Raw genomic sequence first — 137775 nt, 5'->3', positions numbered from 1 at the left:
CATCCACGCACCAAAATTTGCGATGATTTATTAATTATTGGGGTTATTGCTAATTAATTATGATATTAGGGTTATAAAGGCAATGGGGCACCCCAATGGCACCCCCCCGGGGGGCACAGGGACCCCTAAACCCTCCCCAACCACATCCCCCACCCCCACCCACACCAGATCCCCTCCAGCATCCCGCAACGCTCCCGGGGGCCGTCGGATAAACCCATTAATCCTTAAAAACAAATTAAAAAAAACAAATTAAAAAAAATCCCCCCAAAAGGACTTTTTTGACCAAGCTCCCTGATTTTAGGGAGTCCGGGGATGGATCCTTCCCAGCTGGGTCGAGGTTATCCTGGTCCTCGATCTGAGCGGGGTCAGACTTGAAGCACGAGAGATTAGACGCCAGCGGAGGAGGAGGAGGAGGAGGAGGAGGAAGGGGGGGAATTAATCCCTTCGCGCCCTCATCTCCCCCGCACATCCAGCCTGGCCACCACCGGGATCGCAGGATCCGGCCTCACGGAGTGAGGGGGGGGATCGACCCGGCCAGATCCCACTGGGATCTCAACCTTTTCCCTGCCGGCATCTGCCTGCAATCTCACCTCCTGCTCCACCCGATGCTTCCCTCTCAGCTCCTGGCAGAGGTTTTTTGGGGCGAGGCACCCTATTTAGAGCACTGGGAGCCGGGGAGCGACCTCCTCCTCTTCCTCTCTCTGCCATCTCAGGGCTCAACCGCATCCGAAGGCGACGCCAAGCTCCAGCCGGGAAGCGGTCTTCACGGTTTTAAAGATTTCGGGCATCTCTGTGGGGAAGGACACGGGCTCCAGCTCCAATAAAATAAAGAAATTAAACATCTCTCGCCATAATGACCCCCGGAACGAAGCCCCAGTGGAAATATCCCGGGAGAAGAAACCTTCGCGTCCCCGCAAAATTCCCCCCCGAAGAGGAGGAGAAAGACATTTGCCGAAGCCCGGACGTGTTTGCTTGATTTTATTAGGACCGACACATTCATCGTATGTCACAACTTCACCGATCGATGAGCTTTTGAAAATTAAAAAAAACAAAACAAAACAAAACCAAAACCGAAACCGCCAGCGCCAGCCAGCGAGATAATGGGGCTTACACAGTAACACGTCTGAAAAAGGCATTAAATGCGTCCTCCCCCGTCCCCGTGTCCCCCCCATCCCTGTGTCCCCCCCCCCAAAACCCCTTTCCCCATTCTCACAGCTTTGATTGTATCCATAAGCATGGTTTGACAAAAAAAAAAAAAAAAAAAAGAAAAAAAAAAAAAAAAAAGAAAGACATTTCCCAGCTGCCAGGTTATTCTCACAAAGAGGCTAACTAGAACTCCAAAAAACCAAACAAAACAAAAACCAAAACAAACCCCCAAATAAAAAGGAAAATAAAAAGGCCAGGAATTATTTTAATGTTAAAAAATAAAATAAAATAAAAGCGGATATGGCAACGCTACTAGTAAAGTGGAATACATCACAGAAACCAAAGTCTTTTTGCAGGCAACACTGTTCGGAAAGAGGAGAACACTCGACGGGTGAAAAAAGTGAAGTTCTAAATTATATACAATAGTATCTAAGGGTGGCTTTGAAAAACAGTCTCCTTTAACATGATTCAAGGTTTAACTTGCCGTTATCTATTGCTTATTTATTCAGATCCGTAATAACACTTAAGAGAGAGACGGATGCGTAAAAATGAGACACCGTGGAATAAAGAAAAACCAAAAAAACCAGCTTTTCGTATGAAAACGCCACGTGTACGCGCTTGTCCGATGTGGAATGTACCTACAGTCGTTTCACGGGCCGGGGGCTTCTCCTCGCCGCGCCGCTCCCGGTAGGAAAACCGGCCGGTCCGTCCGGCAAGAGAGCCGGGACACGCTCGCTTGCTGGGGCTGAGCTCGTGGAAAGCGCCCTGCAAGCCTCTCGTCACCCCAAAACTCGTTTCCAGGCGGAAAAAGTCCGACTTGCCCGGCTGTGAACGGACAGGATCCGAAAGCGTCTGGTAGCGAGATGGAAAAAAGGGGCAGCAAGCCCTAATCCTTATGAAGGACGAGACTCAGTTGTTAAATTTTAAGGGGTATCCGATGGCTTTTTCCAGGCACTCTACCAAAGAGCCGGCGGACAGAAAATCCCTCTCCACTTCCACAAATTTGATGTAGATGGATTTGGGCGACACGCCAGGCTCTACGACGCAGTTCTGAGATAAAAAGGCGTTGATCCCGACCCAATCTTTGCTGAAGGTTTTGGTGTTTGCCTGAAAGTGTAAAAACAGGCACTGCTGGAGAGTCCGGACCTCGGCGATGCCGAGGTAACAGTAGATAATCCGGGCGGATTCCATGTCCACCCGGAGGGAGGCTTGCGGCGAAGGGACCTCCAGCTCCCCTTGAGTCTCATTGCCGGGATCGGGCCCCCGGTGCTCGGCGAGAGGGGAGGGGGGTTTCTCGTGGCACTCTTCGTAACCAATGGCGTACAAGCCGGGGCTTTTGGGGATCCCTCCCGGTAATAAATACTGAACGACGTTTCCTCCGGTGGGTTTGGAGTGAGCGATGGGTATCCAGTCGATCTCCATGTGCAGCTCGAGGCATCTGGCTTCGCTGATGGTGATCTCCAGGAATTTGTAATAAACATTTTTCCAGTTCATTTTCTGCACTCTGGTCATGATCACCCGACCCTCCGGTTTTTCCGAGTTGAAATATTCCCGGAGCCGCTTGCCGAGGGGTACCTGCGAGCTGATCTCCGCATAGTGGTAGCGAATATCCTCCTTCCAGCGGGTGTTGTAACCGATGCCAAAAATGGCCAGTTTGTTAGAAAGATGTAGCCTGGAGAAGTCCGTCCAGCTCTGAAACAGCTCCCACTTCAACTGGACCGACTCCAAGATCTGCATAATGTTCTGCATGACGTCGCGCTTCCTGGAAATTAAAAAACACGGAGAGAAGGGTAAAGGCATCAGTAAACTGAAGCTGCAAAAGCATCCCGGCAAACACGCCGACCTTCCGAAAAATATTAATCCCTTTCAGCTTTCTCGACTGCTTTTTAGGCAGCGGTATTTTGTTACTGTATACGTCCTATACGGCTAGGTGAGTTTATGGATTTTAACACCATGCTGATGGGTTTTTTAATTAATCTCCGCAAAACCAGAGAGAAACCCAACCCAGACTCCTTCCAGCATCTCAGGCAAACTACAACCTCTGCTGGAAACGAGCTTTCACGCAAAAAGTTCTGCCGGAGATAACGCGGTAAAGACAACGAGAGCTGATAAATCCCCCAAGTTCAGCTTCCAAGAAAGATTTCCACTCTTACCAACTCCCCAAAAACCACGTGGTTGGAAATGTCCTGCTCCCACCTGAGCTGCTCCAAAGTGATTGCAAGCAAACGTCTCTCTGGTGCCACTACATAAACGCACACTCAGTTACCGGGTTATTCTTTATAGCCCTGCATCCCCACTGGCACGCGATCCGTCGCAGACAACCGGATCTGCGTCCCTCCTTGGCCACCGCCACTCAAAACGCTTCCACCTCGTCGTTACTCCAAAATTAACGCGAGGGAACGGGGCTGGAATTGTAAACAAACACAAAGCAAGCGCCAAGCCGCTCCAAAAGGCTCCGTCCCGCTGCTGGATGAGAAACATGGCTCAAGGGACTGACCCCGCGGAGCAGAAGATGCCGGTGAAGACGACCGGCGCCCAGACATGACCAATGCCGCAACCCGCCGCGCGATGGATGGCAGAAATCCCTCCGGCTATCCGATAAGGAAATCCCCGTGTTTCCAAAGATTTCTGCTGCCGGTAACGACGCCGGCATCAAAGCGAGTTACTATGGAGGGATTTACGCTTTGCTGAACGATCAGGAGAGAGCATTCGCGTGCGCCTGAAGCAAGCTGGAACGGCTTCCTCCAGGATGAATGAGACACTTAAGGCGTAATTAGCTCGTAGGGAGAACTACTCATTTTAGGAGTTATTGTCCTATAATCAAAGCTGCAGGAAGATAATGCGACGCGTTCGGCAACGGAGAAATCTCCCTAGGCCCAACAAATGGCATTTAAAAGCACGCTCCACGCAACTCTCCTCCCTCTTATCATTTGCGCTGCACCTGTAAAGCTGAACCGTGACCGCACGGGGGTCACCACATCCCCAAGAGATCTTTCCTCTTCCAGGGATTCCTCCTCCTCTCCTTTTCTCCCCCAGGAGACCGCACGGCATCTTTAGTTCCTGCTCCAAGCGACACCACTTTTCTTCCGCGGGGCACACATGAATTTCCTTCCTCTTGTGGGCTCCTTTGCCGCGTTCGTGAAGATGACTTAAACTCCCTAAAAACCCCAGCCTTTCCCAACAGCTCCCCGACGGGGTTAGAGCAGGAGACTGGCGAGGGACATGAAGGTCTTTAAGCAAGAGCAGATACGACACCCACAAACCGCACAAGGATACGCCCGGGGTTGAGACTCCGGCAGTTGCATTTCTGCCCAATAAATCCCCAAGAGATCAGAAGGGCTCTTTTTCCATCATATTCATATAAGGGTTCAAAAGAAAAAAGGTTTGGGAGCTGCAGAGTGCCTCACAGCCTCTCAGGTCAAAAAGGCCGCTTTTACAGGCGCACACGTAGCGCACATGATTTTGGGAAGGTTCACCAAGCGCTGGCTGTCCTTTAGGCGATCTGGTGCAGGCTGAAGGCACTGGCCCTGGCACCACAGCGCTCCGTCTCGAGGAGTCGGCGTGCACCAGCTCTGCAAACCTCGGGTGGGGTGTCATAGAATTGTAGAGTCGTTTAGGTTGGAAAAGACCTTTAAGATCATCCAGTCCAACCATTAACCTACACTACCAAGTCCACACTAAAGCAGTCAAGGGTAGACTAGACTGAACCATGTCCCCAAGTGCCACCTCTGCCCGTTTTTTGAACACTTCCAGGGATGGGGACTCCACCACCTCTCTGGGCAGCCTGTTCCAATGCTTGACCACCCTTTCTGTAAAGAAATTTTTCCTAATATCCAATCTAAATCTCCCCTGTCGCAGCTTAAGCCCATTTTCTCTCATCCTATCGCTAACTACTTGGGAGAAGAGCCCAACACCCCCCTCCCTGCCCCCTCCTTTCAGGCAGTTGTAGAGAGCGATGAGGTCTCCCCTCAGCCTCCTCTTCTCCAGGCTGAACACCCCCAGCTCCCTCAGCCGCTCCCCACCAGCCCTGTGCTCCAGACCCTGCCCCAGCTCCGCTGCCCTTCTCTGGACACGCTCCAGCACCCCAATGTCCTTTCTGTAGTGAGGGGCCCAAAACTGGACACAGCATTCCAGGTGCGGCCTCACCAGCGCCGAGCACAGGGGCACAATCACCTCCCTGCTCCTGCTGGCCACACGATTCCTGATACAAGCCAGGATGCTGTTGGCCTTCTTGGCCACCTGGGCACACTGCTGGCTCATGTTCAGCCGCTGTCGACCAACACCCCCAGGTCCTTTTCGGCCAGGCAGCTTTCCAGCCACTCTTCCCCAAACCTGTAGCGCTGCATGGGGTTGTTGTGACCCAAGTGCAGGACCCGGCACTTGGCCTTGTTGAATCTCATACAGCTGGCCTTGGCCCATCGGCCCAGCCTGTCCAGGTCCCTCTGCAGGGCCATCCTGCCCTCCAGCTGATCGACACTCCCACCCAGTTTGGTGTCATCTGCAAACTTACTGAGGGTGCACTCAATCCCCTCACCCAGATCATCGATAAAGATATTAAACAAGGCTGTGGCCAAGCCCCCCGAGACCAGGTCCGAGCAGTCCAGGCTGAGATTGCTCGCTCCTCACGGCGACGGGAGCGACCGCATCCATCGGCACGCTGCCCATCTTCACTATCTAGCAGCAGCGGCAACCATGCCAGAAGATTTCTGGATAGACCCTAAAAGGCATTTTGGCAAGCGCGTCCCCGCCACGATCAGCGCGTAACTGAGCTTCTAGAGCACCAAGGAGGGGACCTCCTTGGCAAGCGGAGCTGTGTTTGAGCCAGGGAATTTAAAAAAAAAAAAAAAAACAAAACGCCTGTTGCATCGTCAGCAAACTCCTGTTTCTTATTTTAAGTTCCTTCTGAGGAGTCATTTCCACTTTCCCCTGTCCTAGCAGCAAAGGAGAAGGCAAGGAGAGAAACACCGCGCCAGAAAAATGCGTGTTTACCCCAAATCTGTTCATATTTACACACAAACACTGCAGCAATACTGAACCCTTTCAAAGCTACTGCCCCAACGCTTCTTCAAGTGCCAAGCAGCGCAGCACCGCTATGCTCGGAAAATGCCTTTTTTTAGATTTTTGGAAGTGGAAATTCACCTTCTGGGGACAAGACAGACGAGGGGACCAGACAGGCAAGGGGACACGGTAAGGGCTGGCTCGGCGCAGGGCTGTTTGGTAGCACGGAGCCTGCGTTTCACCGCTGTTACACACTCATTCGCCTCAAGACAGACAGCTGAACTCCATTTAAAGAAAGCAGTCCCATCCAAACCCAGAGACAGGAGAAAGCAGCGTGGGTAGATTTTCATTCAACAGCAGAGGAACAGAGCTAAGAACCAAAAAAAAAAAAAAAAAGCCCCCACCTTTATTAATTACACTATAAATAATCTCGCTAAGTTTAGTTCAGCGCAAAATAGAGCTGAAGCTCTGGTGAAAAAAAAAAAAAAAATTAGTCACTCATCAAACTGCTCCTGCTGGGAAGAAGAATAATTTCACTAGAGATGATCTCCGGCAGCACCTCGGGTATGGGAGGGAAGGGCTTTCCATGGAGGGAATCCATCACTTCGAGTGCAGAGGAAGCAACAAGGGAAAAAAGAAATTTTAAAAAGCTCTGCTTTTTGGTTTTAGCGTCTCCTCTTCCCGCTTACACCAGGACCCGACGGCTTGGCAGCCGCCCCGCTGCGCTTCGCCTTCCCAGGCTCTATCCGGCATCTCCGCGACTCGGCCAAGCAGAAGTATAAGCAGCAAGAGTCAAATTGTTACTCTTATTTATTTTTCAGTAGAAAAATCTGAGCTAGCAGAGGGTTTACCCTGCGTCAGCGCCGTGTGTTACACAGCAATCTCATTTTTCATCTGCAGAAGGTGCCCAAGAGCTGGATTTCACCCTGTCACCAAACCACGACCTCCATGCTGGAGACTGGCCATCTGCATTTCTTTCCCCTCGGAAGCCTTTGCAATTCAAATGAGGAAAGACTTGAGACAAGACGTGGTGCAAATGAGTTCTAAGGCGCTGTTTCCAAACAAAAACAGACTTCAAAGAGGCTGAAACAGCTGGTTTCAGTGAAGGACCCAGCTCCCCAAGCTTCTTCTAGTTCATCTTCACAAAGCCCGCAGTGAATGAAACCGCTCCTCAAGTAAATTTAAAATACAGAACAGAGTCTTAAGTAGCTTTTCACTTTTCAAAACAGTTTATTTGGAGGCAGCAGCGTGCCAAGGGGATGCAACAGCAGAGCCGACGCGGGGAAGGAGAATCCAGCTGATGGAGCACGGGACGCGGACACTGCTCACCTATTGCTCTTCGCTTCCTACACCGCCAAAAATAAGGCAACCCAGGAAATACGGGAAGTCCTTATATGTCTTTGGAGGCCAGTTATTTACTACCTGCAGCTCAAAGAGGCAGCGCTGTCCGTGCTAACGTGCCGTGCAGATTGCTTAGAGATACAACGCCTTAGTTTGTCGGTGCACGATCAGGTCTCGGCGCTGGCCGGAGCGGCTGAGCCCCTCACAGGCAGCAGGAGCAAAGCCAGCTCCCTCCCTTTCTGCAGGTTTGCGCTCAGCTGATAGCGACAGCAGATTCGCATGTGCGTGTTTTATCAGGAAAAGAAGAGCCAGAATAAATTTCAGTGCTCAGAGCTCAGCGATAAGTTTCCTTATCCGCCTCTTAGCGGCATTCCGCCACTCTCTCCGCTAGGAAAGTAATGTCACGTCCGCTCTTGTGGTTTTCTGCGAGCTGCTTAGCTCCAAAAAACCCTTCCAAAAATCCTTCCAAAATCCCAGGGGAGGGAAAGGGATAAGCGAAGATAAGATTTTTAGCAATTCACATGCGTATAGTCCGGCACTGCCACACTGTAATTTCTCCATGTCAAAAAAAAAAAAAAAAAAAAAATTGCAGCACACAGTTCAGCAAAGAATTTGAAGGCACCGCCACTCCCTCCCATTTTATTATTTCTGCTGAAAATCTGACCAAGAAGGCAGATGAACTGAAGCCCTAGCTTCTTTGAAGTAAGTTCTACGTATTTTAAAATGCTGGCCAAAGAAGTGAAAAAGTTTGGCACCTGTTTATTGTCTGGGGCTTTTAAGAACAGATGCAATTCCATTTTCTGAAGATAATAAATACCCAGCTTATCTTCGTACCAGCCACGCTTCTCCTGACTGCTTTTAATCTACTGAGTCAGAATTTAAAAGTTCCTTGCTCTCACAGTGGGAGGAAAAAAAAGTAATTTTCAGCAAATTGGTGTTGAAAGATCTTTTGTGCTTATCACCTGCATGCTTCACAAAGTGCCTGAGAGCTCAGAGTCTTCTGTGCATTTTAGAGGAACTTGAGGGGAAAAAAATGACCACAAAACTCTGAAAAGTCTAATCTACCAAGTCTAATCCAGCCATCCCTCTATACAACAAAACCTGGAAGAGAAGATTCAGGCAGTCTGAGCCTCCACCTCGGAAAATTCAGGATTATTTTCTACACAATTCCCTAAAGCACGCCTTGAAAGGTAAAATTATCCCAGAGCAGTCCTAAGAAACTGCTCAAAGAGGCGATAATAATGTTTACACTGAAAACAGTTATTTTTCTCCCGAGTCACTAAACTGAATTTGCTCCACGTTATGAACAAAGTCACCTTCGGGTACCATGAAAACCCATCCGAAGTGAGGAGTTTGACGAAGCTAGGCCATTGCAATGGAAGAGGTTCTTTTTTTCTTATTTTTATTTTTTTAGGTTTTGGAGGATTTTTTTTCATTTAGTTACAGCAAAAAGCCTCTGTTGTATTACTAACCAGGGACACTACGTTAACATATACGGTGCCGATGACTTCCAACCCTACAGAAGCTCGTTTGCCAGCGTAGGAAATCCCAGACTGACTTCAGATGACACTACAAGCTACTGGCAGGAGAGCTCGCGCGTGGAACCCACCCAGAAGGGTCTGCGAGCCAATTTGCGATGGCTCGCTCCCGTGGCGGACAGACCTACAACCACCCCGTGGGGTTTAAAACCCTAAAGGGCGGAAGAAAGTAGCCCTGGTCTGCGTAAATACGGCACTATTCCTTTTTCAAAACACTCGGTGTTATTGTTGGCGAGGCCAGGGAGATTCACATGCTCAAAGCATTCAAAATGCTCTGATATTTGTCAGATTAAACCGATCCAAAAGGTTACAAGTCAGCTCTGGAAAGTTATAAAAATAAAATTTAAAAAAAAAAAAAAATCACAAGCTTTGGCATGCCTCCCCACCAAGGAGGGGAAATGCGTGAACTTTTCTTGCAAGCATTACTCACACCAAGCCAACAGTAAACTACTACCGGGGCGCTGGGTCCCTCTTCTCACTCTTTCTTTCCTCCGCTCCTTCTATACTCTTTCCTTACGTCCAAAGGGGCAAACTTCAGGCAGATGGAAAAAACCCCCCAGATTACAAATAGATCCAAGAGTTTGGCCTCGCGTCACGATACCCGCAGCCTGCCCACACACGTCCCTAATGAATCTGATGTGCATTTTATCCACATTTTAAGTCCTCGCATTCATGTAGTAAGTCTTGTTTCGTTTGTTGAATGATGAAGCCAAGAAGAGACAGAGTTGTGAAGCTTTTCAGATGTTCTGAGGTAACTGGAATAATGCATAAAGCAGATTCAACTGTATGAATAGTCTTGCACAATGTATTTATAATTATAATCAGAAGTTTCAAATATCCTCCCCTCCTGCACAACATCTCCAGGGAAATACATTCCAGGGTAAAACATTCATAAATTACTTACTGCGTGTCTTCTGAAGATTCCTGTTTTATCTTTAATGTTCTTTTTGTGGTAGGCATTTCATCTGAAAGGTAAAATTCCAACATGTAATTATATTTTAAATAATGTTCCTGGGGCTTTTTTTTTTTTTTTCCAAAGACTGAAATTAAAAAAATAAATTAAAAAAAAAAAAATCAAAGTTGTTTCCTAAGCCAGGCAGTCCACTAAGTTCTGCACGAGATGGCTCCAGTTCCTAAATCCTCCGTGAGTATTACTTTTTTTTTTCTTGGAAGTGATGTGACCAGTTAAGATCTGAATTTGTCTCTGCAAGTGCAAAACCTCTGAAGGACAAGACTACAATTCCCACTACTAAAATCACAAATCAATTTAATTGCAAACTACTTTGTTAAAAAAAAAAAGGAAAAAGAAAGAGAAAAGGCTGTTCTGCTTTCAGTGGCACATTTGCAGAGCAAGCACCAGAAGAAATGCATCTGTATTCCATTTAGATGTTGTGTGCTAAGTACTCTTCTCATAACTTCCCTGAACTTTAAGAATATCGTCAGCCCAACGTCTCCGATTCGACTGAAGGAAAATGGTGACAAACCAGGAGACCACAGTTTGACTCACCAGAACGAGTCAAGCTAGACAGAGTTAGCTGTCATTTACATACGTTTTGTAATGTCGTCTTCTCTCCCACATATTTCTGATTTTTAAATCCCCTGGGGAAAAAGTCTGAGAGAACCGGAACGCGGTTAACAGCCAACTTGCAAATTTTAACGTTAAACTGCGATTTAAGCCTCTTTCAAAGCATCCCAACTCATCAGTCCCCTGAACACAGATGCGTACAGATACGTGACTGCATCTCCTCTCCCTCTTTCATCCTATAAAGCACGAGGGGAAAAAATACCTCATCGCACCAAGAGCCTTTATCCGATTCACCTTCTCACTACCGCTTCGCCCGGGTCTCCGCTGCATTTGATCTACTTCAAAGTTTCCGCTGGGAAAATCACCCCCTTGCTCAGGCAAGGGAGGAACACGCGCCCGTAAGATCAGTGGCTCAAGAGATATAAACATAAAGGAACACACTTCTTCACAAAACTGCTCACATCAGCGTGCATTTTCAGTCAAGAATGCGGTGCCTTGCTCCATCTGACAAAGTTCAATAAGCCACAGGCAACAACCAAATCTCCAAATTAATGAATATACTGATTCTTACGCAGAGACACCCATAATTCAGGCAAGAAAGGCACGTGGAGGAGTTCAGTTTAGGTCTCAATCCCGGAGCATGAGCTTGCTTGCTTTTTTTTTATTTTAAAAAAAAAAGGCCACACATCTGGATATATTTATATATTTGAAACAAACATACCAGTTAGGGTATATAGGAAGAAGCAGCGACATTTATAGTCATCAGTATTAACAGCAGCAGTCTGAAGTCCTGTTCGTAATTTAAGTGAGCGGTGTTTGAACGGCAACCCGCGGGCTCAGTTGGTGCCCAAGGACCTGCAAAGCAGGGTACCACCGAAAGGGAAAAATATCTCCCTGATCCCGCAAGGAGAAGGAGAACTGAGCAGGGAAGGAGAGACACGGAACGTCTTGCCACCTCCTCCTCCACTGTTTCTGGCCTCACAGCCCTTCTTCCCTCTTTAAACTCAAGCCCTGATCCTAAAATACTTTGGGAACCACGGTTTGCTTTTGACAATGAACTGGGGAATTTCTTTCCCTTTTCCCCGCAGGGACGTCAGGTGTTTAGCATCTAGAGGACATTATGTCCAAAACATGAAAGTTGGTACGGAGATACGTACGTGTGAGCCAGGTGTGAGCGCACAGCACAGGTAAAATCAGAGGACGGAGACGCGCCAAGATGGGATTTCTTACCCAATTCCTGTTCGCCAGTCTGGTAGCAATGAAGATCCTGACTGTGGTTTCCCCAGTCCTCCTGTGAATATTCCTCCATCGTGCTGCCGTCCGACTCCAGCTCCTGGTACAAGCCGCTGCTGTTGATGAGGACGGGCTGGCAGGGCTGGGAGTCCCATCCTCCCTGCCCAAACACCTGCTCCAGCTGTTCGAACGTGTAGCTGCTTTTCCTCTTCCCCACGCCATGCTCCTTCACACGGCTGTAGCACCTGCGAAGGGTCTAAGACAGAAAAAAACCCCACACGTTAATCAGGCGGCGACGGGTTGGAAGAGCACACATTCACTTGCAAACAGTTACACGGCTGCTAGGCAGAGTTTAGGGTGGGGTTTTTTTGTTGTTTTTTTTTTTTTTTTTTTTTACTTCTGCTGATCAGTATTTGCCCCACGCTCATGAGCTAAATGCAATGCTCCCGAATTAATCTACGCCCGCCGGGAAGCATCGTACGTATCCGACGTTCCCACTGCAGCGATTTAGCGTTAACATCTACGACACACGACAAAGTTGCGTAGCAGCGACAGGTTCGTCAGATTTAACTCGGGTGATTTATTCTCTTCCCCACTTCAAAAAAAAAAAAAAAATCCCCAGATCTGCTATGTAACGTAGCGGGGGAAAACAAAAAAATACCAAGAGACCCCCAGTCAGAGATACCAATGAGCCAAGAAAATGCACACCTACTACGAGGAGGAGAAAGCAGAGCTGGTGTTGTGCCCACAGCTTGGAGAAGGTGAAGCAGGGAGGAGAGGGAAAGGAAAAGAGAAAGAAGAGTCCCCCAAAGCAAAGACGGTCCAACCTTCCTTACTCTGGTAAGAAGACACAAGGTACAAAATGTATATGCCTAAGCTATTTAGCTAGGAAAATATATATTACTTACATATTTTGCATTCCTTACTAACTCACTCTGTCTCTTGTGAAGCTGCTGAAATTTAAAAGAGGTCAAATCAATAATGCTCCAAATTCCCAGACTTCGATATCAAGCATTAAGTAAGAAACAATACTAAGACGGCTCTGTCTAATAAGCCTTTAAAAACACTGCTGAGGCCAGAAGCTCCCATAAAGACAGATGCAAAATCCTGGTCTGCTTTTGGTGATCCCTTTAGCATCCCGCACCGAGGGCCGAGCCGGTGCATCACGTTCGCTGTGCAACAGCGATGAAAAGCTGGGTAAGCCTACGATTTCCATCCACATTTTCCCCCTAATCCGGAGTGACACACCGCTACTTGGGGGTAAAAAACCCAAACAGCTCTTTGTGCACATCCCTCTATGTGGTTTTAATTCTACCACCACTCTGCGTTTGAAAGATAATGATGTGCCCCAGGTTTGCTGAATCTTTTTGGGTTTTGGATTGGTAGAGTGCTAGAAAATGTTTGGGTTTTTTTTTTTATATTAAATTTATTAGATTGCGCAGGTTCTAGCTTGAATGGCAAAGCCAGCTCTGGAGTTCAAAAGAGGCATTAATTTGGGAAGAGCTGGTCCTGTCACCTTCCTTTCTGGAGGAGGACTGTAATAGACTTTCAAGCACACATCATTGCAAAAACCGCTTGGTTTTTCCCCCAAAAGGAACCTTTACATCTCCAGAAAGCTTGAACCTACCTACTGCTCCTCATATACTGGTTTAACAGCATCAGCAGGAAAGGAATACATTTCTAACCAGTTTCCTCCTGATATTCAGAGCCCTGGGGGCAGAAGCAAAACTGCTAAGCAGCAAGTCAGCTTTACCTACCCTGCTGTTTCAAAAAAAAAAAAACAAAAAAAACAAAACCCAAACAACCCCACACACAGAAAGAACAAAAACTAAAAACCCCACAAATACATAAACACACCAATAAGCACCAGAGTTATTCAGTGGTTTAAGGTGGAACCCTTCCCAATTTTGCCTTCACTACCTCTCGGGATAAACGGGCAGACCCTCTTTCAGTGGACACCAGAGAATTTTAAGTTTCTGTCTGCAAGCAGGGTAAAAAACCGCTGGCTACGTCAACCTGGAACCAAAGACCCGGCCAAGAAATCTGTCAATACTCACTGGAAGAAAATTGGGTTCCCTAGGGCTGGGGGTACAGCTAAATTTGGTTCTTAAAATTCAGCAACAAGAACCCCTTGGGAACATCGAGGCAGTTTTAAACAGTCTGGTTTGCCACAAAAAGTGCATTGGAGGATGCATCGCCTCGCTTTTTCACTCCAATTTCTCTCCTTTCAGCTCAAATCACATTGAGTGATACGGGCAAACACTTGGTTCACTCCCAGGCTCTTTCTAAAATCCACCCAAGTCAGATTTTTTGGTATCTATTTCCCAAACCCCAGTTCCTACATCTGCCCCGGCTTATCCATGGGAGTTAACCGCAGATTTAGAGCCTCTAGCTGATTTTATTAGCAGTCTTTAAGCTAAACAAACCGTCTCCAGCGCAGTTAACCAAAAACGTCAATACTCTTGGCCAAGCCCTCTTGGGAACGCCCAACATCCACAGCCACTTGTTCTATTTTAAGCGTGTGCTTCAAACATCTCTCCCTACTGATGGAGTTACTGAGTATCTCACACTGGCTAGTAGCCTGGTAGTAATTAACTATTTCATTCAGGCTGCAAACTGGCTTATCTTACCATGAAAATAAGTTAGCATCTAGTCAATAGAGGCTCATACAAGAATTAAAGGGAGCAACGCAAAAAGGGGGCAAAAATAAATGAGCGATACTCTCATTGCTCGTCACTCTTGCAAGCCAAAAGTACTTTTGAGGTTACTGCCTAGATGCCTCTGGACCTGGCTGCGTGATTCATCTTTTACCTCCGCTTCTGGCAACAGATAATCTCAAATTTGAGTGAGGAGATCTAAAATTTGGTGCTTTCAAAAGCACCAGAAGGCCTGTGGCCAAGCAGCTGGTGGCTCCGTGGTCGTTTCCTGGAGAATCAAGACTCCCGCTAGCTCTTCCTCCCCGGAGGCATTCCCCAGTTTCTCCAACAGGCAGTCCCTACCACTTTTCTAAGTGATGTTCACCTCCAAATAATACGGGGCAGCTCCGTTTCATGGATGCCCACAGGCTTCTGCATGGCAGGGGCGAGGTGGACCAGACCAATGGCTCTCCCTCTGCAGCTGCCCGCACCTCCCGTGATCATTTTCTTCACAGACTCTGGTAAGACCTAAAAAATTGGTTGGACTTCAGGAAATCTCCCCTGAACATCTTATAGCACTCAGCGGTTCAGACACTTTTCTCCCAGCAGGTTATTCTGATTGCCAAGGTTTAAGATCGAGGTTTTTCTTACGCACCTCCTCTATTCCTCCCGGTGTCCAGCTCAACTCCTGCTCCGTGGTTCCTAAAGTGCACATACATATGTTGATACAGATAGACAAGAAACCAGTAAATTTAGGACAAGGAACTGAAAACAGACCTGATAACTGCCCAGTGACTGCACAGACTGGAAGAGACCGAGGCTTTTGCTTATTGTGCTGCAACCACTGCCTGCAATACGAAGACAGATTATCCCCGCTTAATTGATAATTATGAAATCCAAAGGAGGAGATAGTCAAAAAGCTCAACGCGGATTTTCTCACCATTTCTAACTTAGGAGCCCTCACCTCCTGTACAAGCGAAGCCACAGGAGAATCGATCGCTCTGCAGGAACTGCAGCATGACGATCGGAAACACCGGTCAGAAGCGACTCTGAGGGAGGCTGCAGGCACAGTCCTCCTCCCAGCAAAAAAAAAAAAAAAATAAGATGAGGGAGAACCACACCACAGTGAGCTTTTTATGTATAACCCCAGAGATGGTCAACACAAGAAACTCCAGATCCCTGATCCGAGACGTACTCTTACTCAGCGAGATGCTGCAGGCTCTGCAGAGCAGTTAGGTGGCCTACAGGCATGTCCACATTAATCTATTTAAGGCTATTAAATGATAGCAGCTGGCCTAGAAGGGGTCCCGATGGCACAGAGCACCACTTAGCACAACGTTCAGCTCCGAAGACGCTCTTTTACTTAATGGGAGAGAGGAGCTCTTGGCTTTACGTCCTGAATTATCAAATACCTTCCTTCCTCATCGTGCCAGTATACTCACAAGCAACACGAGATGAAACTACACTAAGGCAAAAGACATGGCTTTTGAAGCCTGGAGCGCTTGTAGGGCACGCAGGGATGACTGGCACGGTGAAAGTTCTTGAAATCTTTGTTCCTGAGTTGGATGGTGGGAGCACAAGGAAACAGAACTGTCTACAGAAGTCCGATAGCTCTGCTCAACTTGATAGCTCATGAACTTTCAGGTTAAAAGATGCACACAAGGCAGGAGATCATGAGGCTTACATGGGGTATCGCCACAAGAAGCCCTATTTCTGTGGTCTATCCAGAATAAAAGGACAAGAGCGAGCACTTTAAAGTCTTGAGAGTGCCATACACCACTGCAGAAAGGGAGTTGATGACTTCAGCCTGTCTCCAACACGAGACACCAAGTCGTACCACTCCTCTGCAAAACATGAGCCGCCCCGTGCACGCCCACCCTTAAAACTTTGCCAGTGTGCACTGCAGGAGCTGCCGCGGACCTGTCTGCAAAGGCTCCAGCCCCACAGGTGGCTGCACATCTGCCAGATCACAGCACTCGGGGACACGCCGGCAGTCAAAATAAATCACGCTCTGCGCCGAAGAGCAGAGGCTCAATCGTATCCTGATGTGCCTAAATGCACGGGGACTTCCTGAAGGATTTGGCTCCAGCCCAAAGGTCTCTGGTACGGAACAAGGGAAGCGATGGGGATGTCCCAAGGGTATTAGGGTGGTGAGGGACAACACAGATCGCCTGGTCGAGATAGGAACCAGAGATCTCTTTGGACAATGACTTGGAGAAGCAAAGTCATCCTAGAAGACACAGATAAGGGATGTCGGTCAAGGCAGGTAAGGGCACGTGTTTTTAAGTTGGGTTAGTTAGTCAGAGCTAGAACCTAACAAAAAAAACCACAGCAGATTTTCCACCACTGCCAATTTCTAAATCACAATTCAATACATAAAAAAAAAAAAAGCTCTTGCCTGGACAGGAATTATTTACCAAAGTGCTACAGCCAATTGCAGAGGTCAGCCTAGATGAGGCAGAATTTTGCCAGCGACTGAGAGGGAACGAAGCCGGGGTATAACGAGCTGTGGCCTGGCCGGGCGAGGAAGTCACGCAGCGATACGCGGTGCCGAGAGACGACGAACTTCCCCGCAGCAGCGACGGGCTACACCTTGCATCTCAAAATAGCCACCTGCAAAGATGCTCCATCGGTTGCTGCTGTTAGAGAGCTGAGAATAAAATTATTCATACCCTTCTGAGGGATTTGATGCTAAGCGGGCTAGACACCTAGAGAGAAGAATCTCGGCAGTACTGCCAGCGGAAAGGCAGATGGCTGGGCACCTCCATCTCCTGATGTGCTGAGCTCCTGGTTTAAGACAGCATTGGAGGAAAATAAGAGTTAACTAGTTAGAGTTTGAGTAGGCAGAGCAGCAAAACCCTCTGCCGTGCCCATACCCACCACAGCCAATGGCTTTTGGCTCTGGGAAGGGTGAAGATGGGATGGATGTCTCCTACAGACAGAGCTGGGCTTGCAGAGACACATGAGTAAGGTTCAACCTACTCCTGGCACGACCTGCTCAAAACCAGCGTTTAAAACCCACCTCTACTTCAGAGCAGCGAAGGCCATGCTTGAGTAGACCACCTTGCCTTCAGAAACACGCTCATCCCTAAAAGCAAACTTGAAGTTTCATGCATCCACCGTGATTGGGACAAACATCTTTATGCCACCCACAAAGCCTGCCTTTCAAGGGAAGACCAAAGTGCAGCAGTCAGGACCAAAGAGGTCCGAGATGTACTCAAGAGGTCACAACTCTGCTATCACCAAGCCACGAGAGACTGCACGGACTCAAATCCCCGCTGGTTCTCGCTCTCAAACGAACGAGAGGAGCGAGGCCGCAAGCCCCTCCAGACGACGAAGAGCAGCACAAACCCTCCCTCTCCAAAACAAGCTTCAGCCGAGCGGCAGAAAGCAGCAACGCGGGTGGCACCACGGGGGAAACTTCTCGCGTAGTTCAGAAAGCTAAAAAACTTTATGCACGACACCATCCTAGCAGCGTCTCGTTGCCCATCCTGGGGCCGGGTATCTCTACAGAAAGGTCCATGCCGCTTGCCTTTAGCTGCGTTGGGAAATCTTTATCAGTGGAGAGCAGTACCTAAATCCACGGGAAAAGCTGGAAGTGAAACACCAAAGGTGGCTTTAACTCCAATTTTCACCAGGACCAGCGGTCAAGGGTTGGTAACTGGTGAGACCACAGCAGTCCGCAGAGCGTCACCTGCTTGGCCCCCAAATTTACACACTCAGAAGGACGAAGCGCAGCCGGGAAAAATAATGGAAGCAAACCCACCCCCACACCGGCGCTCGAAGCTGTACACTCTCACACCAGCTTCACTCTGCCGAGCATTTCAGGTGCATCCAGTCACTTCTAAAACAAATAAAAACCCACGATCAACCATCTGACAACCCTGGCATCACCGCCACCGGCACTCTTTCCTGATGTCAAAGCAGCCTCTGCAATAACTGATGCCAACGGGCTGCCCAAAATTTCCACCTGCCTGCATGTGCTGGCTAAGGGCAAGCAATAAAAATCGGAAGGAGGATTTTTAACACCTTCCCAAGTCCTCCATAGTCAAGGAACACAACAGGGAAAAACTGTGTGCTCCCAAACTAAGATTTAACGTTCACAAATCTCCCAAGCTGAGATTTAATGTTAAGTTTAGCAAATTTGTCCTTCTGCAATGAGTTCCTGGCCATCAACTGTTCCTGTCTCAACAGGACAACCTCCTGGCTCGCTCCCAGCTCCCTCTGGGAATCATTTTGCACCCGTTCAATGAGTGGTGGATGGCCCAGGTGCGCCAGAACAACCAGATGAGAATATTATAGACTCACGACACGGCTGCAGAAGCCATTGGACAGTAAAGACACTTGTCCTGCACATGCAAAGCGAGACAGATTCCTACCGGCACGACACCGCTCTGCAAATAACCCGGCTGAAGAGAACGGACGCAGCTGCTCTGCAAGAGGGTTCGCTCCATGTGACGCTCTCCTCCCAGAGATGCTCCTCAGTTGCAGCCCCACAATAATTCCAAGAAGGAGCAAAACAAATAAATCTGTTCTTTGTCACGGAAGAGTTTATTTTTTCCGGCTTAAAAATGTGAACAGAAAGTTGTTCCCACCTACTGGGGTCTGTGAGATCCTCCAGCGAGAAGCTGGGCCGCTGGAGAGGATTCAAGGAACGATAAGAAACGACCCAGCCTGGAAAACCTGGCGCATCTGAACCTATTTAAGCCAAAGAAAGATCCGAAGGCAACCTGTACACCACCTGCACACCTTGCAGCTGGTGGAGCTACCCGCACAAGGACCTGGGCCCGAGACAACAAATACAAGACCAAGATAAAACGCGTTCAAAAGAAATAGAAGGCAAAGCTGTTTTGAAGGTGGACGGTTGGCTGGTTGCTACGAAATGTACCGATGCTCCATCATTTGAGCTCTTCAAATTAAAGACAGCCGCTCTGCTCAACGTTATTGGACCCAACGATGAAATTCTGGGTGAAATCCAATCTCCCGTATCACGCAGGAGGTCAAACTAGATTACAGCGAGCGCCACTTCTGAGATAGTCTAGTTAGCGCAGCTTTTCCTTCCTTAGAAACAACTTCACATAAGATTTAAAAATAGATTGTTTATATCGTAAAGCAGCTAAAACCACAGCCCCATTACAAATAAGCCCCTGTCGTCATCGCTTTACATATAGCTTAAAGCGAGAGAACAGCAGCGTCTGATATTTGCACGTAATTTTTCATTCCTTCCTGTTTCATGTGGCTTTGTGGCATTCGCTTCTCCCCTTTGTGCCTACGTTCTCTATGAGTGTTTAACCACCGTCTTCAAGGTATTTATTTTTCCTTTGAAAAAATAAATTACACGCTTAGCGGACAACCACAACCCAGCAGAAACCTCCAGTCACCCATCTGGGGTGAGATGGAGGTCGCTACGTACAGAAAAAAATCCAACACCAAGGGAGCGGGTTTGTGATCGGCAGTGGGACTCGTGAATTCCTGCAGCCGGGAGTTAGATGTTGGAGCTGCTCCTCTTTGAATAAATGGCTTGGCACTGACTCCGGCGAGAGGCGAACAAATTTCAGCGGCTCTCTCGCAAAATAAAAGCGGAACCCACATTTCTGTGGTAGCTGAAGAAACGACACGTTCAAAATGCCCCCAAATTAATTTTAACAGTCTCCCGCTACTGAATGGCAACATTTAAGGAGGGATTTCTCTCTCTGCTCGAGAAAGGCTCGCTAGCTGCAAGCCCAGACGGTGAATTTCTAGCACCAAAATGCAGCTCAGCCGAGCAAAGCGCTGTCAGGAGAGCGAGCCTTTGATTCTACCTTCGATGAAGAAAGATGCATGCAACAGAAGCAGAAATTCTCTGGCTGATTTAAAAAATGCATAAGATCCGGTGTTGGAAAAAAACACAACTGCAGCACGTTACTTCAAGAACACTCCTTTAAACCAAAACAAGCCTTTAGTGCCTGAAAATTACCCTTGACTCGCACAGCTCTGTGCTGGCCAGCAGCAACTGTAAAACCTGAGCTCCCCTCTTTCCCAGGGCGTCCCCCCACCATTGCAGCCACGCGCAAAGGCTGGAAGAAGATGAAACGATGACGTCCCAGCGTATTACCCGATGGAAAGCGATCTCAAAGGATACATACTGGGTACGTCGGCTTTTGGCCTTCATACAGCTTTCACAGCACAAGGCGATGGCTCATTTTCTGTGGTTAAAAGCACTCGAGATAACAGCTAACCTCCTGCTCTCCGGCTGAAACACCACCGCCGGGCGAAGGGCACAAAATCAGCACGCAAGTCTGGAAAGGGTTTTGGCAAATAATTCCATCACCTGCCTTAAAACACCAGCGCTAAGGTCAAACCTTAAAACCTACAGGCTTGCCACGCGCTGCTGGAGAGAGGTGATGAGTTTTGGGATACGCAAACCAGGCTAAATCCTTGACCGTGAGCAGACTTAGGAAATAGGAGGAGGTCAGGATGAAAAGGATGGGCACTTCAGCGAACGACTCTTTAACGAGAGCTACGTGTCGTAGGGATGGTCAGAATATATTACTAAGCAAGGATGAAGGATATAACAGGATGAGGGAACTACAGAGCACAAGACAGCTTTTCCGGGAACCCGACAGACAGAAACAGAGACGTTTCAATCCCCCTGCAGCTCCCAACTGCCGAACTCACCAATCCACCGACCTCAGGGCCACAAAGTTGGATTCAAGGTCTTTTTCCAAAGGAAGAAACCAGGAAAAGCTGCTGGAACAGTTACGTGTGAATCCCTAAATTTGAAACAGACGCTTCCAGAGTGGCTCAAACCCAACAGCGGTCTTGTTCCCAGCTTGCAGGCCAGCACTGCTTATGTGCAGAAAAGCACATGCAGATGTTAAAGAGACAGACGAAAATCTGAACCGGGACCTTACTTTGCATCCTGTTTGAATTAGGAGAGAATGCATCTATGCGACACAACTGGAAAACTTTCTTCTTTGGAGTTGACTTTTTCCTTTCCAGCCCATTTCTAACTCGCTCTTCAAGATTTGGCAGAGTCCAGGGAAGGCAGGTGTCCTCAAGAAAGCCAATATTGAGTTCTTATCTAAAACGCATTTATAAAATAAGTTGAATCCAACATGTTTTAAGCACGATTTACATTTATAATACATCAGCAAATCCTCCCGCTACGCTCTCTTGATGGGCATTAAGTCAAAGCAAATAAAATCATGGAAATACGGAGCATTACGGATAATAAATGGAAGATGGAGCGCTCCTTCATCACCATCTCCCCGGCTCCGCTTTCAGCTCAGACAGGGAGGGGACTACGAAGTGCCTGTGACCTCCCCTTGTTCCAACAGCGTCTTCAAGTTGTCCTACTTGGTCTTAAAAGTGACTTCGGGCATTGACCACTCCACCCCCAGGAGTGATTTTTGCTCTCAGTCAAGCATGAAAGAGTCGAGCAGCTGATTCTGCCTGGAATTCTACAAAAATCGGGATTTTAAGGTTGGCAGCGGCTACCGCAACTGTCTCGATAATCCCCGAAACAAGGTCAGCTCTTGACGAAGAGTCCGCCCCGACGCAGTGCGCGTTGATGCAGAAACACTGAACAGGTCTGTCAAGAGCTGCTCTTGGGGCCATTGCAAGGTGATAAATATACGCCTCGCGTTCTTTTATCCCCTCTATGCTGTTTGATATGGACGTGATGCGTGGTTTCTTTCAAGCTTGAAAGTTTTGTGGGCAAAGATGTGTTCAAGCACCACTTTTTAAGGGAAAGGGGGAGAAATCCTCCTCTGCAAGAAGCTCACAAACCGCTGGGAGGATGGGATCTTGCAGCAGTCACCAAAATGCCTGCTCTGGCCCCAAAGCAGCCACAACCTGCGACCAGCTCCATCCAAAAATATCGTCTGAAGCTGAACAGCCAGTTCCGGGCTGCTTTAATAGCGAGACTTCTCCTCACAACCCGCTCAGCATCTCCCAGAGCATTAAAGGTCGCAGAACCTGCAGCCAAAATTGGGGTAGCGGTCCTCTACAGCCGCTGCTTAAACTCCCACTGCAACCCGAAACCATCGGAGCCTCGCAGACAGAGCCAAACCGCCTCAAGTAACTTTTGCATCGTGCATCAGCCTCTGGCAAAGCCCAAAGTTTCGCAGAAGAACCAATTTCAGCAACGAGCACCTTGAAAGCTGCTGAGAAAACAAGGGGCTTGAAGAGGTTTTGCGACGCAGCAGTGTTCCTCTCAAAAAATATTTGGATGCGTTCAAGGGAAATAAATCCCTGAGCAGCAAATACACGGAGTCAGCGAGAAGACACGAGGCAAATACATTAAGAAACTAAAACAGCTAGAGGAAGGGGGGTTGCTTTGTTTTGACCACCTACTTTCAGGGACGAAGGCTGCTCTAATTAACAGGGATTGAAGGGCGAGTCTCTTGCTTATTCCTGAGCATCCTCGATACTGCACAATCCCTTATTTCACGTATTTTGCAAATCAAAGGCAGCCTGGGCATACACACCTGGACAATCCCAGCCTGGCGGGGCTGACACAGCTGTATTTAATGGATGAGAAGAGGAACGGAGAAATGAACAGCCTCACTGACGCCTAGCAATAACAAAACATTACTTTTTTTAATCGATTGGCATTCTAAGCGGCTGCATGAGCAGCCTAATTGGTCATGAAAGGGGAAAATAAAAGCCAGAGGGAGCTCGGAGCGTTTAATTCGCCCTTCCAAGCTTCATTCACGTTTATAAATTGAAACCCTGCAGCGACCCCCGCCCCATCCACGGCCCATCCAAATATCTCGCCTTCGTAAAAGCGGGATGCGCGGAGCGGCTGCTTTCAAGCCGGCCACCAAGCCCAGCCTTTCCCTTTTCCCCAGGGAATGATGCAACTGGAAAGATCCCTCTTTAACACCTGCCGCCAGAGGAAACGCAGCCCATCGGGCTGTTTAACGTGCCTCAATTATTAAAGAGGTTTCTGAGAGTGCAGCACGCTCTGGTGCGAGCCGGCGGATGATGCTGTACACTGTAAAGCAGCTCTGAAGCAAAGGAGGGAGCCACGAGTGCGAGGGGGCAACCAGAGCCTGAGCCACCCCTCGTTACTGGGGTAACTGGGAGCCCCCTTTTCCTGGGAGGGGCTTGAGGGAGCCGCTTGTGCCACTCTCTCAGAGCCAGAAGATGCCGGGGAACACACAAGGGGAGCGAGTCAACCCACCCAGGGCCACGGCGCCCACTACGCTCCGGGCCGAAGGAGGCAATGCAGGGGATGCGGTGCCCCAAAAACCCAGGGGAAAAGGATGCTGCCGGAGGCTGTCCATGCGAGGGGACACAAACGGCTGGGACGCTGCGTCCGTCCGTCCCCCCAGCTCAGGGCTGAAGGGTGCTGCCGCAGCCCACCCATGCAGGGGGGAACCAAGTGGCTGAACCCGAAGGATGCAGCGCGCGGGTGCGAAGGATGTCGGAGGGTGAACCCGCAGGACGTGGCGCCCAGCCTGCTCCGGGCCAGGAGATGCCAAGCGGGTGCTGCAGGGAGCCAGGCAGCAGAGCCCAGGGGACGGGGCGCCTCACACCCAGGGGACACCCTCAGCCAGGGCCAAAGCATGCTCCGGAAAACTGCCTGCGTGGGGAGAGCCTGGCAGGGTGATCCCAGGGGATCCAGCGGCCCCGCAGCCCGGGGCGAGGCTGGGCTGAGCCCTGGGGGCACAGGACCCTGCGCCCAGCGCCAAAGGATGCTCTGGAAAACGCCTCGCACGGCGGGGACCCTGCGGGGCGATGCCACGGGCGGGCTGCCCCCCGCCCAAAAGACGCCCCGGGAGGCGGCCCTCCCGCAGGCAGGCGGGCGGCCGAGCCCGGGGACCCCCAGCCCCCCCCCCCGCCCCGCTCCCCGGGGCCCGGCCGCCCGCCCCCCGCAGCGGTACCTTGATGCGCTCCCGGCACTGGGAGGGGGTGCGCTCGTAGCCCAGCTCGGCCAGGGCGCGGGAGACGCGCTCGTACATGGCGGGCCCGGGGGCCTTGCTGCCGAAAACGGTGCCGGCGCCCTCCAGCTGCTGGTACCGCGCCTCCACCAGCCGCTCGTTGCCCCAGACGGCGATCAGCGCGTTGGTTTCCGCCGGCGTCCAGGACATCCCGCGGCAAGCGGCAGCAGCGGCGGCGGCGGCGGCGCCGCCCGGCGAGAAGGAGACGGAGGGCGAGGCCCCGCCGCGGCCCCCCGCCCCGCCGCCGCCGCCGCCCCCCAGCCCGGCCCCGCCGGCCGCCGGCCCCGGCCCCGGGCCGAGGGGGGAGGCGCCGCTGGGGGTGGAGGGGTCGGAGAGGCTGGGGTTGCCGTCGCTCAGCGCTCCCGGCGAGCCCGGCGACAGCACCTCCATCTTGGGGATCTTCAGCGGCGGCTCGGCGGCCGGGAGCTGCGAGGAGCCGCAGGACGCCGCCATATTGGAGATGCCGGACCGAGCGGGCGGAAGTGACGGGGGACTCCCCCGGCGGGAGGGACTTCCGGCAGCCCCGAGGCGGGGGGGCGGGGGCTGCGGCGGGGGCGTGGTCGCGGAGGGGGCGTGGCCACAGTCCGGGGAGGGCGGCTGCGGGGGCGTGGCTCGCGCGAAGGGGGCGTGGCTCACAGCGGAGGGGGCGTGGCTCACCGCGAAGGGGCGTGTTCAAGGCTGTAGGGGCGGGGCGTGTGGCTAGGGGGTGTGGCCATGATGAGGTGGGCGTGACCAAGGGCGTGTCCAGATGGGCGTGGCTTGGCAGAAGGAGGCGTGGCCAGGGCTGGGGCACGGGGTGGGGTGGGGGCTGCGTTGTAAGGGTGAGGGCACGGGCAGGGGGCGGGGCTGCTGGAGGGGGCGTGGCTCCGAGAGTGGGCGTGGCTGCGGGACCCCATAGGGGCGGAGCCCCCATAGAGCCCGCAGGGACCCGGAGCCCCCGGGCGTGGGGGTGCTGTGGGGCAGAGAGCCCCTGGGGACGGGACCCCAAACCCGGCTGGGCTGAGGGTGCCCCAGGGCTGAGCACCCCGAACCCCGGGCTGGGCACCCCCAAACCCCGGGGCTGGGCACCCCGAACACAGGGGCTGAGCACCCCAAACCCCGGGGCTGGGCACCCCCAAACCCCGGGGCTGGGCACCCCAAACACAGGGGCTGAGCACCCCGAACCCCGGCCTGGGCACCCCCAAACCACGGGGCTGGGCACCCCGAACCCTGCGGCTGGGCACCCCCAAACCTCGGGGCTGGGTACCCCGAACCCTGGGGCTGGGCACCCTGAAACACAGGGGCTGAGCACCCCGAACACAGGGGCTGAGCACCCCAAAACCCTGTGCCTGAGTACCCCAAATACAGGGACTGAGCACCCCAAACCCCGGGACTGACCACCCAAACCCCGGGGCTGAGCACCCCCAAACCCTCGGGCTCAGCACCCCTGAACACAGGGACTGAGCACCCAAAACCCTGGGGCTGAGCACCCCAAATACAGGGGCTGAGCACCCCAAAACACTGCGGCTGAGCACCCAAAACCCCGGGGCTGGGCACCCCCAAACTGCAGGGCTGAGCACCCCAAAGCCCTGGGGCTGAGCACCCACCATATACAGGGGCTGAGGACCCCCAAACTGCGGGGCTAAGCACCCCCAGAGGGACTGAGCACCCCAAACCCCGGGGCTGAGCACCCCAAACCCTGTGCCTGAGCACCCCCAAACACAGGGACTGAGCACCCAAAACCCCGGGGCTGAGCACCCCAAACCCGGCGCTGAGCACCCCCCATATACAGGGGCTGAGCACCCCCAACCCTGGGGCTGAGCACCCCCAAACTACAGGGCTGAGCACCCCAAAGCCCTGGGGCTGAGCACCCCCACACAGAGGGACTGAGCACCCCAAATACAGGGGCTGAGCACCCCCAAACATTAGGGCTGAGCAATCCAAATGCAGGGACTGAGCACCCCAAAACTGCAGGGCTGAGCACCCCCAAACCCTGGGGCTGAGCACCCCAAGTCCTGGGGCTGAGCACCCCAAAACCCTGGGGCTGAGCACCCCAAAACCCTGTGCCTGAGCACCCCAAACCCTGGGGCTCAGCACCCCTGAACACAGGGACTGAGCACCCCAAACCCCGGGGCTGAGCACCCAAACCCCGGGACCAAGCCTGCCCCACCCGCCGCCACCGAGCACCCCGAGCACGGGGGCTGCCCTCATTTTGGGGGCCCAGGGCCCCCCTTTCCGCACCGGCCGGTGCCCGCCCCTGTCCTGGGGGTCCCCGCGGGGCCTCATTAGCGGGGCTGGGGCCAGAGGGGCCCCTGATTGATGAGGTAAGGGGGGGGGGGGCAGCACCCCACCTGCGCCCCCAACTCTTCGTTAAGCCAAGACTAACGAGCAGCGCTGACATTTGACCTCGCCGGATGCACCCCGCAAAAAAAAACCAACCCAAAATCCCCCCCCAAAAACCCACCCCCCAAAAAATCCCCCCTTCGGCCTATGCAAGGTTTTGAGGGGGTCCTGTGGGGCTCCCCCACATTGGCATCGCCCGGCTGGGCTCGTTAATTAAATGCTTTAATTAGGGCTGTGTTGGTTAAACAAATTGGGGGGGGGGGGGGTTGGAGGAAGGGCAGGATTGGGGGGGGCTGCCTGCTCCTGCCTGCTGCAGCACATCTGGCAGCAGAGCAGGGCAGCAATCAGGGCCGTAATTAGCCCCTTCTAATTAGGGGATTAGGGGCGGGGGGGCAGGCTCTTTGTCACCGGCTGCCTGTCCCCAAAGGGGGGGTGTCCCTGTCCCCAAAGGGGGGGTGTCCCCGGTGCCAGCCCGCGGCGTGTCCCCAAAGGGGTGGACCCGCTCCTGGGGTGTCCCCAAAGCGGTGTCCCCAATGCCGGCGTGTCCCCAAAGGGGTGGACCCGCTCCTGGGGTGTCCCCAATGCCAGCTCTGTGGCGTGGCCCCAAAGGGGTGGACCCGCTCCTGGGGTGTCCTCAAAGCGGTGTCCCCAATGCCAGCTCTGTGGCGTGGCCCCAAAGAGGTGTCCCTGCTGCCACCGTGTCCCCAAAAGGGTGTCCCTAATGCCAGCCCTACACCGTGTCCCCAAAGGGGTGGACCCGATCCTGGAGTGTCCCCAAAGTGATGTACCCATGGCCAGCCCTGCGGCATGTCCCCAAAGGGATGGACCCCCTCCTGGGGTGTCCCCAAAGGTGTGTCCCTGCTGCCACCATGTCCCCAAAGCGGTGTCCCCAATGCCAGCCCTGTGGTGCGTCCCCGAAGGGGTGTCCCTAATGCCAGCCCTGCAGCATGTCGCCAAAAGGGTGTCCCTGCTGCCACCGTGTCCCCAAAGGGATGGACCCGCTCCTGGAGTGTCCCCAAAGCAGTGTCCCCAGTGCCAGCCCTGCAGCATGTCCCCAAAGGGGTGTCCCTGCTGCCACTGTGTCCCCAAAGCGATGTACCCATTGCCAGCCCTGCGGCATGTCCCCAAAGGGATGGACACCCTCCTGGGGTGTCCCCAGAGGGGTGTCCCTGCTGCCACCATGTCCCCAAATGGGTGTCCCCAATGCCACTGTGTCGCCAAAGGGATGGACCCGATACTGGCATATCCCTAAAGCGGTGTCCCCAATGCCAGCTCTGTGGCGTGTCCCCAAAGGGGTGTCCCTGTTGCCACCATGTCCCCAAAATGATGTACCCATTGCCAGCCCTACAGCATGTCCCCAAAGGGGTGGACCCCCTGCTGGCATGTCCCAAAGGGGTGTCCCCAATGCCAGCCCTGCGGCGTGGCCCCAAAGGGGTGTCTCTGCTGCCACCATGTTCCCAAATGGGTGTCCCCAATGCCAGCCCTGCAGCATGTCCCCAAAGGGGTGTCTCTGCTGCCACCATGTTCCCAAATGGGTGTCCCCATTGCCAGCCCTACAGCATGTCCCCAAAGGGATGGACCTGCTGCTGGAATGTCCCCAAAAGGGTGTCCCTAATGCCAGCATGGCCCCAAAGGGATGGACCCGCTCCTGGGGTGTCCCCAAAGGTGTGTCCCCAGTGCCAGCCCTGCAGCATGTCCCCAAAGGGGTGTCCCTGCTGCCACTGTGTCCCCAAAGCGATGTACCCATTGCCAGCCCTGTGGCATGTCCCCAAAAGGGTGTCCCTAATGCCAGCCCTACACCGTGTCCCCAAAGGGATGGACCCGATCCTGGAGTGTCCCCAAAGCGATGTACCCATTGCCAGCCCTGCGGCATGTCCCCAAAGGGGTGGACCCACTGCTGGGGTGTCCCCAAAGGGGTGTCCCTGCTGCCACCATGTCCCCAAAGGGGTGTCCCCAATGCCAGCCCTGTGGTGTGTTCCCAAAGGGATGGACCCAATACTGGCGTGTCCCCAAAGCGGTGTCCCCAATGCCAGCCCTGTGGTGTGTCCCCAAAGGGGTGTCTCTGCTGCTACCATGTCCCCAAAGTGATGTACCCATTGCCAACCCTACAGCATGTCCCCAAAGGGGTGGACCCCCTGCTGGCATGTCCCAAAGGGGTGTCCCCAATGCCAGCCCTGCGGCGTGGCCCCAAAGGGGTGTCCCTGCTGCCACCGTGTCCCCAAAGCGATGTACCCATTGCCAGCCCTACAGCATGTCCCCAAAGGGATGGACCTGCTCCTGGGGTGTCCCCAAAAGGGTGTCCCCAATGCCAGCTCTTCACCGCATCCCCAAAGGGATGGACCCAATGCCAGCCCTACAAGCATGTCCCCAAAGGGGTGTCCCTGCTGCTACTGTGTCCCCAAAGGGGTGTCATGCTGCCAGCACTGTGGCATGTCCCCAAAGGGATGTCCCTCCTGCACCATGTCCCCAAAAGGACATCCCTGCTGTGGGAGTGTCCCCATAGGGATGTGCCTACTGCCACTGTGTCCCCAAAGGGCTGCACCCACTGCCACCCCTGCAGCGTGTCCCCATAGGCATGTCCCCACCTCCACCCCTGTGGAGTGTCCCCAAAGGGGTGACCCCACTGCTGCTGTGTCCCCAAAGGGATGTCTCCACTGCTGCTGGTGTCCCCAAAGCAGGTCCCCAAAAGGGTGTCTCCACTGCTGCGGTGTCCCCAAAGGGACGTACCCGCTGCCAGTGTCCCCAAAGGGATGTCCCCACTGCTGCTGGTGTCCCCAAAGCAGGTCCCCAAAGCAATGTCCCCACTGCTGCGGTGTCCCCAAAGGGATGTACCCACTGCTGGTGTCCCCAAAGCAGGTCCCCAAAGGGGTGTCCCCACTGCTACGGTGTCCCCAAAGGGACGTACCCACTGCTGCTGTGTCCCCAAAGCATGTCCCCAAAGCGATGTCCCCACTGCTGCGGTGTCCCCAAAGCCAGCTGCCCATGGGGACGCACCCTCTGCGTGTCCCCACGCCTCGGCGCCCGCGTCCCCAAGCCCCGGGGGGCCACCAGCCCCTTCCCCCCATCCCCGAGGCCACCGGCGCTGCGCCGTATGGACCCCCCCCCGCCCAGGAGCTCATCAGGCCCCAATCAGAGGGGCTCGGTAAGCCGGGGGAGGAATGCAAATGAGGTGAACGGTTAATTAGGGATTGAAAAATTCATTATTCCTCCAGAGCAGCTGATTGCGATGCAGCCCCGCGTCCCCATTAGGGCCATTTGACCGCTTGCTAATGACACGGAGGCGGGGGGCTGGTGGGTCCCCCGCCGCCCCGCCGAAAACCACGGAGAGTCATTCCTGCAGCGAGTTGGGCCCCGTTCTCAGCTGCCCCACAGCGGGGCCGCTCCGCGCAACGAGTTGTGGCTGTTCTCGGTGGGGTTCATCTGTGGAACGAGTTGTGGCTGTTCTCAGTGGGGCTCATCCATGAAATGAGCTGTGGCTGTTCTCAGCCGCGGGGGCTCACCTGTGCAGTGAGTGGTGGCTGTTCTCAGCCAGGGTCGGCCACGCAATGAGTTCTGGCTCTTATCAGCTGGGGTCGCGGGGTGTAAGGAGTTCTGGCTGTTCTCAGCCCGTGCTCACCCATGCAAAGAACTGCGGCCGTTCTCAGCGGGGCTCACCCATGCAACAAATTGTGGCTGTTCTCAGCCGGGATCGCCTGGCGCAATGAGTTGTGGCTGTTCTCAGCTGGGGCTCACCCATGCAATGAATTGTGGCCATCCTCAGCTCCCTGGGGATGTGCAGATGGTGGGATGAGCAACTCAGGGCAGCGGTAAGGAAACACCCCCCTGCTCCCCAAAGCCCTGCTGCCGCTGCTTCGCTCAAGCCAACCTTCCGATTCAATAAAGACAATTAACGCTTAGCCAAAAAGCCGAGCGGCCAGGTCGGTAGGTATGGACTAGTGCTTACTGCAATTTACTGATGCGCTCGTAATTAACCTCCCGTCTCCAAAACACGCCGCCGAAAAGACGTAGCAACTTATTAACGGCGACGGTGGCTATTCAAAGCCAGAGCTCTAATTATCCCGAGCTGTGGCCGCGGGCAGGAATACCCCGGTGCCGGATGGAAGGGGAGAAAAGCCGCTCGATGCGATGTTGGGGAGGATGCGGGGATGCTGAGCGAGGCAGCGCCCTGGTACCCAGCAGCATCCTTAGGGGCTGCGGCCCGCATCCAGCTGCCCTGCCCACTGCACAAAGGGGACCCAGGCGGGCTAATTCGGTGTGGGGAGCGGCGTCACGCCTCTGCCTTTGTCTCCCTTTCAAAGCCAATATCCCGGCCCCAGATGGGTTAATACATAATGCAGACAAGCAAGTAATTGCTTGCCTTTGTAGGGCCGTCAGCGCTGGGTCCCCGGCCCTCTGATCCCCCATTAGCAGCCATGCAAACAAGCCTTCCACCCAATTAAGCCCAGCTTTGATAGAGCCTTTCCCAATGATGTGCTGGTCCCAAACTAGCGATTCGCACATGAGCCACTACCTGTTAAACCTGGAGTCGGCTTCCTTCAGGGACGAGCATCCCTCGCTTCTCGCCGTGACCCAGCTGCCGAGCTCTGCCCGGCTTCCCCCGGCCCTGAAGGGAGGCTCGGCTGATAAATGATCTCAACAAACTCTATATTAAAGAGGTGGAAATGGGATGTTAATATACCCCGAGTCGCTCGTCTCGAGAACACATGGGCTCCGGCTTCCCAAAGACGGCGGTAATGAGGCGGGCTGGGACGCCCCGCAAGGAGACCTCAGCCCACCGGCCTCCTCCGTCTGCCAGGCGTGGAGGAGAGACAGCCTGACACCCGTCCTCTGCGGCATCCCCACGCCGGCCCACAAATCAACCCCGGGTCAGCCCCTGAAGCGTCCCAATCTGCTCACCTAAAGCATCTCAGCAGCATCCCCGAAAGCATGCCAGTGTGCTTCCCTAAAACATCCCAGCGTTATCCCTTAGCGCAGCCTGGCAGCATCCCCTAAAGCATCCCACTCTCATCCTCTAAAGCATCCCACTCTCATCCCCTAAAGCATCCCACTGCGCTCCCCTAAAGCATCCCACTACGCTCCCCTAAAGCTTCCCAGATCATCCCCTAAAGCTTCCCAGATAATCCTCCAATGCATCCAGGCATCATCCCCTAAAGCAACCCAGTATTGTGCCCTCCAGCATCCCACCGTCATCCTCTGAAGTATCCCCGTACGCTCGCCTAAAACAACCCAGTGTCCTTCCCTAAAGCATCTTGCTATCATCCCCTAATACATCCTGACATGCTTCCGTGCATCCCAGCATCATCCCCTAAAGCATCCCAACACCATCTCCTAAAGCATTCTGGCAGAACTACCCTACAGCATCCCAGCATCATTCCCTAAAGCATCCCAGCATCATCCCCTAAGACATCCCACTGACATCCCCTAAAGCATCCCAGTTTGCTCCCTGAAAACATCCCAGTATCGTTCCGTAGGGCATCCCACCATCATCCCCTAAAGCATCCCTCCATCATTCCCTAAAGCATCCCAGTGTCATCCCTACAGGATCCCAGTGCGCTCCCCTAAAACATCCCAGCATTATCTCTTAGCACATCCTGGCATCACCCCCTAAAACATCCCAGTGCCATCCCCTAGAACATCCCAGTGTCATGTCCTAAAGCATCCCAGTATGTTCCCCCAAAACATCCCAGCACCATTCCTTAAAGCATCCCACATCATGCCCTAAAGCATCCCAGTGCCATTCCCATATGCTCCCCTAAAACATCTCAGCATCTTTCCTTAAAGCATCCCACCATTATCCCCCAAAGGATCCCAGTGTCACCCCCTAAAGCATCCCAGCATCATCTACAGCGTCCCGCCATCATCCCCTAGAGCAGCCCAGTGCGCTCCCCTAAACATCCCAGCATCATTCCCTACTGCATCCCACTGTCATCTCCTATAGTATGCCACCATTACTCCTTAAAGCATCCCAGCATCATTCCCTACTGCATCCCACCATTATCCCTACAGCATCCCAGCATTAACCCCTAGAGCATTCCAGTGTCATCCCCTACAGCATCCCACCATTATCCCTTAAAGCATCCCAGTGTCATTCCCTAAAGGATCCCAGTATCATTCCCTACAGCATCCCAGTGTCATTCCCTACAACATCCCAGTATCCATCCCCTAAAGCACCCCAGTGTTATTCCCTAAAGCTTCCCATTAACCCTTAAAGCATCCCAGTATCATCCCCTAAAGGATCCCAGTATCATCCCCTATGGCATCCCAGTGTGATCCCCTAAAGCTTCCCATTATCCTTACAGCATCCCAATGTCATTCCCTAAAGCTTCCCATTATCCCTACAGCATCCCAGTGTCATTCCCTAAAGCTTCCCATTATCCCTACAGCATCCCAGTGTCATCCCCTAAAGCTTCCCATTATCCCTACAGCATCCCAGTTTCATTCCCTACAGCATCCCAGTGTCATCCCTTAAAGCATCCCACCGTTATCCCTACAGCATCCCAGTATCATTCCCTACAGCATCCCAGTGTCATACCTTATTGCTTCCCAGTGTCATCCCCTAAAGCTTCCCATTATCCCTGAAAGCATCCCAGTGTCATTCCCTACGGCATCCCAGTATCATCCCCTACAACATCCCAGTGTCATCCCCTACAGTATCCCACTATTATCCCTTAAAGCATCCCAGCATCATTCCCTACAGCATCCCACCATTATCCATGCATCATCCCACCATTATCCCCTATGGCTTCCCAGTGTCATCCCCTATGGCTTCCCAGTGTCATCCCCTAAAGCTTCCCATTATCTCTTAAAGCATCCCACCATTATCCCTACAGCATCCCAGCGTCATTCCCTACAGCATCCCAGTATCCATCCCCTAAAGCACCCCAGTGTCATCCCCTAAAGCTTCCCATTATCCCTTAAAGCACCCCAGTATCATTCCCTACAGCATCCCAGTATCATCCCTTAAAGCATCCCAGTATCATCCCCTAAAGTATCCCAGTGTCATTCCCTACAGCATCCCAGTGTAATTCCCTACAACATCCCACTGTCATCCCCTACAGCATCCCACCATTATCCCTTAAAGCATCCCAGTGTCATTCCCTACGGCATCCCAGTATCATCCCCTAAAGGATCCCAGCATCATTCCCTACAGAATCCCAGTATCATCCCCTAAAGCATCCCAGTATCATTCCCTACAGCATCCCAGCATCATTCCGTACAGCATCCCAGTATCCATCCCCTGAAGTATCCCAGTGTCATCCCCTAAAGCTTCCCATTATCCCTTAAAGCACCCCAGTATCATTCCCTACAGCATCCCAGTGTAATCCCCTAAAGCTTCCCATTATCCCTTAAAGCACCCCAGTATCATTCCCTACAGCATCCCAGTATCATCCCTTAAAGCATCCCAGTATCATCCCCTAAAGGATCCCAGTATCATCCTCTATGGCATCCCAGTGTAATCCCCTAAAGCTTCCCATTATCCCTTAAAGCATCCCAGTGTCATTCCCTAAAGCTTCCCATTATCCCCTAAAGCATCCCAGTGTCATCCCCTAAAGCTTCCCATTATCCCTACAGCATCCCAGCGTCATTCCCTGCAGCCCCCCAGTGCCTCTCCCCCCGGCTCCAGCCTCCCCCCGTGTGCCCCCCCCCCCCCAATACACAAAATTCCCCATTTTCCGGCGAAGCGCGGGGCTGCCGGGGTCCCGGGGGATGGCAATAACGGGGCCACGGGGAGTGACCCCGGCGGCGCCCGCGGGCCCGTGCCGCGATCCCGCCATCACCGCGAGGGCCGTCGTGCCTCAGTTTCCCCACCCCACGGTGCCCGGCCCCGCCGCCAAGGGTTAGGAAAAAGAAGGAGAAATCAGGAAGCGGCGAAAAAGCGGGAGGAATAACGAGGATAACGACGTGTGGGGGAAGCCGCCCCCCACCCCCAGGCCCGAAAGTTTCGGGGGGTGCTTTCGGGCCTCGGCGGCGCGAGGTTTTGGGCAAAGCCTGCGCAAACAGCCGCTAATCGCCGAATAAAAGCGCAATTAAACGCCCCGGTGGCGGTAATAAATCTGCTAACAAGGAGGCGATGCCCCCGCGCCCGCTGTTTGCCCAGCTGATTAACAGGGATGAATCTGGGAAGCAGAGCAGAGGCGGGGGGGGGGATTATCCGTCGGGATAAAGCGGCTCCTTTGTCTCCTTTCGCCATCCCGAGCCGTCCCGGAGGAGGTATCGGTGACGGCTGCACGCGTGCCGGGAGCCCGTCACCGTAGCCGCAGGCCTCGTGGCGGGGTTAAGACAGAGGTGCCTTAATCCCTGGGGATCCCAAAAAACCCTCCAGGATTCCCATTAAAAACTCTCCTTTCCTCGAAGCACTCCATGAAAAGAGGCCTGAAAGCTCGCTGGGGATTAACGTCCCTTTCCATCCCCTATTCCCGGGCCGGAGATGCCCCATCCCCACGGCTCGGCTTTTCCGGGACACCCAAAAAAAGAGGGAATCGGGGAAAAGGCATGGCATTCAATATTCCAGCGTCACCTTCAATTCCCCTCCTGGAGAATTATTGGGATAATAGTTGGATAAACCTGTTATTCTAGAGTTAATTTATTTCTCCTTTTCTTTTTTTTTTTTTTTTTTTTTTGATCCAGGGAAATCCCTGGGCTGCCGCATCCCCAGCAGGAGAGAGGGAAAAGCTTTGTGATCCTGTGAAATTAATATTTATTTACTTTCTCCGTGCCCGGCGACGAGCGGGATGGATGAATAATGCATTGCCCCCAAGACACCGGGACAGGAGCTTTGCCGTCGCTGGCAGCGCCGGGATCCGGCAGATTCGGTGGGATATGGAGAGGCTGGAGGGTGCTGCCGAGCTGGAGCCGGCCCAGATGTGCACCGGCATCCAGATGTGCGCCCGCCTGCCGCCCCCGGCACGGCTCCGGCCGGGGAACGCAGCATGCTCACACGAGCTCCCCGGCTCGGTGCCCAGATGTGCGCCCAGATGCGCGCGCTCCTGTTTGCGCATCCAGATGTGCACAGCGGCGGGCAGGCCGGCTCGCCAGATGTGCACTTAAGCACCCTTGCGCCTCCAGCTGTTCGGCCAGCGGTGACCCCGCCAGCTGGGGCCCAAGCCCTCCAGATGTTGGCCCCAATGCACACGCAGCCCCCGGGCCACCCAACCCTGCCAGATGTGAACGCCCCGGAGGCCTTTGGTGCCCCAGATGTGCACGAAAACACTCCCCCCGCCAGCTGTGCTCCCCCCCTTTGGGCACACCCGTGCTCCCCCCTTCCAGATGTGCAAAGGCGCTCGGGCCCCCCTTGCCATCCAGATGTGAGGCCCCTTCTGCTCACCCAGCCCACCGCGCCCCAGATGTGCACGCAGATGTCCCCCCCCCGGCCCTCCCCCATCGCCCCTTCCCCTCCCCACCCCCCAGCCCCCCCCAGTGCCCCCCACTCCTCTGCCCCCCTCCCCCCCACACACCGGGGGGCCCGGGGGGGCCCCGCATTGCTTCACACCGCCAGCCCCGGCGCATTAATTAAGTGGCCAATCGCTAATTACGGGTTCAGGAGGTGCCTTGCACACCCTGTGTGCCCCCCCCACCCCAAGATCAAGGCCACCGGGGGGCCCAGCACCCCCAAAAGCGCCCCCCCCCGCCAGCGCACCCCGGGGGGGGGCGGGTAGGGGGGGTGCCAGGCTGCGCCGCCGCCTTTCCCGGTGGGATGGGGGCGAAGGCGCCTTTTGGGGTTCAGGGAGGTGGGGTTTTGGGTGGGGGGGCGGCAGCCCCGTGGGGTGCCGCGTTATTTGGGATGAGGCCGGGCAGCGCAGCGGCCTCTTCCTCCCCCTCCTCCTCCTCCCCCCCAAACCAGGACACCCCCCCTGCCCCCCCAAAGCCACCCCAAGCCCCTCCGCCCCCTCCCCCCCCATCTCCCTGCCCAAAAGGGGGGGGCAGGGACCCCCCCCACCCCCCCTCCCCGCACCGCCCTGGCCGCGCCCCCGCTCCGGACCCGGGGGGCGGCGCCGCGGGCTCAGCCGAGCCGAGCTGGGCTTGAGCGGAGCTGGGCTTGAGCCGAGCCGAGCCGAGCCCAGCCCAGCCGAGCCGAGCCGAGCCGAGCCGAGCCGAGCCGAGCCGAGCCGAGCCCAGCCCAGCCGAGCCGAGCCGAGCCGAGCCGAGCCGAGCCGAGCTGAGCCGGGCTTGAGCCGAGCCGAACTGAACCGAGCCGAGCCCAGCCCAGCCCAGCCGAGCCCAGCCGAGCCGACCCGAGCCGAGCCGAGCCGAGCCGAGCCGAGCCGAGCCCAGCCCAGCCCAGCCCAGCCGAGCCGAGCCGAGCCGAGCCGAGCCGAGCCGAGCTGAGCCGGGCTTGAGCCGAGCCGAACTGAACCGAGCCGAGCCCAGCCCAGCCCAGCCGAGCCCAGCCGAGCCGAGCCGAGCCGAGCCGAGCCCAGCCCAGCCCAGCCCAGCCCAGCCCAGCCGAGCCGAGCCGAGCCGAGCTGAGCCGGGCTTGAGCCGAGCCGAGCTGAACCGAGCCGAGCCCAGCCCAGCCCAGCCCAGCCGAGCTGAACACAGCCCAGCCGAGCCGAGCCGAGCCGAGCCGAGCCGAGCTGAGCCGAGCTGGGGCAGACGGCGCTGAGCCCAGCCGGGTTGTGCAGCGCCGAGCTCAGCAGAGCCGAGCCGAGCCGATTCCAGCAGAGCCGAGCTGAGCAGAGCTGGGCTTGAGCCGAGCCGAGCTGAGCTGAGCCCAGCCGAACCCAGCAGAGCCGAGCCGAGCTGGGCTTGAGCCGAGCCGAGCCGATCCCAGCCGAGCCGAGCCGATCCCAGCCCAGCCGGGCCGGGCCGGGATGCTGCGGTACCTGCTGAAGACGCTGCTGCAGATGAACCTGTTCGCCGACTCGCTGGGGGCCGAGGGCTCCAACTCCTCCTCGCAGCTCCTGCTCGGCATCAACCGCACCGAGCCCGCCATGCACCTCCCCGGCCTCGGCCCCGGCAACGGTACGTGGCCCCTGTCCCCCTGTCCCCCGTCCCCCTGTCCCCGTGTCCCCCTGTCCCCATGTCCCCCTGTCCCCATGTCCCCGTGTCCCCATGTCCCCGTGTCCCCATGTCCCTATGTCCCCGTGTCCCCCTGTCCCCATGTCCCCCCGTCCCCGTGTCCCCCTGTCCCTATGTCCCCGTGTCCCCCTGTCCCCATGTCCCCCTGTCCCCGTGTCCCCCTGTCCCTATGTCCCCATGTCCCCGTGTCCCCCTGTCCCCAGTCCTGGACCAGCGGTGATGCTGCCAATAACCCGCAGCCCCCCACAGCCTCAGCCAGGACCCCCCCGGCACCAACCCCGCACCCCCAAACCGGCCCCGTGTCCCCGCACTGGGACCTTGCCCCGTGTCCCCAATCTAGGAGCGAGCCGGTGTCCCCACATCAGCCCTGTGTCCCCACTCCGGGACCGGCTCCATGTCCCCGGACCAAGCCCCAGACCATGAAGCGGGAGCAGTGCCGTGTCCTCAGACTGTCCCCGTGACTCCAAACCGGGACCAGCCCTGCTTCCCCAAATCGGGAGCGACCCTGTGTCCCCATACCGGCCCCTAGACTCCAAACCAGGACCCACTCGGTGTCCCCAAACCATCCCCGTGTCCCCAGATCCTGAACCGGGAGTGACCCCCCCCATTCCCAATCTGGCCCCGTGTCCCTACACCAACCCCCAGACTATGAACTGGGACTGACCCGGTGTCCCCAGATTGTCCCCGTGTCCCCAGACCAACCCCCAGACCCCAAACAGGGAGCAACCCCACATCCCCAAACTGTCCCTGTGTCCCTACACCAACCCCATGTCCCTGAACCGGGAGCAACCCGGAGTCCCCAAACTGCCCCCATGTCCCCATGCCAATCCCCAGACTCTGAAGCAGGACAAGCCCTGTGTCCCCAAACTGTCCCTGTGTCCTCACACCGACCCCCTGACTCTGAGCTGGGAGAGACCCCATGTCCCCAGACCAGCCCCAGTGTCCCCGAACCATCTCTGTGACCCTGAGCCAGGAGGGACCCCAGTCCCCAGTGTCCCCAAGTGTCCCTAAACTGTCCCCATGTCCCCCACCAACCCCCAGACCCTGAGCTGGGAGAGACCCCATGTCCCCAGACCAGCCCTGTGTCCCCAAACCGACCCCATGTCCCCAAACCAGCCCAATGTCCCCAAACCAGCCCTGTGTCCCCAAACTGACCCTGTGTCCACAAACCAGCCCTGTGTCCCCAAACCGACCCCATGTCCCCAAACCAGCCCCGTGTCCCTGAACCATCTCCATGTCCCCAAACCAGCCCTGTGACCCCATGTCCCCGAACCAGCCCCGTGTCCCCAAAACAGCCCCATGTCCCTGAACCATCCCTATGTCCCCAAACCAGCCCCATGTCCCCAAACCATCTCCATGTCCCCAAGCTCCATGTCCCCAACCCAGCCCTGTGTCCCCAAAACACCCCCATGTCCCTGAACCAGCCCCATGTCCCCAAACCAGCCCCAGTGTCCCCAAACCAGCCCAATGTCTCCAAACCAGCCCCATGTCCCTGAACCATCTCCATGTCCCCATAACGACCCCATGTCCCCAAATCACCCCTGTGTCCCCAAACCAGCCCCATGTCCCCTGAACCATCTCCATGTCCCCAGACCAGCCCCGTGTCCCCAGACCAGCCCTGTGTCCCCAAACCGACCCCATGTCCCCAAACCAGCCCCGTGTCCCCAAACCAACCCCACTCCATGTCCCCAAACCAACCCCGTGTCCCCGAACCAGCCCCATGTCCCCAAGCCGGGACGGAGCAGGGGGCAGAGGGGGACAGCCTGGGCCGGCTGCAGGTACTGGGGGGGGGTGAGTTGAGGGGTATCCGCCTGGATTTTAAGCCCTTTTTGAGCTTTTCCGCTTTTTTTCAGCCTGGACTCCCCCCGTTTGGCTCTGGGTGGCTGATCAAAGGGGGGGGGGTGTCCCCCAAACCCCCGCGGGACCCCCCGCCCTGGCACAGCTGGCCGGGCGCAGGAGGGGGCCTGGCCTGACCCCCCCGCTTGTCCCAATTAGCCACCGGGCCCAGCTGCGGCCCCCTCGGCCCTGCTGCGCCCACCCCACCCCCGCCGCCGCCCCACGAGGTACCCGGTCCCCCGCAGCATCCCTCCCCGTCCCCATGGCAGCCGCATCCCGTCCCCATGGCAACCCCTCCCGCCCGCCCAGGGTGCCCCAAATCGCAGCCCCCCCCCCCCGCGATGCTTGGGAGCTGGGGCAGGAGCGCGCGGGCACGTGTGCAAATGCAGGGACATGCGTGCGGTGGGCATGCACATAAACGTGTGCCGCCGCGTGCATGCGTGTGCGTGCGCAGATCCGCAGGGATGGGGGTACACGCAGGCTTGCGTGCCCCACCGGCACGCGTGCGTGGATGTGCACGGATGCGCACGCCTGTGCGTGTGTGCAAACGCACGTGCAAATGCATGTCTGTGCACGCATTTGTGCCCCTGCGTGAATACATGTGTGTGCATGTGTGTAGCTGCACGTGTGCACGCACGCACGTGTGTGTGTAAAAGCGCATGCATACCCCTGCGTGAATGCACGCGTGCGCATGCATCTGCGTAAGCGCATGCGTGCATGCACCTGCACGCGTGTGCGAGTGCATGCCCACACGCTCCTGCACGAATGCACGCACGCATGCACGCATCTGCACGTAAATAAGTAAATAAGGGCATGCACGTGTGCAAATGCACGCCTGTGTGTGGCTGCACGTGCATTCGTGCTTGGGCATGTATGTGCACGCACACACACACGTGTCCGGGCATGCATTTGCGTGTGCGTGGGCTTGACGGTCGCTGACCGCAGCCTGAACTGCAGTGCCAGCTGGGGGTGGCACTGGGGACAAGGGGGGCCCCTGCCAGCCGCACTCAGCCCCCCGCATTAATGAGCATTAATTATCCCAGCGTTAACGAGCAGCCGTTCATTCCCATGCCCTAACGGCGGGGATCTTCCCGGAACAGCCCCACACACCCAATATATGGGTTTTTTTAAAATTTTAACTTAAAATTAAGCATTTTCCGCAACCTGGAGTTACCAGCTCCGCTACCAAAAATCATCCCTTGCAGCTGATGGAAACCCATCCCCTTTTTGGGGCAATTTAGCCCCAACCCCATTTCCCCAGGGATGCCCAGCTGGAAACTGGGTGGAAATGGGGTGGTACTGGGAGCGAGGCTGCTTTGTCCCCCTGTCCTCGTCCCCCGGTGTGTCCGAGGTCTGACACCCTCCCGGTCCTGCTCCCACCCCACCAGCGCCCACCCTGGTTTGGGGCGGGGGAATACATTGGGCTGAGACCTGGCCACACCTCATCTCATCTCCTGGGTGTGTGGGGGTATGCTGGGCTGAGACCTGGCCACATTTCATCTCACCTCTGGGGGAGGGAATATACATTGGGCTGAGACCTGGGCGCACTTCATCTCATCTCCTGGTCACCTCACCTCCTGGGTGTGTGGGTGTAGACTGGGCTGAGACCTGGCCACACCTCATCTCACCTTGGGGGACACACACACACTGGACTGAGACCTGGCCACACCTCATCTCACCTCTGCAGGGGGACACTGTACATTGGGCTGAGACCTGGCCTCACTTCATCTCACCTCTGGGGGAGGGAATATACATTGGCCTGAGACCTGGCCACACTTCATCCCACCTCCTGGTCATCTCACCTTTGGGGAGGGGACACACTGGGCTGAGACCTGGCCACACTTCATCTCACCTCGGGGTGGGGGGAATATACATTGAGCTGAGACCTGGCCACACCTCATCTCACCTCTTGGCAGGGGGGGATATACACTGGGCTGAGACCTGGCCACATTTCATCTCACCTCCTTGTCCTTTCACCTTTGGGGAGGGGACACAGTGGGCTGAGACCTGGCCACACTTCATCTCACCCTGGGGGGACATATACTGGGCTGAGACCTGGCCACACCTCATCTCACCTCTTGGCAGGGGGGGATATACACTGGGCTGAGACCTGGCCACATTTCATCTCACCTCCTTGTCCTTTCACCTTTGGGGAGGGGACACAGTGGGCTGAGGCCTGGCCACACCTCATCTCACCTCTGGGGAGGGGCCACGGTGGGCTGAGGCCTGGCCACACTTCATCTCACCTCGGGGAGGGGGGAATATACACTGGGCTGAGACCTGGCCACACTTCATCTCACCTCCTGGTCCTTTCACCTTTGGGGAGGGGACACTGTGGGCTGAGGCCTGGCCACACCTCATCTCACCTCGGGGAGGGGCCACGGTGGGCTGAGGCCTGGCCACACTTCATCTCACCTCGGGGGGGGGGGGGGGGGATATACATTGGGCTGAGACCTGGCCACACCTCATCTCCCCTCCTGCTCGCCGAGCAAAGCAGGTGATGGCACCAGGAAAGCGCTCAGCTCCCCCAACCACCCCCCCCCCGCCTCCGTTGGTGGTGGGGGGTAGTGGGGACACCCCCCCCTCTTTTGTCCGCAGGGTCCCAGCCTGCGCTGGAGGACACGGCCCCCCGAATCGTGGAGCACCCCGCGGATCTCCTGGTCTCCAAGGGGGAGCCGGCCACCTTGAGCTGCAAAGCCGAAGGCCGCCCGGCGCCGGCGGTGGAGTGGTACAAAGACGGGGAGCGGGTGGAGACGGACCGCGAGGACCCCCGCTCCCACCGCACCCTCCTGCCCGGGGGGTCCCTCTTCTTCCTCCGCATCCTCCACGGCCGGCGGGGGAAGCCCGACGAGGGCGTCTACGTCTGCGTGGCCAGGAATTACCTGGGGGAGGCCACCAGCCGGAACGCTTCCCTGGAGGTGGCCGGTGGGTGCCCGGGGGGGTCCCCTGGGGGGGGTGGGGGATTTGGGGGGGATTGGGGGGATTTGGGGGGCTGGTGTCACCGCGGGGCCCAGCCCGGTGCGGTGGCCGCGGGCGTGAACCCCCCCGGCCTGGGGCTGCTGAGCGGGAAGAGGTGAAAAGAGAGGAAAAGAAGGGAAAGGAGCGAGGAGGAGGGAAAAGAAATGAAAACAGGGGAAGGTAAATGAAAATAAGGGAAAGGAAGCGAAAAATGAAAATAAGTGAAAATAGAAGTAGTAAAAAGAAGTGAAAAGAAGAAACAAAAAGAAATTAAAATAATTGAAAATAAGGGAAAAGAAGTGAAAATAAGGGAAAAGAAGTGAAAATAAGGGAAAAGAAATGATAATAAGTGAAAATAAGTGACAATAAGGGAAAGTAAGTGAAAAACGAAAATAAGTAAAAATAGATGAAGGAGGAAAAAGAAATGAAAAGAAGAAAGGAAAATAAGTTAAAATAATTGAAAATAAGGGCAAAGGAGTGAAAATAAGGGAAAAGAAATGAAAATAAGTGACAATAAGGGAAAGCAAGTGAAAAATGAAAATAAGTAAAGATAGATGAAAAGGAGCAAAAAGAAATGAAAAGAAGAAATGAAAAGAAGTGAAAATAAGGGAAAAGAAATGAAAATAAGGGAAAAGAAATGAAAAGAAGTGAAAATAAGTGAAAAATAAAGGAAAATAAGTTAAAATAATGGAAAAGAAATGAAAAACAGGGAAAAGAAGTGAAAACAGATGAAAATAAGTAAAAACAAGTGAAAAGAAATGAAAATAATTAAAAACAGATGAAAAGGAGTAAAAAGAAATGAGGAGAGGAAAAGAAAAGAAGTTAGAATAATGGGGAAGAAGTGAAAATCAGGGAAATTAAATGAAAAGAAGTGAAAATAAATGAAAATCGGTGAAAATAAATGAAAGTAAGTGAAAAGAGATGAAAAGGAGTAAAACAAAATGAAAAGGAGAACTGAAAACAAGTTAAAATAATGGAAAACAAGGGAAAATAAATGAAAAGAAGTGAAAATCAGTTCGAACAAATGAGAAGAAGCCAAAAATAAATGAACACGTTACAAGAAATGAAAATAGACGAAAAGAAATGAAAACGAATAAAAAGAAATGAAAACAAATAAAAAGAAATGGAAAGAAATGAAAAGAAATTACAAGAGGTGAAAAGGAATTAAAAGAAGTGAAAAGAAGTGAAAACATGAAAATAATTGAAAAGAAATGAAAATAATTGAAAATAACTGAAAATATTTGAAAATTAATTAGAATAATTATAAATAAATTAGAATAAGTGAAAATAAGTGAAAATAAATTTAAATAAGTGAAAATAAGTGAAAATAAGTGAAAATAAATTTAAATAAGTGAAAATAAGTGAAAATCATAAGTGAAAATAAGTGAAAATAAATTTAACTAAGTGAAAATAAATGAAAATAAATTGAAATAACTTAAAATAAATTCAAATAACTTCAAATAAATGGAAATGCCGTCCCTGGGGAGCCCCGCGCCCCAGCTGCGGCCGGGGGGTGGCTGCGGGAAGCGGGGCGCAGGGCTGGGGTACGGAGGCAGGGCTGACGCCGTGGCCCCCCCAGTGCTGCGGGACGATTTCCGGCAGCCCCCCGGGGACGTGGCGGTGGCGGCGGGCGAACCGGCCGTCCTGGAGTGCGTCCCCCCCCGCGGCCACCCCGAACCCAGCGTCTCCTGGAAGAAGAACGGCGCCCGGCTCAGCGACAAGGACGAGCGCCTGACGGTGAGGGATTGAGGGGGGGTCCCCCCAAAAGGTACCCCCAGGGTTGGGGGGTCTGAGCCCCCCGGCTGAGCTGGGCCGTCCGCAGATCCGCGGTGGGAAGCTGATGCTGGCCAGCACCCGCAAGAGCGACGCCGGCGTCTACATCTGCGTGGCCACCAACGTGGTGGGCGAGAGGGACAGCGAGCCGGCCGAGCTGGTGGTCTTCGGTGCGTGGGGCCGGGGACGTCGTTTTGGGGACGCTGGGGAGGGGGACCCGGGTGCCGCGGCGACGGGGCTGACGGCCGCCCCCGCAGAGCGCCCGGCGTTCGGCAAGAGGCCCCTCAACCAGGCGGTGCTGGTGGAGGGGACGGCGGAGTTTCCCTGCGAGGCAGTGGGGGACCCCCGGCCGGCGGCTCGCTGGCGCAAGGAGGAGGGCGAGATGCCGCCGGGAAGGTAAGCGGTGGGCGAGGGGGCCGGCGCCGTGGGTGCCGGGGCTGGGGTGCAGCCGGGCGGCGTCGCTGCGTGCCGGCCCCCTGCGCTCGGAACGTCTTGCAGCCTCGTTGCAGCCCGCGGCCCCGGCGCAGCCTGCATCCCCGTGGCATCACGTATCCCCGCGGCAGCCCGCATCCCGGTCATATCCCGCATCTGCGTTGTTTCCCACATCCCCATTGCATCCCACACCTTCGTTGCATCCCGCACCCTCATTGCATCCCATATCCTTATTGCATCCCGCTTCCAATGGCATCCTGCGTCTCCATTGCTTCCCGCATCCCCATCAATCCCACATCCCCATCACATCCCAGATCCCCATTGCATCACAGATCCCCATTGCATCCCAGATCCCCATTGCATCCTGCATCCCCATCGCATCCCAGATCCCCATCACATCCTGGATCCCCATCACATTGCACATCCCCATCCCATCCCACATTCCCATCCCCTCCTGCATCCCAGTCACAATCCCACATCCCCATCCCATCCGACATCCCCATCTCATCCCGCATCCCATCCTGCATCCCGATTGCAATCCCACATCCTTACCACATCGCACATCCCGATCGCATCCCACATCCCCATCTCATCCCACATCCCCTCCTGCATCCCCATCGCATCCCGCATCCCCATGGCATTCCACATCCCCATCGCATCCCAGATCCTCCCCACATCCCGCATTCCCATCCCCTCCCACATCCCCATGGCATCCCACATCCCCATCGCATCCCAGATCCTCATCACATCCCGCTTTCCCATCGCATCCCACATCCCCATCCCATCCCACATTCCCATCCCCTCCTGCATCCCAGTCACAATCCCACATCCCCATCCCATCCGACATCCCCATCTCATCCTGCATCCCATCCTGCATCCCGATTGCAATCCCACATCCTTACCACATCGCACATCCCGATCGCATCCCACATCCCCATTGCATCCCAGATCCTCATCACATCCTGCGTCCCCATCGCATCCCACATCCCCATCTCATCCCGCATCCCCTCCTGCATCCCCATCGCATCCCGCATCCCCATGGCATCCCACATCCCCATGGCATCCCAGATCCTCCCCACATCCCGCATTCCCATCCCCTCCCGCATCCCCATGGCATCCCAGATCATCCCCACATCCCTCATTCCCGTCCCCTCCCACATCCCCATGGCATCCCACATCCCCATCGCATCCCAGATCCTCCCCACATCCCGCATTCCCATCCCCTCCCGCATCCCCATGGCATCCCACATCCCCGCGGCACCCCGCGCCCTCGCGGCACCCCGGCACCCTGCCGGCGCCGCGGCCTCGCGGGGTTCCCCCCCCAGGTGGGAGGTGCTGCCGGACAACACCCTGCGGATCAGCCGGCTGCGGGCGGAGGACGAGGGCACCTACACCTGCGTGGCCGACAACAGCGTGGGCAGGTCAGAGGCGTCGGGCACCCTCACCGTGCACGGTAAGGGGGGTCCCCCCGAGGGAGCACCCAAGGGTGCTGGCAAAGCGGCCGGACGAGCCCTTTTCTCTCCCCGCGCCACGGCAGTGCCCCCCCAGCTCGTCACCAGGCCCCGCAACCAGACTGTCACCCCCGGCCAGAGCGTGACCTTCCAGTGCCAGAGCAAGGGCAACCCCCCGCCCGCCGTGTTTTGGCAGAAGGAGGGGAGCCAGGTCTGTCCCCTCCCTGCCCCCAGCCCTGCCTCCAGCCCTGTACCCGGCCCTGTTCCTGTCCCTGTCACCATGCCATCCATAGTCATCCTCATCCCCAATCCCATCCCATCCCATGCCATGCTATCCCCATTCCCATCTCCATCCCCAATCCCATCCCATCCCATTCCATCCCATCCCATCCCCAATCCCATCCCCAATCCCACTGCCATCCTATCCCCATCTCCATCCCATCCCATCCCCATCCCCATCCCCATCCCCAATCCCATCCCACCCCATCCCATCCCATCCCCATCTCCATCTCCAATCCAATCCCATCCCCATCCTCAGGCCCATCCCATTCCATCCCATCCCCAATCCCATCTCATCTCCAATTCCATTGCCATCCCATCCCCATCTCCATTCCCAATGCCATGCCATCCCATCCCATCCCCAATCCCATCCCCATCCCCAAATCCCATCCCATCCCCTTCCCCATCCTCAGTCCCATCCTGATCCCATCCCCATCCCCAAATCCCAATCCCATCCCAATCCCATCCCATCCCATCCCCAATCCCCAATCCCCATCCCCAATCCCATCCCCATTCCCAATCCCCATCCCAGTTCCCAATCCCATCCCATCCCCATTCCCAATCCCCATCCCCAGTCCTATCCCATCTCATCCCCAATCCCCAATCCCCATCCTCAATCCCATCCTCATTCCCAATCCCCATCCCAATTCCCAATCCCATCCCATCTCCATTCCTAATCCCATCCCCATTCCCAATCCCATCCCATCCCCATTCCCAATCCCCATCCCCAATCCCACCCCATCCCATCCCCATCCCCATTCCCAGTCCCACCCCATCCCATCCCCATCCCCAATTCCCAATTCCCAATTCCCATCCCATCCCCATTCGCAGTCCCCATCCCCACTCCCAATCCCACCCCATCCCATCCCCATTCCCAATCCCATCCCATCCCCAATCCCGTCCCATCCCCAATCCCCCGCCGCCCCCAGCAGCCCCCTGCACCCCTCCCTCCCCCCCAGACGCTGCTGGTCCCGGGCCTCCCCCCGCACCCCACCGGCCGCTTTTCGGTGAGCCCCGGCGGCGCCATCACCATCGCCGACGTGCAGCCCGGCGACGCCGGCTACTACCTGTGCCAGGCCATCAGCGTGGCCGGCAGCGTCCTGGCCAAGGCGCGGCTGGAGGTGGAAGCGGGTAAGTCCGGCGCCAGCAGAGCACAGCTGCGCTCGCCGCACGAGTGGCACCCATCCCGGCACCCAGGAATTCCCTTTTTTTTTTTTTTCCCCGCTCTTCACCGTAGCGCCGGTCAAGCACCAGCCGCCGGTGATCCGCCGGGGTCCCGCTAACCGGACGGTGCTGCCGGTGGGGGCCACGGCGCGGTTGCCATGCCAGGTGGGGGGCGGTGACCCCCCGGCCAGCGTGGGGTGGTGGAAGGACGGGAGCGCCCTGGGGGGTGCCCAGCCCCGTGCCAGCCTGCTGGAAAATGGCACCCTGCAGATCACCGGCCTGCGGGTGAGCCAGCCTGGAGCGGGGGCTCAGGGCACCCACCCCTGGGGGCACCCATGGGGCAGCACTGCAGGGGCGGGGGGGCCTTGGGGTGGGTGCTCAGGGTGGTGGGTGCTCGGGGTGGTGGGTGCTCAGTGGGGTGGGTGCAAAGGGTGGTGGGTGCTCAGGGTTGAAGGTGCAATGGGTGGTGGGTGCTCGGGGTGGTGGGTGTAAAGGGTTGAGGATGCAATGGGTAGAGGGTGCCCAGTTTGGTGGGTGCTCAGGTTTGTGGATGAAAGGTTGGTGGGTGCTCAGGGTGGTGGGTGCAAGGGGTGGTGGGTGGAAAGGGTGGTAGGTGCTCGGGGTGGTGGGTGCTCAGTGGGGTGGGTGCAAAGGGTGGTGGGTGCTCAGGGTTGAAGGTGCAATGGGTGGTGGGTGCTCAGGGTGGTGGGTGCTTGGGGTGGTGGTTATAAAGGGTTGAGGATGCAATGGGTAGACGGTGCCCAGTTTGGTGGGTGCTCAGGTTTGTGGATGAAAGGTTGGTGGGTGCTCAGGGTGGTGGGTGCAAGGGGTGGTGGGTGGAAAGGGTGGTGGGTGGAAGAGGAAGCGGGTGGAAAGGGTTGAAGGTGCAAGGGGTGGTGAGTGCGCAATTTGGTGGGTGCTCAGGTTGGTGGATGCAAAGGTTGGTGGATGCTCAGGGTGGTGGGTGCTCAGGGTGGTGGGTTCTCATGGTGGCGGGTGCAATGGGAGACGGGTGGAAAGCGTGGTGGATGCAAGAGGAGGTGGGTGCTCAGGTTGGTGTTTGCAAAGGGTGGTGGGTGCTCAGGGTTGAAGGTGCAATGGGTGGTGGGTGCTCGGGGTGGTGGGAGCTCAGGTTGAAGGTGCAATGGGTGGTGGGTGCCCAGTTTGGTGGGTGCTCAGATTGGTGGATGCAAATGTTGGTGGGTGCTCAGGGTTGAAGGTGCAATGGGTGGTGGGTGCTCAGGGTGGTTGGGTGTAAAAAGGTGTTGGGTGCTCAGGTTGGTGGGTGCTCAGGGTGGTGGGTGCAAGGGGCGGTGGGTGGAAAGGGTGATGGGTGCAATGGGTGGTGGGTGCTCAGGGTGGTGAGTGTAAAGTGTGGGTGCTCAGGTTGGTGGGTGCTCAGGGTGGTGGGTGCAAGGGGTGGTGGGTGCAATGGGAGATGGGTGCTCAGGTTGGTGGGTGCTTGGCATGGTGGGTGCAAGGGGTGGTAGATGCAAAGAGCTGTGGGTGCGAAGGGGAATGGGTGCTCAGAGTGGTGCTTGCAAATGGTGATGGGTGCTTGGGGTGGTGAATGTAAGGGGTGGTGTGTGCTCAGGGTGGTAGGTACGACAAGTAGTGGGTGCTCAGGGTGGTAGGTACAACGAGAGGTGGCTGCTCAGGAAGGTGCGTGCTCAGGGTGGCGGGTGACGGGTGCTCAGGGTGATGGGGCAGGAGCTCTTCCCCTCGCAGGTCACCGACTCCGGGCACTACGAGTGCGTGGCCACCAGCTCGGCAGGCGAGACGCGCTGGGGCGGCTCCCTGGAGGTGCAAGGTGGGGCAGGGGGACATAGCTGTACCGGGGACACCGCGACACTGGGGACAAAGCCACCCCAGATCTCCACGCGTCTCCCCACAGATGACAGATCCAGCCTCCCCTCGCCATCCCCTGAGCCTGGCGTCCTCCCCAGGCCACCCTCCACCCCTGTGGTCACCAACATCACCAAAAGCAGCGTCACCCTGAGCTGGAAAGGGAATGAGGACAGCGGTGTCGCCGATGTCACCTCCTACATCGTGGAGGCTTTCAGGTATCACACAAGCGTCCTCTCCGGGTGCAGGGGCGACGTGGTGGCCTGGTGCCACCCCGCCACGGGTCACCCCTGTCCCCCGGCAGCCAGGCGGCGGGTGGCCCGTGGCAGACGGTGGCAGCTGATGTGGAGGGTGAGACCCACACTGTGAGCGGCCTCGCGCCTGACACCGTCTACCTCTTCTTGGTGCGGGCTGTCAACTCCTACGGGCTCAGTGACCCCAGCGGCGTCTCGGAGCCCGTGCGCACCCAAGGTGAGACCCAGCGGTGATGCCGGTGGAGGTGCCCACGGACCCACCACCCTTGGGTGCATCTCCACTTGGTGACACCAATGGAGGTGCCTGTCCAAAACCTTTGGGTACATCCCCACCCAATGATGGCAAAGGAGGTGCCCATGGAGCCACCACCCTTGGGTGCGTCTCTACTTGGTGACACCAATGGAGATTCCCATGGATCCAGCGCCCTTGGGTGCATCCCTGCTTGGTGATGCTGATGGAGGTGCCCATGCATCCACCACCCTTGGGTGCATCTCCACTTGGTGACACCAATGGAGGTGCCCATCCAAAACCTTTGGGTGCATCTCCACTTGGTGACACCAGTGGAGTTGCCTAAGGACCCACCACCCTTGGGTACATCCCCGCCCAATGATGGCGATGGAGGTGCCCATGGACCCACCACCCTCTCATGTTTTTGGCAGACGCCAGCCCCACGCAGCAAGGGCTGGACCCAGAGCAGGTGCAGCGGGAGCTGGCGCAAGTGGCCGTGCACCTGCAGGAGCCCATGGTGCTGCCGCCAGGCGCCGTCCGCCTCTCCTGGACCGTGAGTGCCACGCCGCGCCACCGGTACGGGGCTCCTGATGCCCAGCATCCCCCCGCCATCCCACCCTCCCCTTGGGTCCCCAGGTAGAGCGCCAAGCACCCTTCCTTGAAGGCTACCGGGTGCTGTACCGGCAGCGCGGCGGGCGCTGGGAGGAGGCGCGGGCAGTGCAGGCGCCGGGGGAGCGGGGGGCCCTGCTCACCGAGCTGCGCCGGGGCCAGGACTACGAGGTTAAGGTCCGACCCTACTTCCATCACCTCCACGGCCCCGACAGCCCCGTGCGAGTCCTGCGCACCCCCGAGGCGGGTGAGTGCAGGGTTGGGGGGATGCCAGGGGTCCCCCGGGACCCCCTGGAGGTGACACCCCATGTGTTTCCCCCCCGGTAGCCCCCAGCGCCCCACCACGAGCCGTCAGCGTGGCCGGTAACGGCACCAGCGTCCGCATCTCATGGCAGCCTCCGCCTCCGGCTGAGCAGAACGGCATCATCCGCGATTACCGGGTAAGGGCGAGTGGCGGTGGGGACGCGTCGGGTCACCGTGTCATGGTGTCCCCATTGTGGCCCCCGCCCCCAGATCTGGTGCTTGGGCAACGAGAGCCGCTTCCACATCAACCAGAGCGTGGAGGGGACAGTGCTGGCGACGGTGCTGCAGGGACTGGTCCCCGGCGTCCCTTACCACGCCGAAGTTGCCGCCGCCACCGGTGCCGGCGTGGGCGCCCGCAGTGCCCCCATCCCCATCCGCATCGGTGAGTCCCTCGTCACTCCCTCTGCACCCATGGGTGGGGGGGTGACAGGGGTCACCCCAGTGCTGGGGACAGCTCCTCGGCACCCCCGCCGGTGTGTGTCCCCCTCTCCCCATGTCGCTTGCAGCCCTCCCGGCGGAGCGGGATGCGGGGCCAGTGGGCGGGAGCAGCATGGCCGAGCGTTTGGCTGAGGTGGCCAGGCAACCGGCCTTCATCGCCGGCGTTGGTGGTGCTTGCTGGGTCATCCTCGCCGCCTTCGCTGCTTGGCTCTACAGCCGCCGTCGGAGGAAGAAGGAGCTGAGCCACTTTGCCGGTATGGGGGGTGCTACCCCTGGGACACCCCCACCCTGGCACCCATCACCCCACCAGCCACCCACCGCCTCTCTCTTTACAGCATCCTTCGCCTATACGCCCACCGGTAAGCCCATAGGCGCCGCGGGGTCCCGGCGCAGCCCCTCGCCGCCCTCACCCCCACCTCTTTCCGCAGTGGCCTTCCCGGCTCCGGTGCGCAGCAGCCCCAGGTAACCCCCCTGTATCCCGTCCCCTCCCTGGGACCCCCAGCGCCGACCACCGGCATCCCTTCACCCCGTCTCCTTGCAGGGCAGCCGTCGGCGGTGGTTACCCGTGGCTGGCGGACGCGTGGCGTGGCAGTGGCGGTGCAGCTGGTGCCACCGGATGCTTGGGGACCACCGAGAGATACTACAACGGTGAGGGGTCATCATGGGGATGGGTGGCTTGGGCTGGGGGGGTCATGGTCAGCCCTGACAGTGCCGGCCGCCCTCTGCAGACGCCGGCATCACCCATTACATCACCCAGATGGAGCAATTTGGGGCAGGGGCCGGCGAGGGGCCGGTTTACAGCACCATCGAGGCGGGCGGTGAGGAGCTCCGCACCTTTCCCCGTCCCTTCTCACAGCACGGGACCCCCTACCCCGGGGGGGGACCCCAGCCAATGGATGGCCCGGCCCCCCAGTTGCCCCGCAGCCGGGCTGAGCACGGTAGGGCGGTGGGTTGAGTGGGGGGACACACACGGGTGCCGGTGGCGCGGTTCCCTCCCTGCAGCCCCGCCCCGGCACCCTTCCTCACCGCAGGGGCCAAAGGGAAGAAGCTGGGGCAAGCGGTGAAGCCGCCGGTGGTGAGCTGGACGGAGCTGCTGCCCCCGCCACCCTCAGCCAGCGAGCTCAGCCAGTGCACCCAGGAGGAGGATGAGGATGAGGATGAAGAGGAAGAAGCAGATGGCAGGTGAGTGTGGGTGGCTGGGGGGGCTGGGACATGCTGGCCCCAGCACCCGCCCTGTGGCCACCCCCCCGCAGGTTGGGGATGGAGGAGTGGTACCCCGGTGAGGATGTCCCCTGTGCCACCGCTGCATCCTCGCCCGCCGCCTCCTCTGGCTGCCGGTCCACCGCCACGCTGACGCCATCGCCCCGTGCCACTGAGGACATCCCTCGCCTCCGCGACTTCGATAGCCCCCGCCTACCCCGGTAGGAGATGGGCTTTGCTTGTTCCGGCTGTGCGATTGCAGTCTGGATGTCCCATCATGGTCTGGATGTCCCATTGGGGTCTGGAGGTCCCATTGGGGTCCAGATGTCCCACCATGTTCTGGGTGTCCCATCACGATCCAGCCATGTTGTCACAATCTGACCTTGCCATGCTATCATGGTCTGATTGTGTCATTGGGGTCCAGATGTCTCATAGGGGTCCAGATGTCCCATTGGGGTCCAGCTGTCCCACCATGGTCCAGATGTCCCATCACAATCAAGCCATGCTGTCACGATCCAGCCCTGCTGTGCCATCATGGTCCAGCCATGCCATTGGGGTCTGGATGTCCCATCAGGGTCTGGATGTCCCACCATGGTCCGGATGTCACATCGCAATCAAGCCATGTTGTCACCATCCAACCCTGCTGTGCCATTGTGGTCAGGCTGTGCCACTGGAGTCTGGATGTCACAGTGGGGTCTGGATGTCCCATCACAATCCAGCCATGTTGTCATGATCCACCCCCACTGTGCCATCATGGTCTGGCCATGACATTGGAGTTTGGTTGTTCCATCGGGGTCCAGATGTCCCATCGCAATCCAATCATGTTGTCACGATCTGGCCCGGCTGTGCCATTGTGGTCCAGCCATGCCATCGGGACCCAGATGTCCCATTACGGGTCCAGATGTCCCATTACGGGTCCAGATGTCCCACCATGGTCCAGGTGTCCCTTCATGATCCATCCGTGTTGTCCCCATCCACCCCTGCTGTCCAGTCATGCTCTGGCCATGCTGTCATGACCCATCTGTGACACTGCGGCTGGCCATGGCATGACAATCCAGCTGTGCCATCGCGATGCAGCTGCGCTGTCACGAGCTGGCTGGGACATTGCCATCCAGCTGTGCTGTTGAGGCCCCGCCCTGCCACGATCCAGCTGTGCCATTGACATCCTAGCATGCTGCTGCAATGCAGCTGTGGCACCAGGGGCCAGCTGTACTGTTGCAAGCCAGCTGTGTGGTTGCAATCCAGCTGTGTTCTGATACAGCTGTGCAGTTGCAATCCAGCTGAGCTGCTGTTATCCAGCTGTGCCCAAGCTGCTCCACTGCAAGCTAGCCATTCCATTGCACACTTGTTGTGCAGCTGTGATCCAGCTGTGGCCCTGCCATCCAGCTGTGGCTCTTCCACCCCACTGCGCCACTGCACTCATCCAGCTGCCCTTTGCAAGCCCAGCCGTGCAGCTGCAATCCAGCTGTGGCACTGCCAGCCAGCTGTGATGCTTCAGCCCACCCATGCCATTGCCAGCCATCTGTGCTACCACCACATGGCTTCCCCCTGCTCCGGCACAGCATGGCACTGGGGGGGTCCTGCCGGCACCACGGTGGCCACCAAGCCCCCCACCCTGCTCTCCCCACCCCAGCTTCACCCCACACCCCCTCTTTGCCAGGAGACCCCCCCCCAGTGCCGGCACCCCGCCGCGGGCACCCAGCTCCCCTCCGAGTCCGGATGCTGGCAAGGGCCACCTGCCCCGAGCCCGCTGCCCCCCCGGCACAGGTGAGCCCTTGGGGGGCCATTTTGGGTGGGTGGGGGGCTCACCAGCTGGGGAAGGGGCTGATGCTGCCATCACCCCCAGGGAAAACCCGTGGGGAGACCCCGAAAAGTCGCCCGAAGCCCAAATGCAACCGCTACCCGCCGGGAAAAGCAGCAAGGAGGTGAGCTGAGGGGAAAAATGGGGGGTCCAGTGAGGGGTCCAGGGGGGTGTCAGCCCTCTCCTCCCCCTCCGCCGCAGACCTGCCGCCGCCACCGCTGCCACCGCCGGGCGAGACCCCTGGCCCCTCGCCAGAGCCGGAGCCGAGCGGGGCCGAGCGCAAGGTCACCCATCACTCACCCCGTGGCGGTAAGCTGGAGCCACCGACCGCGTGCCAAAGAGGTTGGGGGGAGTGCCACCGCCGAACCCCAACCTTGTCCCCCCCCTTGCAGACGAGGTCGTCCCCTACGGCAAACCCTCCTGCCTGCCCCGGGGTCAGGTGTCCGGCAGCTGCTCCACGACAGGCAGCGTCTCGTCCCGTGGCTCCACCGGCTCCCGTGGCCACGGCTCAGGGCGCAGCCGGACACTGGGGGACCGCGGCGAAGGGACCGGCCATCGCCGCCGCCCGGGTCCCCCATTTCCTTGCCCATCGCAGGAGAAGCGATGAAATGGAGGGCGAGCTGGTGGCAGAGTTGGGAACACGGGGATGGGGACATGGGGGGGACTGGGAGGATGCTGTTTAATTTATGAGTGACACTGTGTAAACTGGGTTGCACAGAGACAGCAGCCGGTGGGCGGCAGCACGAGGTGGGGATGAGGGTATTCGGGGGGGGTGGGACAAGGACCATCAGGGTGGACAAGGGTGCTTGGGAGGGACAAGGATGCTCAGGGAGGGATGAGGACCCTGGGGACAAGGACAATTGGAAGGGACGAGGATACTTGGGGAGGCCAAGGACTGTCACTAGGCATGAGGTCACTGGGGAGGGATGAGGACGCTGGGGAGGGACGAGGACGCTGGGGATGGATGAGGGGGATGCTCAGGTGGGGCAAGGACCCTGGGGACAAGGACAGTTGGGAGGGGCGAGGATGCTGGGGAGGGACAAGGATGGCTGGGAGGGGTGAGGGTGGTTGGAAGCGGGGAGGAGAGCTGGGGGGAAGAGCATACGTGGGAGGGACAAGGGCAAGGACACTGCGGAGGGATGAGGGTGCTGGGGAGGGACAAGGAATGTTAGGGGACAAGGATGCCTGGGGGCACGAGGACACTGGGGAAGGAAGAGGATGCCCGGGGGTCGAGGATCTCTGGGGGGAAGATGACTCTTGGGAAAGACAAGGTTGCTTGGGAGGGACGAGGACAGTAGGGAGGGATGAGGAGGATGGTCGCAGGGGGGATGAGGATGGTGGGGAGGGACGAGGAGACTTGGGCGGGGGGCAAGGACAGTTGGGAAAGGATGAGGCTGCTCAGGAGGCATAAGGACCCTGGGGATGAGGATGGTTAAGAGGGATGAGGACACTCAGAGGGGGCACGAGGACATTCAGAGAGGACAAGGCGGCTTGGGAGGGATGAGGACACATGGGAGGGCCAGGGATGGTCAAGGCGGGACGAGGATGCTGAGGGAGGATGCTGAGGAAGGACGCAGATGGTCAGGAAGGATGAGGACAGTCAGAAAGAAGGGGAATGGTCAACGGGGATGAGGATGGTTGGGGGGACAATGACCCTGGGGAAGGACAAGGACACTTGGGATGGCCAACAGTGCTTGGGCTGGATGAAGATGGTTGGGGGACAAGGATGCTGGGGAAGGAGGAGGACACTGGGGAGGGATGAGGACACTTGGAGGGGATGAGTACACTTGGGGAGGATGAGGACACTTGGGGAGGATGAGGATGTGAGGAGGGATGAGGAATTTGGGGAGGGATGGGGACACTGAGGAGGGATGGGGACACTGAGGAGGGATGGGGACACTGGGGAAGGATGAGGATACTTGGGGAGGACAAGGACACTGGATAAGGAGGGACACCCACCCATCTTGGTGCCACCACCCTTTGTGGGTGGCTTTTGCTAGCAAAGAGCCCCTTTTTGGGGAACTGCTTAATAAAGCTGGATTTTAGCCGAGCTGAGGGGACTCTGGGCTTGCCGCGCCCTACACCCTGGGGACTGCCATGCTCCTGTCCCTCCTGCCCTCAGCTCGCCACCCGCCCTGGCCCAGGGGCTGCCAATCCCCGTCCCTTGGCCACCTGGAAAGAAAAGGGGACATTTTCCAGGACCCCACAACACGTGACACCCTGCACCACCCCTGGTGCCCATCACCCCAGCGTTGGGGCACTGCTCACCGTGCTGTGGGAGGCCCGTAGCTGCCTCCGTCCCGGCTCTCCGCGAGACCCCCAGCGCTGTCCCCCAGTCCCAGGTGGGGATGGGGACCCCGGGTGAGAAGACCCCCTCCAAGGGTGATGGTGGTGGTGAGTGGCCTGCCGGGGAGAAGGCAGGAGATGGTGGCATCACCACAGTGTCGCGATGGGGCCACCTCCCCCAGGGAGGTGGCGATGTGTGGGGTCAGAGGGGGGGTCTGGGGATGCTTCGCTCACCCCCGTAGCCCCCGTCAGTGTCCTCGAGGCTGAAGCAGAGGCCATCGACGGCCACGGCCAGTGCCCGGGCGAAGCTGGCATCCAGGAGGAAAGAACCATCGCAGGAGCTCACCAGGCTGCAGCGGGCACTGGCGAAGTTGTCCTCTGAGACGGACCCCCAGCCGTTCAGCAGCGACCCCCCCGGCGAGCCCCTCATCGCTGGCCGCTCCTCCTCTTCCTCCTCCTCCTCCTCTCCCAGCTCAGAGGCTGGTGGCCCGTAGATGTAGCCATAGGTGTGCAGCGGCGAGAAGGACCGTGGCGTGGTCGGGGCCGGTGGGCTGCAGGGGACACAACGGGGATGCTGCTGGCACCTGGGGATGCTGCCACCATGGGGGTGTCCCAGGGGGATGGGGCGCACCTGGGGCAGATGGTGTCCTGGTCCATCTCCAGGTCCTTGGCCACCTGCTGCGGCGTGAGGACCCCATCGCTGACTGCCGGCGAGAGGCGCCCAGTGACCGGGGACCTGTCCCTTGGGTTCCTGGTGGCCAGGGATGTATCCTTGCAGTACCTGGTGGCCAGGAACACGTCCTTTGGGTGCCTGCTCACCAGTGATGGCTCTCTGGGGTGCCTGGTGGCTAGGAACATGTCCTTGGGGTATCTGCTGACCGAGGACAAGTCCTTTGGGTACCTGTTGCCCAAGAGCACGTCCCTCCGGTGACCAGTGACTGGAGACATCTCTTCAGGGTGCCGGATGACTGGGGATGTGTTCCTTGGGTGCCCAGTGGCTGGGGATGTGTCCCTGGGATGCCTGGTGGCTAGTGACTTGTCCTCAGGGAACCTGGTGATCGGGAACATGTCCCTTGGGTGCCTGCTCACTGGTGGTGCATCCCTGGGGCACCTGGAGGCCAGGGACACATCCTTGGGGTACCTGGTGACCAAGAATGTGTCCTTGCAGTGACCGGTGACTGGGGACGTGTCTTCAAGGTGCCTGGTATCCGGGCATGTGTCCTTCGGGTACCTGGTGGCCAGTGACATGTCCTTTGGGTATCTGGTGGTCAGAAATGTGTTCCTTGGGTGCCTGGTTACTGTTGATGGGTCCCTGGGGCACTTGGTGGCCAGGGACATGTTGGGGTACCTGCTGGCCAGGAATGTGTCCCTGCAGTGCCTGGTAGCTGGGGACTTCTCCTTGGGGATCCTAGTGACTGGGGACGTGTCCCTTGGGTGCCCACTGGCTGGGGACATGTCCTTGGGGTGCCTGGTGGCCGGTGATATGTCTCTCTGGTGCCTGGTCACCGGTGATGGGTGTCTGGGGTGTCTGGTGGCTGGGGACTTGTCTTTGGGGTACCTGCTGCCCAGGAACATGTCCCTGCGGTGACTGGGCACCGGGGACATCTCCTCAGGGTCCCTGGTGATCAGGGACATGTCCCTGGGACACCTGCTGACCAGGGATGTGTCCTCAGCATGCCTGGTCACCAAAATTGTGTCCCTCTGGTGCCTGGTGGCTGGTGATGGGACCTTGGGGTGCCTGGTGGCCAGGAACACGTCCTTGGGGCTCTCGGTGACCACGGACATGTCCCCAGGGCACCTGGTGACCGGTGACACGTCCGTGGGGCTCTCAGTGACCACGGATGTGTCCCTGGGGTGCTGGGTGGCTGGAGATGTGTCCCTGGGGATCCCTGGGGACATGTCCTTGGGGCACCTGGTGACCGGGGATGTGTCCCTGCAGCATGCAGAGGCTGGGGACCTGCAGGTGCAAGGGACACAGTGGCTTTGGCAGCATGGGGTTGGGGTGCAGGGCACCCGTCTGCATCCCCAGGGTGGGGACACCCAGACTTACCGGGTCACCGGTGGGTGCCAGGCATGGGGTGGCCTCGGGGGTGTCACCGGTGGCCCGGTGACACTGGAGGCCAGCGAGGTGCTACCCCGCCGCGGTTTTGGTGAGCTGAAGACTGGCAGCCGCCGCGGGTCCCCTCCGGCCAGCACAGTGGTGTCGGTGTCACTCTCATGTCCCCTTCGCTGAGGCCACCCAGCTGCCAGTCCAAAATCTGTCCCCCACTCACCTCCAATCCCGGTGATGGGGACATGGCCCAGGCCACATGTCAGCACTGGGGTGCTGTGCACTTGGTGCAGCTCTGCATGGGGCGGGGGGACACAGAGCCATGAGCCACCTCCCCAGTGTCCCCCGTGTCCCCCAGTATCCCCCCCATACCCACCTCTCTTGCGGATGCGCTCCCAGGGTGCCGGGTTCGGGGTGCTGGGTGAGGTGTGCACCCCGGGGTGCCCCCCGCCGCAGCACCCGGTGTCGCCAAGGGGCGGCGGGTGCCCCCCACGGAGGCTGCTGCGGTTAGGGGGCGTAGGGGGGCCGAGGCTCGGTGGCTCCAAGGACAGGGCTGGAGGGACAAGAGTGGTCAGGGCACCCATGGGTGCTGAGCTGGTTGTCCCTTGTCCGCTCCATCCTCAGTTCTGCCTGCAGACAGGGTCCCACAGGAATGGGGGGCATCCAGGTGGGGGTCCCATGGCACCAGGGAGTCCCAGGCATACGGTGGGGGTATCAGGCACCATTTGCTGGTCCCACAGCACCCTGGGGGGATCCCAGGCACTGGGTGGGGGTCCCGTGGCAGCAGGTGAAGGGTCCTAGAGCACCCTGGAGGGGGTTTCCATGGCTCTGGGTGGGGGTCCCAGCCCTGGGGCTCATTGGAGGGGTGGGGGTCCCTCCCATGGCTCTGGGTGGGGGTCCCAGGCCCAGGGGCTCACTGGAGGGGTGGGGGTCCCTCCCATGGCTCTGGGTGGGGGTCCCAGCCTTGGGGCTCACTGGAGGGGTGGGGGTCCCTGCCATCGCTGCCCAGGAGCCGGCTGCTGAGGCTGCTGCTGCTGCTGAGGTTTCGGGGGGCACAGCCGGGTTTCCAGGAGCCACTGAGCCACGGCGAGTCACCGGCCACCAGCCTGCAGGGCAAGGTGTACCATCAGGGTGTCCCGTCCCCACCACACCAGAGACCCCCCATGTCTCCCGCTGCACAGCCACTCACCTGCGTCGAGCTGCGGCGTCCTGGCTGGCACGGCGCTGGCAGAGGAGGAGGAGGAGGGCGAGCAAGGCCAACCAGAGCAACGAGCCAGCGGCTGCGATGACGGCGGGCTGCCGCAGTGCCCGCACCACCCCGTTGCTCCCTGCCATCAGCCCTGCAAGGGTCCCACCAACGTCACCCCTGTGCTACCACCTTGACCCCCACCTGCACCCCACCTCGCTCCCTGTCCCCTACCCAGGACACTGCAGGTGGCGTTGCTGGGGACCCCCAGCCCCGCGCTGTTGAAAGCCGCCACCTGGACACAGAATTCAGCCCCAGGGCTCGGGAGGAGGGTTTCCAGGCGGCGGGTACCTCCATCCACTGTCCTGTTGGTGGGGCTCTGCCAGCCCTCGCCCATCGACCAGACCTGGTATGCACCAAGAGGATGGGCCCCCTTAGATGAATCCTCTTGATGGATCCCCATTGATGGAGCCCTCTTGGATGGGCCCTTTTGCATGGACTCCCTTGGATGAACACCCCTTGGATGAACGCCCCTTGGATGCACAACCTTAGATGAATCCCTTTGATGGATCCCCATTGATGGATCCCCCTTGGATGGACCCCTTGGATGACCCCCTTAGATGAATCCACTAGGTTGAACCCCCTTGGATGGACACCCTTGGGTTAGATCCACTTGGATGACCCCCTTCCTTAGACTGACCCCTTGGATGGATCTCCTTGGATGGATTCCCTGCTTAGATGGATCTCCTGGGATGGACCTCCACCTTGGTTGGCCCCCTTGGATGAACCCCCTTGTTGAGATCCCTCTTGGATGGACCCCTTATATGCATCCCTTTTGGATGGACTGCTTGGGTGACCCCACCTTGGATAGACCCCCACCTTTGAAAGGCTCCCTCCTCGGATGGATCCCCCTTACACAGACCCCTTGGATGGACCCTCCTTGGCCAGAAGCCCCCCAGCCTCCCCCTGCCCCATCGCCCCAAACCTTGTAGCCCCGAATGATGCCATTGTGGGCCTCAGGAGGAGGCGGCTCCCAGCTCACGACCACGGTGCCGTTCCCCATCTCAGCCTGGCCCACGGTGACATGCTGGGGCGCCGCGCTTGGTACTGCCAGGACAGGAGTGCTGAGACCCCTGGGACCCCCAGCCGACCCCCCCATCCTTCCCCTGGTCATCCCTGGGGGCACCTCATGCCCAGCACACCTTCCTCGGGTATCCAGAGGTGCCTGATGTTGCTGTCCAAGCCCTGGGTCCCTCCAGCGTACGGGCGGACCTTGAACTCGTACTTGTAGCCCCTGCGGAGCGCGGGGATGACAGCGCTGAGCTCCCTGCCTGCATCGTGTTGGACCCAGGAGGTGCTGGCAGGGAGCAGGCAGCGGTACAGCACCACATAGCCCTCCGGCGCCAGTGCCGGCGTCAGCGTCTGGACAGGATGGGGAGGGTTATGAGGCATGGTGGGATGCAGATGGGACATGGGGATGGAGCTTCAGCCTCATCCCTATGTCCCATCCCACCCCTCCAGTGGGGACGTCCCGGCATCACACCAACCCGCCAGTGGAGCTGGATGGCGGCGGAGGGCAGCGCAGTGCCGTTGTCCAGGTGCAGCCTCACGGCGAGCAGGTCCCGTGGGGCAGTCTCCCGCCGGCCCGTCGGCAGCCGGTCTGTGGGGCAGAGGGAGGCTAACAGCAGTACCGGGCAAGTGCAAGGTCCTCCAGCACCTGCCCAGGCACCCACCCCCCAGATACCCATGCCTGGAGACCCTGATGTCTCCTTGGAAGGACCCACTCAAGTGGATCCCTTGGATGGACACCTCTTGGATGGACCCCTTGGACAAACAACCTTCGATGGATCCATCTTGGATAGACCTCCTTTGATGGACCTCATGATAGACCACATTGATGCAACCCTCTTAGATGGTCCCTTTGGATGGATACCTCTTGCTGGACCCCCTTTAACGGACCCTCCCATGTTGGACAGACCCCCTTAAATAGATCCCCTTGGAGGAACCAGTTTGGATGGATCCCCTTTAGATGGACCCCCCCCCGGATGCATCCCCTTAGATGGATGCCCTAGTATAGACATGCTTGGATGGACCCCTTGGATAGATCCTGTTGGATGGATGCATTTAGACGGACCTCATGAGATGGAGCCCCCTTCGGAAGTACCCCCTTTGACGGACCCTCCTTGAATGGACCCCCTTAGATGACTCAGTTGAATGGACCCTTTTTTGATGGACCTCCCTTGGTTGGACCCCCCTTGGACAGACTCCCCATGGATGACCTCCTTGGATGGACCTCCCTTGGTTGGACCCCCCTCGGACAGACCCCCCATGGATGACCTCCTTGGACAGACCTCCCTTGGTTGGACCCCCCTTGGATGACCCCCTTGGATGAGCCCTGTTAGATGGCTCCCCTTGCATGGACCCCCGGATGGCCCTGGGTGGCCGTGGCGGTGGAGGCCACGGAAGTCCCTCCACTGACCCTCCACGCAGAGGCGGGCGGTGGCGGCGGCGGTGCCCAGCTGGCTCTGCGCTGTACACACATAGGTGCCGGCATCGGCGGGTATCACGGCATAGAGGCGCAACGTGTGCTCCCGGTCCACCTCGTGCCTGCGGGTCACCAGGTCTCCATCAGCCCCATCACCGCCCCACCCTGGGGATGGGACACCTCCACCCTGCCACCACCTACCTGCCCCAGGGCAGGTCCCCACGCTCCTTGTGCCACTGCACCTGCGGCGCTGGGTCACCTTGGGCGCCGCAGCCCAGCTCCACGGTGCTGCCGGCCACTGCTATGGCATCACTCGGGCGCCGCACAATGGTTGGCTTCTCTGCAGGGGGACATCGAGGAAGTGGCACCAAGGCTGGGCATGACGTGTCCACCACCCATGGGAGACCCTCGGCTTACCCAGGACGGAGACGCGGGCGCCCCGGCTCTCCCTCTCGCCCGCCGCGTTGGCTGCCACGCAGACGTAGAGCCCGGAGTCGCTCCGTTGCGCTGGTGCCACCCGCAACTTCCCGTTGGTGACCACGTACCGGTCACCGGTCAAATCCAAGGTCACCCCATCCTTCTTCCAGGTGACGTGGGGCTCGGGGTGGCCCGAAGGTGGCACGCAATCCAGCTCCAACGCTTGCCCCGCCGTGGCCACCAAATCACCCGGCTGCAGGCGGAAATTGTCCCGCAGTGCTGCAGTGGGGAGGGGACACCATGGGTGGGGGGGGGCATGACAGGATTTTTGAGGGTCCCCCCCACCCGCATCAACCCCACGGGGTGTCCTTACCAGCTGCAGTTTGGGGTGCCGTGGCTGCGCCGGGGGGGGTGGCAGCCTGTGGGGTGACATGGAGGCCGGTAGGTGCACTGAGCAGGCACGGTCTCAGTGCCGGTGGGGGGCAGCAGGCGGCGTTAAGGGTATTTTGACCCCCCCAGGAGCCACACTCACCTCCCTGGCGCAGCGCGGTGAGGCAGAGCCCCAGGCCCAGCGCCGTCGCCCAGCTGCCCGCCATGCCGGCCCCAGCCAACCTTCCCGCTTCCTCCCTAAATCCCGGTCCCTCCCCGACAGCACCGGGGCCGGATCCGGCTCCGGATAGTGGGGGACAATAGCCGGACGTCGGGGCTGGGAAGTGACGGGGGGTGGGGGAGGATGGGGATGGACACACAAACGGCTCAGCCAAGCCACGGCAGTGGGATGGCACCGGCAGCACCCAGGGGCAGTGGGGTTGGGGACGCCAGCGGTTAACTAATTTGATTAATCAGAAGCAATCCCGCCCCCCCCCCCCCCTGCCCCCCATGTTCAGAGGAAGAGAAATTAAGAAGAAATGAGCTCTCAGCTGGAGACGCCATCAGTAGGGACCAGAGTGAATGGTCCAGGGTCTCCTAGGCTCTGCAAGTTTAAATTTGGGTGCCAGCCAGGTGCATCGAGCTCATCTGTTCTCAGCTGCTACCCACCTCTCGTGTCCCCCCCCCGCCCCAGGGGGCCACCCTGTCCCACAAAGACACCCAAGGGTGCCGCCGCCGGCCGGGTAGTACGTTTAGTTTATTGGTTAGTAGCGCACCCCGAGCACCCCAGGGTGCCCCGGCACCCACCCTGGGTGCCCTGGGGCCCGGCTTGCTTGGCAAGGCCGCTCTCCGGTTTTTATCCTAAATCTATTTCCCGGGAAGGCCTGGGGGAGAGGTGACGGTGCGCGCCCCAAAACCGGGGGATTTTCACGGAAAATCCAGGCGCGGCAGAGGGGCAGCACTCGGGCCAGGGGTTCGAGCCCGCGTTTAGGGGATGGTGCAGCTGGGGAGCTGGGGGGGAGGATGGAGCCCCCTGTTTAGGCCTCCTGCGTGCTTGCGTGCTTGGGCAAGCTTGCATGCTAGCACGCCCCCCGCTCCGTGCAGCGCTGGGTGCCTGCACGCACGGGTTTGTGTGTTGCAGCGGGTGGGCACGGCGCTTTTGCACCCACCGGGTGCAGGTGTGCTCGCTCAGCGTGCTGTGCGTGTGCTCCCCGCGCGCTCGTGTACGTTCCATGCACGGTCTTAGCTGCACGCTTCGTGCATGCTCTTTTCACACGCTCCACGCACGCTCCTTCGGCATGCTCCGTGCATGCCCTCTGCAAGCACTGCACGCACGCTCTCTCCTCATGCTCTTTGCACGCTCGCTGCATGCTCCATGCACGTCCTATGCAAATGCTGCACACACACTCTCTTCGCACGCTCTGTGCGTGCCCTCCTGCAAGCTTCGTGTATGCTCTTTTCTCACACTCCGCACATGGTCTGCCTGCATGCTCTGTGCACGCTCTGTACAGACTCTTTCTGCACACTCGTGCTCTCTGCACACTCCATGCACACTTGGAGAGCGCTCCTGATGCTGGCACGCTCTCTTGCAAATGCCACGCACAGTCTTATCTGCATGTTTCATGCATGCTCTCTGCACGCTCCATGCACATTTTCTCCACATTCTCCATGTGCATGTTCTCCACGCAATCCATGAAGTCTTCGCTGCATGCTCTGTGCATATTCTCTTTGTGCCCCACACGCTCTCTCTGCACGCTCTCTCTGCATGCTTTGTGCATGCTCTCTCTGCACGCTCCGTGCATGCCCTCTTGCAAGCTCTGTGCATGCTCTCTCTGCGCTGCATGCATGCTCTTTCTGCAAGCTCTGTACATGCCTTCTTGCATGCTCTGTGCACGCTTTCTCTGCATACTGCATGCATGCGCTCTCTGCGCACTGCGTGCGCGCTCTTGCTGCACGCTCTCTCTGCACGCTCTGTGCATGCTCTCTGTGCACTGCTCGCATGCTCTCTCTGCACGCTATGTACATGTCCTCTTGCACACTCTCTCCCACATGCTCCAGGCAAGCGCGCGTGCTTTCCGCACGCTCCCTGCACGCTCGTCCCGGCAAGAAAGCCATTAAAGCGACGCCCCAGGAAGGTGGGGAACGGAAGAGGGAAGCTCCGGGTGGGATCAATAGCAAATTAGTGACTTTACGCCCAGCCAAACAATGCCCGGTGGCGGGAGTGGGGCCCTGACAGTGTCCTTGCTCGCTTGCCGCTGCCGAAGCGCACACATGTCCCCCCCGCTCAGGCGCTGATCTCCACGGCGTTGGCCTCCTCCTGCTCCCGGATGACGTGGACGCCGGCAGTCCGCAGCAGCCGCGGGGCACCACGGGAACGCACTGGTGAACCCGGCGGCGACCTATGTGTCCGCGTCGAGGCGGGCGAGCGAGCCGGCGAGCGATGGTAACGACGAGTTGAACGCCCTACCGGTCCCGGCGAGCGACCAGCTGCCGGTACCGGTGAGCTGGTGTAACCCGGTTCAACTGTGCCGCGGGGTTCGGGTGGCGAATCCTCCTCTGCCTCCGGCGAGTCCTGCCAAAAGCCAAGTGTAGACGAGCACGTGAAGCATGCACGAGCTGGCACCTCAACGCAAAGCCAGCATGCTACCGGCGCGCTATCGGCTGCTCACCTTGTCCTTGAGGATGTACAAGGCCACCGGGTTTTTGCGATCGTGCTCGCCGCTCCGAGGGATGCCCTCGGCTGCGTGGAGGCAAGGCGTTGCTTACCGTGCCGGCGGCATTGGCGTTCCCCACCCGCCGCCGCCACACCAGGGCTGGCACTCACCCTCGTGCTTCAGGCGCTCCTCGTCCTGCTCGGCGTATTCGGAGGCCGGTTGCGTCTCTGCTTGCCGCTTCTCCCTGGGGAAGGGATAGGGGATGGGGCAGCACCAGCACTGCAGTGGGCGCAGCGGGGGCACTGCCTGTGGCTCAGCTGGGGAAGGGCCCAGTGCTGCGGTGAGGGAGAGGTGGGGTGGGATGGGGTGGCATGGGGATGGGATGGGGACAGGATGGGATGGGATGGGATGGGACGGGATGGGATGGGATGGGATGGGATGGGATAGAATGGAACGGGACAAGAAGGGATGGAATGAGATGAGATGGGATGGGATAGAATGGGATAGGATAGAATGGGATGGGATAGAAGGGGATGGATCAAGGCAGGATGGGATGGAATGGGATGGGATGGGATGGGATGGGATGGGATGGGATGGGATGAGATGAGATGAGATGAGATGAGATGAGATGAGATGAGATGAGATGAGATGAGATGAGATGAGATGAGACGAAACGAAACGAGACGAGATAAGAGACGGGATAAGATGAGATGACATGGGACAAGACGAGATGGGATGGGATGGGTCAAGATGGGATGGGATGGGATGGGATGGGATGGGATGGGATGAGATGGGATGGGATGGGATGGGATGGGATGGGATGGCATGGCATGGCATGGCATGGCATGGCATGGGATTGGATGAGATGAGATGAGACGAGACGAGACGAGACGAGATGAGATGAGATGAGACGAGATGAGATAAGACGAGACGAGACAGGACAAAATGAGATTACATGGGACAAGATGAGATGGGATGGGATGGGATGGGATGGGACAGGACGGCATGGGATGGCATGGGATGGCATGGGATGGGATTGGATGAGATGAGATGAGATGAGACGAGACAAGACGAGATGAGATGAGACGAGACGAGACGAGACAGGACAAAATGAGATTACATGGGACAAGATGAGATGGGATGGGATGGGATGGGATGGGACAGGACGGCATGGGATGGCATGGGATGGCATGGGATGGGATTGGATGAGATGAGATGAGATGAGATGAGATGAGACGAGACGAGACGAGATGAGACGAGACGGGACGGGACAGGACTAAATGGGATGAGACAAGACAGGACAAGATGAGATGGCATGGGATGGGTCAACACAGGACGGGACTGGGATGCAATGGGATGGGGATGGGTCAAGATGGGATGGGATGAGATGAGATGAGACAAGACGAGATGAGACGAGACAGGACTAAATGGGATGAGGCAAGATGGGACAAGATAAGATGGGATGGGATAGGTCAAGACAGGATGGGATGGGATGGGATGGGATAAGGTGTAATGGGATGTGATGTGACAGAACAAGATAGGATGGGAAGAGATGAGTAGGGATGGGGTGGGATGGGACAAGACAGGACAGGATAAGAGGAACCCCCTTTGGCTCCCGCGTTACCCCCAGCCGTACTTCTTGGAGGGTTTCCAGCAGGCGCAAACGGTCACCAGGGTGACGAGGAGGAAGATGCCGCCTGTGGAGAGGATGATGTAGAGGGAGCTCCGGCCTGGGGGAGAAGAATGAGGGTGAACAACGCCCCAGAACTTTAGCTGGGAGCATCTGTAAGGGATAGCCAGCCCTGGGGGGCAGGAGCGGGGAAAGGGTGGCTCACGGTAGACGGTGAGCTTCACAGGGATGCTGCGGCCGTGGCTGATGGGGTTCTCCACCAGGCAGCTGTAGACATCGTCATCGGCCATGAGGACACGGGTGATGGTGAGGATCTTCTGGTCGGGGGAGAGGAGCAGGCGGGAGTCGTTGCTCAGTGGCCGCCCGTCCTTCAGCCAGGTGTAGGTGGGCTTGGTGCCATTCTCGTGCGAGCAGTTGAGGGTGAAGAACTCGCTGAGCTCCAGCACCGTCGAGGAGGCCACCAGTACTTGTGGCTTTGAGATGGGGACTGCGGGCGAGTAGGGGAACCATAGTGATGCCGTGTCTCAGGGGATGGGTGGGCCCAGGGGATGGGAAGGGGGACATCAACCCAACCGGGGATGTAGCTCGGCTGCATGGGGAGGTTGAACCCCAGAAACCATCTCCCAGTTGGAGAAAGCCCTCCCAAAAAGTGGACGGGGAAGACATCCCATGGAGAACCCAGTCTCCACTGGACATCCTTCTCACGCTTACTGTCCACAGTGAGGTTGATGGTCTTCTCGCCGGTGAAGGTGTCGTCGGTGATGGACACCTCCACCTCGTAAGCGCCTTCATCGGCCAGCTGCAAGGGGCTGATGAGCAATGAGCCATTCTCCAGCACCCGGATGCGGTCACGGTAATCGGGTCGTAGGTTGCCGATGATCTCGGTGCCAATGGACTGGACGACGGTGACGGGTTTGTCACGCTTCAGCTGCCACTTGACCACCGGCTTGTCGGCGCTGGCGCTGGCGTAGCGCACCGACAGCAGCGCCGCTTTGCCTGCCGTGCCGCGGACGAGCGGCGTGGGGCTGGTGATGTTCACCCCTGCCAGCAGACCTTGGGGTGGGGAGAGACAGCGGGGCACCGAGTCCGGGCAGGCTGCCTGGTCCTCCGAGCCCAGAGTAAAATGGGGAACCCCCTCCCGGAGCTGTGCTGAGCACCCCCAAAATGCATCACCAGCACTGGGCTGTTTGCATAACCATTTGCAAAGATGCATGCATCGCCCCAAAAAGTGCATGGGGAGTGGGAGCCCTCCTGCACCCAGGTCAGTGCAATGCTTTGCAAAGATGCGTGTGTCACCCCCAAAATTGCATCGGGGGTGGGAGTGCTCCTGTGTCCAGGTTGATGCAGTGCTTTGCAAACATGCATGCGCTGCTCCAAAAACTTACATTGGGGGTGGGAGTGCTCCTGTGTCCAGGTTGATGCAACCCTTTGCAAAATGCATGCATCACCCCAAAAAGCGCATTGGGCATGGGAGGCGGGTCAATGCAACCCTTTGCAAAGATGCATGCATCGCCCCCCAAATTGCATGGCAGAGGGGAGTGCTCCTGCAGCCGCATTGATGCCACCAACCCTCTGCAAAAATGCATGCATTGCCCCTAAAAATGTACATGGGCTGCGGGAGCTCTCCTGCAGCTGGGTCGATTCAGCTCTTTGCAAAGATGCATGCGTCACCCCCAAAATTGCATGGGGGGTGGGAGCCCTCCCGTGGCCAGGTCGATACAATGCTTTGCAAAAATGCATGCATCGCTCCCCAAAAATGCATGGGCGGGTGGGAGCGCTGCTGCAGCCAGGCTGATGCAACTCTCTGCAAAGATGCATGCGTTACCCCAAAAACTGCATCTGGGCGTGGGAGTGCTCCTGCGCCCAGGTCGATGCAACCCTTTGCAAAAATGCATGCATCACCCCTAAAAATTGCATGGGGGGTGAGAGCCCTCCTGTGGCTGGATCAATGCAATGCTTTGCAAAAACACATGCACCACCCCCCAAAAATGCATGGGTGAGAGCACTCCTGCAGCTGGGTCGATGCGGCCCTTTGCAAAGATGCATGCGTCACTCCCCAAAATTGCATGGTGGGTCGGAGCGCTCCTGCACCCCGCCCGATGCGGTGCTTCGCGAAAATGCAGGCATCGCTCCCCCAAAAACTGCATGGGAGGGTGGGAGTGCTCCTGCAGCCAGGCTGATGCAACCTTTTGCAAAGATGCATGCATCGCCCCCCCCCAAAATTGCAGGGGGGTGGGGAGCCCTCCCGTGCCTGCGTCAATGCAACACTTTGCAAAGATGCGTGCACGGCCCCCAGAATTGCAGGGGGGGGATTTTTGCACCCCACTCCCAGCCCCATTGGATGCTCTGGTCCAGCCAACCCCCTCCTCGTCCCAAAAATGCAAAACTGCATCACGGGGGGCGGTGCATGCACATCGCTCTTCATCGCTGGTTTTAAGCCAAAAAGGCCAGGGAAAAAGTGGAAAAAACTGATTTTTTTGAGGGGGGGGCTCCCCAAAACAGCCTCTCTCCCTGAAACACCGTAGCTGAATCCCCCCCACCCTTGCTAGCCCAGGGGTCCCACCCGCGAGCCCCCATCCGGATGCCGTCATCCGACGGCGAACAAACCCCATATTGAAGGGGAGGGGAGAGTGGGAAAACCAGCTGGGGAGGGCGACGCGGGAGCAAGAAAGGCTTTAAACAAGCCCGAAAAGTCATGGGACCTATTGGTATGCAGCGTCCGTCCGTCCATCCTCCCCAGCAGCGCAGAGCTTGGCTCCGAAAACATGCCCCGACCCGCAAAATTTAGGGGACCCCCATAGGGAAAACCCAGGCGCGGGATAGGGATGCAGCTTTTAACGCATCCTTGCAGCCAGCACACCCCCAAATTGCTGCCCTTTGACCATTTCTTCCCTTTTTTAACCCCGTTGCTGTTTTTTTCTCCACTCTGGGTAATTAATTTTGGAGTTAATTCCTAAATCAGGCAATATTCCCATCTCCTACAGCATCCCTGGCTTAGGGATGGAGATCTCCTGCCCTTCCTGGCTGGCTCTTGCTGAAAAAAACGCACCAAAAATCCTCATTTTCCCACTATTTCGCAGAATAAATCCTTATTTCTTTGGAAAAAAACACAGCAGTGTTTTTGGGGTGCCCTGGCTGCAGCCTTGGCCCTTTTTTAGGGTGTAAATAAAAAAAAAACCCGACTGGCTTTGCTTCGCATCCTCGGCTCATCCAGAGGGAACTGGGGCCTCCCTGGGGCTGGTTTTGGGTCCAAACTTTGGTAAAATGGTGCAAAATTGTTGCAGATGATTTTTTTTTCTTCATTGCCGGACCCGGGATGGGGCGGTTTGGGGTTTATTGAAGCCCAAAATGTGGGTGTTTAGGGAATAAATGATGGATACATCCAGGGTTGCAGCGGGATGGGGCAAACAGGAGTGAACCTAGAAACGGGGTGGAAAATGGGCTTTTTGGGAAAGCTGAAGGATGGGTAAGAAAATAGATTTGGGGATGCTGAAAAATGAGCAAAAAACGGGTTTTAGGGAAGGCGAAAAGCTGGGGAGAAGCTCAGGACTGGCCGGTGCTGCATCCACCGCCCCAGCAGGACCTGCCTAGCTCCGGAAAAGTGCTTTTCCCTGTTTTTATTCCCAATTTTCCCCTCCTTTTTTCCTCTCCCAAGCAGAGGGGATGCTCGACGGCACAGCAACTCCCCCCCAAAACTCCCCTTCATGAGGTACCACTGCCCTCCTCACCCCCCCCGCCACACCCTCCATCCAGATACCCCCAAGCCCCATGGAAAAACTGGAAAAAAACCATGGAAAAATGGGAAACCCCCCCTACCTGCGTGCAGCGCCAGGAGCCAGGTCACCGGCAGCAAGCAGGGGGGAGCGGGGTGGCCCCGCGGGGCGGCCGGCGCTCCCCACATTTCGGGCAGGCTCGCCCCCCGAATCGCTCCGCTTCCCCACTCCGGGCACGTCCCTCGGCGCTCCCGGCTTGGCGCTGGGCCCGGCTAATTTTTTTTTTTTTTTTCCCTTTTTTTTTTTTGTTCTTTCTTTTCTCAATAGAGCCCTGTGTCCTGGTGGCTTTCGCCTCCCCGGCGGCCTCGAGCTGACATTTATTTGGGGGGAAAAACCGCTCAGATTTCCAATGTTCCCCCCGTCACACCCCCCCTTTTCCATGTTTTCCCCATCCTGGGGAGATGCTCGGGGTCGGGGGCATCACCCCACTGAGCCCAGCTGAGGTTTGCCATCCCCTCCGTGGGCAATCCTGTGGGATTTAGGGCTCTGAGCATCCCATTAAGTTGGGTTTTGTTGGGGGGTGGGGTGGGTTATTTTGCAAAGCTGGTCCCTCCGCTTCCAAATGGAGGTCCCCCCCTTTTTTTTTCTCTTCCCAGGCTTTAAAAAGAAGCCGCGGCCGCATCCAGGCTTCGTTCCAGCTCCGGTGCCAATTAGCGCCGGTTCCCCGGGCGTCGCTGAATAGGGCAGCGGGGGTGCGGGGCAGGGTGCCCGGAGCCGCTTCCCACCCCCCTGAGCCCTGCCAAACTCATCACCCCAGTGAGCCACGCCGGCCCCCCGAGGAGGCTCCCCGGCCCCGAAAAGGGGTCGAGGCGTCCGAGCACCCCCCACCCAGCGGGGTGGAGATGCTTTTGGGGGAGACTTTTGGGGGGGGACGTTATGGGAGAATGTTACGGGGAGGTGTTTTGGGGGGGATTTTTGGGGAGGACGCTATAGGGAGGGGCTGCAAGGAGGGATTTGGGGGATGCTGTAGGGAGAGGCGCTGGGGGGCTTTTGGGGGGCGTTAAGGGGGTACTATAGGGGGTTGGGAGCATGCTCTGGGGTGGTGATGTAGGGAGATGCTATAGGGGGGCTTTTGGGGGGGGGGACGCTGTGGGGGGATGCTATGAGAAGGTACTTTGGGGGGGTTCGGGGGTGCTATGGGGGCACTAGAGGGATATTTGGGGGGATTTCAGGGGGATGCGGTGGGGGGGGTGTTTCGGGGATGCGGGGGGGGGGGACACACAGAGCAGTCACCGCCCCCCCCCCCCCCCCCGCCGGCGGCGGGACGCGAACCCGCGGCTCTGGGACCGTGAAGGGGCGGGGCCAGAGGGGCTGGAGCGAGCGGGGGCGGGGAGGGGGGCGGGGCTAGGGAGGGTGGAGCGAATCGGGGGCGGGGCCAGAGGGGCTGTAGGGGGCGGAGATGTGGGCGGGGCCATGTGGGCTGTGGGCGGGGCCAGAGGGGCTGGAGGGGCGGAGATGTGGGCGGGGTCATGGGGACTGTGGGCGGGGGCAGAGGGGCTGTGGGCGGGGCTAGATGGTCTGTGGGCGGGCCCAGAGGGGCTGTGGGCGGGGCCGGGCGGGCGGAAGTGGCGCCCGGATTCAAAGCGTCGGTTGAGGCGGAAGTGGCGGTTGGTGGGGCCTGGGGGGTGTCAGGGCCTTTTTGGGGGGTCAGGGGAGGGGGTGTAGGTGATGGCGGAGGCCCAGGGGGTGCCCAGGGGGTGGGGGGGGTTGTGTGTGGGAAGGTGAAGGTGCAGGGGTGCTGTGGGGCACCCAAGGGGTGAGGAGATTGGGGTGGGGGGGGTATGGGGGTGCCCGCTCGTGAGGGGAGCGTAAGGGGTGCCCGGGGGGGTGTGGGAAGTGAGGGTGCGGGGGGCGCGGGGTGCTGGTAGGGATGGGGGGGTGCTCAGCCGTGAGGGGAGCAGTGGGGTGGGGGGGAGCAGTGGGGTGCGCTGTGGGGAGGGGAGGTGGGCACAGGGGGTGGGAGATGGGGCGGGGGGCTGTGGGTGCAGGTCGGGGTGCTCACCTCCTCTGCCCCTTTCCCAGGGCCGAACCCGCCGCGGTGCCGGTATGCTGCCGTCCTCGAAGGAGCAGCCCCAGGGGGCCGGGGAGCAGCCCGTGGGGCGTCAGGCGAGACCCCCGCGGCAGAGCTGGCGGGTGCTGGCTGAGAGGAACCAGAGCGTGGTCCCCGTGGGCGTCTGGGTGGAGAGTGCCCCGGGGGAGCCGGAGGAAAGCCTGGCCTTCGTGAGTGCCACCGCAGGGGTCCCGGGCACCGTCCGGGCTTACGGGTCTTGCCAGAGCCATCTCCAACCCCCCCAGTTGCACCAGTAAACCCCACGGAGGCAATCGGAGGCAAAAACGAGCTTTGTCTCCGTTTGCAGGCAGCCAGGAGCACTGCTCCTGAAAAGAGTAATTTATTTTAACGGTTTTTGGTAGGCTCAAAAGTCACCGTAGTGTCCAAGTAGCCTGGCGTCCCATTTACACGAGCCCCGAGCTGATTCCCCTCAAATAAGCTGGGTTTTTTTAGGAGAAACGCATCGCTTTCCAAATCAGTCAGGTGGGGAATCCAGCCAATGCTCTAATCAGCTGCTGTTCATTACTTAATTATTCATTCTGCACACGCTGCACTTTTAATTTTAGCTGGATCTATAGATTTTCAATGTTGTTACTAGAAGCTGCCTTCCAGTGTAGGTAGCACAGCTAAAACTTAGCGGGTTTGTGCCCTCCCACCCCGTGAGGCTTTTTTTCCTCAGTATTCTTGGATATTCCTTGGTTTATCAGTGCTGGGTTTTGAACTCCACGCCGGAGCTTTGCATTTGAGGTGCCCGTGCTGTACCCGGCTGACCGGTCCCCCCCTCCCCATATCGATGCTGCTCTTTGCTTTCCCATTCATCCGTAAAGGATGTCGGGGAGCCGAGATTTTATTCCGCATTGCTGATTTTTAAAAAAAAAAAAAAAAAAAAGGTTGAATGTTTCAGGGTCTGGAGCCAATCTCCTCTGTACCCCATTAGAAACACTTAAGAAATCTTTATCGATGCTTATCTCGGGGATTTCTGCTTTGAGGGTTATTATAAGAGGACTAAAAGTGCATTAAATATAGGATGATGAGTTCAGTCCCCTGTAATTAATGTCTAAATGTTACAGAAGCTCCTGCCCTTCTGAGATGATTTATTTCCATATTGTAATTTAAATCCTGAAAGGTTGAGATAATATATGGAAATGAATCATCTCCATATTCCACATAACTTCCACCTCGGCACTGTGAAACTTCTGGGGGAGCTGAACTCCTCCCAACTGCTTCTGGGGGCCTGGGTGCTCCCGGTCCTCCCCCCCCCCCAGCACAGGAGCTTTTGGGTGCCTTCAGGTGTGGATGAAGGCACACGGGCTTATTGGAGCTTATTTAATATACTTTTATATGCCAGCAGATCATATTAAAAATATATAATAATGCCTCCTGCATCAGAATTGCTAATGAGGTTGCCAACGGGGAGCGGAGTAAGCTGTTGACAGTGCCGTTTCCTGTAGCTCTGGCTTGGTTTCACCGTTACCGGTGCAGGTTTCTCCCCGTCTTCGTTCTTTCTTTGCCTGCGCTGACCTTGCTTTGCTGCTGGTAACGTTCCTGGCAGGCAGCAGGATGTAGGGAGCATCTGACTCGGCGTTTACCGAGTTGATTTTCAAACTCGCCCCCTTCCTCCGTCCCTTCGCTGATTTTTCTTGCGTTAGGCCGTGCTGCAGTGACAGCCAGGAGAGCAATATGCGTTTTCTTTAAACCATGGTAGCATCAGCAGAATTGCTTGGCATGACTTCAAGTGAGAACCTTTAAAAAAAAAAAACAAAACAAAACAAAACTGATTTTTTTTTTTTTTAGGTAATTTCTTTTAATCTTTTACTTCAGATGGTAAAAGCATTCTCGGAGCGGTAGCCCTGCCTTGCGCTGTGCTCTGTAAACCGCTTCCCTGATGCGCTTCCAGCCTTGCAGAGTGTTACTGGGATCAGAGGCTGGCCTGTTCCTTTCGGATCCGGGCTTTGAATATTTGAGCGTCCTTCTGTGGGAGCGGGCGCTGGGAGTTGCTGTATGAGGCTGCCTTCTTTTTTCTTTCTGCGTGCGTTGCAGAGAGTTAAAGGAAGAGGCGTGCACGCTCCATATCTGGCTAGCTAGATTCAATCCAAGCTCAAAAATAATTTGGTAGGCGTTGTCCAAGCTGTTATTGCACAGATTTTGAAACAAAACATCGGTAAGATTGCTCTGGGTGCTGCTTGCCTGGCTCGTAGATGCGGGTGTGGGAAGGGAAGATGGAATACCACTGTAATGCTGCCATGTAGCGAAACTTGCGTAAAATCTGCTTTTACCTCTTGCAGGCTTCAGCATTTCAGGTGGAGGAGGAGCTGAAGGAGCAGCAGCGGGAGAAGGCAGCCAGCCTGAGACGTTTCCAGGGAGAGGTGAAGCAGAGGGTGAACCAGCAGGTCAGGATGCGACGAAAGCAGCAGTTGCAGAAGTCCTACGAAGCGGTAAGCAGATCTCTGTCCCTGCCTCACCAGGAGTCTTGCAGGAGAAACTCCTCGGAAACCAGATTAAATGGGGAAGAAAAAAAACCCGCTAGACCTCAAGTCAGGGTGTTAGCAAGAAAAAATGAGGAAACTCGTCGTCATGGCAGACCCTGTGGCCACAAACGGTGTCCTCTCGAGTGAGGTCAGCATGACACCTTGGCTTGCTCCCGCGCTGAAGGTGCTTTAAGCCCTTTGCCTCCCTGCGGAAAGGTCGCTGGCTTTCTCGGGCAGCTGGAGAACAGAGTCCCGGTGCGCCGTGCAGAATTGTATGGAGTTAAAAAATAGCCAGGCCAGAGTTGTGAATGATGGGCATGTCTCCTGGTCGAGTTTTAAACAAAGCAGCTCGTTTCTGCTGTCCCTTTTCCAGGGCAGTCAAATAGTTCGCAGGCAACACTTTCACGCTGTCTCCGCATTCCCATTTCCCCCGCAGGCTTGTTTTAGATTATCCTGTGAATATATTTAATCCTTTCTACTTTTAAACAACCTGCCAGGAAGACTTGCCAGAAACTGACTGTGGAGCAAGAAGGGAACGCGCAGAAATGCCAACGGTTTTGGCCACCCCTGGGGCGTTTGGGCTGTTTCCAGGGCTCGGGAGGCATGGTTGAGCGGGGACATCCTCACATAACTCTGCTAGCGCTGCTCCAAACTGAAAGCCCGCGGGTGCCTTCAGCCCCTGAGAGCCTGATGGCTCTTTGTGCCCTTCTCAGCGCGGAGAGCAAAGATGTCCATCCCAAGAAATGCCACCAAACTGAGCCAGCAGCTCCCGCGCAACACGGGGGATGTCCTGCTGTGTGATGGTTAGAGATTTGCACGTGGCTTTTAAACTCTGGGTTCTGCGTTCCCGGCAGGCAGAGAGGGAGAGCTGCATCGCCGTGCAGTACTCAGACTCCGCGCTGCGCTTGACCCCCAGGAAGAACACGTGCCTGTTTCGGAGCCACCCCGCGCCCGCCATCTGCGGTCCCGGTGCTCACGCTGTCCCGGCACAGCAGCACGGGATGCAAAGTGAGAGGTTCCAGCAGCAAGCCGCCGAGGTGAGCGGTTCCCCTCCTGCATTTTTCATCCCCGCTTCGTCGTGCTGGTTGCTCATGGTTTGAAATGGAGGACAAGGCAATATTTATCTTTCTACCCTCTTTTACAACGCATCCATAATTTTTTTTTTTATATACTGAATGAAACATTGGCTTACGTTTTCACTCAGGTTTACTGTGTACTGTGGTACTCCTCCACAGCTCTTATCAGAGCCTCCAAACTGATAGTAGGTGTCTTCCTGGAGGATGCTGCTGTTGTATTTGTCCCGCTGCTTGCAGATACAGTGAATTTTCCCTCCGCACGCAGGGACGTGTTGCCGTGCAGGCGTGTCATGTCGGAGAGGTGGCACTAGGTGGTGCCACCTCATTGCAGCTTGTCTCCTCCAGACCCAGAGTACAGGATCGTGAAATCTGGGAAAACCTGCCTTAGGGACCGTTTTAAGCTTTTTTTTTTTTTTTTTTTAAATAGTGATGCTTATGCTGCATTTGGCCTTTTAGGAAGCAGGTGTGTTTGCCTAGGAGCTGGAGTTATTCCAGCTGAAGCACCGCTTCCCTCCGGGTGGAGGATCACTTCTGGCCAGACACTGGGCAGGACAATCGGGGATTTGGGACTTCTGGCATCTCAGCAAAGCGATTTGGGAGCTGATGAGCTGTAACCAAGTCCTTTCCCTTGCCTGGATCAGGAATGTGGTGCAGTGGAGCAGCTCTGAAAGACACCTTGGGTTGCAGGTTACCTTATACCTATTTGTGAAGCTAATTTTGTGTTTTGTTCCGCTCCCTCGATAAAGCACCTTGGTTGGAGCAGGGTACGTTAGGCAATCTCTCCCGTGCAGCTAAACTTCTTGGCGTAGCTCTCATGGAAAGCAGCCAGTGACCTCTTGTTTTGTCTTTTCTTTACCTTCCCTCTTAACGGCAGCTTAGCAAAACCGTCCAGCAAGTTCGGCGCAGGCTGGCGTCCTGCAAAACCATGCCCCAAGGAGCGGGCCCCCCCGAACTCCCCGGCGGCATCTGGAGGCAAGAGGTGAGCGAGGGGAGCCTGAGGTAGGGTAAGAGGAATTACCTTGCAAACTGTGGAAGGTCTGGACCTAACTAGCAAATCTAACTACTCTAACTAGCACAGTTCAGTGAGTTTCTCCAGCAGAAGTGAAATGAACTGGGCTTTTGTCACCCATCATCCGATGATTAGCCCGTGGACTTTGGTGGCCCAAAGGCTCTGTTCTTGCTGCCTTTCAGAGAAGACAGCAGGATAAAGTGGGTGAGAACGTCTCTGCAGAGCCTAAGGAGAGATAAACTAGGAAACAAGAATTCAAAATAGATTTTTTTTTTTTAAAGGCTGAGATTGTGATCTGGGTGTCTGGGAGGAATGCGATGATCAGCCCTTCCCTTAGGTGCCTTTATTTCTTCAGCAAACCTCAACAACTCTTCCCCTTGCACGAATCCCTTGTTTTGTGTGGGTGGCACAGCTGGAGGGTTTTCCTCACCCAGGGCTGGCTTCTGGTAGAGAATTGTTGGCATGCCTCTGCTTTCCTCGAAGCAGTGCATAGGAGCCACGTAAAGAGGTCAGTCTCCAGCGCCTCACCTTTTGTTCTGTTGAATTTCACCCTGCTTTTGTCACTCCTGTTGTCAAGAGCGGCTTTGTGTCACGGCAATTATCCTGCTTCTTATGCCAAGACCTTTCTTAAGCTCACATACTTTGTCCATCCTGGAGAATACCAGCAGCAACCCAACCTGGTAGTTTGTCTTATTGCCTCCTCCGGAGCCAGTTTCCTGCCCGTCTTGCAATTCTTCATTCCCATCTCTTTCTCGGGTTCATCAAAGGTGAAATAGATCTTGGCTGGCTGTTATTGAGAAAATAGCTTTTATGTAAGGGCCGGTCCAGCTCTTCCTCCTCCGTGTACTGTTTGGATTTCTGTTCAAGGGAGTCAGCTTTGTGAAGAAGAGTTGCAGAAACTAATTATGGGCTCGAAAACCTCTTTATCTGTTTCGGACAGTAAACATACCTTCTGTTGAAGTCCCCGGTGCATTCAGGCTGCTCGGCAAGAGGGAGTGATTCATTACTTGGCTATTAGCAGCACTAAACCCTCGCACGAATATTAGAGTCGCTGCCCGTGCGAGCCAGAGGGTTACAGAAGAGAGGGAGCGGGATGCGTGGGAGTCCCGTGGTGAGTCACAGCGGTGAGAAACACGGCTGGGAGGGATCCTGGGCGTCCTCCCACCTGAACCTGACTGCAGCTACAGTTAATCTGCGCTCTCTTCAAACCTCTGGCAAGGAGGATTTAACAGCTTCTGTAGGCAATTTATACCGGGAGGAATTTATTGATTTATTGCATTACTCTGTTTTATTACTCCAAGATAGTAGAGAAAAAAAAAAAAGCTCTAATATTAACCTGACTCTCTCTTTCTCCCTGTATAAAGGTTTGCCCCGTTCACAGCTAGGCAGGACAGCAGCTTATTCCCTTCTCTTCAGATGCAAAAGGTTGCTGTGAACTTAACCACCCTGGCAGTTGCTGCCACGGTGCATCGCCTTGCCCTTTGCTTTTGTCCTCCTTGAATTTCCTTGTGCCCTCTATTCCAGCTGGTTTCTTTGGTTTGAACCCAGGCCTCTTTAACCTGTTCTCAAGTACTTCTGCAACTTCACGTGGCTTGGTGGGGTGGGTAAATGTAATCAAGATGCTGCTTTCTTCCATTATCCAGGCTGATAATGAAATTATCAAGCAGAGCCCACCTAGTTCTTACTCTGTTTTTGTGCAGAGAACTCCTGCGACTGAGACTGGGTAGTGTTTTTAATCAGTGTTACACCTCCCGTATAATAGTTTCATCTAACAGGTATTTCTTTACTCAAGTGTGGAATTGGGCCATGCCAAAAGCTAAGCTAAAACCGAGATGTCTTCTGCTGCGCTTTGCCTGAGGCCTCTTTCTTCTATTGTAGGAGAAATTCAAACCAGCTAGACATGACTTGCTCTTGACAAATTTATGCTGGTTGCTGCTTATCTTGTTTTCTAGCAGCTTACAGGCAGTTTGCAAGGTGATTTCCTTTTGTTTTTTCCAGAAGTCAGGCAATTAAACTCTTGAGGCTAACATCTTCTCTTTAGCGTTTCCTTTTCCCCCCCTTTAAATGCAGACAGACACTCGTTGCACCCTTTTCTGATAATCAGGACCTCCACAGATTTCTGGGGTTGGGGCTGTTAGCAGCTTTGTCTGCCACTCCTGGCGGTAACCCAGGGCAGATCCCGCCTGCTTAAAAACTTCAGCTTCTAGTTAGAATCTTTTTCTTCCCAATAATAATCCAAGATTTTTCTTCCTGCTGCTGCTAGCTCAGAGCAAGCCTTTGGCTGAACGCCAATGCCCAGAAGCATAAAACCCTGTTGCTCCTGGTGTCCTCTGATAGCCGTCCTTCTTGAGCAGCCAGTCCTTTAGGCTGACTAAAGCCTGACTTGTTACTTTGATCTGGCTTGTTTTACTTAGAGCTTTGGCCTTTCTGGCACCTGTTTTGGGTTTTTTGTCCCCGTGTGCTTGTGTCATCGCCTGCGTGATTCCTTCAGTAATCTGACCCATGCTCCACTTGCTCTGTGCTCGAGAAGAGCTCCGGGCTCAAGAAGAGCTTGGGGCTTAGCCAGGGTTGTCTCGCACTGTACTGCTTGTCTTTCCACTCTAGCCAGGTAGTTTGCGTTTGCTCAGTTTAAGGGAACTGTTGCTTCTCCTTCAGTCCTGTTTTCTGCATTTTTCTTCTGCTTCCTCCCCACCTTCTTCCCTCTAAAGAGTTGTGTTCCCTGCCATCAATAATCCACGTTCCCCAAATCATTGCGCTTCCTCTCTCCCAGAGATTTATTTCTTTTCAGGTCAAAAACATTCAAAGAGCTTCTTCCCTGCTCTTCCAAGCACATACTGAGATGGTAATTCATGGAAATGACCTGTCCTGTGTTTCAGGTGATCCTGTTCACAAAGTCTTCAGCCTCTTTGCCTTTAGGGTTTGGTAGGCTGCTGCATGACAGCACCCAAATTCTTTTCCCCAACTGATCATTTGCCAAAGTTGGGGTTTTTTTTTTTCCACAGTTTCATTTCCTTCTACCTTCAGGCCTTCAGAGCATCGTTACAAAGCAATAACCGTTCCTCTCTATTCCCTTGTCCTCGCCGGAGCAGCTCTTCCATGTTGTGTTTCTGTCATAACAGGGTTGATAGAGTAATTCCTGGGCCTATCAAATAATTTCATGTTCAGACTAACTCCAGGCTATCCTCCGTCCTTCCTGTATTGCAGCAGAGCCATCTTGAGGGATCCCTGGCCTGACCTGCTCTCCTCCTGTTGATCCACCCTCTCCCTCTGTCAGCGGTCCTACTCTTCCCTTCCTGGCATGCTGAAGGGACAGCAAGGCAGGGGAAAAAAAAAAAAAGAAAAAAAAATTCCTGGCTCCAAGCTTGCTTCTGGCATTTTGATTTTTTAGTTTGTAGGAAACAATCTGCTGCCTCTCAAAATATTGTTAATTGCCACCGGGGAGCCTGCCCACTTACCATCTGAAGGAGTACGCTGCGTACTCAAGCGGCGCTCCAGAGATCCCACCACCCCCCAACTCCTTGCAGTTACAAAACGGCGCCTGGAGAGGTCTTTTCCTTGTCTTTCCTTCGCCCCGCACGCGTCTGTCCCTCTGTTTCTGCAGTTGGTGAGAACCGAGTTGCTAGTCACCCTGCTAAATTCAGATTTTCTGGCTCTCGTGCCCTGCGGCGATGCTTGAACACATTGTGTTGCTGCTTGCCAGATCTCAACTGACTCTACAGAACAAGTGCCCTCGGGTTAAAGCCGCTTCTAACCCGCGCACGAGGACGTGGAGTTTGCCCTCGGCACCAAAGCAGGCGCATTTGAATTTCATATTTACACCCCTCTCCTCCAGAAACCAGAGTCTTGCCAGCCAGCCACGGTGCCCGCGGATGATGAGAGCGAGGAACTGCTTCTGGCGGGGCGTCACGATCTTCCAGCTGAACTGCAGCATCAGGGAGCAGCCCCGTGTCAAGCTGAGCGAGACGATGACTTCTACATCAAAATCGAATTTGAAAAAGTAAGACTCGTGCGGGGCTGGGCCAGTCGGTCTTAAGAGGTTCGAATCGTTGGATCCGGGTTTATTTCGGCAGAGGCCGTGAGGCTGCTGTTGTAGTAGACCAGTTGCTCCCTCAGGCCTCGTTAACTCTTAAGCCTACTGTTGTCAAAACAGGCTCGAGAGCAGCGTCAAAGCAAAGTGAGATTGGTGGCGTCTGTTTCACTGCTTTCATCTTACAGCTGTGGCTTCAAAAGGGGTTTTGTTTGTGCCTGCCTCGTGATGCCATTTGGCCGGCGCTCAGCGGAAATCCGAAACTGAGTGTGCGATCGCATCCTACGCTTAACCAAACTCCAAACTGCGGCGGGCAGGCTCTGCAGCTGCCTCTGGCCCGGCTGCCCTGCTTGGAGGCAGCAGCGGGGTGGAAGAGCTGCGGCTGGTGCATCAAATCAGCTGGAAACCTCCTAGAAAAGGGAGGGGGGAAAAAAAAAAGCTTTGTGTCGGAGCTGGCTGCGATGATTCCTGTGCTGCGGGGCTGCCGAAACGCCTCCCTTGGAGGCAGCGTGAATCTGCTTGTGAGGACTGAGCCGATGTATTTATCGATTCCTCTTTTGTCTTCGGGCAGGCCTTACATTAAGTATCTGAGATGTGGAAATGTTTCGCCCTGATTACCTGGAGTAGTTAGCAAATACTTTATGGCTGTAGCAGCCTGTGCCCAGCCTTAGCTGGTGATTAGGCCAGCGAGGAGCAGAAATACTGGCTTGACAAATAGCGAGTGGAGGGAAGAAGGTGGAGGTTTACGCCGGAGGTTGGCTGTTGAATTTCCCCTGATGCTTTTCTTATTTTTACTATTGTTGTTTTTCTTGTGCCTCACAAAGGTCAGAACGAAAATTTGGGGAGGCGAGGCGTGAATCCGTATTTAAGCTAAACCAGAAGCCTCCTCCAAGGATATCTTTAGAAGTGTTTTGACAAAGCTTTGGTGCTCGGGCTCCTGCATGGAGATGTCACACGCGTCTCTCCTGTCTGTAGCCAACCTGTACCCCGAAAACCAGCGCAGCTCATAGGTGGGTTACCCCGTTGAGGACTGTAGGGACCACGTGTAGAGGAGTATTTTGTTGAGGGAAGATGAGAAACTTGACTCTGAAGATGCTGATGCTGCTCTCATACGTTATCTTCCAGTTCTGTGAGGGATCGGTGAAGGACTCGAGCTTGCCCGAGCCTCCCCAGAGGCTGCCCACCGATTACCGAGCTCCCCTCGTGCTCTGGGCTGGCGTAGACCAAGAGGAAACCAAGAAGCAGGTTTGTCCGCTGGAGCCAAGCCCTCATTGTTTCCTCTCCGTTTCAGGACTGAAAGGTATTGAGCGTAGGGGATGCTGCTAGCTCAGATAAGAAGCCTCAAGAGCAGCCTTAATGTATGAAGCACCTGCTAGGTTTAGAAGTTTCTCAGCATTGGTGTCTCGGGCCTCGGGCAAACCTGCCAGGTTCTTTTTTTAAGGTCTGTCATGACCATAAGTGCAATCATTGTGTGCTCCTCCTGCAAAATCTGGGATCTGAATAACCCTGACGGCTTGGAGGAGAAACGGGCTTCCTTCATTTTGCCTGGCAAAACAAAGGTGCCGCTTTCTGTAGTTGCATGGGGAGAAGAGAGAGAAGCTGCCAAAAATACTTTAAAAAAAACCCAGAAAACAACAAAAACCAACCCCCACTTTATCTTGTTTGGGTGTAAGGCTGGGAATATAAAGGTTTCTACCATATCAGCCCCTAACAGGCATCAGGACAGTGGCTGTCAAGCACAGACCACAGGCCTGATGCCGAGTGTCTGATTTAGCGACGAGGGTTTACCAGCCCACGTCCGGGCCGGTTTGGCTCATGCTAATCCCAGCGCTGCAAAGAGATAATGTTTCTCTTGGATGCCTAAATGAAGTGACTTTTATTTTCCTCCTTCCTTCTGACACGAAGAGGAACGCTTCCCTCTTCTTTTGTCGTCGGTTTTCTTGCAGCTTACAGTGTAAAACTCGAAAGGACTTCGAACGAATTGTTTTTTTTTTTTTGCTTTTTTTTTTTTTGTTCCTTACGTGCATTTTTCCGACAAGCTGATCCAAAATCCAGTTGTGGTTTTTAGATGGCGTGACAGCAGCTGGGGCCCGTCAGGCTGCTCCTTCCCCAGCAGTTTCCTCTGCCCCTTGCTTTTTATCTCCTTGGCTCTGATCCCCCCTGAGATAACTGGTTTTGCAGCACTCTCTTCCACGTGTTTTTGGTTTTTTTTATTTTTTTTTTTTTCCCCCATCCAGCTTTCTCCCCTTTCAGCCTGGCGATCCTTCCTGTTCCTTTATCTCCAGCTGTGCGGGGCACTCTCTGCTGGGTGAGATGGACAATCTCAGCTCAAAACCCTTGGCGTTGATGAGGAAAAATCCACGCCTTAAATTTTCTGGCATCGTGGAGCTCAAATGAGCTGTGTACCGACTGATTCCTGTGCTGGTGGCAGGACTTTTGGTGCGAGCTTTAGCCAGGAGCTTTCCCTACCTTCGCTGCATCCGTGGGGTTAAGCGGAAGCCCAGACATTAAACCTCTTCGCGTGCTCAGTACCCGTACGGGATTTGTTCCCTGCAGGGCTCTTGGATTTGTCTTGGCGATGACTTTGCCACCTCTGTGGTTCTCCTGCGTGTAGTGAGTCCAGCTTGGTGTTGTATGGGGTTTTGTTTTTGTTTGGGTATTTTTTATTTTTGGAGATGCAGGTTTCCAGTGACCTGCAGAGGACCACCAGTCCCCAGGTGGATTGAAATTCTTGGCCTGTAGCTTGTAGCGCTCTGGTGACGTGGGCTGAAGCGGGAACCAGTTCTTTTACCCCCAGGAAAGTGAGAGTTTAGGAATTTGCCGGTTGGCAGAGCTTCCATCCGTAGGAAGGTTCAGTCGAGGGGTGCTGGTCCAAAGCTCCGAGATGTCCTGGTCCTCCTCTCCTCTCTAACCACCAGCTTCTCGGTGCTGGGGCACATGCAGTAGGAGACATTTGAGGATCTCTTGGGGAAGGAGCGAGGTTTCTGTCCTGATAGAAATCAAGCTGAGCGCTGATATCGCTTGATGTCGATGCCAGCCCGCCCCGAGATGCCCTTCTCAAAAGGTGCCTCTTCTTTCCCGCAGCGTCAGAACGAGTACCTGAGATACAGGCGCCTCGTCATGAATATCGAGCGAGAGCAAGTGAAGGAGCAGCAGAGGCAGAAGGAGAGGCAGAAGAGAATCGCCGAGTGAGTACGTGGCTGGGTGAGCGCCAGCCTCTCGGGGTCAGCTCCTTCGTCGCAGGCAGGGCCCTTCTTAAGGCTGGACGGGTTTTGTGGGCTTGTCTGGCGTGAACCAGGCAACAGCATTTTGGAAAGCATTTCTGCAGCCCAAATGCAGAGGCTTTGAGAAGACTCTGCAGCTTGATGTGGAAGAAAAAAAAACCCAGAACACCCCACATGAGGGGTAGCATCCTGCCTCCTTGGCCACAAGCTGCCCCTGATCAATTAAAAAGGCTGCTTTATCAACTTCTTAAAAATCAGGGAGCGTGTTGAAAGAAGCTCCGCAATACGAATGCCAGTTGTAAAGCCTGACACATCTCCTGGCTTTATTTTAGTGCCCGATCTGTGAACCCCGGGGTGGGATTCATTCGACCAACCCCCCAAGAGAGACCCTTGGGCCACGTCGAGCCCTTCAGAAGTGCTCAGCGCTTCTCTGTCTACTTCTCAGCGCTTCTCTGTCTCTACTTTTGAGTCCCCGTGGAGCTTGGGTAGGAGTTGGGAGCCGAAACATCAGGCTGGGAGAGTTGCAGCTCACCAAACCGTCGCTCCTGGGAGCTGATCCCAAAACCCTGTGCTACAGTCCGTTTAGAAACTTGGGGGTGAGGTCGACGTCGTTGTTGTTAAACTGATCTTATCTCTGGGGGTTTTAATATCAGAGCCTTCACCCTCACAGCTATAAATGTATATAGTGTAATAAAAAGATTTCCCAGCGTTTGCTCTGGAGTTGAAAACTCGGTATCTGTATAAAAGTATCGGTGCTTGTTTTGGTGGTTTAGTCATCTTCTCCCTTTTAAGGGGTTTGTTAAGGAGGAGCTCTGCAAATTCACACCAAAATAGGAAAGAGACTCTAGATTATTATTTTTTTTTTTTGGCTCTGCCTTGCTCTGAAATAAAATGAGGTAACGCTGATCATCTCGGTCTCTAATGCCGGCTCAGCAGCGGGCAGGCTGCGTGGGAGCAGTGCAGGCACCCGAGGGCAGGATTTTCACAGTCGCTTTTCGGAGAGGAATTGCCAGGCTAAAGAAACGCTCCTCCGGCCACATTCCTGACTTTCAAACGGGGAGCTTGGGAGACCTTTTCTTGCCCTGCAAGTGCTGGTGAGACACCAGGGAACTTCCCAGTTAGTGTGATATTTTTTTATTTTATTTTATTTTCATTTTTCCCCGTTGCAGGGGTGCTGCTGGAGCTGCAAGCGGCTCGGGGTGTATGCAGGAAAGAGCTGGTTTTGTAATTACTTAGTGTAAAGCCTGAAGCTGGCCTTGGCCTTAGTTCCTGTAGCAGAAGATTTATGGTGGGTTAGTTAAGGCTCTGTTACCACTTCATTTAAAAAACATTTTGGAGTTTATAACTTGACTTAGAGGAGTTTGGCTTCAGCACTTTCCTTCTTCTTGTAAAGATTTGACCCCCCAAATGGAATAACATCCGCAATGTCTCCTTTGATTACGCTTTCTCCTCCTGGCTTCTACCCAGCCTTGATTTTTTCTTTTTTTTTTTTTTTTTTTTTTTTTTGAATGCCTTTTGGCAGTGATCAGCCCGTAACATGTTATTGCATTTGGTACTCATCAGCGGGAATAAAATGACAGATGCTTCAGTTTAAAGTCTTTGTGCTTCGTAATTGCTGCTTGTCGAGGGAACGTGCTTTGCGTTTGGTGTGACTTATGCAACCCAGATTCCACTGAAAGGGCTTGGCGTGCCGCGTAGGTGCGAGGGAGATGGAGGAAATAGGGGAAGATTTGGTTAAAAATGCCTCTTAAAGCCTATTTGGGAGGAGGTGTGGGATCCTTGGAGCTTCTCCACTGTACCCAGTGCTCTTCTGTTATGCTCCCCATCCTGGAAGCCACGAGGATGGCTTGCAGGAGGATCCAAGCTGCCCCGTAATCGGAAGAAATCCGAAGCGGGGAAGCTGAGCTGTTGGCCCGTTCTGGTGGATCTCAAAGAGCCCAGGCACCGCTCTCAGCTTCGGAAGGACGGAGGAGCAGCTCTTTCGGGGAACTGCGGGTGGCACTTGCCAACAGGAACGTGTGAACGTGCTGCAGGAGGGAGCTGGAAGGAGAAGGCCACAATGGGGAGAAAACGAGGAGGCAGGAGAGCATTCATAGCCTGGTATTTCCATATGGGGGAAAGAAAGGAGGCTCGGAAAGCGTTTTTGACGCGGTTTATATTTAAAGCTGTTAGAAAGTCGATGCCGCAGTTCACACAGGGTTACTTTTACCTGCCGTGGGCAGAGTTTTGGGCGAAAGCGGCAGGCAGCAGCATCCAGATCTCCCTGCCCTGGTCTTATAACCAGGGGCCGGCGGGGAATGGAGGTTGGGATGGGGAAGCTCCTTGTCTAAGTGTGCATGTGCCTGCAGGATTAAGAGCAAGAAGGAGAACCAGCGCCGGGTGGAAGAGCAGAGGATGCGGATGATGGCTGAGCAGCAAGAACCCTCCCCAGGAGAGGGAGCCTGTGAAACCCTGGCCCAGCTTAAACTGGAGGAGAGGAAGGTGAAGAAAGTTAAGGAAAAACAGCAGCGAAATAAGGAGTACGTGAGGTATGGCCTGATCCCCTCTCCTTGTGCGGAGCCAGGCGTTCCTGGCAAAGGTTGAATATTTTTCTCCCTTGCAGGTACGTCGAAGCTCTAAGAGCCCAGATGAGGGAAAAGATAAAACTATATAAAATCGACTTGCCCCCGCTGTGCTCCTGCGGGTCTGATTTCTGGGACTCCCACCCGGATACCTGCGCCAACAACTGCATCTTCTACAAAAACCACAAAGGTAGGAGCCGCTGCTTCTGGAGAGGAGGCGCCTAGGCCTGGATCCCCGATTAGACGGGGAGAAAGCGAAGGTGGCGAGGCGTTTCCGTGGGCTGCTGTGTAGAGATGCTCCTACAAATGTCTTCCAGAGAGGGCAAGTCAGGTGCTCTGCTGCTTGTTTCCAACCCGACCTCTTTGCCTTAAACGCTGAATCTTCTTTGGGAGGGTGCAAGGAGGTGGCGGAAATTGTCTTCGTTAGGTGCTGGAGAGTGCTCTGATCTTGAGTACAGCTTGGAAAAATACCTGGCTGAGCAGCTGGGAGTCGTCTTCTGGGGCGGGGGGGGGGGGGGGGGGGGGGGCGGAAATTGAGAAATTGGGACCTTATGAAAAAAAAATCTTTGTCTTTCCTGCTTTGGCTCGCATGCCGCTTCGTACTCGGGAGCGTGCAGAGCATGCAAACCAGCATGTGGAAAACTACAGGCACGTTGATTTATCTTAAAAACCAGTGATTTATAGTTATTTATCTTAAAAAACAGTTATTTATCTTAAAAACCAGTTCTTCTCTCTCTGCTTTACGGTAAAAGGCTGAAGCCGAGCCCAGTTTCGGGGCTCCCAAGTGAAACTCCCGTCTCTTAACGCCGCTTCTCTGCCCCCTCCCCACTCAGCCTACAGCCAGGCTCTGCAGTCCGTCGTCTCATCCTGCGACCCCACGGACCGGAGCCACTCGGCGAGGCTGCCGCTCCGAGACCTGGCCGCTCTCTACGCTCGCTCGGGGAAGCATCTGTGACGGGGGCGTCCGCCTCCCCCTGTATTTCAGCGACTGTTGTAAGTAGAGAGCAGGGCTGTGCCCTGTCCTGCCTGCTCCTGCCTGTCCCTTGACTCCATCCACCACGGCGCCTTTGCTCTCCTACTCCCTGTGCCCAGGTTTAAGCTGCACCTCTCCCGTTTTGCTCCGTGTTCGTGGTCGGCCGGAGCAGGAGCGCGGGGCGATGGGCGGGTGCGAAGGAGCCCATGGCTCTGCAGGGCTGGTTTCTAGGCAGGCACTTGAATATTGGCGTTGGGCTGTGCAATAAACTGGTTTCGAGGGTTGTTTGTCTCATTGGGAGCATGAAACGAGGAGAAACAAGGTACGTGGGGTCAATATCGGGGAGGGTTTCTGACCGCTTCCTTCCTGCTCCCTTCTCTCCCTTTCCCCGGGGCTCCCGCCAGCCCCTGCCGCTCGGGGCACGGTCCAGAGCCAGGTATTTACTGCTCCTTCACTTTCTTCCGGGTGAAGACCTCTCCAACACCAACATCCCCCCAGCTGCATGCCCAACTTGCGCTCCAACACCCTCTATTTTGCTCTGGAAAGGAGCTTTTTTTTTTTTTTTTTTTTCCTTAGGGAAAAAACCCCTCTTGTTTAATCTCTTTGCTTGTGCTGCTGCGGCGCTGGGGCAGGTGTTGCTGGAGCGAGATCGTTTTTATCAAAAATGACACCGGAGAGTAATGCGTTCCTGCGCGGAGGTTGCACCATACCCCGTCATTAATATTTACAGCTTACTGGCCCCCCTCCCGCCACCTCTCCAATATTAACCGCGGCAGGAAGGACAGGCGACCGAGCACGCCGGGCCCTGCTTCCCCACTCCCCACCGGATAATTTCATTTCCCCCCTCCCGGCACGCTCCGTTACCATCCCGCCGGGCGCCAAGCAAACCCGTGACCCGGGTCCAGAGGTAGCGCGGAGGCGCTGAGCCGTGGCCGGGGATGCTCCTCCGTTCCCCGCTTCCGCTGGAGAATCATTCACTGACTTATCCGTGGCGGCCGGTGCTATTTATTAACCGCCGTTTGCGTCAGGGGAAGACGCCGCGCACCTAATCAGGGGTGTTGAGGTGGATTTGTAAAGGGCAGAATCCGGCCGGGGAGGTTTTTTTTGCATGCGTTGGGGCTGGGGAAGCAAAGGGCTTAAAGCTGCAAATGTGGGGGTTTGGTTTGGGTTTTTTTTTGTTTTTTTTTTTTTTCTTAAACCGATTTCAGGGTGTTGTGCCAGGGCGGCTGAGGGCAAGCATTTCCTTGGCAGGTCCCCGAACCCTCGCTCATGCCCTGGGGACCCCGTTTCCACCTCTCTGAGCAGCCCCCCACCAAGGGCCATGGGGTGTTTCGGGGTTTAGTCGAAGGAATGAAGGTTAAATAAAGCCATTGCTGCTCCTTCACCCCCCAATCTGCCCCATGCTCGGCTCCGTCCCCAGCCGACGTGGGATTCTGACTGCGGCGGGGGGATTTCTGGGGTGAAACCTGCGGGAGAGGGGAGCAGGCGCTCTCCCCACATCCCCGCCAGTGACCCCAAAAGCAGGGCTGGGCTGGCTCAGCTGAAATCAGGGCCCCACAGCCCTTTTGGGGCGGGGGTGGTGGCGACGGAAAAGCGAGCGGAAAAGTTAAACCCGGCATTTTCCGCTGGAAAAGCAGCGCCCGGGGAAAATCCCGGAGCTGCACGGAGGGGGCGGGTGCGGCCCCCGTGGGTGCTCTCCCCCCGCGCCGGTGCCCGATTTTGCTTCTCCCCCTTCCAGCCGGGGCTCGGGTCGGTTTTTCCCTTCGCCCGGAGCCGGGGGCCGGGGGAAGCTGCGCGCTGGCGGAGCGGGGCGGGGGCCGGGGCGGGGCGGGGCGGGGCGGCCCCGCGGGGCGGTGAAAAGGGGCGGCGGGGGGGGGACCGGTCGCTCCGCCGCCGCCCGCCATGAGGGCAGCGCTGGCCCCCGGCGTCCGCCTGCTCCGCAGCCTCCCCCGGGACAGCCGGTGAGCGGGGGCGGGGGGGACCGGGGCCGGACTGGGCACGGCACCGGGATGGCGACTGGCCCTGGAGCAGGGTCACTCGCCCGGGGACCGGCACCGGGCTGGGGACCGGTGCTGGAGCAGGGACCGGCGCCGGGATGGGGACCGGCCCTGGACCGGGGGTCACTCGCCCGGGGACCGGCACTGGGTTAGGGACTGGCCCTGGACTGGGGGTCACTCGCCCGGGGACTGGGACCGGGCTGGGAACCAGCACCGGACAGGGGGTCACTCGCCCGGCGACCAACACTGGTCCGGGGGTCACTCGCCCAGGGACCGGCACTGGGCTGGGGACCGGCGCTGGAGCAGGGGTCACTTGCCCGGGGACCAGCACTGGGATAGGGACCGGTGCCGGACCAGGGGACTGGCCTTGGATAGGGGACCGGCACCAGGATGGCAACTGGCTCCGGACCAGGGGTCACTTGCCCGGGGACCAGCACTGGTCCAGGTGTCACTTGCCCAGGGACCGGCACCAGGCTGGGCACCAGTGCTGGACCAGGGGACCGGCCTTGGACCGGGGACCAGCACTGGGATGGCAACTGGCCCTGGACCAGGGGTCACTTGCCCGGGGACCAGCACTGAGATGGCAACCAGCCCTGGACCAGGGGTCACTTGCCCAGGGACCAATGCTGGACTGGGGGTCACTTGCCCAGGGACTGGGACCGGGCTGGGAACTGGCCTCAGACTGGGGGTCACTTGCCTGGGGACCAGCACTGGTCCAGGGGTCACTCACCCAGGGACCGGCACCAGGCTGGGGACCGGTGCTGGAGCAGGGACCAGCCCCAGACTGGGGGTCACTTGCCCAGGGACCAGCAGCGGTCCGGCGGTCACTTGCCCAGGGTCACTCACCTGGGAACCAGCACTGGGATGGGGACCGGTGCCGGACCAGGGGACCAGCTTTGGACCAGGGACCGGCACCAGGATGGGGACTGGCCCTGGCCTGGAGGTCACTTGCCTGGGCACCAGCACTGGCCTGGAGGTCACTTGCCCAGGGACCGGCGCTGGGGACCAGCCCTGGGCTGGGGGTTGCTCGCCCGAAGGCTGGCATCGCCCCTCGGGCACCGGGTCCACGTGCAAGCAGCTCCGGCGCAGCCACCGCACCGAGCCCGGGGCTTTTGGCATAAGCCAGGAACTGGCCTCGGCCCGGGCCGGCAGGCAGCGAGCCCGGCTCAGGCACCCTGGCACTGGGCAGGGGGGCGCGGGGGCACCCCGGGGTGGGCGGCAGCGCCCGGCGAGCCTCGCGCTGTCCCTCCACGTGTGCCAGGCCCTCAAAATTTGGTGGAATGCGGCCAACACCGCAATCCCACCGGTTTCCCTCCCTTTTGGCAAGGTGACGAGCCCGCTGCCTGTTTCTTTCTTTTTTTTTTTTTTAAAGCCTGTTGCCAAACAACCCTGGTGCTTTTCCCTCAGCTGCAATTTTTCCTTGCCAGAACACGTGGGAGAAAAAAAAAAAAAAACAAACCCCACAAGCATCCGGGGGAGTCGGGTACCGCGTCTGAAACTTCTCTTCCCCTTCCTCGCCACAGCCTTTTGGTCCCCTTGGATCAGCCCCGCAGTCATCAGTGGTGATTTTTTTTGGGGGGGGGGGGGGGAGGGTGTTATTTATTTTTTTGGGGGTGGAAACCAGCAATTTTGCAGCCGTGGTACGGTCTCGGAGCCGGCACCCTGGAGCAGAGAGCTGCCATGGAGTTGCAGGGTGCCTGTAATCACTGCAGTTTCGTGAAGAAGTGAAACTGCGAAGAAGAGCAGGATGGGCTAAAATTAAAAAAAAAAAAAAAAGTCGTTGTTTTGGAGAAATAAAACCCAAAATGACTCCTGGAGCAACCCTGTGACGCTTCTCGGTGCCCCGGCCCGTCGCATCCTCCGCGCCGCGTTAAAACCCTCTGCAAGTCCCCTTCAGTGCAGGATGGGGCCCCTCGGGGTGCTCACCCCTCTCTGGAGAGTGCTGGAGCCCATTTGGGATTCTCCAGGCTTCATCCTGGAGCAGCAGACCCCATTTTTTTTCCCTATTTCCCCCCATTTTCCTGCATTTAATTTGAACAGAAGGGATAAAGTCGCTATTCAGTGGAGGAAGCGGAGCAGGCATTGCTCGGGACACCACCCCCACCCCCCCCCCCCCGATTTTTTTTTTTCCCAGCTCATCTATAATTGATGCTGGGGGTGACGATGAATCAGCCGCCGGCTTGCGCCCTGTTTCCACCCGTGACACCAGGAAGGCCCTTGCTCACCCTGCGGTTTGCAGGGATGGCAGCTGGAGGAAGGGGAAACCCTTGGCTAATCTTTTTAAGCTGCAACCTCAGCTTTTTTTTTTTTGGGGGGGGGGGGGGGGGGGGCGGAGGGGGCTGGTCACCTCCCTACCAGCATGGCTGAGCCGGTTCAGCTCACCGATCCGGCAGAACTGTCCCCGTTTGGTGCCGAGGGGATATTTTGCCAGGGAAACAAGCAGAAATGACCCGCTTTTGTGGTTTTTTTTTCCCTCGTTGCCCCGTGTTTCAAAGACCCTGCAGGTTAAATAGCGCTGGGGCTGCTCGCGCGCCCAAAATTCGCATTGCACACAGATTTAACCTGGCTGAGTAGTGGCTCTTGTCCCCCTTAACTAATATTTTTCTCCAAAAAGCATGAATTTTAGAGGAGGGGAAGAAGAGCCTGGCTAACGCCGAGGCCGGAGATGTCCGAGACATCACCACCACGTGGGGCTTTGCCAGCTGGGATGGTGACAGGCCACCCATCCCTGTCCCCATCCCTGTCCCCGTCCCCATCCCTGACCCCTTCGCTCACTTTATCCTGCAGGTATCGGGGCCTGACGCTGGTGCTGACCTTCCTCTGCTACACCAGCTACCACCTCTCCCGAAAACCCATCAGCATCGTCAAGGTTAGCTCCAACCTCGCCCCAAGCGCGGGCGGAGGGGCAGGGGGTCCCCCGGCAGCCCCAATTCACCCCTTCTCTCTCCCCGCAGAGCCAGCTGCACCCCAACTGCACGGCCTTGGGCCCGAACCCCCGCAACAACTCCAACAGCAGCACGTGGTGCAGCTGGGCACCCTTCGGTAAGGCTGAGCACCCCCCCAGTCACCCCCAAAACCAGCAGCCGAGGCGGGTTTCCCCCGCCGTGCCCTAAGCCCGGTCGCAGCTGGAGGTTCTGGCTGCTCGTTAGGCACCCAGAGGTAATTAAGCAGCATGCATCTGCCCTGTGCCCCCGGGGCCAAAGGGCAGCAGCGGGTGGCAAAATCGGGGCCGATGGCACCCGGCCACGCTCCAAGAACCCCCACCCCAGGGAGGAGGGTTTTGGGGACGGGGGACGAGGACGAGCCAGCGGCCACGGGGAGGGAAAATAAGACAGGGGCCAGGCTGACGCGGCCCTGATGTTTCTTTTCCAGATGGGGACAACTACAAGGAGCTTTTTGGGGCGCTGGATAATGCCTTCCTGGTGGCCTACGCCATCGGGATGTTTATCAGGTACCCAGGTCCCTTGCACCCCTTTTGCTCCGCACACCAGTTTGCACCAGTCCGCCAGGAAACTGGTTTCCATTGGGATGGGGTTGTGCTAACGGGAAAGAAGCCGAGCGCTGGGATCCGCTCGGGATTCGGGCACCGGCTCGGTGCGATAACACCCATCGGCGCCATCACCCCTGACAGCTCCTTGTCCGCGCTCTTCCCTCTCTCTGCAGCGGCATTTTTGGGGAGCGCCTCCCCCTGCGCTACTACCTGTCAGGGGGGATGGTGGTGAGCGGGCTCTTCACTGCGCTCTTTGGCCTCGGCTACTTCTGGAACATCCACGTCCTCTGGTACTTCATCATCATGCAGGTGCGTCCGCGCTGGAGGATGCCCAGGCTCTAGATTTTACCACTGCGGCCTCATCCCGGTTTTTTCGGTGGCTTTTGGGGATTGGGGTGGCCCAGTTTCCAAGCGGGAGAACACCGGGCATTTCCACTTCCCGCAAAATCCGGTCGCATGTGGCGTGGGCACCGAAACCACCGGGCGCGCCCGTCTTGCTGAGCAGGGCAGGCGGCTGGTTTGGCAACACCAGCCGCTCCCGATTTAGCCACGGGAACAACGCAAACGGCTCCGGGATTGCCCCAGCAGGAAAAAAAAAAATCCCTGAACCGAGTGTTTTCTCGACAGCTTTGGGATGGCGGTGGCTATTTTTGAGCCCGGCTCCCCAAAACAGCGCAGGGGCTGCACTCCATGGATCAAATCGGCACTCGCCGGGTGCCGCCGCCTCACGCTGCCTATCTCTCGCCAGGTCTGCAACGGGCTGGTACAGACGACCGGCTGGCCCTCCGTCGTGGCGTGCATCGGGAACTGGTTCGGGAAGGGAAAGTGAGTGTTCCTCCGGCGCGTCCCACCCCAGGGGTCTTGGTCCCTGTTGTGGCCCCGGCGATGCCGACCCCGGCTCTGTCCCCGCCAGGAGAGGTTTGATCATGGGCATCTGGAACTCGCATACCTCCGTCGGCAACATCTTAGGGTCGCTCATCGCCGGCGTCTGGGTTTCCTCCGCCTGGGGCCTGTCCTTCATCGTGCCCGGCATCGTCATCGCCGCCATGGGCATCATCTGCTTCTTCTTCCTCGTGGAGTGTGAGTGGCATGATCCGGGCTGCAGCAGACGCCTGGGCATAACACCACGATCAACGGGACCACAATTTTTCCTCCTTAGCTGTCTCCAAGCATTTTTAGCAACTCCAAATACTTATTTCCAGCTTGTGGCAAGCAGGGATGTGGACCTGACCACCACAGGGATGCTCAGCGTCCTTCAGGGTCACCCAGGCAGGCTCAGCCCGTCTTTCTAGGAAATATTTGGGAAGCCCTTTGGGATTTTACCAGGGTTTTTGGCTGCTGGGAAGCGGGCACCCAGAGACACAGCCCAGCCCTGGGGGGGGCTCCAGCCCCACGTTTCTCCCCTGAGATGCTGGGGGGAGAGCAGGCAGAGCGGGGCTGGTCCAGGCTCTCACGGGATCTCCTGTCTCCCTGCAGATCCCGAGGACGTCGGCTGCAGTCCACCTCTGCATCATGTGAGTCGCATCGATTCCCAACGGGCTTGTCCTGGGCTGGGTGGTCGCTCAGTTTACAGCGAAACAACCGGGGCGTCAGGTCGTAACGTCAGAAATTAGAGCCATGTTCAGTTACCACAGAGGATGCTCGTTGCTGTTCCTGTGTGAGCATCCTGTGGGTCGCATCCTGGCAGCAAATCTGATGTTTCAGCCCCTTCCAGCAACCAGAGCCACATCTCCTGCCTTTGGCTCGCTTTCAGATGGCCTCTGATGAGGAGGACGCTGGAGGGGTGACCTCCAACGAGAAGGATCCCGAAGCAGTCCCCTCCAACGAGGGGCCACTGAGCATCTCAGGCCAGAGCAGCGTGGATCGCTCCGACAGCCCCAAGGAGCCAGTCGAGGAGCCCAAAGCCATCAGCTTCCTCGGGGCGCTCCGGATACCCGTGAGTCGCGGGATGCCCCTTGCGTCATGATGGGGATGGAGGAAAGAGCAAAGCCAGGGCAGCTCACCCCATTGATGGGGTGCCCACAGGGCAAAAAACTGGGGTAAAAACCCCACCATCCGGAGGAGGTTGGGAGAAGGAGGCTCCTCTGATGCCTTCTCCTCTCCTCCCAGGGCGTGGTGGAGTTCTCCCTTTGCCTGCTCTTTGCCAAGCTGGTGAGCTACACTTTTCTCTACTGGCTGCCCCTCTATATCGTGAATGTCGGTGAGTTTTTGGGGACGGTGAGGCGGGAGCGAGCCTGGCAAGGGGAGCATCTCCTCACCCCTCTCCTCTCCCTCGCAGCTCATTTCGGTGCCAAGGAAGCTGGGGACCTGTCAACCCTCTTTGACGTTGGGGGCATTTTAGGTTTGTCACGTACCCGGGCAGAGGGGGTGGATCGGGGATGATTTGGGGGGCAATCCTGGCCTTGATGGAAAGTCCTCTCTACGAGAGCTCTTTGCCGGTAACACCATCTCTTTCCCTGGAGCACTGCAACGATGACAGCCATATTATTATTATTCGGCAGCTGTAGCACTCAGCAGGCAGCAAACACCCCTCGCTTTTACTTTTCCAGCCAGGTGACCATCGCGACACCTTTCCATGGGTCTCGCTTGCTCAGGTTCTCCTTTTTCTTAGATAAATAATACATTTTGCAAGCGTGGAAGGGACCAGAACTGCATGCAGGTGTAGGGAAACCAAATGCAGGGGGAAAGCGGTGTGGATAAATCAAAGCTCTTCACTCCGATATTACTATATTTAACCTTGGGGGCATCTCGCTGAAAAGATGGGGGATGAAAGAGCATCACAGTGCAGCATCCCGTTGGATTTTGGGTTAATCCAAGAAGAAGCTTTGCTGCTGGGGCGACGTGACCAATACCTGCGACTCCTTCTTGCAGGGGGGATCTTTGCTGGCCTCATCTCCGACTACACCGGCGGCAGAGCCACCACGTGCTGCGTGATGCTGGTCGTCGCTGCTCCCGTGGTGCGTTGTCACATGGGGAAAAAAAACCCAGTCACGAGGGTTTCCTCTCCTCCGGCTTCTTTGAGTCACGGCCGCCTTCCTCTTCCCAAGCACCTGGGATGAGCTGGTCATGCGCTCAGCTGAGACGAGAGCTGGGATTGATCCACGTGCCCAGATGTTCCTGGTGTGGATGTCCAGATCTGGGGGCTGGGAAGGGATTGTGTAGTCATTGACAGCTCAAAAAACCCCTTTAGGGGCAGTTTTTTCCTCCCTCCTGCCATAACCCCGTTCTGTCATAAAGCCTTGGGGGTCCCACTGAGCCTGTCCAGCTTTCATCTCTTTGCTTTGCATCCCGAAAGCCCCCTCACGCTCTGCTGGCGCTTGGCCGGGACGTCCTTCCCGAGCACCTGCACGGAGCTCGTTTGGCTTTGCTGCCGCAAAAACGTGGCTAATTAGCTGTAATCCAAGCCTGGCTGAGCTCTGGGTCGCGAGCCTCTCCCCTCCAAAGAAGCTGGCATGCACTGAAAAGCGGAGAGGCCGCATCACATCCGTGTCCCCTGATAGCGCCGGTGGGGCAAATTACCGTCTGGCTTCAGCCGGCGGGGAGGCAGGCGGGCCTCGCCGGGCCATAAATCGCAACAGCACCTCTGTTTGCCAGCTGCCAGGTATTTCATCTGGCAGGCAGATAGCGGGACACGGAGCCAAGGGCGCACTTGGCTCCCCATCCCGGCTGGTGCTCTCCTCTTCAAGTGCTGCGTAGAAGGGGGGGGTCTGCAAAGCTTGGCACCGGCGATAATTCAGGTCCCCACCTTCTCTGTCCTGTCCCTGGGGTGCTGCTGCAAGGAAAATGCTTGGGAAAACAGCTGGAATAGCTGTAACTGGTTCATCTCGTGTCTCTTTTCCAGCTGTTCCTGTATAACCACGTTGGCCAGAACGGCATTGGCACATCAATAGGTAAGGAGCAACTCGGCACAGCCGGCTCCCATCACCGAAGGGGCGATGGGTGATGCTGCGGACTCACCTGCCTTTATTTCTCCTCTTGAGCCGGGCTCCCGGTCCGGGATTTGGGTGAGGGTGGTGCTGGATGAGCGTTGGCTGCCTGCTGGGTGGGATCTCCGGGGGAAAATGGAGATGGGCAGGGGACGGATGCGCGGACAGTGATGTCCGCACACGGGCCAGGGACGATGGACCCAACGTCCTGCTGCTCCCTGCACTTAAAGATTTAATCTCTTCCCGGGTACCTCTTCGGCCGTCTTGTTCCTCGTAGCGATGCTGATCGTCTGCGGCGCTCTGGTTAATGGGCCCTACGCTCTCATCACGACAGCGGTTTCGGCAGATTTGGTAAGAGCCTGCCACATTGCCTTTGTGCACCCAAAGGCTGCTCCCTCTTTCCCAGAGGGATGTTTGCTGGGATTTTTACATTTTGGCTTTGTTTTCCAATGCCTCTGAGGGCCAGCGGAGAAGGGCAGGGCTGTCACACCCCGTGCTGTGGTCCGCACCCTCCCTCAAACACGGCTTTTCTTCCTATTGCTTTTTCACCTTGGCCGTGTGACTCTGCTTCGGCCCCGCTGCATCCTCCTCTAAGCACAATCAGAGTGGCAAAATTTGCTGGGAGATCACCTGGGATTGCTGCACGCCGTTGGCGATCCCGGTTTTGCTGTGGCTTAGCTGCAGGCAGTGTCCGAGTTTGGTCTTCCAGTCCACGGCTGGGTCCGATGCATGGAAATTGCCGCCCGGGATGTGAGCGGCCTCAGGCTAGGACTTGCCAGCTGTGGACCCCGCAGCCGCTTTTCCTCCTTATGTTTTGCTCCCCTATCCGTACAGGGAACCCACGAGTCTCTCAAAGGAAACGCCAAAGCCCTTTCTACTGTCACAGCCATCATTGACGGCACAGGATCCATAGGTCCGTACAGCTGGGGGATGCCAAGCGCTGATTTCCCCCAGTGCTGCGGTGCTGAGGGGTCCTGACCCTCTCCCCCCCCGTGCACAGAGAATCTCCTAACGTGCCTCGTGCGCCCTCACAGGTGCCGCACTAGGTCCGCTGCTCGCAGGGCTCATCTCCCCCACGGGCTGGAATAACGTCTTCTACATGTTGATAGCAGCCGACGTCCTGGCTTGCCTGGTAGGTCCCTCCCTGGCAGGAGTCGTTTTGCTACCCTGGATATTCAAGGGCTCCCTTTCAGCCACCTGCTCGCCGGCGGAGGGCAGGAATGGTCCGTGGGAGACAGCTGGGCACGGGGCGAATTGCAAAGCTCCACATCGACTCCAAACCTTTGCCTCCATCCACTTGGCTTTTCCCAACAACCTCCTTCGCGCGCGGTTTTAGTTCATGCGGCCTTCCCTAGGAAGAGCCTTAGAATTTACCTCCTGGCGATGAAAATGGTCACGCTGAGGCTGGTGGCTGCAGAACCATCGGCCCCGCAGCGATCCCCCGCCTTTCCTCTTGCAGCTCCTCGCTCGCGTGGTGGTCAAAGAGGTCCGTGGGTGGTGTGGCTGCATAGCGAGGAAGAGAGGGTACGTACGTACCGCCCCAGGGCGGCCTCTGGTCCCACGACGCCAAAACACGGCGTCGGTGCTGCTCCGCAAAGACGTTTGTTACCCCTTGCTGTCACTGCTGCACCTCCGCGCGGGCATCACGTCAGGCTTCGCGAGGCCGTCCGCCTGACATCTCGCTCCCGCAGGTGCAAAGAGACACTTCCACCTTGAGCCAGGGCAGCACCCGGGGGATTTTAGCCATCCGCGCCTCACGAAACTCCCTCGGTGCTAAACGCGCCGCCCTTGTGTCTTTGTAGCTCTAGCGTGCAGCTAACAGAGTCAGTGCTGGATGGGAACTAGCTCGGTGTGAGTATCCCCGCTTGAGCCCTGAGGATTAAAAGCAAACGCAAGCCTGATTCGCCCCGATTTTGAGTTTCGCTTGGCAGGCTCAGCCTAGCAACAGCCACTCCGCTGATAATTTAAGGGCCAAGATAAAGATTTGGGAATCAAAGGATCAAATCACGATGGCCGGGGAAGAGAGTGCCGACGGGCGGGTGGGCAGCGAGTCCTTGTCTCCGGCTGGCTTATGAGATGTTACCCCAGATGCCCAATTAGCGAAACATTGATTAATGCACTTGAAACGGCTGAATTTATAGGCTGACTTGCCCACCCATGCTAACGAGCTTGATTACACAGAATGCGGGCTCGCTAATCAAATCCGCGGCCAAATCACTGCAGCGAAGGTGTAAATAATCTCCAAATCAGCACTGGCCCATCTCCAATTGCCACCGAAGCCCCCCACGAGCACCAAGGGGGAAGGGGCTACAGCCAGTCCCAGTGGTGGGGGTGCCAGACCCCGGACCCCCCGTGAATGTTCGGTCCTTTATGTCTTGTGTTTGCAGGTGAAAGACCAATAGTCTGGGCCTCATGCTGCGGTAAGTGCGGCCCAAATCTCCGGCCGCTGGTGGAGGGCTGTCAGGCTCTGCTCTCCTGCGCCGGGGCTGGTTGGGGCGAGGACTGTCCTGGCCGGGTCAGCACTGTCCCAATTTGCACCAAAATCCGTCTGTTTTGTGCTGGGGGAAGCAGCTGGCTTGGTTTCTGGAAATACTGCAACGCCTTAGAGGGCTTCGGGAAGCACACTGTCTCCAGAGCAGCTTGTGGAGAGGCGGTGCAAACGCTGGGGGTTTTTTTTGGGGATGTTTTGGCTTTGGCTGGAGATGAAACGGTGTCTGGATCTCCTCCTTGTGCCTGCTTCTCCTCTGGGCTTGCAGTGCAGATGGGGCTGGGGTTTCCCGGCAGAGCCATTTCCCCTTCCAACCTCTCCGGCAGCACCACGGCACCTGTCATCAATCCCAACACCTGCCCGAAGGGCGCCCACTGCGCTCAGCCGCTCCCTTCTCTCCCCGCAGGTTTAAGGAGTTTTGACGTGACCCCACGAGCCGAGGCCCGGAGGGAGGAGAGAGGCTGGGGCATGCCGGGAGCGCGTTCGTCTCAACAGAGCCGAGGCACGGCCTCAGGCACGGCTCCGCGGGCTCGTACGCCACCGTGGGTTTGCTTCCGAGGGAGGCAGTGGCGAGGAGCAGTCCGAGGGCCCTGGCCGACTGGTTTTCTGGGCCGATTCTTCACCGTCGGCCGTTTTATTAATAAAAAAGTGCGAAACCTGTGTTGCCACTCCGTGCTGTTTCCTGGTGGGGCTCAGCCAGGTCTGCGTGAACTTGGGAGTGGGATTGTGCCCCTCTTGCTTTTTTCCATGTACAGGCTCTTGTTTGCAAGCCTGCCCCATCCCAGCGCTCGGTATTTCAGGATATCGGACCAGCAGGACCGCGCCAAATCGCTTAAGGCACTGCCTCGCCAACAAAGAGCCGCTTATTCTATGTAGAGAACATCCCTGGGCTTTTCACTGAGCCCTAATTAAGCTCCTTGTCTCATCCCACTGCAAAAAAACCCCAGCATTTTTCCTGATTAGTACGATTCCTAATTCATACCAGTTAGCCCCAAAAGGACCCGTAGCCATGCATCAGCCCCCGCACCACGGCAAACAGCTGCTCGCACACCGTGGCCACTCTCAGTCCAGCGTGGCTGGCTGATGGTCTTCATTAGACGCCTCCTAATTAGGAGGAGCCGTGCGACCAGCGACCGGGAGCCCCTGGGAGGTACAACTGGTGCCGCTGGCCACGTGGGCTCCCCTGGGCAGAGGTGGGTCTGGAAGGCCTCAGCAGCGTCGCTTGATAAAGGTGGGGGCCAGCAGTGCGGCCATGGGGGGGCCCCCGACTTCGATGTGCGAGGGGCTGCAACGCACGGGGCGTTTGTGAGCCATGGGGGGTGCTTGCCAGCCCGCTCGCCATTGAGGGATTGCGCCTGGGCAGGCTCCAGCTTCTCTGCCCCGGGGAGAGCAGCGCTGGGTGCCAGGGGCTGCCGTTTATGCCCGGCATAAATCTGAACCCTAATTTGACTTCAACTCTTTGGATCTTAACCCAAGGAGAAAACATCTGGGCCTGATGTGATTTTATTAAGTGCTGATTTCATCAGTGAAGGGGAAAAAAAGAAAAAAAAAGAAAACCTGCTGGCCAGTTGGATCGGCTCCCTGTAAATCCCTGCAAGGTGACGGAGCGGCACGGGGGGGACAGGCGACTCGGAGAGCAGCAGACGCGCATTCGAGGTGGCGACGGCCTTTGGTCCCCTCCGCGCTGACCCCTAGCAGCGAGCAGAGATGCTTGACGGGGCTTTGAAAAGTTGCTGCTTGCCTGCAGATCCCTGAGGGAGAAAGCAGAAGAAACGATGGGGCGGGCAGAGAAAAGCAAAATCCCCAATTGCCCCTTTTTCCCAGGGAAATAACCCCACCCTGAGGCAAACCCTGACGGAGCCATAGGGAGAGGTGTCATAACAGCGTCTGTCCTCAGCAGAGGCGACGGGCTGGCATCGCCGGGCCGAGAACGGTTTTTTCAGTGCATGTGTGACCGAGCTTTCACTTCGCTTCGTTGCCATCCACCTTGTGGAGGAGGGCGGGGGGGCTTGAAATACATATCCGAGCAAAAAATCCCAAAAGCCCTGAGACGCACAGGGGCTTATTGCAAAAGCAAGTTTGTTTTTTTTTTTTTTCCCCTTTCTTCTCCCCCATCTCCTGCCTGTTCTTTCAGCTGCTCACAGTTTTTCTGGGACAAATTTAGGCCTGGGCCACGTCCCGCTCGTGTTTGGAAAGTCTGAGCAGCTTTGGCTGCGCCGCCAGGAGCAAGGAGAAAGGGCAGACGGCCCACAGCAGTTTTAAACTTAAAAAAAAAAAAAAAGAAAATAAGGAGCCAAATGCCAAAGAAAACCCCAGATCTTGCTGAGATTTTGGAGACCGAGGGGTGGGCGGGAAGGCAGTGGGGGATCCCTTGGGTTTGTCCCAGCCAAGGACTGTTTAAATCGAGTCGAGCTCCTCCGGGAGAAGTCTGCAACTCACCTCGCCTCGTTCCTCCTCCACCGGAGAAGGGGCCGCCGCTGTTCCCCCTGCCACGAGCCCCTTCCACGCAGTGCTGCGGCGAGGGGGCTGTGCGAGCCAGGAGAGCACAAACACGCATCTGCTGCCGTCCTGCAGACGGAGAAAAAAACATCACGCCCGAAAACGAGCTCGTTAGGAACCCGTTCGGTAAACGCAGAGCCTGGGTGTTTTTCTATAGGTGACAGCACGGCCCCCACCACGGCGATAGCGTTTTGGCTCAGCTTTGCCAGGAGGCAGCCTGGGAAGGGGTTGCACGTATTTTGGAGGAATGCCGTGAATCTGTCGGGCTGCTGTGAAGGTGAAGAGGTGGCTGGGGCACGGTCCGTAATTACCTATGCAAGGAGCAGCCGGAGAACACTGAAGGGCTTTTTAATTAGCAGCCAAAGGCAAAGCGGGATTCAACAGCAGGGAAGCTGAAGTCAGCAAAGTCAAGGTGGAAATAAGAGGCCAGCTTTTACCAGTGAGGGTAATTAAGTGCCGGCAGAGCGCAGCACGAGGCGTGAGGAATTGCCGTCATTCAAGGACCTTAAATCAAGGAGAGGAGTTTCTCCCGCAGACATTTGCTCTCCCTCCATCCCCGCTCTGGCAGCACTGGCCACCCGGCCTCGGGCAGCGGCTGCCCTCGGGGCGCGTGAGCCCGTGAGGAGCTGGGTACCGGCATCCCACTGCGGGAGCATCCCTGCTCGTTTCTAACGAGCCAGGCAGGGAATTTAGGGGAGGGGAATAGGGTTGTTTTCCCACCTGACCTGAAAGCAGTTTGACCACCCTTCTCCTGGTGCGCTCGGTATCTCGTGCAAACATCCCTTTTGGCACGGCAGGTTTCTCTCGCTGGGATTTAGCAGGATTTTTTGCCTGCACGGGGCCGGCTCCTCGGCACACGAACACCCGGTGCTCCCACCCTGCAAGAGGAAAGCTGGGATCATTTGCTCGCAGTTTTGGGAGAAAGCTGGGCTGGGGCAGGGCTCCTTGGCTAGAACATCTCCTGAGCTCCCAAGACCTTCGCCAGCGACTGGGAGGTTGGGATTTAAGCCAAACCCGCCCTCCTGATACACGTTAATTGCAAAAAAAAAAAAAATTATCAGGGTGCTAGACAGAGGCGGATGTGCTAGCGAGAGGTTATCCTCCTGAAGCTGAAGGTTTGGGTGGGGGACAACAGCAAAAAAAAAATCACTATTTGGGGCTGATTGGAAAGCAGCTCCGGCTCATACCAATTCCTTGACGCGGTCTTTCCTTTCCCCAAAATAAACAGGAACCGTCTGGAAAGCCCCTGCACGGGGAGGAGCAGAATTGCCCAGAATAAATAAATACACAGAGAGCGCCCGGGTTGAGTTCATCCAGCCGGTCGTTCCCTGCTGCCAAGGATGGTGAATGATGAGGATGGAGCTCAAATTGTCTTGGGGGGGGGAAGTGAGAGCACACAGGGCTCTTTCCCCAATTAGTGGGATTTTTGGGAAAGCGCTGAAATGGCCTCCTCGTGCAAGAGCCACCGTGTCCCTCCTGTAGCGCGGCTTTCCACTCTCCCCAAAATAACCCCCACACGATGAGCCTTTTGACTGATTTTAGTTACAAACGAATTAAAGGGGCAGAAAAAGGAAATATCTTGCATTTATTTACAGCATGAACTGGAAGAAGCTTCACATTTCTGCTTTTCAGGTTGTTTTTTTTAGCGCCCCAACTGCTTTTGCCATGGTTTTCCTGTTCATCGGACTCAAAGCCTGGCAAAACGCTGCCGGCTCTGGCTGGCACGCTTTGCCGCCACGGCCTCACCGAGGCTCTCCAAATCAGCGCGCTGCTCTTGCACAAGCGCGGGGAATAAAGACACGGCAGGCGCGGAGCTGGAGCGAGCTGCAAGACTAGCTTTGTGTTCATAAATGTTATTAAGATGATGAATTAAATATGAATTTTGTTTCAGGCGTAACTTCAAAATCACCAAGAGACCTGACGCACTTGTGTTGCATAAATGCTTGGCGTGTTCCTTAACATGATAGTTCAGCTCCCTGGGACACAGGCTTCAGGATAGGAAGGGATTGAGCGTTTATGCAGCTCAAAAAGCAGCTACACCTCTCCTCTGCCTTTTTTTGAAATGTATTTACACATTTTTACCTGACCAAGTTAGGGCTCCTGGGTGCCGGGGCATTTTCTGCAGGGGAAGCGTCATCTCCGAGCCCGCTAGCTCTGTCTTATTAATCTTTCATGTCCTGATAGCGATACTTTGTGACTGACAGCTGGCAGGACAGGGCTGGAAGAAGCCAGCTGGTTCTTTCATTTACTGTTCACCATCTTCAGTTCAAAATGAAAAAAAGGCCAAAAAAAAAAATCTCTAAAGTGCGGAAAAAAACCCCCAAACTGTAGAAGAGCTACGAGTTTCTTGCCCTCAGGTTTTTGGCTATATTGCCCCCGAACACAGCGCAGGGCTGCGGCACTGTCTCGCGCTCGGCTTTAACCTCACAGCAATACTCACTGCCCTCTCAACCGTGAAAGGCTGAGCGGCTTCATCCCTCCGGGGCTGGAAAACGCGAGCCGCAACGTAACTCACCTCACCCAGCTCCTGCATGGCACCTGTGGGAACCTCTGCCCGGCGCGGTATGGATGGTAAAGGCTCCTTCCCCGCTCCAAAATGGTCACGCGACGCTCTGGGCCACCGAAATGTTTTTCTCCTACAAGCAAGTGAAAAGCCTTGTGAGATTTCATGCAAGAAAATAAACCGTTGCTACTGAGGGATAGCTAAGACAGGGCAAAGCAGTAATTATTGCTGGTTAAGTACAGACATCCAGCCTGTGTAAGCCGCTGCCATCAACAGATTTGCAGCACGGGCAGGAGACAGAGGCAGCTGCCAGCTTGGCCCAGCCTCCCCGCTCTGCTTCAGCGGGGCTGTTCCCCTCTGTTTCCATAAAAAGACAGGGAGATAAACGGGATTTGACCCCACTGCTGCTGCCAAAAAACATTAAAAGTGTTTTTTCCCACCCAAGAGGAAAGGTATTGGAGTCAACTACCAGTTTCAGCCAGTGGTCTGCACTAGTGTGAGCAACGGTTTTGTATTTTAGGGTAGCAGAAACCGTGAGCCTTCGGCTCCGTACCCCAGGATGGCAACTTGGGCTCCTGCCACACGTGGGAGACACCCAGGTATCAGCATGGTCCCTGAAAAGCAAGAGGGTGTTTTCGTGGGCTAGCAGGATTGTTTAGCACAAGGAGGTGAGACCTGGCATTCCTCTGCATCCTTGCGGAGGGGAGATTTCAGGGAACAGGGATTACTCCCCCCGTTTCAAATTGCCCACCGAACGAAGCCAGATCATTCAGCTGGTTGCTGGGAATGCTGCAGGGAGGCTGAACGGTGCCCGCTGCAGAGACAACAGAGGAGCAAACGGCCAAAGGGACCGTCCCCAACCACACGCTGAATTTCCAGAAACACCCCCGTGTCTTCCACAGGAAAAGGCGGTTTTCAGAGACGCTGTCATCAAAGGATGGCAAAAGAGAATAAATAAAGACCAAGTCAGGGGTTTCTCAGAGAGTTTTATTAAAGCAAGGTGAAAAAGGAACGATAACAAACCATCTCTTGTGGATAACGGTAACAAACCATCTCGGCTCAGTTCAAGTCACTGAATCAAGTGCAGTACAAAGTGCATGGATATCAACTCTCCTGTGAAAAAAGAGAAGAACAGAGAGGTTAAAGCACCTTTGCATTCTGCAGAGTCCCTGGAGAGGAAGACGCTCGTGCTCAGTCCAAACTTGCTTTTAAAGATGAAAGACACAGCGCTGGGTGCAAGTGACATGCTTCGCTTGCTTCGCCGGCTCTTCCTGAGCTCGGAAAAACTCAACGCGTTCACCTCCAGAACAGTCTCCTGGTCTCCCTTCCTGGTTTATTGCCATGAAAATGGGATTTTCTCTTCGCAGGGACTGCTGCCTCCAGCTGCCACTAGCTGCTGTGGAGTGGTTTGGCGTACATCGGCTCCATGAGGTGGTAAATCAGGAGCAGGAACAGGCACCCAAGCAAGACCAGGCTCATCAGTGCCAGGAGGACAAAGCGGCCAATAAAGAAGGTGTCCACAATCTGCAGAGAGCAGAAAAAAAAAAAAAACCCACCATGACACACATTACAGCCTCGGTCTGCTCCAGGAGCCTGGAGGGAGCACGCCACATCCTGGAAAAGAGGACTGTCCAAGAAGATCACCCAGGAGGAAAACCTCTGGTGTTCCCCCAGATTTCTCTCCTCACTTTTCTTTCCTGACACAGGTGCTCTCTGTGGGAAGTGGGGTGTGCGACAAATGACTGAAAGAAGAATCCCTTTCCTCTGAAAAAAGCCGCTCGTGGGAAAGCTAATGCGGAGGAAAAGATCGGCACAGTACTGAGCAGAGGGAAGAAACATGAGTCAAAACCTGCAGCAGCTCTCCCCGGCCACAAAACTCCCAGCGCTGCAAGAAACTGCGCACAATTCTTCCCCTTTAGAAGGGAAATGGGCGGGGGGGGGGGGAGCAAAAAAAGATTAAAAAGAGAAGATGCAAGGCAGGACACAATGAGAAGCCAACTGCGCAAGAAGGCTGGTTACAAAATCATCGTCTCAGCTCCTGAGACTACCCCAGAGCTTCGCTCACCCCCTGGCTCAGTTTTCTAAAATGCATTAGCACATGCTCTGCCTTGGTGTTGCTGCAGAAAGAGTCTCTTGTGAGCAACGCGTTGGCTCCTTCTGCATGTTTCACTTTTTAATTAGCCAATTAGCAGAGTTTCGGTGCAGAAAGCCCAGGTCATGTATTATTGATAGTCAGGGCAGGTCCAGTCCAACTGAAGATCCAAAAAAAATAAGCTTTCCATTTCTGTTGGCCTCCCGGGCACAAACATGTGCTCGGCTGCCCTTCATCTCACTTCCAACCTTTACATGAGAAGCTCCCATGCAAGGCAGAGAAAAGAAAGAACTTACAAGGATCTTTAGTAGTGATTTACACAGATCAAGATCTAGAAGAGCAATAATTAACGTGCATTAATAATAGAACAGAGGAAACGGCACCTAAAACCCCACAAAACTTTGTGTATTCAAAGCTCAAAGAGCTCTGCGAAAGTGCAAGATGGCAGCTCAGGCAGTGGTTGCACAGGCAGCCTGATGCGACCCAAAATCGGGGGACATCCCTGTGCCTGACAACACAGACAAGGGGCTGTCTAAAAACACAGATGGCTCCACGCATGAGCGCGGTAATAACCTACAAGAGAGACAAAATGCAGTCACTTGGGCTTTAAAATACAAAAGAGAGCTGGGGGAAGGTGAAAGGCTGCAGAATTAGAGGGGAAAATTCCCAAAACTACCTGCCATGTGGCTATCGGCATGCTCCAAGATGTGTTGGAAGATGGAGGCAGGCGGGAGCACGGAGAGCCAGGACCAAGCTGTGAAAGGGGATGGCAGAGGGGGAGCAGAAGCTGCTCAAGCTCAGGGCTGGGAGGGATAAAAGTACGGGTGCGATCCCTGCCCAGAGCCCCTTGGGCCTGGGGATGGGAGAATGGGAGCTAAAACCCAGCGGTCACGTACAACGGCACGTAAATAAGGGATTTTGTTAAGGAAATAACTAGATCCCTGCACTGCGAGCGACACAGCCTACGCCAACGGGAGCCTGCACCGGAGCAGGAGCTGCAGGAGACCGAAAAGGCAGTGCAGGGCCATCCCTGAGGGAAAGGACCAGCCCTGGGGCCTCGGGGCACCTTTGGGGCCCATCCCTGAGGGAAAGGCCCATCCCCAGGACCTTGGGGCAGCTGTTTGAACCCATCCCTGAAGGAAAGGCCCATCCCTGGGACCTTGGGGAACCCATAGAGCCCATCCCTGAGGGAAAGGCCCATCCCCAGGACCTTGGGGCACCTTTGGGGCCCATCCCTGAGGGAAAGGCCTGATCCTGGCCTCTATCCTGAGGGAAAGGCCCATCCCCGGGGCCTCGAGGCGACTATTGGAGCCCATCCCTGAGGGAAAGGCGCATCCCCGGGGCCTCGGGGCACCCTTGGGGCCCATCCCTGAGGGAAAGGCGCATCCCTGGGGCCTCGGGGCACCCTTGGGGCCCATCCCTGAGGGAAAGGCCCATCCCCGGGGCCTCGGGGCACCCTTGGGGCCCATCCCTGAGGGGAAGGCCTGATCCTGGCCTCTATCCTGAGGGAAAGGCCCATCGCCGGGGCCTCGGGACAGCCCTTGGGGCCCACCCCTGAGGTCACATCCCACCACCCCCGGGCCGGCCTTGGCGTGGGCTCACCTCATCGGCGGCGGCTGTGGCCGGGCGCTCGTCCTCCCGGGGGAAGAGCAGCAGCGCGGCGCTGAGGATGCCAGCTCCCAGCGCCACCAGCACCACGGCGAACCTGCGGGGAGAGGCGGGCGGAGCGGCCTCAGCACCGGGGCCGGCCTGATCCCACACAACCGCCCCCCCCCCCCCCCGGCCCCTCCCCTGCCGCCTCACCGGGCCCGGCCGGCTGCGCGGGAGAGCGCCAGGCAGAGCAGCAGCGCCAGGCCCCACAGCAGCTGCAGCAGCAGCACGCCGGGCCCCACGCCCAGCGCCGTGCCCGCCATGCCGCTCCGCCGCCGCCGCTTCCCCCTAGCAACCGCGCCGCGCCCAGCGGGATAGCCAATCAACGCCGCCCGACGCTGGCCCGACGCTTCCCATTGGCTAAGGGGAGGGCGGCGGGGGCGGGGCCGTCGGTTTTCCCGCTCTGTGAGAGGCGGGGGCGCGCCAGCGGGCTCCGTGCACGCCGCTCCCGCTCCCGGTCCCGGCTCTGGCTCTCCCGGCGCCAGAGAGCTCACAGGACCCTCCTCCGGCCGCTGCCCCTCCCGCCACTGGATCTCCCCCATCCCGGTCTTGGGAAGTGCTCCCGGTGGAACGGGAATTTCCCCCCCGCCCTGCTCCCGGTGCAGGCGGGTCGGTGCATATTTAACCCAGCGTGGCTCGTCGCACAGGCCGTGCCACCGGCCGGAGCCGCCAGCCAGCTCCTGCCCGCCCCGCTGCAGGGAGCATCTCTGGCCGAGCAAGGTCTCGACCCCCAAAACCTGCAATCTAACTGCCCGCGCCCTCAAAATATTTGGGGCCAAAATCAGGCAGATTTGGTTAATAGGAACGCAGCTGGATGAGGCAGGGTTTTGCACTGCTATGGGGCAACCACACCGGGGGTCGAGGGCCTCCGAGCCAAGTCAACGAGGTTTGTCAATGCACCGAGCATCTTTTAATACCAAGATGAGAGAAATTTCCATTTTAAACCCATTTTTCTGCCTGTTTTTAAATCCTGTTTCTTCCCCATCACATCTCGTCCGTCAGACTCCGGCCGGCATGGTTTGATGGGTGACTTTATGCTGGTGCTCATGGCTCGTCGACTGGTTAACCCCCCAAAAATAAATACGTTGATATATTCAGTTTTTCCTCTCCACTGCTAGAAGTCTGATGATACCTTGACTGCATAAAATGTCACATAACTGCTGTTTTCCCTCTGTCATTTCTTTCAATGGGAGGAATAAAACGGCGATTAATTATGCTGCGCGGCGCCGACCTGCCTTTTCCTGCGATGAAATCAAAGTCGCCAGCGTGACATCAACCAGTTCGGCAAGCAGAGCGCAAACTGTCTCCGACACCTGCCTTTACTTGGCATCGAGTAGGAACCGCCTGCCAACATATTAAAAGCGTATGTTTGATAGCAAACCCCTTCCCGCACCGTCTCGTGCCGTTAATCCCACCAGAGAGGGTTTTTTTTTTTTCCCTCTGCAAACTCCACGTTGGCGATGTCCGTCTTCACCATGGTTTTCCCAACCCTTCTCTTCTGTTATTCCCTGTGCTTCCTGCTCCTGCTGGCAATCAGAAATGATAAATTTGCTCCTGTTGTTTCAGAATCTCCTTCGCTTTTCTCTATTTTCCCATTTATTTGCATTTTTGGACCCCGGTACTTTGTAAAACCCCAAATTTCTTCATAACCCTATTTTCATAGAGGTCCTTCTCTTTCTGCCACTCCTCTTCCATCCTTTGGCTTTGCATGTAAAAGCGATCATTATTGTCCATCAGCCAGCGAGACTTTTCCTTTACTGAATTTTCCTTTTTACCTTTTATCCACAGCTTTAACAACAGCATCTTTAACCCATTCCCGTATCGACTGCGTCTTTTCACTATTTATTATCTCCTTCATCTCCTCTTGGTGCTGCCTGGTAGTTTCTTGATGCCGGCAACGACGATGTTAAGCAAATCCAAGAGGCTGCAGCAGAGAGCTTGAGTCATCCAGCTATTGAACCCACTGCTGGACCACACCATGTGCCAGATATTTGGCCAGAGTCTGAAGAATAAATCTGATATATGCCCCAGCAACCACATCCAGTGGCCAGGTTTTAGCCATGTTGCTTGTTGGTTTTAATCCCATCTGTTGTATCCAGCATAGCTGGGCTGGTGGTAACTCAAGCACTAAGATTTGGACATGAAATGATGCCCAGCATCACTCCAAAATACCCCGCGAATATTTATTTATATGGCACATACGGTGCTGCAGCAGGGCTATGGGTTTCTTTGGGCACAACGGAGGCAAGCTGTAAATCCACAGCTAAGGAACAGGGAGAAGATACCCAGGAAAACAAACTTCATCAGTGTGATATTTCCAAGCACAACCTTCCTGAGAAATTTCTTCAACCCATCTGCGACAAAACTCATCGTCCTAAACCCCCTCGTCTTTATCTCAGCCTCCCCCCGCCATCAGAAGGTCCTCGGCAGGGATTTACCTTACAGGACTGTTCTGGCAGCTGGTCAGTTGAATGCAAAGCTTAGATTTTATGGCCAAAGAATAATTTATTGCTGTCTTAAAATGAAGGGGTTTTTCCAGCTTTTACCTGCTAGGATATGGTATCATTTACTGCTTGTCTCAGGGTTGCATCGCACCTGTAAAACAAAACAAAACAGAACAAAACAAAACAAGGGGGGAAAAAGCAATACCAAATATAAAATGTGCATTAAAAAATGTAGGAAAGGAGCAGAAATTGAGGATTTTCACATTGTTTGCAGCAATTGCTTGACTCTGGGAGAAACTTCATATTTACGGTGGTTTTTTCCAGGGTAACGGCTGACGTGCGGACGTCTGCAGATCTGAGCTGCATCCGAACCCTTGCTGTGGGCAGGACTCAGCAAACCAAAGACAAGCAATGCAGTAACGATTAATTCCAGGTCCAACATATTTGATATCAATAATCTAGGTACCGTAAAGCCTTTACTGGCCAGGCTCTCAAGCGATACCGCGCTTTACGTGGTAAAGAAGGAGAAGCGGAGTCATCCGGCTGCTGTTGAATGCTTACAGCCCAGCAAAACCCAACGCAAAGAATTTATTTGGACACAAATATTTCAGGTGGTCACCGATGGATGGGAGATGCCGCCCTGCCCAGGAACGATTTGAAGGATGCTTCATCACCGTAGGTGTTTTTTCCCAAAGGAAAAAATCAGGGGATTGGGGCATTTCTTGGCAAAGGCATGAAAAAGATCCTGATGTTGGAATTGGACAAAATGGGCTTGGCGGAGAGATGCAATTAGCGTTAATCAAACGCTTGGCCCAGGAGGACAGAGAGGTCACCTTACTTCAAGGGCTGCAGGGCAGGATCAGATGGATCAAAGCTCTTTTGTAAGACACCGCTCGAAGAGCAGCCCCCGGAAACAGGGTGGGTTTGGGTCAAGATGGCCTTTTTTGGGTTAAAAACTGCAAATCCACCATGCCCAGCTCATCCCAGTGACCCAAATGACCAACATGATCTGATAGCAAATGATATTAAATGGTCAAACTCTTGGTGGCGGAGTTGGAAGCACTGGGGGAATTGATTCAAAACTCTTCGCGCAGTCGTAAAACTTGCAGTTTTACGGCTGGAGCTTCGTGACGCTCTAATGTTGGAATTAAAAAGAAACAGGCGTTGATGCAAGCAAGAAAATATTCTGCTCCTGATTTAAAGACTAGTGAATTGCTAAATATTTTTATTAGCGGCAAATTTGCACCTTGCTGGAACTAATTTCACGCCCGGTAGATATGGAGCTTAAGCTGGGGATGGCGTTAAATTACTCTCTGTAAAGGTATTTAAGCCTTATGATGGCGATGCCGTTAGATGGTGGGAGCCTGCCTGGGGACCTCCTTTTTGGGGTGGCTTCTCATGGGTTGGGAGCCCCGGGGATGGCAGCTGGGGAAAGCCGAGCTCTTGCAGCTTTGGTACAAACCCATCATTTCCCCCCAGGGTGCGATAGGAACAATCACCCCCCTTCATTTGCATAAATTTGCTTACGGAGGTTTGCCGCAAACCAGCGCAGGAGTGGGATGGTTGTGGGGCCTCCAGCCTGGAAAGATGCTATTCGTATTTTTAGGGTGTTTTTGGCTTATTTCAGAGATTATTTTAGGATATGCAGGTTTTCCTTGATTTAATTGATTTTTAAATTTATTTCATTGGTTTTTAAATTTATTTAATTGATTTTTAATCTATTTCATTGATTTTAATTATTTTAATTGATTTTTTATTTAGAGTATTCTGGGTTTAATTGATTTAGGAGATGGGTAAATGTGGGCACGGCTGGATCCCCGAGTGCCGCTTGACCTCCATGACCTTCCACGTCTTCTTCGTCAGCCGGAGGTTTTATGCCTTGGAGTTGGTTTTCCAGCCCGAATCCCTCCGTCCTCCTTCTGCAAAGCCTCCGGGTGCACCAGGAACCACCCAGCTTAACGCAATGGGAAAAACCCATCCCGTTTCAGTTTGCCTGGATACAACCCGGGACAGGTGCAGGGATGGGGTTGGAGGATGCAGAGCCTGAGAAAGCAAAGCGAAGGCGTCGAGAGGATCCAGTTACCCCTCTAAAAATACCTCCAGGAGGGTGGTGGTGGTAAACAAGAGCTATTTAAATCCCCCGGTCCACTTTCTGCGATGGAAATACATGAGGTTAAATAGCTCTCCCTGACTTCTTGGAGGACACATATGGCCAAGAAGTGCTAAGTTGTCCTTTTCCAAAGAGAAATCCCTAAGAAAAGAAAGTTAAAATAATAGGAGAGGGTTTGTAATGGCTCCAGTGGGGATACAGTGCTCTCTCACAGGAACCCACTTTGGATTATCTCTCTCTTGCTGATGGCGGAAATCAATTTTAATCGTCCTGACGGGAAATGAGGATGTAAGACTTCAAACAGAACAAATCCTGCAACGTTCAAAAAATAATAAGATGGGATATGAAGTCACTTTTAAAATAAAAAAAAAAATCCCATCTCAGCAAGAGGAGATGCCTCTAAAAGCCCAAAAATGCCTCAGCTGGTGGGAGGTGGAAGAGTGAAAGCATTTCCCATGGTGGGATGAGTCCGACCCCAACTGAGAAGCACTCGGAGAAGGTGGATGGAGGAAGACGGGGTGTCTCTGTCATCACCTGTTATGGTTCAAAATGCTGCCAAGTAGGAGGAAGTTAGTTGGTTTTTGGTTTTGGTGACTTTTTATACTAAATGCAATTTTATTTCAGTCCAGTAAATTTTTTGATACTTGGCTCTCCGATGTTAAAGCAACTGCAGAGTGATTTCCCTAAAAAACCCTACAAAAAAAAGGTCCTATAGTTGTCTTCTGGGGATGCTTGAATGTCATCATGCCCACACGGGGTGACATTTCCCCATGGGATCAAAGCCCCTGGATGATATTTTGGCAAAATCTGATCTTCATCTTGACAACCTGGACGCATCTGAGCAAAGAAAGGACGAGAGAAACCTTCCAAGAGACTTAAATTGGGTTGTAGAGAGCCCTCCCTGGGTGCTGCAAGTGATGGAGCTGAAGGAAGCTAAAGGAAGGAGTGAAAGAACCTATGGAAAATGAATATAAGAAGGTTGAGGGGAGAAAGGAAGGCTTTAGCATCTTTTAGCATCCCCAGGGTCTGGGGAGATGCTAAAAATTATAATTTGCTTTTATAATGGCATTCCCATTGTGGGAATGTGGCCCATGGTGAGCTGTTTTTCCAAGAAACTTCTATTTCCCATACGTTTCTTCAAGTAACGCTATTTCCCATCAGTCTTATCCTTTAAAGAGTATCAATATGGGACCTCTTTGTGTCATTGCTTCTGGAAACCTCTCACCTTTACCCATGTCAACCTCTTCCTCCTTCCAACCCAAGAGTTTTTAGGCAAGAAACCAAGGACTCATCGATAATAAAACCCTCAACACTTCACTTTAAGTGGCTCATCATCATTAGTTCTTTTGGTATTCCTCGTAATGGCATTAATCACCGGCCGCTCATTAGACTTTAATGTGCCCGTAATATGTTCATCCGTAGTAATTCAATCGCAATTGAGCGGTCAATAATGTCTCCTTATTGGAAAGGGTTGGGCGACGGCAACGTCCATCCATGATGGGATGTTGGGTGACTGTGAGCAACCAACGTCTGCTGAAATGGCCTGAATTTGTTGCCGCAGTCCCTAAGACTGTCAGGCAGGGTTTTTTTGGCAGCCAAGCCTGTTTGCAGTTTTAATTATGGTTTTATTCTCCAGTCCTTGCAACACCTTGCTCTTGCCCTTTTTCATTTGACATATATTGATTTTTTCCCCTGTACCTCGGGTGGCAGCTTGGAAACAATGCGGCTGTTGTTGTTGTTTTTAAAAAAAATTTAATTTCCTTCCTTATTTTTGTGTGGCAGTGGGGAAATTAGTTGTGGTGGGAATGGTCTGGGCCTGGAGCAGTAAGCTCAAAGCACTGTGTGGCTCCTGGGAGCTTCCTTCAAAAGTCACAGTGTTGCCCTTAGGACGTCCTCTCCCCAAGTCCTGAGCACGTGGGATGTGGCTTTTATATCCCAGAATTTAGTTTTGGATTTTCATACACCTCAGGGTCATTGGTAAAAAGGATGCTCTCGTGTATCTGGCCATCACGGTACTTGACCAGCTCATGGCTTTGTCCTACCACCTGTGGACAACCCAAGGATGGAGATCCCCTGCCTCTTGGGGACTTCCCTGGGCTGCACCGGGAAGTCTGCTCCCCGGCCAGGCATTTCTCTTCACCTCCAACCTGATTTTTTAATTGCTGGTGGATGGCAAAAAATAAAAGGAGACGAGTCCTTTCTGCTGCATCATGACTCCATGGTCCTTCCAAAATCACGCAGTGATTGCCCCATGCTCTCCAAGGGCACCCTTTTATTTCAGCCCTGGGGTTTTGGTCTCAGACCTGGGGAGCTTTGCATTCCAAAGGATGCATAAAACTTACTTCGCTTTCCTTTGCCTGCGGAAGAGATATTATGTAGTGCTTTGGTTTTCTCAGGTCCATCAGCAAGTCTCTGAGATAACTCCAGCAGCCAAAGGTATGAATCATTTAGATGGTATTTAAGATCCTTTTGGGTAACCTGTACAAAAAAATATTAAAAGGCGGCTAATCAAATGGCTTTGAGGGCTGTAAAAAAGCAGAATTCAATCCCTGCAAACCTTCCTAGATGTAATTTCAGGAGAGATCAAAGATGACACTAACCTAAGGAAGTAAAGCTACTCAAAATTCAAAGTTTATAGTCCATCTGTCTCTTTGCTTCAGGGAGCCGGTATTAAATTTATTGCTAAATAAAACAAATAAGCCTAGGAAAAGACGGTGTCGAAATCTGCATACTCGTAAGAGAATTAACAGAGCTCTCTTGTTATGATGGCTGCTTCTCAATTTGCATCTTTAAAGAGTTGTGACCATCTCTGCGCTTCTCCCTCCGCCGGCTCCTCTGAAGCCGGGCCGGTGCCGGCGGTTGGCGCCGCGCTTGCATCACTTGGTAAAGAGATGCTGCGGGTGAAGGTTGAACTCCCATCGTGGACTGAACCGAAACGAGGATGGGGAGGGGATGCTGAAGCCCAGCCAAGGTGAAGAAACACCTCAGGTGGAGCCAAAATTTAAAAGGGCAGGATTCAGCGTCTCCACGTCGCTTTTGCCGGCTCGCTGGTACCCAACTACCGCAGATATCCAAGTAAAAAATAATTTGGGGGGATTTTATTGCTTCTCCTGGCTTATCCCATTAATCAGCCCTAGCTTTTATTTTCACAGTGTTTGTATAAGGTGTAGTTTTGTGATTATTTAGATTTTTTATTCCCCCCCGTGCATATCCCTCCAGCCCATCCCTATCTCAAACGGCCGATATCGCCTCTGGAAAAGACTCCAAATCTTGCCCAAGTGCTGGAGGTAAGTTGCTTTAAACACCCAGATCCTCCTTTGTTTTGGTTTTTTTGTTTTTCTTTTTTTATCCTGGAAATGCTTGGGAAAAGATCAGTCAATTGGATGCTCGCAGTAACTTTGCATGGGAGAGCCTGAAGGAGCAGCAAGAACCAGCCGCGGACTCATTACACCTTAAAATTAAACATTTAAAGGGAGTAACTTGGCAGCAGGGATTTTCTAATCAAAATATATATAACCTGCCATTATCCAGCGTTTTTCCTCCGGAAGGACCCCAAAGTGCTTTCCCGGCTCCACAAGCCCTCATTAACCCCTGCTCAGCCAGCATGGGGAGGGGAGAAATCCTATTTTTTCAGGTATTATCCCACTTGATCCTGGCTGCTTGGCAGAGGCAACGAGAGGGAAAAATCCTTTCTTTTGGCTTTCTCTTTCTTTTCCATTATCGATCCATCAATCTTGCGCAAGAAATAGTCTTTAATCTTATTTAATCTCGCTTGGGGAAACCTCCGGGAATATTGAGCCATCCCGGCATCGATCACTTATTCTTAATCCATCCTCCTTGTGCCTATGGATTATCGATAAAGCCTTTAGTATAACCTTCTCCCATCTATTTGTTTATTAATAGTTGTCAAATCTGTTCAGCGTTACTTGCTCTTATTTGTGCGTCTGAGACTATTTAAAATGCACAGTGGCTTCAAAAATACTGCTGTCGCCTTGGTGCCGTAAACCTTTTCGGGTTCACGCTCATTATTCCCAGGAACGTCATGCGCAGGGGTGAAAATAAAGATGTTTAAGAAGAGGAGTTGCCCTGTGGGTATCTGAGGTACCACAAACGGAGGGAAATCAGCTTTGATAGAAATCCTCCATGAGCTAAATAGTTCAAATTTGGGGAATCCCTTAACTTCAGCCTGGATTCGCTGCAAGCATCATTGGGTTTGGATGTGTGTCCGGTCCCAGGATAATTACTTTGCTTTTAAGGTTGCGTTGGACGATGCTGATTTCTTTTTTTCCTCTCTTCTTGAAACTCCTAACTGGAGAGGGTTTGGAAAGGCGTGAGAAAATAGCAGCATCCTAAACGCCTTCTAAAAATCCAGCACCAATCTTGCTGGGTGATTTGTGCTAAGCGTCGTCCCCCCAATGGCAGCGCGGTGCCCGAGCAGGAGGGACCAAGGGCTGGTGGGTGCCGCCAACGTCTGAGCTGGGATGGTTTGGAGCTGCATCCGATCCGAAACAAGTCCTAAATTTTCTTTAGGGATCTGGTTTTAGCACCCTTTAACTCCCAAGGGGGTCGGACATCCTCCCGGGCAGCGCGTTCGCAATTTGGAGGGGTTATCGTACCCCGCTGACCCGCCACGGTGCTTAAGCCGGGCTCAGCCACAAAGCTCAGCCTTAGGAGCCAAGCTCCAGCCGTGGCTGCATCCGAAACCCCCGTCTTGGTTTTGACATCTGTCGTTTAATAATTTACTCGGCTTCGGTCTTATGTATTTTTCAGAGTATCCCGTCACAGTTTTCTTAGAGAAATCCGACACGAGCAATAATGCAATCTTGGAAAGAGAATTGAATTATTTATGGAGGAGCAGTCAAACGACGGAGCCTAAACCGCTATATTTTATGTAATTTGTTTTCTCCTGAAGCCCGTTATGTAAAAATGTAAATATTGCCGGTTATATATGTCGCCGCTCTTGCCAAATGTTTAATATTTCAGCAAACTCGCCCCGAGTACTCATCACTTTTGAGAAGGAACCGTCCGTGTGCTCTTGAATAAGCGCTGATTAGTTTGCAGTAATTACATATTTACGACGCTGACTTTGAGCGCGCAGAAAAACATCCCTTGGAGATGCCGGCGCCCCAGCTCCGGGGCAGGTAAATGGCACAACCCCCAAATTTTGGGGGACCCCTGAGTGAAGAGGGTTTAATTTCAGGGAGGTTTTCCAGCCGTCCGTGCCCTGGCTTGGGATGGGGATGGGGATAAGGCGTTTGATCGAGGGTTTGGTGGTTTTGGGGGTTTGGACGGCTCTGCCAGCTGGGTGTCCCCTGCATCCCGGGGCTGCAGCCGCTGGGGGTGGTCCGGGGCGGGGAGCAGCGGGTTGGTACCGACCGGAGCCTCCGTGGGAGCTGGGCTCTGCATCCCGGCAGGGATGCTGCTGAGCATCCCCGGTCCTGCAGATCTGGGGAGCTCAGGGCTGGCAGGATGAGATCCACTCAAAAAACGGCCATCTAAGGGTGAGCTGGTACAGCAGAAAGACGCTTTTCCGGGGGGAAAAAAACCAAGATTGAGTGCAGGAGACTTTTAATTTACCGCCAAAAAAATACAGCCAGACTCCATGGCTAGGTGTTGAAGCGGAGCCAACTCAACTGGGAAATCAGGTGCCTTTTTTTTTTTTAACCAAGGATGATAATTAACCTCTGGAAAAAGTCTCCAGGGAAGAAGCGGCTTTTGCATTTGCAGAGGCAAAATCCAGGCCTGGATACTTTTCCTGGAGGATGAGCGGGAGTTTCCGAAACCAGCAGAGGAATCGCTTTGGCAAACAGAAATTGGGGAAGAGGAATGAGATGCTCAAGAAGCGAAAGTGGGGATGCTCGAGGAATGAACTTGGGTTGCTCAACGAGTGAACTTGGGATGCTCGAGGAGTGAACTTGGGATGCTCAAGGAGTGAACTTGGGATGCTCGAGGAGTGAACGTGGGGATGCTCGAGGAATGAACTTGGGATGCTCGAGGAGTGAACGTGGGGATGCTCGAGGAATGAACTTGGGATGCTCGAGGAGTGAATGTGGGGATGCTCGAGGAATGAACTTGGGATGCTCGAGGAGTGAACTTGGGGATGCTTGAGGAGTGAACTTGGGATGCTCGAGGAGTGAATGTGGGGATGCTCGAGGAATGAACTTGGGTTGCTCGAGGAATGAAATTGGGTTGCTCGAGGAATGAACTTGGGACGTTCAAGGAGGAAACATGGGATGCTCGCTGCTGCTGGCGCCAGAAGAAGTAGCCCTGCATCAGGAGAACCCTAGAATATTGGGCACTTGGACATTTTTGGCGATGACAGGGCTTAAAATACGCCCCGCCTGTGCCTGCCCTCTTTTCCCCTCCATTTTTCAAGACGAGATGCCAAGCGCGGACCATCCCGCCGCCCTTTGATACCAAGATGATGGGCTTTCCATCCGCCTCCCTTTAGCTCTCCTATTGAAATCCTTCGGCTTCTGAAAAAACCCGAAATATTTTTTTGCCCGGCGTCCCCAGCTGGCTGAAACAACCGGCGACAGCTTTATGGCTCTTCGTCTTCGCTCGCTCCCGTGGAATAGTAATGAGGGAGCGGGGGGGAAACCGTCCCGCCAGCTGATTTACAAGGCAAGAAATTGTTATAAATCATCACCCCAACCTCTCCCAAGGGGCGGGGGGGATGCTCCGAGCTCCCGCTGGTTGTCCCAGTGACACGATGCGGCGATGTTTTTTGGGGGGTTTTTTTTGGTTTTTTTTGGGAGGGGGGTGGGGGGATGCGTCCCAACCGCCCGCTGCATCTCTCCATTGTTTTATCGACGGAGCCCAGGCATGAGTTGCGTTTTCAGGCGCTCTCCGATGGCCAGCCCCGAGGAGGTCACCGTATTTAGAGGCTGCTCTCAAGCAGGAGGCGCGAACGTCGGCGCAAATATTTGCCGGATGGTTTTTTTGGGGGGGATAAGCTGGAAGGAGGGATTTAGAAAACGGGGTTTTGCAAGCGGTTGCTCGCCCCGGCAAACCCAAGAGGGGAAATTGGGGTTTTTTGGGTTCCTAGCTTTAAATTGAAGCTCGTTTTTCCACCTTTCCCATCACATCCCGGACCCTATGGCCATCTCTTGCGCACCGTTCATCGCCGCTGGCTCGTACGTCCCGCTCTGACTCTTGGGAGCCCATTTAACCCATCCCGAAAGAATTCTGGGGCTATTCGAGTGATTCCATCTCACATCCAATATTCCTTAGGAAATGGGCAGAAATTCCACGTTTCTTACCAAACTCAGTCTTAACAGCATTTTTTATCGGGGAAAGGGATGAAAAATTGGGAGAAACCAAACCGTGCTTGGGCTGATCCGGAAAAATCTCTCCCTGTGGCTTTTGCAATAAAATGTGGGAAAATTTGGCTGCAGGACCCAGTGCTCCCAGTGCTCCCAGTGCTCCCAGTGCTCCCAGTGGAAGCGCCTCCAGGGAAACCTCATCTCCAGGTCCCTGGGAGAAAGGGGGGGGGGGGGTAATGTCTTACGAGGCCAAAATTTGGGGGGAGAAGCTCCGCCACAAATCCCCCCCCCCCAATTAATAATAATTAATAGATGCTCCCGTGTTTTGCCTCGGGGGATAATCCCGCAGGAAGCGCCTGGGTCGGGAAGCGTCCCAGGGGGGGATTTTTTGGGGGTGCCCTAAATTTAAAGGTCACGCTGGGGTGGGGTGATGGTGACCTTGATGGGGGGGGTGTCTGTGGGTGGGGGGGTGGCAAAGGCCACCGGGGTTGGCTCTGAATGCGGCTGGGGGCAAATGGTGCTGGGGGGGGCAAATGGTGCTGGGGGGGCAAATGGTGCTGGGGGGGCAAATGGTGCTGGGGGGGGCAAATGGTGCTGGGGGGGCAAATGGTGCTGGGGGGAATGTGTTTGGGGGGGGAAATGTGGTTGGGGGCAAATATGGGGGGCAAAGGTGGTTGGGGGGGCAAATATGGTTGGGGGCAAACGGTGCTGGTGGGGCAAATGTGTTTGGGGGGGAAAATGTGGCTGGGGGGCAAATGTGGTTGGGGGGGCAAATGCTGCTGGGGGGGAGAAATGTGTTGGGGGGCAAATATGGGTGGGCAAATGTGTTTGGGGGGCAAATGTGTTGGGGGCAGATATGGTTGGGGGGAAAATGTGTTTGGGGGAAAATGCTGCTGGGGGGGGTAACGTGTTGGGGGGGCAAGTGTGGTTGGGGGGCGAATGTATTTGGGGGGGCAAATGCCGCTGGATGGGGGCAAATGCAGCCGGGGGCTGGGATGAGTGATGCCCTGGGGGGAACCCAGGCACTGGGGGGCCCCAAGGCCGCTCGGGGAGCTCCGTTTTGGGGTGCCTGGGGGGGTGGACGGGGGGGCAACACTGCCTGTGGGGGAGCGAAAAGGGGGGGGAAGTGCGCGAGGGGCGCCGGCCAGCAGGGGGCGCTGGGCGGTGCGCCGAGGGGGCGTGGCCTGAGGGGCGCGGCGGGGGGCGTGACTTCGACAGGGGCGTGGCGTCCGCGGGGGGCGAGGCGACGGCGGGGGCGTGGCGTCCGCGGGGGGCGTGGCTTTAGCGGCGGGGGGGCGAGGCTTCAGCGGGAGGTGCGGCGGCAGCGGGGGGCGTGGCGGCGGCGGGGGCGGGGCTTCCGCGGGGGCGTGGCGGCGGCGGGGCGGGGGCGGGGCGTGGCGGCGGCGGCGCGGCGGGGCCGGGCGGGCGGGGCGGCGAGCGGCGGCCGCGCTGTCAGGCCGGTGTCGGTGTGATGAAGATTGGCGGGCAGGTAGGCTGTCACTCACCGGCGGGCCGCCGCGCGGGGGCGGGCGGAGCCGCGCCGAGCGCCGCGGACAAAGCGGGCCCGGCCGGCGGGGCACGTGTGGCGGCGGCGGGGACCCCCCCCCAGCCTCCCACCTCCATCCCTCCGGTGCGGGAAGTAACTTGCCGTTCCGCACCGCCTCCCCTCCCGGTGCGCGGCCGGGGGGCGCGGGCCTCGGTTGCAGCGCGTGTGCGTGTCCGTGTCCCCGGTGTCCGGTGCACCCCCCCCCCCGGTGTCCCCCCCCGCCCCCCGGCTGACCTCCAGCCGGCTGCGGTTTGCCCCCGCCGTTGCGGTTCTCTGCGGTGACACCCCCCCCCCCCGAGCCCCGGGCCGGTTCTGATGATTTCGGGGGGTTGCGGTGATCCCGGGGGGTTGCAGCCCGGTCCCCTCCCGCTCCCCGCCGGTTGCAATGATCCCGGGGGGGTGCAGACCCCCCCCGGCCGGTTGCAAAAACCCCCAGGGGGTTGCCGTGCTCCTAGGGGGGGTTGCAACCCCCCCCGGCCCGTTGCAATACCCCCCGGTGCGGTTGCAGACCCCCCCGGTGCGGTTGCAGACCCCCCGCTCCGGTTGCAGACCCCCCCGGTCCGGTTGCAATACCCCCCGGGGGGGTTTGCAGCGCCTTTCGGGGGGGGTTGCACCGCTTCCCGCCGGTTGCAATGCACTCGGACTGGTTGCAGACCCCTCAGTCGGTTTGCAGTGCCCTCCCCGGGGGGGGTTGCAGCCCCCTCAGCCGGTTGCAACACCCTCTGCAGACCCCCCGACCCCCATGCAGTGCCCCCCGGGGGGGGTTGCAATGCCCTCAGACTTGCTGCGGACCCCCCCAGCCAGTTGCAGACCCCCCTAGGAGGTTGCAAACCCCTCAACCGTTTGCAACAACCCCCCCCAGCCGGTTGCAATACCCTCTGCAGCCCCCTGACCCCTTGCAATGCCCCCCCAGGGGGTTGCAGCCCCCCCAGCTGCTGCAATGCCCTCTGCAGCCCCACGACCCCTTGCAGTGCCCCCCCAGGGGGTTGCAGCCCCCCCAGCTGCTGCAATACCCTCTGCAGCCCCCCGACCCCTTGCAGTGCCCCCCCAGGGGGTTGCAGCCCCCCCCCCCCCCCACCCCGTTAACAGTTGCAATGCCCTCCCGGGGGGTTTGCAGCCCTCCCTGAAAGGTTGCAACCCCCCCCAACTGGTTGCAGCCCCCCTTTAACCGGTCGCAGTGCCCCCCCCGGGGGGGGGTCGCAGCCCCCTCCAGCTCATTGCATTTTGCAGCTGGAAAAGTTGCCCACCGGGCGAGCGGGGCTGGGGGGGGGAGTGGGGGGGGCGAAGGCGCAGCGGGCGAAAAGGGGGGGGCCCCCGCTTTGTCCGCGGCCTCCTGGCTTTAACCGGGCACCCCTTTACCTCGGGGTGCACCCCCCCCCCCCCCCAGCACCCACCGCGGGGGGGGCGACACCCCGCTGCCGCCTTGCAGGGCCCCACGCAGGCTCGACGCCAGCACCGAAACGCGGCCCTCGCCGGCGTGCCGCAGCCCGCTGCTGCTCCCGGGGGTAACACCCCCACCACCACCCCCCTGCACCCCATTTCCCCCAGCGCACCCCGTTTCCCCCGGGAAACACCGCCATGGGACCCCCCCGGCGCATCCCTCCCGTGCCCGTGGGCTTGGCTAAAATAAAACGCTAAAAAAAAAAGAAAAAAACCCCCATTTTCGCAGCTTCGCGGCCACGCGAGGGGGGCTTTCTGTACTAATTACGCTTATTTTTAATTTATTTTTAATTTCTTCAGCGTATTTACATCCGCAGGAGGGTGGCTCCGCCGGCGGCATCGCGCAGCTCGGGAAGTTTTGCCGAGGGATCCGCGTTTCCCCCCCCCGCCGCCCCCGGCTTCATCCCGGTCCTCGCCGGGCGTCGAAGCTCAACTTAGGCTCTGGCTCCGGCTCTTTGTTTGGGCTCTTCCCGGTTTTTCTCGCTCCCAAGGATCTTTTTTTCCCACTATCTCGCCGCCCGCCGGGTGACGGGAAACCCTAAACCCGGCAGGATATTTTCAAACTCCCAGCCGGGGAGATTAGATGAGGGGAAGGGGGGGATGGATTATTTTTGGCCGGGATGCGGGGGCAGCTGTCTGCCGGGGAGAAGCAGAAAAGAAGAGGGGAAACGGCTGAATTTTGCTTTTTTTTTTTTTTTTTTTTTGACTTATTTTACCTTGAAATCCTAAAAAGCGGTGCGAGCGGAGCAGGGAAAAAACCGGCGCATGGCTCGCGAGACCTGGCTCGGGCAAAACTTTTAGGGCGTCGTGCCTGGCGAAGCGCCGACTCGGCGCGTTTGGCATCTTTCCCGCCGCGGAAAAGGGGGGTGCTCCCTAAAAAAAACCCCAAAAAGCCCCAAAAAACCAAAAAAAAAAAAAAACCCCAAACCAACCCCAAAACCTTTGGGGTCTGATGTTCCGGGGGCTGTTTTCAGCCCCGTGTGGATGGGGAGAGGGATTTGGGAGAATTAATGGGATTTTGGGGGATTTTGGAGGATTTTGGGTTACAGAATAACACCACTCCTGGGGGAGGTTTGGGACGGAGCAGATGGACGCCAGGATGGGAATCCCCCCCTTATTTATTTTTTTTTTTTCTTCCCCTCCCTCCGATTTTATTGAACTCCCCGTGCTGCGATTCCTTCGTTAGGGGCAAAAGTTAATTGCTCGAGGCTAATTGCGGCGGAGCCGGCGGCACCGGGCGGGGAAGGAGGTGCTGCGCTCCCCGCCGTCCCAAAATCGGGGTGTTTGAGGCAATTTGCAGCCCTGGCGCCCCAAAAGCAGCATCGGGGGGGTCCCATAACCCCCTTAATTTTAACATATATATAAAACATCTATATAATGTCTTTTTTATATATATAACCTTAAACCCCCCCCATAGCCCAGCGGGGGGAAAAAAAGGGGATTAAAGTGATGCTCAGTGCCCCGCCGGGCTTGCAGGAATGTTTGCCGTTCTCCCGCCGTCATTTTGGGGAGGAGGAGGTAAAGAAAATCTCCTTTTTTTAAGGAAATCACCTTTTTTTTTTTTCTTAAGGAAACGGACTTTTTTTTTAAGGCAAATCACCTTTTTTTTAAGGGAAATCACCTTTTTTTAAAGGGAAATCACCTTTTTTAAGGCAAATCACCTTTTTTTAAGGCAAATCACTTTTTTAAGGCAAATCACCTTTTTTTAGGGGAATCACCTTTTTTTAAGGGAAATCGCCCTTTTTTTAAGGGAAATCGCCCTTTTTTTAAGGGAAATCGCCTTTTTTTTAAGGAAATCTTCCCCTTTTTTAAGGAAATTTCTCTTTTTCAAGGAAATTGCCTTTTTTTTAAGGAAATAGTTTTAAGGCAATTCCTTTTTTTTAATGGAACTCTTTTTTTTAAGGACCTCTCCTTTTATTTTAAGTACTCCCAGAAAGTTGTGTTGGGAAGGGAAGGTTTTATCCCCCTGGAGCGTCAGGGAACAGCCTTTTTCCCCAACTCACGGATAAAACAACTCCCTGCAACGGGGCGGCTTTGGATTTCGGATGATTTTTGCTTTCCCAGTGAACTTTGGAATTCCTTCATGGTTTTTTTTTTCCAAGCTGATCGACAGCATCCATAAGTCTCCGAGTGATAATAGTTTCTTTTTTTTTTCCTTTTTCCTCCCAGGAAACTTAAATAGCGGCGCGGTCCCGCCGGGAAGAGCATCCCTCACCGCTCCATCCTCATCCCCCGGGATGCAGGAGCTGGACCGCGCCTCCGGGTACCATCCGCATCCCGGTCCCACCGCGCCGGCACGTTGGAGATGCGCGATGGATACCCGGGGATATTTCCTGAGGACGTGGAGGAAAAATAAGCCGGGGTGCTGGGATTCCCCAGGTTTTGCCTAAGTTGTTTTCCTGGCAGTTGCTCCGGCTTTGAATAATTAGGAAAATTAGTCCTGGCCATGGGATGGGGCGGCTGAGAGTCGGTGGGCCGGGATGCAAGCATGGCACAGAAGCAGGCAGGGATAAAAAAAATGAGGATTTCGAACCCCTGCTGTAATGGGAAATAGGAATTTAAAAGACTAAACTGAGAGTTTTATGATGCTGAGCTCCCTTTCCCCTGGCTCCGGATAAAACCCCCTCTTCGACGTCTGTCTTTTTTTCCCCGCCGAAATGCGGAATTTGGACAACGCACCGCGTTTCCTGAAGGCGAGAGGGAACTCTTGCCACGATTAGGGATAAATGAGGGGAAATTTGCCATCCCCGACCCCCGTGGGAAAGCGGGACCGAGCATCGATGGCTGCTTCTTTTCAGGTCGCGGGTACCCTCGACGCGTCGCAGCATCCCATCCCCGATTCTTCTCCGCCCTTACTTTACTCCGGGATGTGGGAAAATGCTTTTTTTGGCGTGTCGGCGGGATAATTTGCTGGATCCAGACGATTCTCGGTTGAATGGAATACCCCCCGCGCCGTCGAATAGCTCGATTCCCAAATAATTTTCACCGCCGCCGAAGAGGGTGTTAACAAATGCCCTCTAATTAGCAAAAAAATAAACGATTTCCCGGCGTCATTAGTCGGACCGTTACGGTGCCGGCTCCAGAATAGTAATCCGGAGGGATGGGGTTTAATCCCCGATTAAATTGAGCCCCGGTTTTGATCCCCCTCCAGCCTTGCAAGGGCCGAGGTGATGCCGCGGGTGATCCCTGTGGGAACACCAACCCCTCCGGGGCGGGATGGAGCCGCGATCCCGGCGGGATGAGGTCGCTTTTGCCCAGCTGTGATTTGCAGCTGTATAAATAAGATGAGAATTTGGCCCCCCCCGCCGGATTAGATCTTATTTTGTTGGCCTTCCCCCTTCCGAAAGGGAAAATAACCCCTCGTTAGTCCACACCTCGCTTTAAATTAGCGTGCGGTAAATAGTTGCGAGCTTCTGGCCTGTTATTTTGCGTGTTTTTTTTTTTTTTTAAGAGGCCAAAAAGGGCTCTTTCCCTTCGCGCTCCGCGCGGCTCTAGCGGGATGCTCTTGGCAGCTAACGAGATGCAGATGCTCCGAGGGCTGAGGTGGGGAAGCAGGGCTTGGGGGGAGGCCGAGCCTGATCCAAAACTCCGGCTTAGGGGCTGTTTCCACTGGGATTTTCAGCTAGAAAGAATTTGCCGTGACCCTCCAAGTTTTATTGAATTTTTTAATTTCATTTTTTATTTAACTTTTTATTGAATTTTTCTTTAATTTTTAAAGGAAATGAACTTTTTTTAAAAATTTGCCGTTGTATTTTTTTATATTTTTACTTTGTTTTTATTTCATTTTGTTTCTTATTTTCATAGAATCGGAGAACCGTAGAATCATTCAGGTCGGAAAAGACCTTTAAGAGCATCGAGTCCAACCGTAAACCCAGCGCTGCCGAGTCCGCCACTAAACCATGTCCCTGTGCACCGCGTCCGGACGTTTATTTTTCATTAATTTTTTATTTTTTATTTTCTTTTTCATTTTTTTTTTTCTATTTTACTTTTCTATTTTACTTTTCTATTTTCCTTTTCTGTTTTACTTTGCTATTTTACTTTGCTATTTTACTTTTTTCTGGTTTCCTTTCCTGTTTTCCTTTCCTATTTTCCTTTCCTGTTTCCTTTTCTATTTTCCTTTTCTATTTTACTTTTTTCTATTTTACTTTTTTCTATTTTACTTTTTTCTATTTTACTTTTTTCTATTTTACTTTCCTATTTTACTTTCCTATTTTACTTTTTCTCTTTTATTTTTTCTCTTTTATTTTTTCATTTTCATTTTTATTTCCCTTTTCATTTTACATACTTTTGAATTCTATTTTTCCTTTCCTTTTCTTATACTGAGTTTTATTTGCCATTCCGTGCTTCAGCCATCTTTCAGCATCCGGTGCCGTCCGACCTGCCCCATCCCGCGTCCACCAGCTCTAATCCAGGCAGAAAAATCCCAAATATCCAGGTAGCCCCAGCAAAAGGCCGTAAAAATTCAAGTCCGGGACGTGGTGCCGCTGATGCTCCCCCAAAAAACCAGATTATTTCCGTGCAGGTGGAGGGGAGTTTCGCGAGCTGCCGTGAATTCCTGCTTGGGTGGATGAGGGGGAAAAAAAAAATCCCCCCAATAATGTTCTGTGTGGAGCTTTCAACTTTAATAAGGTGTTGCAAAAACTATGAAAACAGTTATAACCAAAACCACATTTTTTTTCTTTTGCTCGGTTCTCCCTTTCCCCGGCCGCGACGGCTGGCTTTCTCCTATCAAGAAATCCCGTAAATTAAAAAGAATCCCGATTTCGGGCCGTTTGGAGAAGCTCCTCTTTTCTGTCGCGCTGATTTCAGGGAAGTGTCTGCAGAGAGGGCTCGGACCGTGGGAATGCCCTTGCCCCCGTCGCGAGCCGACCGGTGACCGGTGACGGTGGCCCCCGAGGGCACGGCCCCCGCGCTCCCGGTCGGGCTGTGGATGGGGCTTAGGGCTCGGACCCCCCGGAATTGTTCCTTGTTGGGAAAAGCTGCCTTTTCTTGCCTTTTTAACCCCCTTTTCCCCTTCTCCCCCCCTTTTTCCCCCTTTGCCTCCCCTTTGCCCCCTTTCTGCCCTTTTTTTCCATTTTGCCCTTTTTCCTCCTTTCCTTCCCCTTGCCTTCCCCTTTCTTTTTCCCTTTCCTTTTCCCTTTCCTTTTCCCTTTCCTTTTCCCTTTCTTTTTCCCTTTCTTTTTCCCTTTTCCCTTTTTCCCTTTTCCCTTTTCCCTTTTTCCCTTTCCTTTTCCCTTTTCCCTTTCCTTTTCCCTTTCCTTTTCCCTTTCCTTTTCCCTTTCCTTTTCCCTTTCCTTTTCCCTTTCCTTTTCCCTTTCTTTTCCCTTTCTTTTTCCCTTTTTTCCCTTTTTCCCCCTTTCCCCCCTTTTTTCCCTTTTTTCCCCTTTCCCCCCTTTTTTCCCTTTTTTCCCTTTCCCCCATTTTTTGCTTTTTTGCCTTTTTTTCACTTTTTCCTTTTTTTCCCCCTTTTCTCCCCCCCGCCTTTTTTTTTCTTTTATTTCTGGCTGTTTTCTTTTTTTTCTTTTTTCTTTTTTCCCCCCCTTTTTTATTGTCTATTCTTTTGGGTTTGCTTTTTTTCCTTTTCTTTTTTTCTTTTTTCCTTTTTTTTTTTTTTTTTTCCTTTTTTCCCCTTCTTTTCAGGCAGAAACGCCTGCCAGCCAGGGCATCCCAGGGGGGACTCCCCGATGCTGGTCCCCTCCCGTGCCACAGGCGACGCCAAAATAACTCCGCTACTCGAGCAGCGAGTCAAAACTTTTCCAAATCATGTAAAAAAAAAACCCCAAAACCCCAGAATATTTAATTTTTGTGGTTCCATTTCGCGTGAGCTGATCAGCGGCGGGCTATTCCTCGCGTTATTTGGCGGAGGCAGGGCCAGTTTTTACAGATCTATCACTTCGAGGTACGTCGGAAGGCACTTTATAGCTTTATAAAGCCTTTAAAAGGTTTTTTTTTAAACGCTACTTGAAGCGTCTAAGGCAAGTTTTAGAATGGCAATTACAAGCTCCCTTATCCCTGAGCAAATTCCCACTGCGATGGTGGATGTAAACCGCTTCAGACATTTTTAATGCTCCCGAGCAATAAATTTAAAAGGAAATTTATTGTTCCAAGCTGCGAATTTCTCCGTCCGAATGCCGCCGCCTGTTGCCCCAGTGGCGATGCCGGGACGGCCGGGCTGCGGTTTGGTGATTTTTGGTGCCTAGCCCAGAAAAAAAGACTTTGACCTGCTTGATTTTTTTTGATTTTTCCCCTATTTTCTAATTTTTCCCCTATTTTCTATTTTTCCCCCTATTTTCCAGCATCTTTCCACTGCCTCTTTCCGAAGGGAAGACCCCCAGCGAGCGAGGTCGATGAGCCAAGCCCTCTGCAGGTCTTAGATTTTATTAGCCCCTTGATCAGCTCATAATAAATAATTATAAAGAATCGGCTGGGAGGTGGCGGGCGGGGGTCTCCCCTCTGGAGCATCCCACATCCCGCACTCTCCGTCCCACCCCTCGCATCCTGCATCGTCTCCCTCACCTTGCTCCTCCTTCACTCGCCCAGTTTTGATAAAATTATTTAAAAAAAAACCCCCAAAATCTGGATTCTGAGCACATTAACTTCGCCGGAGGACTTAAAAAAAATAAAAAATTAAATTTTTATTATTATTTATTATCTCAATCCCAAGAAAATCCCATTTCTATAAAGTGCCCGGAAAGCTCTTTTAATGCATTTATGTGCAGAAATTGGTTTCTTTATATCTCGGTGCCAGATCCAACATCTCTTAACTCTGGCGATTAATTAATTGCCATAAAAAAAAAAAAAAAATTAAGTGGGGCATTTTGTCAGGCGTTGATACACCGCGGCCACCCCTTTGTTTCTGGAGCGCGCTTTAACCTTTAAAAATAGCATTTTAAATGCATTTGGAAGTCGTTCGCTAGATGGAAATGGGCCTTTTGGCAAATATTTCGCCCACAAATGCTCTTTGGCTTTCAGCAAATCGCTCTGGAAATTGGGGCACTTTGTCAGCGTGGCGACAAAGAACAAACTTAATAAATAAGTGCGTGTGTGTGGGGGGAAAACCACCCCCAAACCAACCAAAAAATGATAATAATAAATTAAAAATCAATCATAACAGATCATAATTAAACCAAAACGATACTAGATGATAAGTAATAATAAATAAATAATAAATATTAAGGAGAAATAAATGATAAGGAGAAATAAATAATAAGAAATAAATAATAAGAAGTAAATAATAAGTAATAAATAATAAGAAAAAAGGAAATAAATAAATAATAAAAACAAATAATAAGAAATAAATAATAAGAAGAAATAAATAATAAGCGGTATCGGTGGGTTATTTTCTGTAAGGATCCGGCGCGGACGAGGATGGGTGAAATAACCCGGGATTAAGCGGCAGACTTCTAGGCAGGATCTTAACTGGATTTAATCTGGCTCAGATTGAGTCCCGACTGGATTTCCCGGGGCTGCCAGGCTGCAGCGTCCCCTTCCCCGGATTTAAGCAGCGCAGGGGGTTTGGAAGCTGGTGGTGGCCCAGGGGGCGAGGAGCCTGCTTTGCGCCCCTAAAGAAATACAGTTAAAAACCTTAAAATACATTTTTTTTTAATATTCCAGGAGGTGCGGGACTTCCCTCCGCATCCGTCGCTTCTCCCAGGATAGGAGCTGGGGAATCCCTGGATGGCGGCCGCCTTCCCTTCTCCCCTTCGTTAGCGGGGCGCGCTGGCAGCCTGCTCCCGCGGGATTCGGGGTTCTGCTGGCTCCCCGGGATGCGGGGCCGGCTGAAGCTTCCCCTGATGGCTCCGGCGCTCCTAACGAGCCCACAATTAAACCCCCAGCAGCGCTGCCGTGCCGGCCCCGCCGCGGCTCTCCCCGCCTTTCCGCCTCGCTCCAGGGCTGCGGGTGCAAATTTAGGGATGCGGGTACGATTTTGGGGCTGCTTGTGCTATTTTGGGGATGCTGGTGCGATTTTAGTGATGCTGGTCCAACTTTCGGGATGCTGGTCCAATTTTGAGGGATGCTGGTGTGATTTTAGTGATGCTGGTCCAATTTTTGGGATGCTGGTCCAATTTTCGGGATGCTGGTCCAATTTTTGGGATGCTGGTCCAATTTTAGGGATGCTGGTCCAATTTTAGGGATGCTGGTCCAATTTTTGGGATGCTGGTGCAATTTTTAGGGATGCTGGTGCGATTTTAGTGATGCTGGTCCAATTTTTGGGATGCTGGTCCAATTTTTAGGGATGCTGGCGCGATTTTAGGGATGCTGGCGCAATTTTGGGGATGCTGGTGTGATTTTGAGGGATGCTGCTGTGGTTTCAGCAGTACTGGTGGAGTTTTAGGGATGCTGGTGTGATTTTGGGGCTGCTCGTTTGCTTTTGGTGATGGTGGTGCAGTTTTGGGGATGCTGGTGTGATTTTAGTGATGCTGGTCCAATTTTAGGGATGCTGGTGCGATTTTGAGGGATGCTGGTATGCTTTCAGTGATACTGGTGGAGTTTTAGGGATGCTGGTGTGATTTTGGAGCTGCTCATCCACTTTTGGGGCTGCTTGTCCACTTTTGGTGATGGTGGTGCAATTTTGGGGATGCTGGTGCAATTTTTAGGGATGCTGGTGCGATTTTGAGGGATGCTGGTGTGATTTTGAGGGATGCTGGTGTGGTTTCAGTAGTACTGGTCCAATTTTGAGGGATGCTGGTGCAATTTTGAGGGATGCTGGTGCAATTTTGGGGATGCTGGTGTGGTTTCAGTGGTACTGGTGGAGTTTTAGAGATGCTGGTGCGATTTTGGGGCTGCTCGTCCGCTTTCGGTGGTGGTGGTGCAGTTTTGGGGATGCTGCAACTCTAGGGATGCTGGTGGAGTTTTTGGTGGTGCGGGTCCAATTTTAGGGATGCTGGTGCAATTTTGGGGGTGCTGGTGCAGATGCTGGTGCAAGTTTTAGGGCTGCTGGTGCAATTTTGGGGGTTGCCAGTCCAATTTTGGTGAGCCTGGTGCAGTTTTAATGCTACTTGTACGTTTTTAGTGATGCTCCTCCAGCTTTTGGGTGCCACTCACCCCAAGCCAGTCCCCATCACGGGCGTGATCCCCATTCCCCCATGCAAACCCGATCCCCCCTGCATGCTGCCCTCGCACCCGTCGCTTTTTATTGAGTTGCTTTTCACTCCTGTTGAGCATTTCAGTGTTTTCTCCTCATCCTGGGAGCCCCCTCTTGCCATCGGGGAGCTTTTCCTCTATTTAACGTGACCTTTTCCATTTTAATATCACCCTATAGCGCGCTAAATCATTCCCCCTTACCTAAACAACCTCCAAAAACATAGTTGCTTTTTTTTTTTTCCTTTCTCCTTTTCCTCCCCCTTGAAAATTACCATCCCGAACAGCATAGCGGAAGCACCCACTGAGAATATTTATGCTAAAAACACCAAATAAAGCAATTTAGTAGCATCTTTAGTAGCAGAGTACCTGGAAAGTGGCCAAGGTTATCTCAAGGTATAGACATCGGGGGGTTTTATTTTCCCTGCAACCATTTATGTTGGGATTTGGCGCGACGGGGGGAAGCCAGAGAAGTTCCCAGTGCTGTTATCCCTGCGGGAATTACCGGGGGCTTTTTCAGCATGTATTAATTGCGCTCGGAGAGGGGCTCGGCGCATAAGGGCTCTCACACTCCTCTCAGGAGTTGGGAGGGGCTCAGGTTTTTAGGTTTTTTTTTTCCCCCCCTGCTTCTTTAATGGTTAATCGCCAGGTTGTGATGAAGGCCGGCACCGACCGTGGCTGAAATGCACCCGAATCGGCATCCTGGCCTCCAGTTGGGGCGCGTAAATCTGGGGAGCAATGGGGCTGGGGACCCCCTCTGAGGTGCGATTTGCAGAACCCCCTTTGCAAAACCCCCTTTGCGAAGACCCCTTAGCAAAACCCGCTTTGCGAAGCCCCCTCTGCGAAGTCTGCTTTGCGAAACCCCCTCCGTGAAACCGCGCTTTGCAGAGACCCCCCTTAGCGAGACCCCCTTGGCAAGAACCTGCTTTGCGAGGCCCGCTTTGCAAAACCCGCTCTGCAGAAGTGCTCTCTGAAGACCCTTGTGCAAAGCCCCTTAGCAAAGCCCCCTTAGCAAAACCGCCTTAGCAAGACCCTCTTAGCAAGACCCACTTTGCCAAACTCCTTTAGCAACCCCCCCTTAGCAAACCCCCCTCAGCAAAGACCCCTCAGCAAAGACCCCCTTAGCAAGGTCCCTTAGCAAGACCCACTTTGCAAACCCCCTTTAGCAAGACCCCCTTTAGCAAGACCCACTTTAGCAAGACCCCCTTAGCAAAGACCCCCTTAGCAAAGCTCCCTTGGCAAAGACCCCCTTGGCAAAGCCCCCTTAGCAAAGTCCCTTAGCAAGACCCCCCTTAGCAACCCCCCTTAGTAAGACCCCCTTAGCCAAGACCCCCTTAGCCAAGACCCCCTTAGCAAAGCCCCCTTAGCAGCCCCCCTTAGTAAGACCCCTTTAGCAAGACCCACTTTGCAAAACCCCTTTAGCAAGACCCCCTTAGCCAAGACCCCTTAGCAAGACCCCCTTGGCAAAGGCCCCCTTAGCAAAGTCCCTCAGCAAGACCCACTTTGCAAAACCTCCTTAGCCAAGACCTCCTTAGCAAAGACCCACTTGGCAAAGACCCCTTAGCAAAGACCCCCTTGGCAACCCCCCCCCCTTAGAGCAAGACCCTCTTAGCAAAGTCCTGTAGCAAGACCCCCTCAGCAAGACCCACTTTGCAAACCCCCCTTAGCAAGACCCCCCTTAGCAAAGACCCCCTTAGCCAAGACCCCTTAGGAAAGTCCCTCAGCCAAGACCCCCTAGCCAAGACCCCCTTAGCCAAGACCCCCTTGGCAGACCCCCCTTAGCAAGACCCCTTAGCCAAGACCCCCTTAGCAAAGCCCCCTCAGCGAACCCCCCTCAGCAAGCCCCCGTTGGCCCACCTGCGCCAGCCCCATGCCCGGCTCCCCCCATCCACCCCACGTCCCGCCGCGGCACCGGGGGGGTGCGGAGGGCAGGGCCGGGGCGGGGGGGGTCTCTTTTCCCATCCGGTGGCGTCGCCGCTGTGGGGCGGGGGGGACACGTGGGACCCCTGGCCCCGCTCCAGCGCCCGGCCGGGACACACAGCACCCTTCAGCCAAGCAGACAGAATTCAACCCTTTGTTTCCTGTTCGCCGGCTCGACTTCGCGAGGCCGGAGACGCTCAACAAGCCCCTCTTTGTGCTAATTTAATTAATCGCTGGGGCCGAGGGCAGCGGGGATGAGACGCGCCGGCTATAAATACCTGCTTTTTTTTGGGGGGGGGGAGGACACAGGACACGCACGGTGGCGTTTAGCCCGGCGGCGATTGAACCTAAAGCTAATTAAATTTGGTTTAACTCTAATTGCCTTAGAATAAAACCCTATTGATGGATTGATTTATAATAGAAAAGCATGGGTTGATTGGTTTATAATAGAGAATTATCGATGGGTTGATTTATAATAGAAAAGCATGGGTTGATTGGTTTATAATAGAAAATTATTGATGGGTTGATTTATAATAGAAAATTATCGATGGGTTGATTTATAATGGAAAAGCATGGGTTGATCGGTTTATAATAGAGAATTATCGATGGATTGGTTTATAATGGAAAAGCATGGGTTGATTGGTTTATAATAGAGAATTATCGATGGATTGATTTATAATAGAAAAGCATGGGTTGATTGGTTTATAATGCAAAATTATTGGTGGATTGGTTTATAATAGAAAAGCATGGGTTGATTGGTTTCTAATGGAGAATTATCAATGGGTTGATTTATAATAGAAAATCATGGGTTGATTGGTTTATAATAGAAAATTATCGATGGGTTGATTTATTATAGAAAAGCATGGGTTGATTGGTTTATAATAGAGAATTATTGATGGGTTGATTTATAATGGAAAAGCATGGGTTGATCGGTTTATAATAGAGAATTATCGATGGATTGATTTATAATGGAAAAGCATGGGTTGATTGGTTTATAATAGAGAATTATCGATGGATTGATTTATAATAGAAAAGCATGGGTTGATTGGTTTATAATGCAAAATTATTGGTGGATTGGTTTATAATAGAAAAGCATGGGTTGATTGGTTTCTAATGGAGAATTATCAATGTGTTGATTTATAATAGAAAATCATGGGTTGATTGGTTTATAATAGAGAATTATCGATGGGTTGATTTATAATAGAAAAGCATGGGTTGATCGGTTTATAATAGAGAATTATTGATGGGTTGATTTATAATGGAAAAGCATGGGTTGATCGGTTTATAATAGAGAATCATGGGTCGATTGGTTTCTAATGGAGAATTATCGATGGGTCGATTGGTTTCTAATGGAGAATTATCGATGGGTTGATTCATAAGAGGCAATTCGCAAGTGGGAGAGCGGAGCGAGCGCTGCGCGCCGCGTCGTCTTCCCCGCCGCGCCTTCGGGGGAGCAAAAGCGTCGTCGCCTCCTCCGCCAGCCAGCTGCGAGCTGGCCGGCGCCCCGGTCAGATGCTCCTAAATAAAAATAACTTTTCCCATGCCGGTTCAACATCCCGGCACGCCACTACAGCGGCGGTTTCCAGGGAAAACCAGCGCTCGGATCCACGCGTGCACTCCCGGCGCGCTTCCCGCGGGCGTTCAAGAGTGCGAGCGTCGCGGATGCGCCGATGCCTGGAAAAATCCTTGCCCTACCGCTGGTTTTTTTTTTTTTTTTTTGGTTACGCCGCAAGGTTGAAACTTCACGTCCCGTTTGCCAGCGAGGAGAGTAAATAACGCAGGGGTGAGGTCCCCGGAGCTGCAGAGAGAGTCAAAAATAACTCCAGGACTTGCTGCTGAGCGCGTTTTAGCTGCAAAAAGCGACGTTTCGCTCCCGCGAGAGCAGCAGACGATTTTTCCAGCTGCTAGAGGGTGCTTTTCAATCAAGAGATGGAAATTTTAGTGAAATTCTTTTAAGGTATATTGTAATATCTATAATACGAAATTATATTAATGTATAATAATAATAAGCAGCAGCTCCAGGGGTGGGGGGGTGGGGATAATCCTAAATTAGAGATTTTTGGCCCCAAACAGCAAAAATCCCCATTGGGCTCATGGCAGGCAGCAAATTAAAAAAAAAAAAAAAAGCCAAACCCAGTAATTTTCCCAACAATTTTGGCTCTTTTGGCACAGGGAGCATCACATCTTTGCCGCCACTTTGGGTAAGAAAACCCTGCGCGCACGCAGCCAGCGGGGCCCAACGCTGCCCGGAGCGCGCTAACTTTTGTTTATTTTTTTTTTAATTTCCGTGGGGAAACTCCCCAAATCAGGGTAAAAAATCGCCCAAATCCCTCTGCGATCCCAAGCTCAGGATCTCAGCGGCATCTTTGGCGTCGGGCGTGCTTCTGCTTAACGAGATTGCCAGATGTTTGCTGACATCCAAAGCGCTTTTCACCCTCGGCGTGCTTTTCTCCTTCCTATAAATAATGTAAAAAAAAGGGAAGAGTGTCGGTAGAAATTGTTTCAGTGGCCGCGTCGCCACGTTTAACATTTATCTTTCTATTCCCTTTAAGACGGGGCAGCGCTCGTCCGTTTATTTTAGGGCGGCCGGGTCAATGTCACATGAAACCCAGGGAAATTGTTGGTGAAACGCTATCTCGTCTCAAAATAGCTGCTCTGCGGCACGGCGCCGCTATCCCTCGGCGAGGCCGGATCCGGCGACGCGAGCCTTGGCGGTCGCGGCCGGTCCCGCGCATCCCTGGGATCTGTCCCGGTGTTAGCGAGGTGAGCGGCCGCGCGCTCCTCCTTTGGCTTTCGCCGGGGGGTGGGTGCGAAGACAGCTTGTGCC

At 55.4% G+C, this 137775-nt stretch overlaps 7 protein-coding genes across 13 annotated transcripts; 3 read left to right on the top strand and 4 right to left on the bottom strand.

Annotated features, from left to right (window-relative positions):
- Nucleotides 1–1216: 1216 nt before the first annotated feature.
- On the bottom strand, nt 1217–24799 carry MSANTD2 (Myb/SANT DNA binding domain containing 2). 7 transcript variants are annotated; one of them, XM_075723146.1, is made up of 5 exons: nt 24290–24799; nt 12690–12734; nt 11779–12037; nt 9928–9988; nt 1217–2908 (listed from the first exon to the last, which is right to left on the bottom strand). In XM_075723146.1, the coding sequence occupies exons 1-5, from the start codon at nt 24797–24799 to the stop codon at nt 2056–2058; spliced, it is 1728 nt and encodes a 575-aa protein (XP_075579261.1). In that variant the 3' UTR covers nt 1217–2055. The 7 variants fall into 7 exon arrangements, 4 of the variants coding, with proteins under 4 accessions (XP_075579261.1, XP_075579264.1, XP_075579262.1 ...); XM_075723149.1 differs by lacking the exon at nt 24290–24799 and adding an exon at nt 14803–14828; XM_075723147.1 differs by lacking the exon at nt 12690–12734.
- A 12680-nt stretch (nt 24800–37479) lies between these two features.
- ROBO3 (roundabout guidance receptor 3) lies at nt 37480–54866 on the top strand. Its single transcript, XM_075723392.1, is given in 27 exon segments — nt 37480–37630; nt 42122–42448; nt 44061–44218; nt 44304–44424; nt 44512–44650; nt 46012–46139; nt 46224–46348; nt 47376–47547; nt 47654–47865; nt 49309–49390; nt 49475–49643; nt 49730–49906; nt 50347–50461; nt 50545–50764; nt 50845–50957; nt 51031–51285; nt 51287–51512; nt 51594–51720; nt 51800–51906; nt 51987–52196; nt 52290–52440; nt 52512–52679; nt 54119–54225; nt 54305–54360; nt 54362–54383; nt 54461–54568; nt 54652–54866. Coding segments are annotated over 27 exon segments (4161 nt in total).
- A 1419-nt stretch (nt 54867–56285) lies between these two features.
- ROBO4 (roundabout guidance receptor 4) lies at nt 56286–63279 on the bottom strand. The gene is given in 20 exon segments (XM_075723363.1): nt 56286–56431; nt 56528–56662; nt 56780–57096; nt 57177–57281; nt 57432–58213; nt 58274–58502; nt 58596–58890; nt 58972–59148; nt 59571–59701; nt 59785–59935; nt 60016–60187; nt 60767–60888; nt 60984–61203; nt 61329–61441; nt 62261–62388; nt 62468–62606; nt 62684–62962; nt 63057–63093; nt 63095–63102; nt 63216–63279. Coding segments are annotated over 20 exon segments (3750 nt in total).
- A 2057-nt stretch (nt 63280–65336) lies between these two features.
- On the bottom strand, nt 65337–71237 carry HEPACAM (hepatic and glial cell adhesion molecule). The gene is made up of 7 exons (XM_075723347.1): nt 71153–71237; nt 68048–68389; nt 67542–67823; nt 67343–67436; nt 65877–65950; nt 65722–65792; nt 65337–65624 (listed from the first exon to the last, which is right to left on the bottom strand). The coding sequence occupies exons 1-7, from the start codon at nt 71235–71237 to the stop codon at nt 65337–65339; spliced, it is 1236 nt and encodes a 411-aa protein (XP_075579462.1).
- Nucleotides 71238–73155: 1918 nt separating this feature from the next.
- On the top strand, nt 73156–88479 carry CCDC15 (coiled-coil domain containing 15). The gene is made up of 11 exons (XM_075723352.1): nt 73156–73329; nt 75445–75594; nt 76482–76664; nt 77578–77682; nt 81101–81235; nt 81545–81709; nt 82865–82984; nt 84824–84927; nt 87312–87491; nt 87566–87714; nt 88358–88479. The coding sequence occupies exons 1-11, from the start codon at nt 73156–73158 to the stop codon at nt 88477–88479; spliced, it is 1587 nt and encodes a 528-aa protein (XP_075579467.1).
- A 1920-nt stretch (nt 88480–90399) lies between these two features.
- On the top strand, nt 90400–99585 carry SLC37A2 (solute carrier family 37 member 2). Its single transcript, XM_075723229.1, has 17 exons — nt 90400–90458; nt 93282–93363; nt 93449–93536; nt 93867–93945; nt 94158–94293; nt 94733–94809; nt 94898–95064; nt 95461–95498; nt 95738–95920; nt 96094–96184; nt 96263–96325; nt 96856–96941; nt 97826–97874; nt 98188–98261; nt 98745–98823; nt 98945–99042; nt 99370–99585. The coding sequence occupies exons 1-17, from the start codon at nt 90400–90402 to the stop codon at nt 99583–99585; spliced, it is 1665 nt and encodes a 554-aa protein (XP_075579344.1).
- Nucleotides 99586–106789: 7204 nt separating this feature from the next.
- TMEM218 (transmembrane protein 218) lies at nt 106790–109405 on the bottom strand. The gene is made up of 3 exons (XM_075723351.1): nt 109296–109405; nt 109095–109197; nt 106790–106924 (listed from the first exon to the last, which is right to left on the bottom strand). The coding sequence occupies exons 1-3, from the start codon at nt 109403–109405 to the stop codon at nt 106790–106792; spliced, it is 348 nt and encodes a 115-aa protein (XP_075579466.1).
- Nucleotides 109406–137775: the final 28370 nt, after the last annotated feature.

This window comes from Pelecanus crispus, chromosome 19 (genome assembly GCF_030463565.1).
Source record: "Pelecanus crispus isolate bPelCri1 chromosome 19, bPelCri1.pri, whole genome shotgun sequence".
Classification (NCBI taxonomy): domain Eukaryota; kingdom Metazoa; phylum Chordata; class Aves; order Pelecaniformes; family Pelecanidae; genus Pelecanus; species Pelecanus crispus.
This window is presented reverse-complemented; position numbering and strand designations above follow the sequence as displayed.

Coding starts and splice junctions, on each gene's coding strand:
- HEPACAM (XM_075723347.1), bottom strand. CDS start 71,237: ATGTGGGGAGCGCCGGCCGCCCCGCGGGGCCACCCCGCTCCCCCCTGC. Junction 67,824..68,047: donor CATCAACCTCACTGTGGACA/GTAAGCGTGAGA, acceptor ACTCGCCCGCAG/TCCCCATCTCAAAGCCACAA. Junction 67,437..67,541: donor TGTGAAGCTCACCGTCTACC/GTGAGCCACCCT, acceptor CTTCTCCCCCAG/GCCGGAGCTCCCTCTACATC.
- CCDC15 (XM_075723352.1), top strand. CDS start 73,156: ATGCTGCCGTCCTCGAAGGAGCAGCCCCAGGGGGCCGGGGAGCAGCCC. Junction 81,236..81,544: donor CCACCCCCCAACTCCTTGCA/GTTACAAAACGG, acceptor CCTCTCCTCCAG/AAACCAGAGTCTTGCCAGCC. Junction 87,715..88,357: donor CTTCTACAAAAACCACAAAG/GTAGGAGCCGCT, acceptor CTCCCCACTCAG/CCTACAGCCAGGCTCTGCAG.
- TMEM218 (XM_075723351.1), bottom strand. CDS start 109,405: ATGGCGGGCACGGCGCTGGGCGTGGGGCCCGGCGTGCTGCTGCTGCAG. Junction 109,198..109,295: donor CGCGCAGCCGGCCGGGCCCG/GTGAGGCGGCAG, acceptor CTCTCCCCGCAG/GTTCGCCGTGGTGCTGGTGG. Junction 106,925..109,094: donor CCACAGCCGCCGCCGATGAG/GTGAGCCCACGC, acceptor TGCTCTCTGCAG/ATTGTGGACACCTTCTTTAT.
- MSANTD2 (XM_075723146.1), bottom strand. CDS start 24,799: ATGGCGGCGTCCTGCGGCTCCTCGCAGCTCCCGGCCGCCGAGCCGCCG. Junction 12,735..24,289: donor AGTGCCGGGAGCGCATCAAG/GTACCGCTGCGG, acceptor TTTAAATTTCAG/CAGCTTCACAAGAGACAGAG. Junction 9,989..11,778: donor GACTGGCGAACAGGAATTGG/GTAAGAAATCCC, acceptor TTTACCTTTCAG/ATGAAATGCCTACCACAAAA.
- SLC37A2 (XM_075723229.1), top strand. CDS start 90,400: ATGAGGGCAGCGCTGGCCCCCGGCGTCCGCCTGCTCCGCAGCCTCCCC. Junction 90,459..93,281: donor AGCCTCCCCCGGGACAGCCG/GTGAGCGGGGGC, acceptor TTTATCCTGCAG/GTATCGGGGCCTGACGCTGG. Junction 94,810..94,897: donor AACTGGTTCGGGAAGGGAAA/GTGAGTGTTCCT, acceptor TGTCCCCGCCAG/GAGAGGTTTGATCATGGGCA.